Raw genomic sequence first — 118,285 nt, forward strand, 5'->3', positions numbered from 1 at the left:
TTTTTTTTTTTTCCTTTTCTGCATGCTGCATTGTGTATTAGTTGTGTGCATATATGATTAGAAAGTCATGCCCTGAATGTGTAAGGCAGCCTTATCACAGACTTCTGGCAAACATTTAAATTTGCCAGTGATTTGCTGGTTATACAAGTTTAATGTTTCCTTACCAAGACAGTAAGCTGAGCTGCATTGCTAACGGTGCAAGTCAGGACAATACAGGAGGGGTGAAGGTGCTCTGATGCAGGGCTTCACTGACATGTGACGTGCTCCTGGGGTATGTGCTGCTCCATAGGGGGCAGGTTTCTCAGAGGTCCCGGCCCATAGCTGCCAGCCCCATATGGATACTCAGTATGCCTTAGGATGTCCAGGATAGCATTGTTTAGGTGATAACCATGTATTTGCATGCGTGAGAGGAAAGTGAAGGTACTTCTAAGAATCAGAGCCAGTGTGGTCCAGAGTGTTGCCAATACGTTCATGTGAAACTGCAGCTCTGAGTAGGTGGAATAATCCTGAAGGAAACATTGTGGTGTCGGAGCGTGCTTGTCACAGTAAAGTGCCTATAATTAAATGCCATCCCAGTTTCTCCCAGTAACTTCAGTAATCTTTTTTCAGTGTGTTTTGTAAGTGGAGAGGGAATGGAATAGAATATGATAGAATAGAGTATTTCAGCTGGAAGGGACGCACAACGGTCACCTAGTCCAGCCGCCTGACACCACTTCAGGGCTGACCAAGGGTTAAAGCTCGTTACTAAGGGCATTGGCCAAATGCCTCTGAAGCACTGACAGGCCTGGGGCATCGCCCACCGCCCCAGGAAGCCTGTTGCAGTGTCTGACCACCCTCTCGGTGAAGAAGTGCTTCCTGACGTCCAGTCTGAGCCTCCCCTGGCGCAGCTTTGAACCCTTCCCGCGTGTCCGTCAGCGGATCCCAGGCAGAAGGGATCAGCACCTCCCTCCCCACGCCCCCTCCCCAGGAAGCTGCAGAGAGCAGCGAGGTCGCCCCTCAGCCCCCTTTGCTCCAAACCAGACGAGCCCAGAGCCTCAGCCGCCCCGCGCAGGCCATGCCTTCCCGCCCTCCCACCAGCGCTGTTGCCCTCCTCTGGGCGCCTTCGAGGACCTTCACACCCTTCTGAAATGGCGGGGCCCAGCACCGCGCACAGCACCCGGGGTGAGGCCGCACCGGCGCTGGATGCGGTGGGACGTCGCCCCTTCTGAGCGGCGGGGTGGGCTGCCTTTGGTGCCCCCGGGATGCGGTTTGTCCCTCGGCTGCCCGGGCACTGCTGGCTCACTGAGCCGGCTGCCCCCAGCACCCCGACCCCTTCCTGCAGGGCTGCTCTCCAGCCGCGCCTCTCACGGTTTGTGCCCCGTGTCACTCCATCCAGGAGCAGAATCCAGCATTTGGACTTGTTAAACTTCGTCCCCTTAATCACTGCCCGATGCTCCGATCTATCTAGATTCTCTGCAAAGCCTCCTGTCTCTCAAAAGAGTCACCCACGTGTCCTAGTTTGGATCATCAGCAAACTTGCTAATGGTGCATTTAACTCCTGCATCCAGGTCATTGATAAATATATTGATCAAAACAATGTGTACATGACTTTCCCCTTATTTCTCATATGCAGCAACCAGCTTTCTATGGCCTTAAGCATCAAGAACATCACCCAACACATTTTCATTCCTAAATGTATTGTTTCCAGTAATGCATCCTGTTTCATAGCACCACAGCATGGTCAGGGTTGGAGGGCACAGATCATCTAGTCCAGCCCCCTGCTAAAGCAGGGTCTCCTAGCGCAGGTTGCACAGAGTCGCATCCAGGCAGGTTTTGAATGTCTCCAGAGCAGGAGATGCCACAACCTCTCTGGGCAGCGTGTTCCAGGGCTCTGTCACCCTCAAGGTGAAGAAGTTCTTCCCCAGATTCAGATGGAGCTTCCTGTGCTGCAGTTTGTGCCCAGTGCCCCTTGTCCTGTCGTGGGGCACCACTGAGAAGAGCCTGGCCCCGTCCTCTGGACATTTGTCCTTAAGATACTTGTAGACATTGATAAGATCCCCTCTCAGCCTTCCCAGGCTAAAGAGGCGCAGCTCCCTCAGCCTTTCCTCACCAGGCAGATGCTCCAGTCCCCTGATGGTCTTTGCAGCCCCCACCGGACCCTCCCCAGCAGTTCCCAGTCCCCCCTGAACTGGGGAGCCCAGCACTGGGCACAGCACTGCAGGTGGGACCTCACCAGGGCAGAGCAGAGGGGGAGGATCCCCCCTCGACCTGCTGGCCCCGCTCCTCCTCATGCCCCCCAGGGTCCCACTGGCCTGCTTGGCCACCGGGGCACACAGCTGGCCCACGGGCAACTGGCTGCCCACGGGGGCACACAGCTGGCCCACGGGCAACTGGCTGCCCAGCAGCACTCCCAGGTCCTTCTCCGCAGAGCTGCCCCCCAGCAGGTCACCCCAGCCTGTGCTGGTGCCTGGGGCTGTCCTCCCCAGGGGCAGGACCCTACACGTGCCGCTGTGGAACTTCATGAGGTTCCTCTGCCCGACTCTCCAGCCCGTCCAGGTCTCGCTGAACGGCAGCGCAGCCTCCTGGTGTGTCAGCCGCGCCTCTTCACTTCAAGTTCATTATAATTTTGGTGGTCTTTTACAGAACCAAGGGAGCATACATTTTAGCAGAAAAACATCTGTTCTTCCCTGCCTTTTTCCCTATCATGGTCAATCACTCAATAGTTGCATTTTTCCAGTAAGTATTCGTCTTTGAGAAGAGAGAAGAAAGGGGGGAAAACCCAAGAAAAATTATATCAAAAAGAACAGAACTGATTAAATGGGTCCAACTAAAGAAATAAAATCAGCAAGTCCATTAGAGAGCTACAAAGCTAAACTAAAAATGGAAGGAAAGTTAAATCAATTAGTAAAACACTCAACTACAAACTGCAAAAATTGTGGGGGAAAATGAAGGAAATGCTCTATGTTGTGCAGAGAGAAGACATGGTCTAGTACATGATTTGCCACCCATGAAGCAACTGCAGTGCTCCATGAAAATATAGAAGAAAAAAAGAAGTGCCAGGTGACTGAGGAGATTGAGACTGAAATGGTTTAGGCCAGCTGAGCTGAGGTGTTAATAAATGCTGCATGAACTGTCACTACAAACGAGCTGGGAGGAAAGGTGAAAGGAAAGACTGAGACAAGGGACTGACCTTTCCTGCATCTATCCCACTACACAGACAAAACTGTACATCTGGTGGCCGTGCCTTGCTCCTCCTGTACATGTGAGTGAAGAGGCGAGTGTTGAAGAGTGTGTGAGCACACTTCTCCAGACGCTTGTAAATCAGAATGAATGCTGCACAGCCAAAAAAAGAGTGCGATTTCAGCAGGCTCAGCTAGGCTGGTATTTGAAGCGTCTCTGGTGGGTTGGCAGCAGCAGAGAGCACTGTGTTGCCACCAGCAGCTTCCATTTGGAAAGGCAGAATTCATTTTCACCTTGCTGTGACAAGCACTAAGCTAAAACTGATGTTTCAGCTGCTCCAGCATTCCTCTCTATTGCCAAAGAATGCATTTTGAAAGAGTTTTAGAATAATAATAAAAAAGAGATGCAGCAAAGTTGCCATGGCAGCAAAAATCCAGCACAACATCTGTGCTAGTGCACAAGAAGAGAGCAGCAGTTAGAAACGCTATTAGGACTGTCTCATGAATAAATTAAAAGCAAATACTTTTGGGGGTAAAGAAATAAAACATTTCAGGGTGGGCACAGGAGAAGGGAGAAGAGAGATTCAGTTAGTCCAGAGGGACAAGGGGGCTGCAAAGAATTCATGAGCTATAGAAGTTCTCCAAGGTAAGGATTCCTGCTGAGGAAGGTGACCTGAGAAAGAGGTTATAGAGGAAGACTTGGTAAAATGTGTGTCAGAAGAGTATAACTGGCAAAATATTGAGAACAGAAGGAGAGGGACATTTCAGCTGCAATTCTTGTGTGAGGAGATAATGTGCATTTTTGCTTTCTTTCAGCCATTTCTTAAGGTTCTTGCAGCTGCTGCCGGGGTGTTTTCAGGGCAATAGATTCAGGATAAACGTTCCTCATACAGCAGTGGTAAATCATAAACCAGGATTCTAGACGCTTTAGCTGACATCCCCAGCATGTTCTCCAGCATATCTAAAGGCATAACGTGCCAATTAACAAGCTGTGTGACCAGTTCAGAGCTCCTGTTACAGGAGTAGCCAGGGCTGAAGTGTTTCCCAAGGAGCAGTGAAGCACAGTGAGAGAAAACAGACCTGAAAGCCAAGAGCTTTGAACAAAGTCCCCACCGGAAAGTTCCACTGACCCTCTGCTGGTTTGTACACTCTCCCTGAGGAACAGTCCCTCTACAAGTGTCACCCACACATCAGACAAGAACAGAAAGTTTAAAATAGCTTACTTCCCTGGGAACACCTTCTGGAGTTCTCGATGTGGAGGTGAGTGCTGCAGTCCCCGGGACAAACGTTTCCAAATACCATCCAACAGTCAGGTGAGCCAGATTCCTATGCAGACATCAGGGTGAACACATTTTAATACTAGAAAGTTTGGTCAAGGAACTTTTCAAAGGCCTGGAGCTGAAAACCACAGAAATTCTGGAGAAAAATCTTCTACAGAATCAAAGACAGTTTCTAACAGGGAAGAATAAATGGGTTTATGAGATTTCTTTCACAAGATTTGCTGCCTCTGCAAAGTTTGTTTCTTCAAGGATGCATTTGTCTTAGCCAAATATAGGTTTACCTTGCCTAGACAAAGGCCTTTTCGGAGTCAGGGACAAAACTGGGAAGCTAGAGCCAGCCTCTAGATTCATATTTGTGTTTTACCATTAGTTTCTGAAAAAAAAAGCAGTGGGTTTGTTCCTGTTTCTTAAATTTTCTGGGCTGAATTTTTTAGCTGCAGCAGCTGTATGGTTGCTGAGGACAACAGCATGAACATTGAGCTGGATGGCTTCTCTCAGTACCCGACGTCCTTGATTAATGACTCACACATGTATTTTTCATTAGGAAATCAAAGCCAAGAGTATGTCAAGGGCCTGGTAGGCAAAGTAAAACAAGCACATTTTTTACTGCGGTCGTGCACTAGGTACAATTTTTACTGCTAACGGAAAGAACGGAACAGACAGGACAACGCCAGCAGAAGCTTCAAGTCTCTGTGTACTTCACAAAGAGAAGAGGCTACTGTCTAGGCTTAATACCAAGTGTTTCTCCCTGTGGATACACTGGAACCTGCCTGTCTTGTATTCTGTGACTCAGATGCTGGATGGTTCTCACTAGCTGCTTTCCTCCCAGAGCAGGAGTCATCATGCCCAGTAGGAAAAGCCCTGCAAGGGACAGCTATTCAGCTAGATGGACCAGATTCCCAGCTCTTGATGGACAGCTGAGGTCTTTGCCAAGGACTTTTCATCCATGTTGTGTTTGGAGAAGTTACCTGGGCAGAATGAATTGGGGCCACTCAGTAACTCCATCAAGGACCCCTTGGTACCTTTTTCTGCCACCCACCTCAGGGACTGACATCCAAACTGGAGCTGAATGTTGCTCTTTTCTGGAGTTCATTCCAAGACAGAAGAGTCAGATCAAGCTCTTTGATATCAGGAGGACTGCATAACTCTACCATTCTTGTTTTCTAAGAGCTCATGATCCTTAGCACCTCCCTTTGCACTGTAGGTTGAGAAAAACTGAAGGTTCAAGGTGAGCCCTGATTTAACTTTGCCTCACATCCAGCTGTGGCACTGGCTTTCTCCTGATATGGATGGACTTTGGCTCACCCTTTGGGCACTGTTAAGGAGGAGAAGCCTTCAGTAATTTGGATTTACAGCCTTTTGGAGAATAAAAGGAAGTAATTTGGATTTACAGCCTTTTGGAGAATAAAAGGCAGAGGCTCACCACACAACAAAGAAGTCTCCGTGTGCCCATGAACAAGTAATTGCGTTTGCTTTCAAGAGAGCTAAAAAAAGGTGGGGAACTTCTCTAGCTCCTATGTTCTTGTTTCTGATACCCATGCTTCCTTGGGTAAATACTTACTCACTTCCTCTTCTCCCACTTGTAGCTAAGAAAAGGAGGTGGCTTTGCTATTAGATGCGAGGCGCTTTGTTCCTTCAATTTTCACAGCTCTTATAGCAATATTTTGTTTTCCATACTCAAAGTTTAAAACATCTAATCCCAGCTGCGTCTCTATGACTAAAGTAAACACTCTGGTCCAGGGTGTGTTCTCAGTGGTTAATGCCCCTGTCCTACCCTTCATTATGTGCTTGTTAATTTAGTCTTGCACTCTTTTGCATTTGTGTTTTGGCACTATATGCCCCAAGTGGCAGGTGAACCTTCCCGGAAAGTGGTGGGATGCCCCCATGGCCCCTCACTACAGCCGTTTACTATCTAAATTACCACTTGACCAGGGGCTTACATTTCACTTTGCTCCTTAGCTCTGGAAGGTCCTTGTAGAACAGAAACATTCAGTAATTAGGAGATGGACACAAAATTGCAATGGTCTGTATTGCTAGCGCTGAAGGAACTGCTGTTTGCCATCTGAGTCACGAATTAACCACATGGGACCTCCCAGACAGCTTTACTTAAGAAATAAAATGCTCCTCTTCAACCACCTCCAGGGGGGAACTGGGCACATCATGTCCCAGCGCTGAGGCATGGGACAGTGCAGGAGCCAGAGCCGGGGGTTCCAGCTCAGAAAAGCTAGTGTACAGCTGCTTTTGCTTTGCTGGGGGGATTCACACAGATCCTCCCCAAAGAAATCAGGTTCTCACAACTACGAACAGAAAACTCTGCTTAAAAATTCGAAGCACACGATACAGTCGGTAAAGAAAGAACACTCCAACAAAGATAAAAGATAAAGAATTCATGTAGGACAGCATCATACAGTCTCTGACCATAGACTTAACAAATAAGAACCAAAATAAATGGTTATATTCCACAGCTCTAAATTGCGGCGAATGAAGAGACGGGACACAGCTTGATGCAAGCAAATGTCAATTTATTGTACAGAAGCACGAGTTTATATACACTTTCAAAAGCTGCGCGTTTTAAACTAATTGGTTCTTGAAGCTAAGCCTTGCATACTAGGCAATCCCTGATTGGTGGTTAACTACCATCAATTAACAGCAAGGTGTTACCTTTCCTTGGATGGGCCATCCGTCTCCCACTCCCCTGTGCTCTGTAAAGATGTCTCATCATGTTAATTGTTGTCTAGACAAGCTCGAGCACATTCCCCTCAGCTAACTGATCGCCACGCATGGTCCAGCCCGCTCCTGCACTAAATGTTACCTTGGAGTTCACTATGAAGGTGCCAGACCTTGTAAAGGATGAAATCTGATCCAAGTTTGGAAGCTAACTCCCAAAGGACACCTGAAAGTACTGCACGTGAAAATGTCCCTGTGAACCCAGTGCTAAAAGCATCGCCTTAGAGCAGAACCCTTCTTTTAACTCCTCCTTTTCTTTCCAGAGTTGTGTTCATTTGCATAAAGCTAACATACATGACTTTTAGCAGGAAATTATCTTAACCAGTGTAAAGCAGAGGTAGCGCCTGGCTGTTTATAGGTAAACTGATTTGCTGATCTTTCCTCAAAGGACAGCACAGTACCTTTCTCACTTCCAGTTTTTGCTTTGTTAGTTTCCAGTAATCTGACTTCCAGCTTCATCTTAAGTCTTCTACATGTCTTGCATACTGGTTTCAGCTATTTCAATGTGATCTCATACTGTTTAATATACTAAGCTATAAACTAGGTTATTTAATTGAACAGTAGAAATAGGGGGTATCAGACCCAGCATGCATGGCTGATTGTTGTATACTCAGGGTAAATCCAATACTTTCAGGATACCTCCTATCTTCTGAGCATGCATGGCCATCTGTCATGCTCCGGGAAGTGTCAGAGTACATATACTGTAGAAAAACCCTGATTTCTACACCTCAGGGTAATTATTCTGGTAATGCCCAGAGAAGTATGAAATCCCCAAAATCTTCACATTCTACTCAGGGTAGCTTTTATGGATAGAAGTGGATTGAGAAACCTTGACTAATGGTAACTTTGTGGATACTCTTTCCTACTGCTACTTCAAAATCTTTACCTGTGTCACCACTGGAAGTGCATTTACTTTTAAATATTTTCCTGCTTTTAAGCAGTCTCCAGACCTGGATCCAGCCATGATGAGAGGTCAAAGGAGGAGCACAGCCACAGAGTCCTTCCAGTGATTTACCACCCTGGAATGTAACCTCTGCACACATCTGTGCTTTTGCAGGTCCACATCAGGGCAAAACCAAAAAATTTCCTTCAGAAAGAGGAAGCAGGGGGTAGGAATTCAGGTGTAGTCATGCAGATTTGCTCAACACTCAGCAATGGCTTTTAACACTTAATTCCACCTGCCCAGCCTATGCCAAAGCACCCACCATAGAGACCTGCAATCCCTGCCCATCAAAGCACTCTTGGGACTCCCCAGGGCACTGAGGTTTACAAAGCACCAGACTCAGAAAAGCTGAAATGTGGTATAAAGCTCTGTTCAGTGATTTTTGCCAGCTGCGCTCCAGATACTGCCTGGGATAATGCCTTATCCCAGCTACTCACTTCCCAGAGCCACAGCAACCCTGATAAGGAGGACTGCCACAAAGGAAAATATAGGTAGAACTTGTTGCATTTAAGAGGATCCCTGAAAGAAAAAACTGAAAAGAAAGCTGCGAACAGCTCTTTTGTGGCTCCCCTCCACCGGCTGTTCCACTGAGCCTGGGCACAGCTGAGAATTCAGCCCAAAGAATTACTCAAATTAATGGCATGTAAGTTTTTTAAACAAAGCAATCTCTGTTCATGGGAAAAGCAGAGCTGGTCTATGAGTTTCCCTTCTGCAGACAGCTTTAAAGGTAAATACTGTGATTATATTTTTAGAAAGAATGCAAAATACCAGAATAAAATGGGGCCAGTGAAATGCCGTATGTTCTTCACCCAACACAGACAGACCAGAACTTGACTTTTCAAAAGTTTTGCTCTTCTATATTGGCATGACTGCCATTGACATACATCTAAAATGAAACAAAAGTAAATAAAAATTAATTTATAAGCTCACCTTTTCTTTTTTTAAATGAAAGGAAACTCATCAGCAGCATGAACAAGAGTTCCCATTTAGAAGTAATGTGGGAAGACAGATTCGCTTAATACACCATCCCAGAAACTTAAATTTGTTGCAGAAATGATTTTTCAAAAAGTCTTCATAGGGAGGGTGCAATCTGGAAAAAAAACTGCAGAGTGAAAATGCTGGAGGGAGGGAGCACATGAAAATAACAGGAAAGTTAATATATAAATACTTAAATGAAAGGCTGTAGATGACTGTGGGGGGAGTGTAAAGATGAGGTAGGGAAGCAGGATGCTCAGGAAGGCCAACTTCAGCTGATTTCCTGGGGTGCCCTGAGCACCAGGCAATCTCTGGAGGCTGTTTCTGAACAAGGGGGGGGGGGGGGGGGGTTGGGTACCCCCACGGCCTTCAGGAGGAGCCTATTTTCCTCCACGGTCTGCAGAGGTTGGGTGGCTGGGCTGAAGTTGGCTTGTGTGAGCATTCCTCACAGGCACTCAGGATTTTAAAAGAGGAAGGAAGACTGCCCAGAGATCTTCCAGGGGGAAGGGAAGATCACCAAAGCCCTCGGTGCTCTGTGATCTGTTGGGGCACAGTGTCTGGGTTGCAGCTGGCCTTTTCAGATGCAAATGTACTTTTCTGAGGCAAGTTAACTTGCATGTGTGAAGGCTTCATTTCATGCATTCCAGAAAAGATGAACACACTGACTAAGTGGGGATCCAAATCCAGCACTCAAATCCCATGAAAAAGGCTTCAAATCCCTTCCATAATGGTTTCAGCCCAGCACATTTGGCAGCCTGGGGAGCAAACCCCAGGAACTAGCACTCCCCGTTCATTACCGGGGGCAGGACATGGGACTTATGTGGATATTTTGCCAATGCAGAACAGCAGTTACATGTCTTTTTTTTTTTTTTTTTTTCTCCTTTTTTTTTTTTTTCATGTAGGGCTTTTTTTGATGAGATGTTGAAGAATGAATTCCCATGTGCTATGTGGGAGTTAAGGTCCTTTTGCACTTCCCATCGGAGCTGAGACTCTGGCGTGGTGTCAAAACATCCCTTCCTCTTTGATACATGCTATGCCAGTAAGTAGCTGATTTTTGCTTCAGTCTGCTGTAGACTTCAGGACATGCTCAGAGGTAATCCTGTTACTGCCACTGTAAATTCAGATGCTTAAAAAGAATTATTTTTATAGTGCTATTCTCTTTCTTTGTGTATTTTAACACACTAGGGAGCATGAAGCTGCTGTCCCACGTGTATCCCAGTTTTCCCCTCACCCTAAATTTGCACCAATGTAATTTCATGGCCTGTACTTTTGACCTATGCAGCTGTGGTCACATGCAATGTAAGGGAATGATGTGGAGGCAGCTGTGGTGTGAAACGTGAGTGCTCCTCTGCATGGGATCCCACACCAGAACAGCCTTTGTTGTAAAACTACTGAACGAAACCTAATCTGAGTTTTCTTTTTTTCAGGCAGAAGGTGATTAAATCCAACAGGCTTCTCGTTCCTTGAGTTTGAGATTGGAAATGGGGAAATAAGATTTATTTCTAAATTAAAACAGCCACCCCATTTACTTTTATAAATGCTGTCTTACGTCTCCAAGCATCTTTTACTTTCTCCTTTAGTTTTCCTAGGTCTGGGTTTGGTGCCAGGTAAATAAAGTATTGCAAGAAAAAGAGGGGGAGTGATATGAAAAATGCTTATAAAAAGTTAATATTTGAAGGAGCTATTGATTTTCACGTCCTGTGGTCTACTGGAGTTTGTAGAGGATGTTTACTTTTGTAAAATTATTTCCATAAAGTCTACTCCGTATGCAAATTTTTGTCCCCCGGGTTCCCATCAATCATTCGAACGGCTCGGCAGCCCTGCTGCATCGCCCAGGGCGGTTACAATATTTGCATTGTTCTGTGTCCGCATAAAAAATGAAGCTTTAAAAAGTAACCCAGATAGCCGGTAAACCTGGTGTTCGTTTCACAGCTCCGATTACACAGTGTCCAAAGACAACATTCCAGGGAGGCGGCGGCTGTGACACTTTAATGGACACTGGGCAGAGGCCGCCCTGGGGTGCGTCGGCAGGCGGGTTTTCGGGGGTTGCATGCTGAGAGCCCGCTGTACGTCGCTCTCCCTGCACCGCCCCCGCCAGAGGCAAACCCCAGCCCCCCAAGGCTTTGTTTGCATCCTGCCCAACTCGGCGCATCCTCACGGGCGTGCGGGGGTGCACCGCGGGCACTCCGGGCACCCCGCAGCGGGTGAGCGGCAGCGCAAGGGACGGTTCGGGCTCCGCCGAGGAGCAGCGAGAGCGGGCGGTGCCGCGGGCACGGCGCCGCGGCTCTGAATTGACAAATGCCCGGCGGGAGCCGCGCATCGCAGCTGAAGGCACGGCCGGGCAGGGGGCCCAGGGGCACGGCTGGGCTGCGCCCCCGCCGCCGCTCACGCGTTCCCGCCATCTTGCGCGGGTCCCGGGACGTGGGTGCTCATCACCCGCACCGGGGCTTCCACGGCACCCGGGGCTGAAGGGCGCTGCCCCCCGCCCTGCGGCGGCGGCCCCGGCGAGCCCCCCCGCGGGGGCACGGGGAACTGCGCCCCCCGGCGGCCGGGGGCGCCTCACCCCCCCGGCGGCCACCGCCCCGCCTTCTTCAGGCACGACTCCCCGTGGCCAATAAGAGGAGGGCGTGCTTATGACTGACAGCAGCTGTGCCCAGTGAGGACGGGCGGGGCGGGGAGGCGGTGCCCTAGAAATGGCCGGCGGCGGGGTAGGGGCGGGATCAATCACGTGTGCCGGATACTGCCGCGCGCGCCGCCGCTGCCGCGGGCTCCCCCCCCGCCCCGGCCGCTGCGAGGAAGAGCCCTGGGAAGTGGTGCCGGTGCGGCCGCGGGCGCCAGGGGCGGCCGGGAGGCGGCCGGAGCCATGCTGGGCAGCGGGGCCAAGGCGGCCAAGCCCTCCTTCGTGTCGTACATCAGCCCGGAGGTGCGGGGCGGGCGCGACCGACGTGTGAGAGGGGGTGGCGGCGGCCCCTGAGGGGGCTGCGCGGGGGGCGCCAGAGGGAGCGGGCAGCGGGAGGGGCGGGCGGCCGGCGGGGGCCCTCCGCGCCCCGGGGTCTCGGCAGGGCCCCGGGGTCTCGGCAGGGCCGCGGGAGCCGCCGTGCGCGGCTGGGCCGGGCGGGGGGGCGGGCGGCGCGGAGCTGCGCCGGCTCCTGCCGTGCTGCCGCTCCCGGCGCTCCGCTCCCGCGTCTCGCAGTTCGCCGCGGGGAGTTGCGGAAGGGTCCGCGGTGCGGGACGGGAGCGCGGTTGGCCCGAGTGTCAGCGGGCGTCTGGTGCGGGGTTGCATGTCTGGTGCCTCCAAGGTGCTTCCCCGAGGGCGAGGGAAACATCTCGCTTGTTGCCTCTCGAGAAAGCTTAAAACCACCGTGCATGGCTGGTCAGCTCTAAGCTGATGGTTTTTCTGGTGCTTCACTTGAATTGTTTTTGTAAGCGGTGACCAGATGTCAGGCTGTCATCGTGACTGTTCACCTTGTAAGGTGGGACTTCACGAACCTGTTTTTCTCAATGGCCTTTAACATCCCATTCACTCCCAGGGTGTGCTTTGTCTTTGTAAACGCCTTGGTTTCAGTTCTGTCGCTGGAAAGCCCTAGCTGTCTTTCCTTAACAGCTCGATGTTGAACTCTTGGCTGTGTGTTATCTTTCATATTGTTCTTCCTGTTGTCCTTTCACTTACTTATTGAAACTTAGGTTGGCAGTTCGATTGAAGTCGCTTTAGACTCAGTTTACGGAGGTCATGTTGTTAGCAGATGGTGTTAGACCAGTATTGTGCAGTAATCCTTCATACTTATTCCTAGTAAACAGCTGTTTTCAAGGAAGACCCGTGTTCATGAAAACTAGCCATTTGTGAGGCTGGGCTTTTTCCACCTCCTAATTCTTTGTATCAAGCTGGTGGTTCTTAATTGCTCAGTTCTCTTGAGAACTTCTTAAGGAAGAGATTTTTGTCTGTCTTGTGAATCAGTACAGTTTGTCAGTGATAGGACTTTGGAGGATCTGCTGCTTTTATTTTTCACTGAACGTGGTATAAGAATGCAGGGTTATTACGGCTTCAGTCAGCTGTGCTGTTTAAAACTTGGGTCCTTATTTTGTGGAGGCAGCTCTTGGTTTTATATGTTGTTCATCCCTGGTGACTTGTAGTTTGATCAGTTTACTTTAAAAGTTTTCTATCTTGCTTGTGTTTTCCTGTGAAAATGGATATAAATAATAGGTACAAACATCTCCGGAGTCAGCATATACATCTCTGCGTGAAGTCAGTCTTTCACCTTAGGGAAGTATCATGTACAAAGGTACAAAAAAGTGTGCTCAGGGAACTGAATTTCGTGAAGGTAAGAACTTTACTTGTTGGACTTAGTGAAGGACACTTCACTGTTTAAAGGAGCATGCTGGATGGTTGAAGTGTGCTAGGAAAAAAGGTATTTAATATCAGAAGCTGAAGCTCTTAATGAAATATCCTAATGCAGTAGATAGAGCTTGCAGTCATTCCCTCTTTGTATTCATGCTGCTTTTATGCACTTAAATTTCAGAATTTCATGGGCTCTTGCAACAGCAGCTTTGAAATACAGACCTGACTTCTGCCATAGGTGTGTCTTTTGCACCTTCAAAGGCTCAATGAAACTGAGGTCTGATGCCAGTAGCAAGTAAAGCAAGTTTAACGCTTTGCTCTGTTGGCTATTGCTCTCTTTTTGGCAGCCAGTGACTGCCTTAATGGGATGGTTACACAGGAAGCTGAAGACTTTAGTGGATTTTATGAGGATTAAAAATAAAACTTCATATAGGTGATGAAACCTGTGAGGGTATCTGGGAATCTGAAAAAAAGCACGTTGATTAGATATCCTAAAGTAAGTGGAAGTGAGCATCTCTCAAGGAACTGTATTCTGTATGCACCTGAGAAAAATAACTTTCTGAACACAAATTTCCTGTACATGTTAACTTCCATGTAGTTGAGTTTAAAAACTGGAGCTAGACTTGTAAAACAGTGGACATACTTAATCCCTTTTATGGGAACATAGTTTGGTCAACTTGGAACTTTGCTTTCGTCAAGACAGCATAACTGCCAGGTGCCTGGGGGAGAATATAGGCGCCAGGTGTTTTCAGTGTAATGCTTCCTCTATTAGACCCTGTCGAAAGGTGGGGAACAGCAGTTCAGGGACCTCATGAGCTTCAGGTTACATCTATAACGGTGGACTTGATGGCGAACTTAAGGAGCCTTGCCTTGAATCTGTTCGTACTTCTGACTTGCAGCAAGACTTTCTGTCAACCAGTATGCAGTACAGAGCAGTATAGTAGTGTATGCTGTAGTCCCCCTTGCTTTCAATGTCCAGATTCTTCAGGCTTGTCCTTGTTTGCCTGGAAAGTTGTTTTGAGACCTTAAGATACTGCTTCTAGGTTAGGGGAGCCCTACAATAAGAAAATGTAACAGGCAGAGCTGAGTGTTTTTCTAGCCTCATCTTTAGTCTATGCTCAGATACCTGAGCAACACAGTAGATAGTGTTCAGAAAAATAAAATGAAGTTAACTTTAAGCTGCTTTTGGGGTTTGTTTTGTTTAAATATGAAAAGAAACAGGAACTCTATTCATGTTAATATATGGTAAGATGGGGAGTAAGGAGTGAGCAGCAGAAAATACTGTTTATTAATGGAAAAGAAGTAATTTCTGCTGTGAAACCTCAGAATGTCTGGAAAAGCAGTGTTTTTGACATCTGACTAAATATAACCTAGTTATGCTCAGCTATATGGAACCACAGATCAATCAGTGGTCTGTTGAGAGCAAGACCATAGGATGTTGATATTAGTGACACACTTCCCCTCAGGACAGACTTGGCTACCCTGCAGGAAGTGGGGTGAATACTAAGGTATAAAGTCAATGTTTTGACATGTCTGATCATAGACTAGGAATATTTGTCTATGGAGACACAGAAACAAGAACCAGTGAATTTCTTCATTATTTCTAACTCAAATGTTTCAGGATTGAAAGCATTTATGAGGTTAACAAGCTGGATCATATTTTTCTTAAAAATCTTAATATGAATAAAACTATAGATATTAAACTGGATTTGTCCCATAATATTACCTTTTGTGCGTGCATTCTTAAATGTTTAATTCCTCATGTTAATTTTTATAGGTTATTAGTTCTTGTATTAGCCCTTAAACTGTTAAGAGTTTCTTCTGCTTCGTGCTGCTCGTCCCTGAAATTTGGTGTACACCTCAGGCTGCTGAGTTGTGAGGGTAACTTTCATGCCTTTTGTGCTTTCTCTCAAATTGTGCACTGCTGTTAGCACATAACCACTATGAATACTTGTTGCTTGTAAATCTTGGTACAATATTTTGTGTTCTGTAGTGATCGCTTTTAAAATAGTATGGCATTCCTTCTAAATTGGAGCGATGGAATTGGAGGATGGTGTAAGGAACAGAAGTTACAAAAAGTAGACAGCTGGGCTCTGGACTCATGTGGGGGAAACTGGGCGTTGATGTCAGAGGGGATGGGCAGGACAATATAAGGAAAGAGGAAAGGATAAAAGATGAGGCAAATGTGGAAAACATGCGCAATGATCTAACGGGCTATTGGATAATGGAGCCACGAAAGGAAGGAAAGCAAGCAGAGATTATTTTCAGCACTGTTGTTAAAGTAAGTATCTCCTCTGGGCTTTTATGACATACAACATGGGATTAGGCTTGTTTGACCAAGAAATAGTCTTTTAGAAAATACCAAGTGTGTATTGTAGTTTGTTTCTGAATACAAAGTATATGCTAAGCATGAGCACAGGTATTTGCTTTTTTTCCTTGAGATTCCAGTGGAACTGTTAGACAAAAGTTTGGTTTGTTTTACTTAGGAATACTGTATTCACTTGTTGGAGCACCACAACTAACTTGCAAATATTTTAGTATACAGTTTCACTTTTACAACTGATAAAGATAAATATATAGTTAAGAAAGCTATCTCAACCCTTTGTTAGTCTTTAGTGAAGTATAAGTAAATAAGGAAAAAAAGTGGTTGTTCGCACCAAGCCTCACCATGTTGTAGAGCTTTCCTGTGCAGAGATTGCTTGTGGATAACTGTATAACAACATTAAAATATCCTGTGTTCTCACAGCACTGCTATTTGCTGTCAGCCTTGAAAGAATGCATGTTTCAGCCAGTGCTACTCATACCCTAGGAAGTGATAATGAGTTTCTTTATTACTTTAATCTAATAAACAATGCTTTTCTCAGTATGTTTACTAAAAATGTTGTTTTCCATTGTTGGAATTACCTGTAGCACAAGTGTCCCAGCTATGGGTAAATGGAAACATTACCATGGGGTAAGTAAGGTAGGTTCAGTGCTTACAGCATATAATTTCAGCAGCAGACTGTACACACAGTCTCTCTGAGAATGATAAGCAGCATCCAGTAGCAATAGGCCTATATACATACTTCGCAATACTGATTAAAAGAATACCTGAATTCTCTGACAAGATCTGGATTCTGGCATACAGGGAACGTTCTTCACTTTGTACTCATTTTCTGTCCACAGTTGTTTACTTCCCTGTGGAGTGGTAGGTAAGGAATTGTTTTCAGTTGTGAGGCTCTAGGAGGAAGAGTGGGAATTATTTGGGATCCCTCTCCTGCCCTAACTGTCAGGACCCTGTCAATATAGCATAGCCACTACTTGACCTTACTGCCCTAAAGTCAGTGTTGCCTCACACATGGTGGCTTTTTTATGCTTCAGCACTTGGGAAAGACATATCTCCCCAGACAGACTTGGGGAATATATTTAGCTCCTTTAAATGTGTCTTTAGGGGAGAGCTGAATATTGTCCCGGAGCACTGCAAGCTGCGCAGTGTTTCCCTATACTAAGGTAAAAACCAAGATAAAGAGGTTTGTCTGTTGTGTTGTGTCCCCCCTGTTGAAGCAGGGAATCTGTAAGGGCATGGTGACTCCTCTCCCTGGCACTTCATGGTTTCAGAGCGCTATCAGCTGTGGCTGGGTTGAACTAACAAGGATGATGCATTATGAATTAGTATGGTGTGACATTGTCAGCCTTCACTTTTGGTATGATTTGGTACTCTGTACTGTTATACTTGATAATTACGGGGTGTTGCTGTATTGTCTACCACTGTTCGATAGCCTAGGAAAAAGGAATGTAGTGCAAGGTAAGTGCACAGGTGAGAAGCTGCTCTGAGAAAGAAATTTCTAAAACCTTGCAATAGTTTAACCCCAGCTGGTAAGCAAGCACCCTGCAGCTCCTCACTCACTCACTCCACACCCAGAGGGATGGGGAGAAGAATTGGAAAGGTATGTAAGACACAAGGGTTGAGATAGGAACAATTTAATAGGTAAAGCAAAAGCTGCACACACAAGCAAAGCAAGGAATTAATTTGCCACTTTCCATCGTTAGGCAGGTGTTCAGCTGCCTCCAGAAAAGCAGGGCTCCATCATGCATAATAGTTACTTGGGAAATCAAATGCCATAATGCCAGATGTGTCGTCCCTCCCCTTCTTCTTCCCCCAGTTCACATACTCAGCACAGTGTCCCATGGTATGGAACACCTCTTTGGCTAGTTTGGGCCAGCTGTCCTGGCTGTGTCCCCTCCCGATTTCCCGTGCCCATCCAGCCTTTTTGCTGGTAGAGCCCAGGAAACCAAAAAGTCCTTGATTTAGTATAAGCATTACCCAGCAACAGCTAGGAACATCAGTGTGTTACCAACATTGTCACACCAAATCCAAACCAGCACTGCACCAGCTACTAAGAAGAAAACCAACGCTGTCCCAGCTGAAACCAGGACAAACCTTCAGCAAGGTTGAGGTCTTTGTTTCTGTAATTTCTGAGACAGCCCGAATTTTTCTCACTTGTATGATGTCCTGTGGGTATCTGCTTTTAATTATTGCTGGTAGTAGGGTTCCCTGTGTTGTATCTTGAGTAAGAAGTGCCAAGATACTGCTTGGGGCATTCAGAATGGGGAAGCTACATATGAAGTATCTAGATTTCTAGAGGTGTGTGTAGCTTTCAGTGGTCACGTGTGGAAAGTGCTTGCAAGCTTAACTTTAACAAATGATCAGAAGGTGAAGCTTCCTCAGGTTTGAGTGGATTTGGTAGCTTGTGGAAAGGGACAGACTTCTGCTTCCCTTTCTTTTGTTTCTGTGCTCGGCTGACCTGTTGGTGAGCCAGTTCTGCTAACAATAGGCAGTAACAGCAAAACCAAATGTAGCACAAGTGCAGAATTTCCGGCTGATCTTATGAGCAAAATTACCTCACTATGCAGTCAGACAAACCCAGACATGAAAGAGGTGGGGGGGTGAGTATGAACTGTGTGACTGATTAAAGGGGTGTTGAGGAGCATGCATTTTAGTGTCAGCAGGCTCTTAAATTAGTCCTGAGATCTGTGTTACTGCAAAACTGAAATCCATTAGGAAAATGAAGTTAAAACAGAGTGGAGGTATTAGCTAAACTTAGAGGTTCCTTCAGAACTTGCACCACCTCAGGGTGACTTAACAACTTTTCTTCATAAAGATCTTTGCCCTCTTCTCTTAAAAGAGCAAATACAAAATGTGACATTAATAGAATTTAATATATTTTCATATCCTCCCTTGGAAAATGAGCACAGTGGCATGGATTCTTCAGCAGTGTTCATGGCTTGCATTCTGTCTTTCCCCAGTGCATATGTATGAAAACTGTCTTTAAAATATTTATGATTTTATTACAGGAATATAAATGTTGGCTTTCAAATAGAACTCTTTGGAGGCTCAGTCTTGGAAGTTGTTGTATATTACAGGTATTCTGCCTATAGTAAGCACTTCAGCGTCTAGGTTTTTTCAACGAAGATTGAAGCTGGATTTTATAAACTGGTCTCTGTTTGACTGAGGTCTCTATTCTGCTGTGATGCTATTTAATTGAAATTCTAATTCCTTTCAGAACTTAAGCAATTTAACTTCTAATCAAAATCTAAACCACTTCTTCAAAATTATTTGCCTCTGTGATACCTGTTATAAAAACTTCATTGCATTTTAACAAATGGGTGTAAGCTTGAGGAACTAACTTGATGTCAAATTTTGTTTTGCCCAGGTCTTACCTGCCAACACTAGCATCAACTGGTACTCTTGGCAATAAGTACAAACATGCAAGCATTGTGTATACATAAACAGTAGTTGTTACATGCCTTATGATACCTTCCAAAGTTAAGGTTACTGGAAGAGCACCTGGTTTTACTATTCTGTAGCAGTGATTGTTGGGATATCGTTTATGAGCACACAGTATTGCATTTAGTTGCACTCAGAGTGGTAGTAGAAGGCATATCAATAAAGGCAGTAGTAAACCAAAGTTTAGCTTGGAGTTACCAGCAGTGAAGAGACAACACTGGGAAAACATGTGTATATTTCTTCTCTGAATGCAGCAGTGTTCAGCATGAGCCATGTTTGCATACCAGCTTATTTAACTGACAAGCGTGAACTTTGATGAAAATTTACTTGTGCAACATACACACTTAGAAGTTAGAGGCAGCAAATTGTTTTCCCTGCATTTAGTTGCCATCTAGTTGGATTCCTTTCTTCACATCATCACCACTTCATTTTATAACCTTTGCCTCTTTTCAACCTGTCTTGAATGTCTGCTGTTCTCATGACATGGTTTCCTGGTGGTTCTAGTTTTGCTATGCAACCCTCAAGCTTTGTTTTGGGTCTTCTGAAACAAGTTGAGAGCAAGTGTTTATATGAATGGCAGAGGGGGATTATGTTATGCTCCCATGGGCTTTTCTTTCTCTGTATTTAATCCAGCAAAACTGTTGCTGTTTGTCTCTTTTTGATTGCTTGTTTTGATTTGCAGTATCTGACTGGATGCTGGTGACAAACTAAAATTAGCTTGCTTACTGCTGTGGCCCCGGGTGTGTGTGTGTGTGTGGGGGGGGGGGTGGCGTTCCAGTTAACTAATAGTTTTCCAGAAAGGCTGGACTCGGAGGAGGAAGTTCTGAACTGGCTGAGCAGGAAAGGGTGTAGCATGTCCTCTAGTTTAACAGTCTTTTGGCTGGAGATTTTAGCCAAACTATCAGTGCTTCAAGGCTAGAATAAGTGATACTGAGAGTTTAATAGGTTTGTTTTCTGCAGTTTGGGTCCAGACTGAAGGATATCCTGTGACTGGTTTTACCTCTTGGCTCTGACATTCTAAAATTCCTTTCGCTGTAATCTTGGTAGTACTGTTTAAGTAACTTTGGTTGCAATAATGCCTGTAAGAAAATCAGAAACAATGAAGGGTGAAACTTGAAAAACTGTGAAGGGTACATTAGAAACAAATATTAAGTTATATGTGGAAAAGCTTATGAATGAACTTTGGGAGATGGTTTTTATATGTGCTGAGAGAACTGAAGGTATTGGTAATGCTTTATTTTTGTCTTGTTCCTTATACAAAAAATGCATTCATTTCCTTTTTTATGTTCACAGCCACATTTAACTGACAATGTGGGTGTCAAACCACTGATTTAATTACTTAGCTAGTAGACTGTTACTGTTTAGGAAGGATCACACTGCAAACCTGTTCTCCCTAATTCTTCATAAATTCTTCATAATTTTTTTTTTCCTTAATTTTAATTCGCCTATTTGCTGGAACATGAGGAATTTAAGAGGGAGGTGCTGTTATTTACAGCATGTGTTGAAGTTATGATCTTTGCAAAGTAATGATTACTCTTTCTCTCTTTAGGAAATATACATAAAGGAACCTATAGAAAAGGAAGTAAACCCTCACTTATTACCAGGTAACTAGTGTATATTATATTATTAGTATTAAATATTACAAAAAAAGAATGTAAGCAATATTTAAATATTTCCATGTCTGCAGCAAACACTGATGTGACATCAGTGTCCCAGGTAGTAAAATGGAGGGTTTGGTGTAACAAACCCCATAGGTTGAAATATTTATAATATCTATATCAGCATGGGTTGTTGAAAATTTCAATTTTTGTAGAGTACAGTGTCTTCAGGTAAGCTGCATGTGGAGAACTATCTATGCTTCAGTTTTCCCTTTTTCTTAAAAGATAGTTGGGTGGGTTTTCTGTTTGTTTGGAAACTAAAGACCAAGAGCTAGTGCAAACTTACTTTGTAGTGTTCTTTGATTCTACTATGAGTTACTTAGGCCTTTTGATGCCTTAATCACTGTTAAGATTTTTTTTTTTTAATTTACAATTCTTCTTAAATTTATTTTCCAAGATCAGGAGAGATGATGTTACTAAGATAAAGCAGAAGTAAAATCTTAGAATAAATTAGTATTGTTCTGTGGATTTTTTTGCACTTTGTTGAAGGACCATGAGTCTGGCTGATCAAAGCTGGTTTGACTTTCTTAAACTTGAAGCTCAGTTCCTGAAAATTTCAAAATTAGAACTTCATTGAGCATAATTTGTGCAAAGTTATGGTTGAGAACTTTAAAGTAGCCCAGGGACCTGTAAAATAAGCAACATCCCCAGTCAAAGCTATGAAAAATTAAATATGATGGACTTGTAATAATTAACACAAATGTTTCAGCATTCTTAGACTTTAGCAGTAAGGAAAACTGGAACAGTTCAGCTTGTTTATTGACTGTATAAACTACTTTTTGGTGGGTTCTGTATTTTTCAAGTACACACTCATATGGTTGCTCTTTACAACTTCAGGTGTTATTCTTCTGCCACTGAGAACAGGCCATGATACAGGTACCTGTGGTTACAGAACCCTTAAACATGTGCACTTGAACAGGGTTCAGTCCATCTTTAGTAATGTTAATAATCTGGAAGGCTCTCAATGTACTGATTCCAGGAGCTGCCTCAGTCTTCTTGTGTAACAGTGATAAAATACCTTCAGGCATATGGTTAGGAGAAGCTGTCAGAAAGTTAATGCTGAGTTTAAGGTAACAGTTGAAATAATCCAATTATAAATGTCAGTTATATTGCAAGTCAGTGTTTCTTTTATGCAGGTGAACTGCTGCTTTGTGAGGCAAACACAGTATACAAGTATATGCAAGAAGATGGATCAAATCGTGGCACTTGCGGGAAACTTGTATGCACAAACTTCAAGATTGCTTTCCTTGACGACGATACTTCTGCAGACGATAACGTAGGAAGACAAGTGTTCTAATTAAGACCAAAAAGGCTCTGAAAACGTGCAGTGTCTCTTAATAAATAATCCTATCTTTCCCTTATATAAGGATACATCATTAGTATAGATTTATAAAAAAGTTTTAATGGATGCAGATTGATTTTAAACAGTTTGCATCTGCTTGGTCTATGCAGATCCTTCCTCAGGCTCTAATGATGAGTAAAAATAGTGGAAGCCTGTACGTAGACACTTACATTAGATGTAGTGTATAACTCTTTGTCTTGTGAGTTGGTAATTTTGTAAAGCTTAAGTTAAAAGAACAAATTGTTTTGAAAATTAAATCAATAGTTTGCTTAAACGTGATTTCTCAGTGCTTGTCTAGTAGCAACTGCAAAAGTGACTGTCAGATGTACTTCTAATGTAGAATTTCTGTCTGACTTGACTTTGGGCTACAGCTGCAGAGCCATTTCAGGGCTGCACAAGTGGAAATGCTGTGGATAATTGTGTGGCTCAGTAAAGCTCTGAATTATTCCATTCAAAGTCAGGTGTTGACTGCAAAGATTTGAAAACCTGGTACTAATGAGCTGGCAAACATTAAAAAAGATTAAAAGTCCCTAAATACTAGAAATTAGTTGAATATTGTTTCCTTTGGTTTAGGTACTCAAATTGAGCTGTCAAAGGGCAATGGTAATACCACACCTTTATTTGATGTGCTTTAAACATTTGAGACAGTCTGGTCCATTTAGGTGATAAAAGTAAAGGAGAGCCTAGTAGATGGCTCCCAAGTGCAAGGTGATCTTGACAGTGAAGAATAATGAGAATAATATGATTTGACACGACTGTAGTTGAAATTTTCTTGGGGTAAAATTTGAGGGAGTTTAAATTTTAAACTAAGGCTTCTACAGCCAAATTCGAGTTTTTGGACTTTATGAAATGAATTTGAACAAAGAGCCCTTTCCACAGCTTACATGAGATTTATCTGAAAGTTGGTAATGGCCATGCTAATTTCTGTTCCATCACTAACTTTAAATCTTGGGTTTATAGCATGCCAAGTCACAACAACATTTCTCTTAATAAAACTTCACTATTAGCCACCTGATTCAGAGTACTGCAGGCCTGAAAATAACTTGAATTAGGTTACCTTGTGTTCACAGCTGTCTTCATGTAAAATGATGCAGTGTACATCAGCCTTCCGGTAATAATATTTAGCATAACAATGTTTAACTGTGACATCAGTCAAATGTCATTTTTAACACTGAACTCATAGAATGATAAAAGTGAAGGAACCCAAAATCGCTTCAAGTTTGGAAAACAGTAGAGAATTGGGTTGTGCATGTGTCTTCATTTTACCTAGTGATAAAACTGGCTGTTATGTTGGAATATTCTTGGGATACTTTTTCTTTTAAGATATTTTCTATTTCCTGCCAGGTTCCCATAGCAAGGAAAGCTGTCATAAAAGGGCTTGGATTACACCAAGTTACTGTATTTCCTGTTTACTGCGATGATTCTAGTTTGAAAAGTAACTCTTAATGGAAAAGCATGCTTTGAAGCTATTTGAAAAGTAAAAACTCTATCTACATTTCAAGCATGGCTGATATTTAAACTGCAGGTCCAGTTTTATTTATAAACTATGCCTGTGTAACCTGCATCTGCCTATATTTTAATAACTGTTCTTCAGTGCTCTGCCTTGCACAGTTTCTAAGAGGTAATGCTGATACTAACACGTGCCAAATACATCCTTTACTTGTGAGAAGCTGCTACTGCTTAGTAGTGTGACATTTCTAAGGGTGGTTTTTTTTTCATGTTCTAGGAGCCACAATTTAAGAATAAGATTGTAGGAGAAAATGACATAACCTTGCAATGTGTAGACCAAATCTATGGAGGTAAGTCAGCTTTCTCCTCTTGGTTTAACATGCCTCACACTTTTAAGTGTCTTATAGTGCTGCTGCTTGTTGTACATGTACATCCTTTATAGAAAACAGTGTTGCCACTTTGGAAACTAGGATTGGATAGTCCAGAAAAAAGATATAATAAATTAATAATAAAATGACAGATAAGAGATCTGTCAGAACATAGTGTTATCCCTCAGCTTGTCAGAGCTACATTTTCATTAATTATCTTTCTGGGACAGACAAAACAATTGCTGCAAAATGCCATGATTCAAAGCAAAGAAGACTGTACTATGAAAAGTCTCTGATTAAGATGGTGCAAAAGGATCTTGAAGTGTATCAGCTATTTCTATAAGCATGGAGGTATTCTCTTCATTTGAGCAATGGTACTGCAGAGCAGTAAGGTGCCAAACAGTACCTTTTGTTTGTTTAAGAGAACTTTTGGTTTGAGATTTGCAATGTCTTCAAAATTATCAAAGAAGATAGAAAATGAGGTTTTAATTTACAAGTAAATCAAAGAGTTTATTTGATTTTTTTTGTTGTTGTTTTTTTATGTAAATTTGCAGTAGGGCTTACAGTTATGCCTGTATTGCTCAAAAAGGTAAAGGAGAATGGAGCTGGTAATTAGTAAATAGTGGGGAAGGCTTTGTTGAGAAGCCTGACCTTAGACTAGTGTTTGAGTATTCAGAGTATGAATGGTGGTGTGGGTTCATGAAGGAGTGGATTGGGGGGAGACTAGTGGAAGCTGGTTATGAGACACTTCAATTTCATATACAATGGCCTAGGTGGCAGCACTTCAAGTTGTGAAACAATACATCCTCAAACAGAAGTGAACAAAAGGCTCTCTTGGGGACTTTGTAACCACTTGGGGTGGTTAAAAAAAATAATAATTTTAGGAATGAATGATCTCAGTTGTTTGGGGACTTTCCCTCGGGTGGAACTTCTAAATTATGCTTTTTATGCGTCTCAGAACTTTCAGCTTACTGTTGAGTCAGAATGTGAATAGAAATAATCATGGAGCAGCTGGCTTGCTGCAAGCTTCCTTTCATTGCAGGAAGTAGTTTGAGTGGGTTTATCAAGTATATTAGCACAAGAGCTTGCTGGTCTGTGTTGCAGGATGCTTGTTCTGACTTGCTAAAACTTGAGCTTAAATTAGTTTCTTGAGAATTTTGAAAAGTCAAGCAGAGGTAGTTTTATCAACAGATGGCAAAGTTATTTTTGATGTTTACCTAGACTTTTTAATTTTGCAGTTTATGATGAGAAAAAGAAGCTTCTAACTGGACAACTGAGAAAATACCCAGAAAAGCTAATTATCTACTGTAAAGACCTTAGGGTATTTCATTTCTGCCTGAGATATACAAAGGAAGAGGAAGTGAAAAGAGTAAGTATAGATTTTTCTTTTTTAAGCTTAGTGTTGGGTGTCTAATTCTGGGGATGAGGTAAGGAGGAAATTCACCCTGAGAGATCCCTTAAACTTGAAGTGTTTTCTGATCATTCCCAATTAAGAGAGAAAGTAAAGACCTAACTTTACTAGCTAACCTTACTCATTAAACATCATTATGTATAGCAGTTAAAAAGATCAGATGCACTGGCTCTTTGAAGAAAACCAGAGCTTCAGAGTACTACAAGAAATCGGCTTCAGCTCAGGAAAACTTTTAAAGCTGTTCTGTTTGTGATACATAACTATTAGATTTTAGACTTCAGGCTTTTTCGCATGGGAATAGTTATTTTCCTGATAACTTGAGTTCTTTTGACAGGTTAATCTGAACTCCAAACCTAGGGCTCTACTACCTTTATTTAAATATGAGAGCCATTCTGGAAGTTGAATATGTATAATGCTTCTCATTAAGTCAAATAGTTAGCGCCTTCAGGCAACAGAGGAAGCTTTCTAAAAGTCAGCTGTTAGAGACAGAACCCATTGAACAGTTTTGTTTAAAGACTGGGAGGAGGGGGTAAAAAAAATCATGTTTTTCACACTGACAGTGTTTAGTCTGTGTTTGGGTGTTAATTTTTGGTCCTTTCCTAGATCGTCAGTGGTATAGTTCATCATAGCCAGACTCCTAAGCTGCTTAAACGCTTGTTTCTGTTCTCTTATGCATCAGCTGCCCCAAACAACACAGGTAAATATTTTTGTATTTTTTATTTTTATTTGCTGTGTACTGTTAGCTCTTTAAGCAGTCTGGGACGCTTAGTAGCTGAGTTTATTCTCAGGTTATGACTCTGCCCTGCTGGCAGATAGCTTCAGAAGATTCATTTTTCTCATTCCACATTGTTAGACTTGTTGCTAAAAATCTCTAGATTTTCTACTGTTGGTTTCTGTGTCCTTCAGTGTAGTTGCACAGGAATTTTCCAAGCAAGAGTAGCATCACTGGATTGCAGACTTACTGTGATCAATATGCTAGTGCTTTTCCTGTGCTTCTGACTAGAGTGCTCTCATCTAGAGGATATTTTCCTTAATTTTATCGATACGTCATTTCTGTACTATTGCAGTGAACAAAACTTCCTGCTCATAATTCTTAAATTACTACATTTTCAGTGGCATCTGACAAAGTATTTCCCTTTCTGTTGTTATTTGCAAGCAATCTGTTTCTCCCAGGCAACTGCAAAAAAAGCATAGGTTTGCATAGCAAGATTCTAGTAAATATCTGACTTCCCCTTACAGCTCACTTATTACATAGTCTTCCCACTTGATCAGACTTGGCTGAATAATATAGTAAGCTGCAAAATTCAAGATAAAACTGTCAGTGCATTTTTTAGCATTTCATAGTTCAGGCTTCAGCTGAAATAATGGTGCTGTTTGAATTAGAAACCTGACTCGTAGTGCATCAGCAACACCTATTCCTTTCAGAGGGAAATTTTGATATACCCAAGGTATTAATCAATTATTTGGTATTACCAAATACAATTTGGTATTACCAAAATATGTCAAGGAATTACAGAATCATTGAGGTTAGAAGAAACCTGGAGCTCATCTAGTCATGTTCCTGTCCATCTGCTGCTGTTTAGAGTAGGGTTAGCTACAGCAAGCTTACCAGGGTTGTGTCCAGCTGGGTTTTGAGTATGTCCAAGGACTGAGACTCCACAACCTTTCTGAACAGCCTGTTTCCTTATATGACTGTGCTCATAGTGCAAAACTTTGTTTAAATGGCATTTGCTGTAGTTCAGCTTGTGTGCGTTGCCTTCTGTCATGTCACAGGATACCACTAAGTCCAGATCTATCTTCTTCACTCCCCTCCTCTGCTTCCACTCCAGCTGGGTGTAACACACGCTGGAAAGACTTCTTGCCCCTCTGCACCCCTGCTGAGCCTTCTCTTCTCCACGCTGAATGGTCCCAGCTCTCAGTCTCTCCTCACACCAGGTGTTTCAAGCTCTTTAGTGATCTCAGTAGGCCTTCACTGGGGAGTCCAGCACTGGACACAGCGCTCCAGGCATGGCCTCACCAGTGCTGATCTGAGGAAAGCAATTACCCCATTCAGCCTTTAAGCAGTGGTTTACCTAATGCAGCCCAGGACTACATGGGCTGCCTTTGCTGCAAGGGCACGCTGCTGACTCAGGTAGTTCCTGCAGGCTTTGTCTGTAACTGGTGTTCAATTTGAGCTACAAACATCAGAAAGACACTAAGCTTTTCCAGGTAGAGACTAAACAAGTCTGGGTGAAGCCTAATCTTCATAGCAGCATTGAAAGTATTGTGCCAGAATTCTTTCATATTTTAATAACTATCTTCAATAATAAATGCCTAGGTCTCATTCTTTATGAAGTTGTTACTTTATGCCGCTTACAGTCTCATACCCTTAAAATCTTAATTCATCCCTTAAAGCTCATTAATAATCTGTTTCCAACTGTAAATTTTTCATCTACTTTGTGTTGTGGTGGAAAGTTTCAACTTGCCATTGTATCTTCCATGGAATTCTAGCTCTGTTTGGTATTTCAGTGTTAGCTGATGTTGCAGGATACTTAATTATCATGGGTGCTTGAAACAATTGGCCTTATTTGGTAAATTTTATGGTGGTTCTACAAGATCTGGAGCTAAACCATCCTGCTGTCATAACTGTTGCTAAGGTGGCTGAATAGAAATAACAGGAAAAGTTCTCAGCTGAAATGATTGAGACTGAATTGCTGCAATTAATTTTCTGCTCTTGTCAAGTGTCTGAAATGTTCTGTTCAGCGCTAAACTCCTACCCATGATAGAAGAATGAACTTTACATGAAGCGCAATATCTAAATTGCAGGAAGGCTTTTGGTATGATTGTTAATTCCACATTTGAGCCTGGATTATTGGATGCCAGTCAGCTGCACTAGTTTGCAGTGGTATTGGCTGCACAGCATCCTGGGTTTTAGTCTGGATGTAAGTCAGCCTCAACTGTATGAAAGTTCCATAAGAACTGATTATTTTCTGTAGGAGAAACTGTTCCTGAAGTTATTAAAGCAGTATTTGATGGAAGATGTGTCACTGAAGATCAGAGAAGCAGTGTGATATACAAAGACATTTTATCTTTCACTCAAGGCTTTCTGGACACAAGAGGTTTTGCTTGCTTACCTTAATAAAAACTAACTACTTGATTTAGGAGTGCTTTCATGTTAGAGCTCCTGATAGTCTACAAAGTTAACATTATTGATGTCTGACAGATAGAAGAAACCAAACTGTAATGTTTGACACTCTTGAGGATTGGCGTGGAGAGTTGGAGCGGACCAAAGGAAATGTGAAATACAAAGCAGTGACTACCAATGAAGGCTACAGAGTCTCTGAAAAGTAAGCTTGACCTGGTTAACAGTGACCTTTGTATATATGTCTCATTAAGATTTGCAAAAATCAGTGTTATCTTTCATGCTGAACCCTAGACAGTTGTTTAGGGTATCTGGTTTCCACTTTGATTTATGGGATACGTTGATTTGGGACCTCAGGAGGTCATCTTATACAACCCCTGCTCAAGCAGGGTTAACTTCAGCATTAGGTCAGGCTACTCAAGACCTTGGTCAGTCAGGCTTAGAGTATCTGTAGGGGTGGAGTTACCACCTTAAAATGGAATAGAAAATATAAAGGTCTGGTAGCTACACTTTTGTCATACTTACTGGTTAGGATAACATTTTCTCCTTCCTCTACCTTTACTCTGGTAAAATTTCAAGTTACATGTTCTTGAGATTTTTCTGTATTTTTAGCTGGGGGTCTGGGTGGGGAAAGAGTACTTGGTTTAAAGTGTATCTGCAAAATGTGCTGATGGGAGTTGTGTTGCCTTTAGTCGAAGGTTAGAGATGTATACTTCTACGAGTATAGCTAAGTAGCATCTATTGGGGAACCTTCAGAATGTGTACAAGGCTTTGTGTACTACTGTTGTCCAATAAAATCATAGGATGGTTTGGGTTGGAAGGAACCTTAAACATCTAGTTCCAACCCCACTGCCATGGGCAGGGACACCTTCCACCAGACCAGGTTGCTCAAAGCCCCATCCAGCCTGGCCTTGAACACTGCCAGGGATGGGAAATGGTCAGATCCTGAAAGGCTTCATGGATCTTGGAAACAAACAGCAATTTTCAAAGAAGTCTTTACTCCAGGACTCCGTCTTGAGAGGCCCAAGCTGAGGTTAAGTGCTTATCTTTGTTGATTCTGTGGGCCTTAAACATAGCGTTGGCTGGTACTGGAAATTCATGATATATTAAATTACATTCTTGAATTGTGACATGAACGGCTTACAAAGTATGGAAGCAGAACTAGTTGTCTAATACTACAAGGGTATCCTTTGAAACAACGAAGAGTGAGAGAACCAAGGTGGTCTTAACAGTCAGCCTTAGATGTTACAATTAAATGTAGGACTTAATTACAATCTTGGAAAGGCAGAGGAATGTTGCAGTGAAGATAATGAAGAGCTCAAGATTGAAAGAAAATACCTTATCCAGTTGAAAATAAAGGGAGGGTGTTGAGGACAATATAATTATATAGTAAGAAAGGTTATTGTAGCAGTAAGAGTGAATATATAATTAACATGTGGGCTAGAACACTTACCGTCATTAAAATGAGCTTGGAGATTGTTCTTTGTTCAGTTTTTAAGTGCAAGAAACTTTTTTTTTTTTTGTTACCTTAGGCTGCCTTTGTATTTTGTTGTTCCCATATGTGTTTCTGAAGAGAGTATCTTGAAGTATGAAGGCAGAGGCATTCCTGTAAGTATATATGCATGGCTGAGGGTAAGAAATCTTACGGAGAAGACACAATTTCAATTAGGATTTCAGATAGTACTGCATATTATTTTCAGAACTTGTTTTCAACAGCTCACATGTATACCTAGTCATCTATAGAAGTGGAAACAGACGTTGGAAGAAGTGCTCAAAGTATTATGTAGTGCTGTATGTGTGTATGTAGTGCAGAATATGTATGCATGGTTCACAGCCCCCATTTGCTTACATCAGGTGTCTAATGTCCTGTAGTCTACATATACTACTAGAGTGTTTTTACATCAGCCTGTTTGTCATGAGACTGACTGCTAGCTGAGGCAGGATGCAGGGCTTGAAATGCTATTTGGATATTGAGGTGAAGACCGTGCATGTACAGGTATAGCTGAATACCTCCAGTTACCAAGCTTGGGTGCTGGAAAGCAGCTTTTTTACAAAGCCAAGTAGCCTAACTGAAAAACTACTTCTGCCAGTCTCAACAGAAAATGAAATTAAATACACTGTTCTGTGCCATGTAGCAAGCTGGCTTTGGCTTCCTACCTCATAGCAGAGTTTAAGAACCAGTATATAAAGAAACAAGGAGCAAAGTAACCTCACTTATGAAGTGTTAACTTCGTTGCTGCATGTCCATCAAATTTGCCAAGGAAACCCATGTTCACTTTATACTCTGAAATTAATCCACGGAGAAGATAGTGCTGTACTGCCTAATTTGTCCTTTCAGGTAATGACTTCAAAATAGTTTGGGTCACTTTTTTCTGAGATGGTCAACCAGACAAATTACAGTGGCTGTTACACAGAAACAGAAGTGATTTTTCTTTTTTATTGCGTCTTGCATTGATAGGATAGTTCAGGTTGGAAGGGACCTTTAAAGTTCTTCTGGTCCAACTTCCCCTGCCATCAGCAGGGACTCTTCAACTAGACAGGTAGCTCAGAGCCCTGTCCAACCTGACCTTGAATGTTTCCAGGGATAGGGCATTTACCACCTCTCTGGGAAACCTGTTCCAGTGTTTCACCACCCTCATCGTAAAAAATACATTCCTCATATCTAATCTGAATCTGCCGCCTTTTAGTTTAAAACCATTACCCCTTGCCCTATCACTACAGGCCCTGCTAAAAAGTGCCTGTCTCTCTTATAAGCACCCTTTAATTACTGAAAGGCTGCATTGAGGTCTCTCTGGAGCCTTCTCTTCTCCAGGCTGAACAACCCCAAGTCTCTCAGCCTTCCCTTACAGAAGAAGTGTTCCATCCCTGTGATCATTTTTTTGTCCCTCCTTTGGATGCTGTCCAACAGGTCCATCTTTCTGTGCTGAGGGCCCCAGAGCTGGATGAAGTACTCCAGGCAGGGTCTCACCAGAGTGGAGTTGTGGGGAGAGTCGCCTCCCTGGACGTGCTGGCCACGCTTCCTTTGATGCAGCCCAGGATACAGTTGGCTTTCTCGGCTGTGAACTTGCATTGCCAGCTGATGTCCAGCTTTTCATCCATGAGCACCCCCAGGTCCTTCTCTGCTCTCAACCTCTTCATCCCCCAGCCTGTATTGATACTGGGGGGGTTGCCCTGACCCAGGTGCAGGACCTTGCAGTTGGCCTTGTTGAACTTCATGAGGTTCTTACGGGCCCACCTCTCAAGCCTGTCAAGGTCCCTCTGGATGGCATCTCTTCCCTCCAGCATTTCAACTCCACCATTCAGCTTGGCATCATCAGAGAACTTGCTGAGGGTGCACTTGATCCCGCTGTCTGTCATTGATGAAGATATTAAAGAATATTCGTCCCAGTATGGATCCCTGATGGACGCCACTTTTCACTCATCTCCATCTGGACATTGAGCCATTGACCCCTGCTATCTCGATGTTACCATCCAACCAATTCCTCATCCACCAAACAGTTCATCCGTCAAGTCCGTCTCTCCAGTTTAGGGAGAAGGATGCTGTGGGGGACATTGTCAAAAGCCTTACAGAAGTCCAGGTAGATGACATCCATAGCTCTTCCCTTGACCATTGTTCAGAGGCCTTGTAGAACTCTTCTAATTATTTCCAAATTTTGGGAAAGCTAGTGTCAAAATAGCTTGACCATTTTAAATCCATTTGAGCTGGCAGTAAAAGGACAATATAGTAATTTTTTCCACTTTTGATGATTTTGAAGTTTCAGCATCCTTTTTGAGGTGTATCTCTTGGCTAGTATAAATTGATAGCAGAATGATAACTTTCTGATTTGTGTAATATTCCTGACAAAAATCATTCTGACTGCATTTCAAAGTGATTTAAAGAATCGGGCACCAATATTCAAGTGAGCGGAGGCGATCTTTATTTGGCAGCGCTGGGCGCATGGGGGATTGCCCCACCAAACTCATGCACACCAAGGGAACCTTTCAGCCCCCTCTTTATTCAAGCAACTCATACCTATTCATTAACTTTCTGGGAAATCGTTTACATATTCATTACAATTCTGGGAAGTTATTTACATATATCGCTAAACTAGTGACCATGATTTAAGTCCTTGTCTTTGCCACGTTGTATAAACAACAGGAACTTAGGACCAGATAGCCTTTTTAAAGATGACAAATCCAAGGACTTGGCAATTAGTACATCCGTCATGTTAGCAATAAGGGTCCTTGCACGTTTCCCAACTTTTAGATAAACATAAGTACATCATCCTATAGATAAGTGGTACATCATTCATCATTCAAAAGCGAATTTAATTATCAGCTTGAGAGGTTCAAGCAGTAGGTGTGAGTCAAGAAATTGTGTAAAGGGAAGGAAGAAGCTTTGAGGACTGGTTTGCTACAAGGAATACCAGTAACACTGCAATCTGATTTAATTGTGGAGTGGTTAATATCTTCTTTCATATGCCTAGATGACCATTTATGCACAGCTCGTGGAAAGGCATGACAGTGTACCTACTGTGAGTTATGTCAGGGCTGACCTATAAGAAAAACACTACTATATATTATGTGTGGAGAAACTGGTGGCTAATATATATGAGTCACAAGAACTATGTTGCTGTGGCGTGTCTTCCAACATAATTTGGCCATAGACATTTTGATCAATTTTTTTACCTATGAGGGCAGTTGAAAAAGTAATGTTCTGATATAATCTGGCATTTTATGTTCCCTGTGCCTGTATAAAGCTTAACTTAAAACTTGCAAGTGGTAACAGTGTACTGAGGCGTGTAGTCTTGGTGCAGATACAGAAGTTTGCTTCTACTGATGGGTTTGTTGAATACACCAGAAGTTCAGTCAAGCACAGTGTAGAGGAATTTCTTGTAATCACTCAGTCACTTAAGCAAATACTTTGCACAGGATGGTTTACCAATCTTTGTGCCTGCTAAATGTGTTTCTGCAGATTTGGTGTTGGTCTTGCCATAACGGTGCTGCTCTTCTCAAAATGTCTGCATTTCCCAAAGAACAGGATGACAGCACTTCACAAATGCAAAAAATCTTCTTGGATGGGTCAGTAATAGCTATTCTGTCCACAACACTTTGCTTGGTATGGACCTTGCTTCTCTTTTTCTGTATATGCTATATCTTTAAGCTTGCACGCATCTGGAAACAAGTTCTAAAAGTAGTTTTCTGTAGTGGAAAGGGTTTAAGTCCTTTGCCTAACAGTGTTGGTCAATTGTGCAGGACTGTAACATTGCTGAAGGCTTATTTGTGAAATACAGATATATAGATATATACCTCAGATGAATCTTTCTGTACAAATTGTGGCCTGTTATTAGAAGGCAGCAAGGCTGGTAGGTCAGTTAAAGTATCATTAGCTGATGGGCTCAACTGTATTTGCAGGTAAGAGAAATCTAGACTCCATCTGTAAACATGGATTTGCAAGCCGAGTCTTAAATCTCTCTGAACTCTGCCATCTTCTGAAAACTAGATTTTTTGTTCTTAAATAACTTTACAGTGACCTAAAATGACTGAGAGAAATACTACTTTCAGATGTGATGGCAGACAGCACTTTATTTCAGTTGAAGGTAGTGAGCTGAATTAGTGCAGCGGTCTGCAGAATGCCAGGGTTTACATAGGGGGAAGAGCACAGCTGCCTGGCTGAGTTAGGACAGTGAGTTACTGCTTTTTTTTCTTTTTTTTTTCTCCCCCTGGCTTTTTATAACCTGTTGAGTGTCCTGGAGAGAACTTCTCTTTTAGTAGCAAGCTATTGGATCAGACTAGTTTGCACAGCTTCACTGCTAGCTCCTTTCTTTTCATAGATGGAGAACGTGTTAATCACACAGAACTAACAGAAAATTGCTTGATTAGGCTCTTAAAAACTCTTTTATTTATAAAATTAATTATACTTGCAAGGGAAAGGCTTTTGACCCTTCCCGCTGATACTCTTAACATTTGTCTCCCGAAATGGGGAAGTTTACATGACTCAACTCTTTTAATGCTATTTCATAATGTGAAAGTAAGTAAAACTGACAGTAAGCTGTACTGGTATCAGCTGATATTTTGATCCTTTGTCTGGGGCCATTTGAACTTGGAGCAGTATTGGTGGTTTTCTTTGCTATGGAGTACTGATAATTAACCATTAATATTTAAAAAAATATCTACACGTTGTCCATAAGAGTGTGTTAACATGCCATTGTAATAGTAATCTGAACTCAAGCACACAGCAGATTTCTACAGTTAACAGCTTCCTTTATTGAAAAAGCTGTTCAGAGCCAGATAGATCTTCTAGCACAAATTGTTTACTTCAATTTGGAATAAGTATGGTAGTCAACAAACTATTGCTTTCCCCCGGTTCTCTTATCTGATGCATCTTCCAGTAGATGTAGTAACCTGCACTTGTGATGTGGACGTCTATAATTCTCACTTTAAAGCAGGCTTCTGTGCTCCAGTATGCAGGAAACAATGTACTCTGTCCTGTCTGGGCAAGGCTTCACTTCTGAAGTATGAGCTAGAGCAACTTTTCCCCAATCTTGACAATAAAAAGTCAGCATGACAACAGAGGTATTTACTAAGGTGATACTCACCTGAGCTCTGAAGCCTCAATGATGGACAGAACGTCCCTCAAAATGGGATGTTCTGGGTCTGAACAGAACCTTCACCTGGCCTGTATTTTTAACTCTTCTCCTAGGGAAAATATTAGCAGATATGTAGGAAAGTACAAGGCAGGTATACTGTCTTGTTTGAGTCCAAATTATTTCTTCCATTTACTCGTGTATTCCATGAGCAGACCTGGCAGCTAGGTAACAGAACGTAATTTGACTGTTGAAAGTCAAGAAAAACTGTGTCTACTGGGAGGTTTGGGTGTTTCTATCCATCTCTTCTTTCTGGATTCACCTCTTAAGTTGTCAGCTAGTAAAATAATTTTGGTGTATCTAATGAATACAATACTAAAGAAGCAGTAGTAACAATCAAGTAATGCTTGTAATATTCATAACTGCACAAATATGCATGAATACCATTTTATTGGGAACAGTTAAGAACAGCAAAACTTTTCATAAGCTTGTAGGCAAGCTTCCAGCCAGTACTTAAAAATGTATGGAGGGCATTAGTTTTCCACGGTGTATATCTCCTAGTATTACAGCTGTTTCCCAAACCATGCCTATTAACTTTGCCTTTAGTGATAATAGTTTGTGCATTATTGGACTTGTGAAGCCGGCGGCTTTAATCTCTTGATGATTTGATTTAGAATCTATAAGACCATTAGCAAACCTCCCTATGAACTCCTGAAGATGGATGACTTGTCTAGCAGCCTTCCATCTCTGCAAGATATCCAGACTGCGTACACAAGATTTAAACAGCTGTTTTTGATAGGTAAGTCAAACTTTAGTTTTTGTCTCTAAAGTGACTGACATGCAAAGCATAACAATGCTGGTTTATGTTTCATGAATGCAGTACTTGTCTTGATTGTTGTCTTGCTTTTGATGGTGGTTAAAAGCAGATTTTTAAATGTGACTGAAGACTGTGCTTATGACTGGCATGGTAATGGAGGTTTGTAGTTCTTAGACTTAACTACCTTGCTAAGCAGTCACAGTGCCTGAAAATTACTTTTAAAGAGAGTGACTATGGAGTTTGAATTTTAGTTGGAATATACTACCTGGACTGAAATTTATGGGAGAGATTTTTCAGTCTTCTGTGGTCCATTGAAATTGAATGTTAAGTGTTAACCTTTTAAGCCTTTGCTATGTCAAGAGTTGAGTCTAAATGTTAATTAATTTTTGCCCTAGCTTTTGTTACAAACTAGTTAAATCTCAAAACCTATGAACTGTGAGCTTGCTTACAATTCTGTCACACTGGCTGTAGGGCTAAACATGACTACTGTAAACAGTAAGTCCTCTCAAAAGGAGTAAAAATGGGAGCTATGTGAAAGTATAATCCAGGCTTTCAGACTTTTTTCTGGGACTGTTTTGCTGTCATGAAACAGTACTTTGACCTCACCTCTTGGCATGAAAAAAGCTCCACGCCACCCTGCAGCTGTACAATGTGCTATTGAGCCATTTTGGACAGTGTTTTTTCCACAAGGTAATGAGGGTAAATGTTGCAATAACCTCTCGTGCATGCTGAACACTGTGGCAGCTCACCTGTGGCTGTTGATGTTGGATGTAACTGAACTGAGCATCATTGAGGAATTGTATATTTGCAGTGTAGCTTACAGGCAGTGTCCAAGTCCTTTTTATTGGTTTTATACATGGAATTTAGGTGCTAAGTTGGTATTGATTACAAATTAGAATGACTGGTTTCTGGTAAATTTGTAGTAAAGACTTCAGTGACACTCTGAAGAAGGTATGAGGTATTTGCCAGAGTTCTACATTGAGGATTTTGTTCAGGATAGACTGTCAAATCCAAAGTCAATCTTGAGAGCTAAAAATAATTACCTATATTTTAATGTAGATTCTAGTAACCTACACTCCTATGGGAAAAAGGCTAGGGCTTGAATTCAAGTCATTTAACATCTCTCAGGAAATACTGTGTATTTCAACGGTGTAATTGTATCATTGTCTTATATTACTTGAAGCAAAAGGGAATATGTTAAAACTGCTTTCCGGTAAGTGTCCTTGACGTACAGCTCTTTTTAATAAGCTTTGTTAGTAGTTTATAGCTCACTGAACATAGCACTATGCACTAGAAGTCTTGAGAAAAACATTCAGGTAACTTTTTGCTGAAATCTTAAGAGCTTACAGAAACTTACTACCTTACTACTGTTTTTCAGAGTCTGAGCACATTAACCATTATTTTTGTATGTGCCTAGTTAATTTGTTTTAGGTAACATGGGCATGTTGGCTGATCAGTAGTTCGGCATGACCTGGCAATGTGCATTTGCAGCCCAGAAAACCAATCATATCCTGGGCTGCATCAAAAGGAGCATGGCCTTTTTGTGATTCTCTCCTAGCTCCATTCTTTTGAGACCCCTACCTGGAGTGCTGTGTTCAGCTCTGGGGTCCTCAGCACAGGAAAGACATGGACCTGTTGGAGAGGGCCCAGAGGAGGGACACAAAGATGATCAGAGGCATGGAGTATCTCTCCTATGAAGACGGGCTGGAAGAGCTGGGGTTGTTCATCTTGGAGAAAAGGAGGCTCTGGAGAGATCTTACAGCAGCCTTCCAGTACCTAAAGGGAGCTTTATGAGAAAGACGGAGACAGACTTCCTAGTAGGGCCTGTAGTAATGGCTTTAAACTACAAGAGGGTAGAATTTAGATTAGATATTAGGAAGAAATTCTTTACTGCGAGGGTGGTGAGGCACTGGCACAGGCTGCCCAGAGCAGCTGTGGGTGCCCCATCCCTGGCAGTGTTCAAGGCCAGGCTGGATGGGGCTGGGAGCAGCCTGGTCTGGTGGAAGGTGTCCCTGCCCGTGGCAGGGGGGTTGGAACTAGATGGTCTTTAAGGTTCCTTCTAACCCAAACCATTCCATGAACTTCCAGTGTAACATAATGTTCTGAACACATGCCCAAACTGAAATGTCAGTTATAGAAATCCTCATTAAGCAAAACGGAAACCACAGTAGTATGTAGCTGCTTGAAAGAGGATTTAGATGGGGACAGCTTGGATCCTCTTAAATTGTTCCTCTTACTTGAAGTGTTGCAAAGGTAGCTGCTAGTTTTGCTGGACTGTTCACATGCTAATTGCCCACATACCTTAAATAAGATGTCCAGTTCTCAATCCTAGTGTAGTATTTCTTCATTGTCCTGGAGGATAGGAGGAAGGGAAAAAGTTTGCTTTTTATTGTGATGTTTTTAAGCAAAATACCTAGATTAAGGGGTAAAACAAGCTGCAGGTGTTTTGTTGTGCTTTTAAAAACTTTCTGTTTTGACCTGGAGGTGACTTTGGCCGGAGAAGAGCTGCCAGACCAAGCGGTTGTACATGGCCCTGTGCAAACAAAGTGGTTGAGTCTAATTGTGGTTGAGCATGGTTGAACAAAACAAACAGCCAGCCACAATTAATATGGCTACTCAACTTTTGGAGTAAAACTCTTCTGTACTGTCCATAGTGTAAGACAAGTAAAGAAAACTTCAGTATGCAATATGAATGTTATCACTCTAGAGGAAAGCCTGTTATTTCTACAGGGGGAAAAAAAGACAAGAACTTTTCCTTGGTATCATGGCTTTGGGATGGTTTTGAAGGACTCAGAATCGGTACTGGAATTTTGTCTTGATTCAGAATTTTCTCAAATAGTGATGGCAGGCTAAATGGAACATGAAATTTGGGTGCAAGGGAATATTCTAAAAATCGGATAGAAAGAGGGCGGACTGGGGACTGAAGGGTATCTTGAAGTACTGTGATGTATACACTTTAAAGGGTGTCATACATAGAGGCTGGTAGTGAATTTGAAGATGTTAATGGGAAAAAAATTGGAGAAAACTGTTTAATGTGAACAGAACTGACTAGGAAGCTTTGAAGATAGATACAGTCTAATGCTTTTCTGGGGAACTGGTTTCTAAGGTCAGGGTGAAATAAATTGGGGAAAGAAAGATATTTGGGTTTTTTTAGATGTGTAATGAACAGAATGAGGGGCATGAGCAGTCATGGAGGCAGAACAGCTACAGGAACAAAACTAATATATGCCTGTACACTTGAGGGTCATAGATGCAAGCTGCAGAAAACAAGACAGAAGTGAGTATTGGAATTAAATATTAGAAGCGTCTGGAGAGACTTTGGGAGGTGAAGAGAAGCTATGCAGAAACATGCAGAACTGAACCTGCTGGGGGGGCGAGTAGTGAAGGAGGGAAATGTGGCGTATCTTGGTTGTTTCTGAGTAGTAGAACTGTTGTAAACCTTGAGCTTTGAGGTGCAGGAAAGGTAATCTATTCCAGTTTTAATTGACTATATCAGCTTGAGAGCTTTCCAGTTTCTGAAGACTGGCTTTGATAAAAATAAAAGCAATAGAGATTTAATTGCATTTAAAAAGCTGCAAAAACGTTCGTGAAATGCGTAAGAGTTTAATGACATTGTAGTATTAAACAGGGAGGCCAAGTACATCTTAGCTGTTCCCTTTTTGTTGTATTGTAATGACTCTTCAGTTGCAGTGAAAGCTGTTTAAAACCTTTTTCAGGTAGTCTTACATTCCGTAAATTTGTGTAACCTCCTTCTAAAACCCATTTGTGTTTCTGGCTCTAATGGCAGTGGCTCTCAAAATCCAGCCTCTTTATATTAAGCTTTGATTAGATCATGCTTTAGAGTCAAGGCAACTGGAACTTGGAAGAACGATTGCCTCTAATAAAACTTCTTTTCCTTTCCCATTTTGTCAACAGATTTACTTGGTTTGGTTGTTACAAACTCTACAGCATACTTCTGAAAGCCTGTGGTGCTGTACACTGGAGTTTGTAGGACTACTTCACTTCCTCCTTTAGTTACAGGGTGTTGACTTTAACAGTGATTAGGATTTAATGACTCCTTAGTATTGGTCGTTTTGTAACAGTTTATAACTGAAGAGTAATACAATGGATAGCTGTTAATGAGCGCAACATTTATGTGAACAAACCAATTTTTGGTTGTGGGTTTTTTTTGCAGACAACAGTACAGAATTCTGGGCAACTGATGTGAAATGGTTTTCATTACTGGAGAGCACAAACTGGCTAGAGATAACCAGGTTTGCTATATCTCTAACTTTCTGGTTTTCAAATTGTTGTTAAATGTTTTTGTAGTGGGTTTTCTAGCTAGTTTCTTGAAATATGACAACATTCTTCACCTCTGGTAGGAAAGAAAATTAAGACAGACATATGTTCCCGTTTATGTATCTTTATTTCTACAACTTGAGACAATGCAGGCCTGTGTTAAGCCTCCTACATAAAGAATGTGAGAAGCAGCAGATGATTCCAATTACAACTCTTCCAGCAAACCTATTAAAAATATAGATCCAGTAATTTCCCTCCTGCACTTAGTCACCTTCTTTCCAAACTGAAGAATCCTATTTGTTTCTTGCATGAAACCTGTTCCGTGTCTCTGACTAGCCTTGCCATTCTTCTCTGTACTCTCTACTTCTATAATATCCTTTAGGACGAGATGAACTGCAGTATTCAAGATGTTAGTCAACCAAAGATTTATAAAATGACAGTTGTTCTCAGTTTTGTCCCCTTCCTCTCCTGATTGTTCCTCAAGTTCTTTTTTCTTCTCTCAGCAGTCCACAGTGAGTAAGTGTTGGAATGGCGTTGGCTAACTTAAGGCTTGTAATAGTGGAATGTTGAAGGGTTTTATTTGTTTTCAGTGTTACTTTGTGCTAGCTCTATTGTCTGCCGGTTTATTCTGTGATCAGCTTGTTACTGTGAAGTGCTTCTGCAGTCAGCTTCAGTTTCTCAGTCTTAATAACAATCAATAAATATTTATTCATTTCCTTATCCAGAATTTAAATGTATGTTGAATGAGAGTTTTTAGTGGAGATTGTGTGTTCAGAAATGCATTGAAATAACCAAGATCACAAGTAATTTGAAGTAAATACCAGCCCAAATTCTGTCCGTATGTTGGTTTGACACTGGTCATTTCCATACTTGGATCCAGTTGCTTCCTGGAGCAGCCTGTTCTTGGCTCTTGCAGTTAGCAGGAATGCCTTCTCAGCTATTCTAGATGCTATAACAAAGAATGTGACAACTCCACACGTAAAAAATAAACTGTCATCTTCTATTAGTGACCTAAACAGTTGCAAGAATCCTAATCTGTATGCAAACTCTTTCTGAAAATAATCAACTGTATGAAAAGTTAAGTCTAGAAAACAGCAGTGTTACATCTGGTTTTATGTGTTCTGTCATTCCACTCAGTCTTCCTTGTGTAATGGTAATTTCTGAATAAGTTTTGTCCGCATGTTAACAAGATCTGATTGCTGAGCCTTCCCTCTGCCGCTTAAAACCAGATTATGGGAGAAATGTATCTAGTAGATTAGAACATAGGTGTGGTGATGTTGACTCTTTTCAGGATACAGATCTGGCTGTTAGCGATTGTAATACTTCAGTGTGTGTGTGGGTGGGTGGCTGCTACTGATCCAGAATAAAGTATTGTATTGCAGATGTATAAAGGTAACAACTAGAAATGCATGACCAATGGCCAAATAAAGATACCTCTTGAAAGTTTGCTCTTGAGGGTAAACAGTTCCTCTTTTACACAAGCTGAGCATGGTTTTTTGTTGTTTTAAAGAAGTATTAAAGTTTCAGTAGTATGACATTCTAATCCCTTTTAGGGTAAACATAAGAAAATTGTAAAAATGCTATGAAAATGTTCACTTATCTTTTCCTGTATCACAACAGGCGAGTCCTGAAGAAAGCAATAGAAGTTGCTGAGTGTCTGGAAAGACAGCATACAAATGTTCTCCTTATAGGTAAGAATTTAATGAGATTATTCTATATAATTGTTTAAAATTTCTTTTGAATTTCTTTAGATGTAGCTTAAGCTGTAAGTTTATGATTACAGTAGAGGTCAGTAAAATTTACTAGAGTACTCAAAGTACCAGAAGTACTGGAAGTGTTTCCTGTAGTTAAGAAGAGATGGTAAGCATAGTTCCAGGCTAAGAAAAATATGTTGTGAATGAGAAGGCTGCTCATAAATTGGCAGGAGGGTTATGCTGCCTCTTACTTGTTGGAAGAAGGGTTCACCGGAGTCAAGTCGCTCAATAGGAGTTATGCATCTTGCTCAACTTTATTAGTTTCTAACACTACTTATATAGAATCGATACACGTGCATATTTGTAAAGCAGAAATAAAATTGGTTAGTAGTCTCTATAAACGCGCACAGTTCTCACACCCCTAATTATCATGAATAAAATAAGCCTTCTATCCATGTAGCTAATTGAGTTGCTGTGCTTCAGCCTTGTAGTTTGTTACTCCCTATTTTCCCATACCGGTCCCCATCTTTCTTGGCCCTGCACCTGCTTTCCCAGCAGCTGCAGCTTGTTACAGCCACGGCCTGTTGGCACAACATAATTACTGGGTCTCAGGATTCAAGAATAGCTCAAGCTTTCTTGTTAACTTCAGCACAATTCTGATTACAGGCCTATTCTAATACCAGGCCTGGATTGTGCAGGTCTTCAGAGATTCTAAGGCCATGCTTCTGCAGCCATTCTTCTTCAATTCCCCCTTTTTTCTTTTGCACAAGCCAGGCCTGATTGATTATGTTAAAAACTACTCTCTTTAAACAAGAAAAAACACAGCTAAAAACTAAAAGCATTACAATAATAATTATAACAAAGCGTATTCCTTCCGTCAATAACGTCTTTAACCAACCTGTTATCCCCAATCCTCTCAACCATTCATCAAAGGGATTATCATCAGCAAGAATATGCTTCATGTTTCCCTGCAGTTGTGACAACTTCTTGTGGATAGATATGGAACGATCAGAAAGGTTCACACAACACATCCCTTCAAAATCCTCACAACCGTGTCCATGTGCTAATAACAAAAAATCTACTGCAGCTCTATTTTGTAATGTAGCATGCCTAACACTATCTATGTCAAGCGATAATGAACTTAAAATCTGCGATGTAAGATTAAATTGCTTCTCTCCCCAGCACGCTAACCTTCGTATATTCTTCGTGTTTAATGCAGTCATTGCTCCTGGCATAAATATGGAGGCTAAGACATTTGTTGTTACAGACTGCAGATCCACTCAGTCATTACATGCTCTGTCTCCACATATCAAAAAGACTCCCGGTGGCAACTGATAGCCCCCGATACATTTACATACAGGCCTCCAGTTTTCAATTCACCCCAAATAGGTGAACCGGTTAGATTTTGAAACCTTGTATCAAACTCCCATTCACGTTGACATGCTAGCCACAATTGCCACGGTTCACCAAACCAAATTACTCCAGTGCCATTTAGAGGTTGAAGTGGTGGTACCGTGTCATCGCATTCTGGCATTCCCGTTGCAGTTATGTTAACGTATTTAACGGGCACAATGCTACCCAATAGGTCTAACTCCTGCAATGGCAAATGATATAGTTGATTTAAATTCTCAATAACAGTTTTCTGCCATGCTGCATTATGCATAGAAGGCCAAACAAATTGCCCATTTGGACTCATACATGTACCATTCTGATTGGAAGTCAGATCCACTGTTTTAACATTTCAAAAAACCATCAAAATTTGTTTCATTCTCTTGCAGGGGAGTACCAATTAAACAAGTTCTAAAGGGGTTGTCTGCTTGTTGCAGACTTAAACAAAAGTCTGTTACCCCTGTGATATTTGCCCCTGTCACCCATATGTTTGTTCTAGGCAAGATGTCAAAAGTACTTTGGCCAATGGCTAAAAAATTCATCAAGACCGTAAACCAAGTCCACCACTTAAACATGTTAACTCCTACAATTTCCACCTTTTTTTTTTTTTTTTAATTCCACCCCACAAATCTGTGCTTTCAGATTCTGATGATGTATACTGTCTCCAATCAGCATGGTATTACACTAGTTGTCTGCTTTCTCTTGTTTCATGCCCAGTTACTAATCAAACACATACAGTCTTTACACCATTTACATTTAAGCTTTGGCTTACGGAACCATTTTACCCCACACAGCATGCATCGGCACAATACCCACGGGTTACATCCCTTACAACATAGACAGTTCATTCCATCTGCTCGCTCTGAGTCTTCTCTTCCGTCTTCTGAACTTGACATATAGGTCGCACAAGCTTGCTAGGGATGCATATAGGTCCTTTATCTGTGGAGATACAAAAATAACCTCTACCGATAAATAACACTGGATTAGGTCCTTCCCATACACCTGAAGCCACATTTTTATACAGAACATTCAAACCAGGAACTGTAGTTGTTTGCTTCCCTCGTGCTGTTTGGTGATGTATAACGACAGGTGGTCCCTCTCTGTCCTCCGTAAGGGAGAGATAGTTTAAGGTAAAGAACACCTTAGTCAACCGCTTAGTTACGTCTATGTCCTGCGATACTTTCTGTCTCTGAAGATAATCCTTCAGGATACGGTTTGCCCTTTCAACAACTGCTTTCAGTTCTAAGGTTTGAAGGTTGTCCCCTGGTTCACCGGTGATCACTTGTTTCTGCCACTGATTATTGGATTGCCAAACACACGCAGCCTTCTTCATCTTTCATCCTGCATCTGTAAACACCGTTGCCCTGTCAGCTGGTCTTTTTGAGCATAATGGTCTCACAATCCACTGATAATGTTCTAACATCTTCCAGAGAGGTCCTTTTGGCCAGTTGTTGTGTACAACACCTGTATAACCCATCAAGGCTTCCTGTATGGCTGTTGAATGTCTCAGAAGCCGTTCATAATCATCACCAAGGACTGGAATACTGGTATCTGCCGGTTCAGTCCCATCAATTTCAACAATCCTGTCTCTTCCTTTTCTCACCAAGGCCGCTACTGCTTCAGGGTGACTTAAAATACGATGTCTGGGTTGCAGTGGCAAAAACAACCACTCTAAAATGATTGCCGTATTTTCCCATTGCAAAATAAGGGCAAAAGGTGAAGTGGCAACATTACAAACCAAAAAAGATAATGGATGATTTGCCATTCAGTGACCACACCAGCTAGTCTGAATCTTGCGGGACACAATTTCAGGGCAGCCCGCTGTTCTGGTGAACAAGTTTGAGGACTGTTGGCTTCGGTGCCATGCAACCAGAATCAGAATGGTTGCAAATCATCGTTAGTGAGTCTTCGTGTGTCATCAGGGTGTAAGGGAATCGTTAAAAAGACAGAACAGTCTTTCAAGTGTATCACAACAATTTACCAAATCTGAGGGATCATCATAAAAGGTGGAAGAGCAGGTTGCAACACTCCCATCGCTAAAATCTGATCATTAACCTTCCATAAATCATGTCCCAGTTATATGCATCACTATTATTAATCAGTACTGGACAAGCTAACGAGCTGGCCACCTGCCAATCACCCTCCAAAACAGCATCATGAAGAACACCAGACCAACACCGTAGAATTGGATCTTTTCTCGAGTTCAGCATCGGTGGGGTAGTTGGGCTAACTGGAGGAATTACAGGTATTGAAGTAGTAGGCAGGTTCATTTTAACTCGCTTTACCAGGTTTCTTAATTTATCTATTACCTCCTGTAAGGATTTCTCTGTATTGTAATCACAAAGTTTCTCCCCGCCTTCCTCCTCAGACCCGTCCGATGACGTTTCAGGACAAGGAGGGTACGTCATCGCACGGCACTTCTGCCCACCCTGACGTGGTTGGTGCAGCAGGACTCGCTGCCCGGCCCTCCTGGGGGGGCTCGGCAGCCTCTTCTGGTTCGGCTCAGTCACAGCAGGCTCCCGAGGAGGAACTTTCCGTTTGTCCGCTGTCTTATCTAAAAGCTCCGGCACTGTTGAACACGCAGGGGCGGACATACCCTTCATAGGACGAGTATGCCCAACTCCGAAAAGTGTAGCCAAGAGAGAAGGCTTGGGTGAATCACCCTTCTGCTCCACTGGCTTTTCTACACATCTTTCCCCAACGTTTCTATGGCTGCCGCCACTACTTTTTTTTTTTTTTCGCCTTCGTAGTTTCCAGAGTGTTAACTATCGACCACCACGTCACTCCTCACGCTTTAGCTTCTTTTCCTTCTTTGCCTCCCTCGATCGTAGTATCCCAGAGGCAATTTCCCACTTCTCTTGATTCCACAATACTAAACAATAACGCGGGCTCGGGGATCTTATTCTTTTTTCGTGCCCAGCGAACTAAGGTCTCCATTTCTGTCTCTTTAACGCCCTCCCCTCTCTTAAGGAGGATGCCAGTTAACAGTTTAATTTCCGTGTCTAATTCCATCGAGGGAATCTTCTCAGAGCTCTCCCCTTTCACAGAAAGGATATCAGCGCAGAGAAGCCCTGCCGCGATTTACTCGTCGTGGCCTTCCGTAGTGCACCCCCCCGCCTCACAGAGAGGAATTTAGTGTAGAGTCATGCCGCGATTTACTCTACGCGGTCTTACCACCGGCGGGGGTGCGATCTGCAGCTCTACACTGAACTCTGGACTCCACTTTTCACCAGCAGCTGGGGGGATCCATGGCGGTGGGTGGGCGGGTGAGTGGGGGGAGCTGTGGGGCAGGTGTGGGGAGCTGTACTGGTGTAAGAAGCAATCTGGCTAGCGAAGTACAGTCACTGGGTGTCATGATTTCAGAGTCAAACAAATAATTCAGCAGGTGCTTGGCTGGTTCTGATTGTAAACCATATTGTGTAATGGCTTGTCGTAGCTGCTGCATAAATTTCCAATCAAAAGGTTTCCACGCAGCCGCTGCTGAACCATCTGGTAAAGTGATGGTCCACACCGGACATGCAACAGCAGAAGCAACCTGCCACTCTCCCTCCAATATAGCGTCTCGTATAAACCCAGACCAACAACTTTGGGGAGCGGCAGGGTGGAGGATAACGCCTTCCTGGGTCAGGATCCGAAGATCACGACCGGCAGTAGGCAGATGACATTCGTTCAATTGCTGCTGCAAGCGGTTTAGAGTCCAGTTGGAGGGTTTTGTTCGGGCATGGGGTATCGGGGCAGGTGCAGCTGGGGTGGGCTCATTTTCTTCATCGGACTCTGCACTCTCAGAGGCGTGCTCAGACCCGCTCTAGTACCCTCGTCCTCATCTAGCAGGGGGGGCGGCTCTCGGTAGCTTTCAGGTCGGCGTGGAGCACCCGTTGCGGTGGCACCCTCCGGAGACGGTGTCAGCTGTAATAGCTCTGTCGCAGATTTTTTAATAGGCACAATTATGCCTTTTACAGATGGAGTGCCTTGACCAAATAATCGGGTAGACTCCGACTCGGTTTCCCGACCGAGGAAGTCTGAGGCAGCCATAGCCATTTTTTTCTCTGCAACCACTGATCGTAAATGGTTCATGACCTCCCTCCAGGTAGTCCCCAAGTCCTTGGCCGACTTGCTGCCGCTACGGATCGCATCGCAAAGGGAATCCCTGATCTCTCGCCACTCAGTCACACTAAACATCAGTTGTGGGTCTTCTAAGTGTCCTTTTTCATTTGCCCATCTACAGAGCTCATGGAGCTTCTTAGTGCTCATGCTAGCCTCTCGCTTGGCAAGAGTATCAGTTAATAGCGTGAGTGCCGCCTCCCTTTCCATTATCGAGGGAAAAACGGTCTTACTGGTGCAGATCCGTGCAGGAGCTCACTGCCGGATTCAGATGTCTTTACTCCTTATGGACGCCTTCCTGCTCGAACTCCTCTCAGCGACTCTCAATTTGCAAAGCCCACTGTTGCGATGCAAAGGCAGAGTTTTTCCAGCTATTTCCAGCTTTCCCGTGGTTCGGGCGCCAAATGTTGGAAGAAGGGTTCGCCGGAGTCAAGAAGTCGCTCAATATGAGTTATGCATCTTGCTCAACTTTATTAAATAGTTTCTAACACTACTTATATAGAACCGATACACATGCATATTCGTAAAGCAGAAATAAAATTGGTTAGTAGTCTCTAAGCGCGCGCGGTTCTCACACCCCTAATTATCATGGCTAAAATAAGCCTTCTATCCATGTAGCTAATTGAGTTGCTGTGCTTCAGCCTTGTAGTTTGTTACTCCCTATTTTCCCATACGGGTCCCCATCTTTCTTGGCCCTGCACCTGCTTTCCCAGCAGCTGCAGCTTGTTACAGCCACGGCCTGTTGGCACAACATAATTACTTGGTCTCAGGATTCAAGAATAGCTCAAGGCTACCTTCTTGTTAACTTCTGCACAGCAACTTCAGCACAATTCTGATTACAGGCCTATTCTAATACCAGGCCTGGATTGTGCAGATCTTCAGAGATTCTAAGGCCACGCTTCTGCAGCCATTCTTCTACACTTACTGATGCATTCCTATCTTATTTAATTGAAGGTCTCCTAGACTTTTTGCTGTACTTCGAGGGGGCGTGGGGAAATACCTACACAAGGAACACAGAGCAGGGAACCTTTCTATAAAGGACGTTTTTATGTTCTAGGTACAGACAATACTGTGTTGTCACTTTGTTAAAAGTACATGAAGGAATGCACGTACTGCACACATCTTGAGCAGTTTTTTCCTAGATTGTGTAAAGTAATTGCATGGAAAACCAAACTCAGTTTTAACCATTACGCTATTTTTTGGAGTAATAATTTTAGGGGTTTTTTTCCACACACTGCCATTTGAGAAACCTAGCATGGGGAAGAGATGTTTCTAGAAGGCACCTGAAGGGTGAAGAATGCACGTTGCATGCAGAAGCAATTTCACACCTTGTGAAAAGATGCATGCAGGAGAGGAAGGGTAAGGGCAAGTGGCTGGACTTGTGGCATAGGGCAGGAGGGGCAGTATATGCGTTGTAGTAGACTGAAGGGTGTAGGCATCAAGGCTATAGTAGTAAAAGCCTGGGCTTTGCAGGTTTTATTGTCAAAGTATTATCCTAGTATAAGTGTAAAAGAAACCTTCAGTTTTTACAGAGGGAAGTACTGGAAACATGGATTAACTTCTCTCTGATGGCATAAAACTTGCAAGAAATTCTGTGCTCCTCTGATCTTGAAATACAGTTTTGTTTATGTGAAGCTAGCAATACTTTGCTTTCTTTACCCAGAGTTTTAGGAATGGCTTAGTGCATAATGTGGTTTCTCTTCTCTTCTGTAGAAGAGAGTGCTACTGATCTGTGCTGTGTAATCTCTAGTCTGGTTCAAGTGATGATGGATTCGTACAGCAGAACAAAGTCAGGGTTTCAGAGCCTTATTCAGAAGGAGTGGGTAATTGGAGGACATGGCTTTTTGGATCGTTGTAACCATTTACATAAAAGCGACAAAGAAGAGGTATGGTTTTATTATTATTTCCGTATTTGCTTTTTAAAAGTTTACTTGGCATGAGGAGGGATTTATACGTCAGTCCAGAAGTTCCAATTACTCTGAAGATCTTTAATTTTATGTTTTGTTTCATGGGTTGATGTTTTGTACAGTGTCACTATTTTTGCTGTTCAGAGTTGAAGAACAAATGTAAAAATTCCCAATCAGTCTTGGAGTCTTTCGAAAGACATGTATCTCATGTCCTTTTAAACTGTGTTAAATGGTAGTAATGTCCATAAAAATAACTCAAGTGTATTGCCTATTTTTGTCACATCTACTGTTTAACTTTATGCTGTTGTGCTAAACATTGCAGTCTCACCTCTCCATTTTTTGTTTGTTTTGGGAATAGATCAGATTGATTTCCATTCTGTATAGAATAAGTGTAAACTGACTAGTTCTGGACAAGAATTGCCATAAACTGGTTTTCCTTTGCCAGCTTTAAAAGGCTGCATAGCAGCAACTTTCATAGCAAGTTAATGTATGCAAATTCAGGTTAGAAAGTGTTCATCTCTTCTGTCAACAATTGGCCAAGGGTCACACAGATGGTACTTCAGAGTTCTGCTGAAGTTATGTGCAACAGTTCTGTAGTTAACCAGGTTGCTTTCCCTAAGATTTGTATTCGGAGACACTAAACACTGTAAAATAAATAGTCTGCATGGTGGAGCATATTTTTTTCTGAAACTGAAGCAATGTTTCCTTTTCTTAGGCTCCTGTTTTTCTGCTCCTGCTAAATTGTGTTTGGCAGTTGGTACAACAGTATCCTCCAGCATTTGAGTTCACCGAAACTTACTTAACCGTCTTGTCAGACAGCCTCTATGTGCCTATTTTTAGCACTTTCTTCTTCAACTCACAACATCAAAGAGACACTAATACGGTAAGGGTTTGTTTTGTGGATGCAATGGGTTGGACAGGTTTGACCGACAAGCAATGAACACTCAAAAGTAGTTTCCTAGCAGCACTTTTTTTCCATGCTTATTTGAAGAGTGATGCTTTGAAGGGTGAATGAGTACAACTTTGGGTGTAAGAAGTCAAGTTCGGGACTTAGGAATTTATGATGACAAAAGGAGGATAACTCGGGAATATATGTGTGGCTATAGGTTCATGTTTATTGCTCTTCAGTGAAAATGGAGCTCCTTAACCTAAGAGGAATATCCTGCTTACCCATAGTAAGTTATTTATGAAATTGTTGTATAATATATAGTTGTGTTCCAAAGTCAGCATTTCCTGGATGTTGATTTGTTTGGTTCATGCTTTCTCTAGCCTAACAAGAGGGAAGCAATGGGAGTATCCTCTGCAAGGCTGCACAGACTGAAAAAGTAAAGATCAGTCTTGCATATACATGAAGTGTTGATCACAAAACTTAAACTGGTAGCACCACATAGCTGCAGTTAACTTTTGGAGTTTGGAGAAGTTTATTCCACAACCCTAACATGCCCCCTGTGTCTGAAGAATTCAAACCTGCCCAATTTTCAAAACTTTCTTTTTTTCCTTATTATTTAATCTTGCTTTCAGCTGTGGAAGGCATTCCTTATGCTGTCTAATTGCACTGTTGAAGCAGAATACTGTCTGAAGTTAGAGAACAATTATATAGATAGCCTTTGTGTCTGTACTCCCTTGTATCTGCTAACATTGCTGAGCTATTGAATACATAGAAGTCATGAGTGTTGTTGCAACTCTGTGGCCTCTTCTGTGAAAAGCCAGCTTCTTAATTTCACCTTGACTTGGTCAAAGTTACTTTCTAGTAGTAGTAATTGTCATGTGTTTGTTCTGGCAGAGTGGTGAAAGCCTCAAGACACAAAGTGGTCCTTTCAGATTTCTTACTGTGTGGGACTGGTCTGTGCAGTTCGACCCTAAGGCCCAGGCTTTCCTGAACAACCCTCTTTATGCGGAGAAGCCAAAACCAGATAAAAGTCAGCGGAAAACTTCACGTTTCAAAGTAAGATATGTGCTGCCTAACTATTTTTTTTTTAAATGATAAAAATATTTTGCACAACTTGTACTTCAAATGTACTCACAGTGGCATTATTGGCACAAGGTTTTTTAATTAAGATTTTAATAAAATACACGTATGCCACAAACTCACCTTGGATCTTCAGAATACAATTTGCACCCACCTTGGTTATAAATCACTTTTTTACATTTACTGTGCATAGCTGTGAACTTAGGGGTTTTTCCTTCATACTTTTGTGCAAGTGTAGTGATAACTCGTGAGACTGAACATCCAGGTAAGTTGCACCGACATGTTTGAAGTGAGTTTATTTTGTTGCTCTGTGGAGTGCCTAACTGAAGTACATAGCAGGTTTATAATTGCCTCCCTAATTTTGTCTTGAGTGTAGTTGGAATGTGTGTGTGTTCTTGGAGGGGGAGGGGGACTAATAACAGCAAAAACTGTCTGGGGTGTGAAGATTATGAGTGGACCACCTCATTACTGGAAAGTAGCAGAAATTCAGTAAGAAAAGCTTGTTTGAAGTAGCCACCTTTGGTTATAACATCCCTGTGGGTTAAATTCTGTTCTGTACAAAGCCTTCTTAGGTGAGACATTCTCAGTATGATCTACAGCTTCAATCAGAACTCTTACGCAGTGGGATGCAATGAGGAACCACTGGCTATAAATCAAGTGGTCTTGATTTGTGTGGGCAGCTTAAACTAAACCTGGAAATCTGCAGTACTTGAATGTATGCAAAGAATTCTCCTTTTTCAAAGAAAAGCACTTTATTCCATGTTACTTCATTGCTATAGTTAGTGCAGAGAATGTGTCTGAGAGTACTTCACACAGCATACTTAGTATTGGTGTATTATCCATTGAGAAGTAATACTTCTTAGACTATGTAGCAAAGTGGTGGCAGTGTTTAAGTGACTTTGTTGCTTGTAAGTATTTTCTGATTACAAATTATGTTTTTCTTCCTCTAAAGTCCCATCAATGTTTCTCTCAGTATATTTTTCTCTTCTTTCCTCTTAAAGCATCAACGGCAACTTTCTTTGCCATTGACACAAACAAAATCTTCCTCGAAGAGAGGATTTTTCAGGGAGGAAACTGATCATTTAATTAAAAACATTCTGGGTAAAAGAATTGGCAAGTTCATAAATTCTTCAGATGAACCTCCTAATAGCTTCAGGGAATTTTATGATAGCTGGCATAGTAAACCTGTTGACTATCATGGTCTTCTGTTACCTCGCATCGATGGCCCTGAAATAAAAGTCTGGGCGCAACGGTATTTACGATGGATTCCTGAAGCCCAGCTTCATGGTGGTGGTACAATAGCTACAGCTGCCAAGATTTTGGACTTGATGGAGGAAGTGCAAAGCTTGCAGGTGAAGATGGATGAAGAGCATAGTCAAGCTATTTCCAGAGATGTACATTGTGTTCCAATGCTGAGAAGTTCTGCCCGTTTGTCATCCTTGTTTCCGTTTGCTTTACTTCAGAGACAGTCTATCAAACCAGCTTTACCCACTAGCACCTGGAAAGACTTGGAAGATGAAGATGATTTGGTCAAGAGGGATGATGAATTTGTTGATCTAAGTGCTGATATGCCATAAAGTGTATATAAATCAGAGTATGAATTGTATGTGGCTGAGCTCCCAAGTTTTAAATGTTGTGCTGTGTCTTCATATAAGAAACTCACTCAACCATTTGTAGCCTGTTTAATGGGTTTGTAGGGTTAAAAACCCCTTGGTTGGAAAGAACTAGTTGCCGTGATTAACTGAGCATATTTTTAACTTAAGTTTCACTTTTACAGTATTTATTGCAGCAACACATTTTAGCATAGCTGTAATAAAAACGCATCTAGGCTGGTGTAGACATATGGCCACCTTGTTTAAAAAATAAAAACAAACAACAAAAACCCTGTTTTCTGATGTGAAGGTGAAATACTAAACATATATAGCAATGATTACTATCTTAACATAACCCCTTATGCTAAGAGTACTAGGATTAGAAATACTGTGACTAGGAACTTAATACGTCTGCATTTTCCCCTCATGTAAACAGGGAAAGGTGCAACTAAATGTGCATTCACAAATAAGCATGGTACAGCTGAAGAATAAACTCATGGTCACCAGGGGTTTTCAGTCTGTTGTGGCATCAACTGAAGTCATGTGCTTGTCAACATCATCTTTTCTGACAGCATTCATCTTTTGACTTGCAGCACTTCATCTTGTGTGGTATTGTAATAGCAGCTTGGCTGCTCTAAGCCTGTGCATGAGCTTAGCTTAAGGATCAGATGCAAGAGCTTAACTACACATTTCAAGTCTTATTGCGTGGCTGCTGTGCTATACGTCCTTGCTGCCTTGGAATATAGTCCCAAATGTTTGCTGTTAATTGTAAGAACTGGCCTGACTGTGAGATTCTAATTTGCTATGAGTATTTTTTCTCCTTTTAATAGAGCGAGACATTCATTTTGACTTCCCCATTTATGCCAGTTGCCTTTGAGGCTTTCTGTAGCTTGCACTGAGACCCCTTACATAGAAGGGAAAACTTTTTTTTTTTCTATAATCCTGCAATGAAGCTGGATTTGCAGTCAGTTGCTACTTGTCATGAGTTGGTCCTACAGCTTATGAATGTGGCGTTCATACCATATGAACATTTGCATCCTGTTGCTGGATGTTTTAACAGTACCTCAGTGAAAAAAGCCATAAAGAAATGCCTGTTGATTTTGATCTACTGTGTGTATGTTTATATATATAAAGTATTTTTACTGCAGATAATTTTCCTTTGTAAAGCTGAATATTATTTGACTGTCAAATCTATTTTAAACCCTAAAATTCTAGAATACACCAAGAATGGATGCAAGTCATAAAATCAGTTACCCTGAGAGCATAGACATTGAATATTTTCTGTGTTCTCATACCAATTTAGAAGTCGGTGTTGGAAAACTTGGCTGGTGGAGAAACTGTTGCTTAAATTGTATCAGCTCTGTGTAAATGGGGATATTAAACTGGGTTACTGATTGATCATTTCACACAGAGAGTCATTTTAATAATGTGTAGCAAAAATTTTATCAGCAGCCCTCTAAAAATAAACTTTAATATGTTAAAGTAAATGTATTGATGGGGAAAGAGGGAGAATTTAATGCAACTATGCCAAACTTAAGCTTCCCAACTCTTAATTAATTGCCTTAAGTCTTAGTTGTGTGAGGACAATACTTGAGTTTGTAACATTTTATCTAAAAAATATACTAGTACTTATGCTTTCTTCTGTAATACATATGAACATACAGCTAGCACTTGCTACAATGGACTGTCCAGCACACGTCCTTCAGACTTTATTATTGTAGTTCAATTGACTCATGTATGCAATAGTACTTTGCATGTTGAATGAGCAATGCATCTTTATGGCAAAGAAATGCCTATCATTCTAAGGTCATTTGGGTTCAAGCATTTTTTTAAATGCTGCATTAGAAAAAATATTAAATGGATTTTTCTATACTTTTGATCAAGCTGTTAGAATGTTTCAGTCATGAAGATTACATATTTATATTAAAGAATATAAGATGTTGGACATCTTATTTGTACATAAGTTATCAGAAGTTTTTATAGAAGAGAAACATATATGTGGAATTGAACATGGGGATATTTCTTACGTAGATTAAATATCATTGTTATTGGTTTTCTGCACTGTGGGATTGGAAATGTACTTAATATCTTTACTCCAGGCTTCTGTTTATACCTCTGAGTTTTTACACTGAATGCAAGCTAGAAGCTTTACAGTTTTGGTTTTTGAATACTGTCATTTGTCTGTAGTGGAAAATATCAATAAAATATACTTTGATGTATTTGTCCTGAAATGAGATTGTATGTTTAAGGCCATATTTTGCAAATTATGCTTTAAATCATAGTGAACTTGGCAATCTGAAGTGACAAGGCTTTTCTAGTTATATGCTGGGTTTTAGAGAGTGTTACTGTTAGGAAGCTGTGCAGTTTTGACTTATTTGACTTATTGCAGGTTATACTTACTAGAGAAGTGCTGTCAGCTCAGGAAAGAGGAAAGCTCAGTGCAGTATGGTAGGGTGACTAAGTTACCAAGGTAGTCTACAAAGTGTCGACTGAATGTCAGTATTTGAGGGTTTATTAAACACTTTTTATTTCAGTCTTAGCAATGTACTTGTCTTCCACCATATCAAGGGGGAATGTTGTTCTCAGTATTAAACTAAGTAAACTCTTGAAATGACTACAGCATGGTATGTCTCAAACCAAACGTGTATTGAGCATGCAATGGGGGGTGGTCACAGTAAGCCATAGAGTACAAATCAAAAACATTGGATTTTTTCCAGAGATTACAAACTGCTAGCTTCTGTACAAAATCAGCAGTAGTGCAAATCACACATTCAGTAATCCTGCCACTTCGGATATTTCGTAAAGAGAATATTACAAGACTGCAACAGACTTGTTCTTGAAGTTTCGTACAGCAATGGCTTATGCACAGGCTGTGGAGTGCCAGGTCATGTTGTAACACAAGGTGTGCCTCTGCCTCACCCACATTCTCTAAAGATCACTGAGGGTACTGGACCACTTGGCTTTGATTTAAGACTATGTGCACAAGTGAAAATGTTCAGCTATCAATGCACACCGTATTGGAATGCAAATACGTGTTTTATAAAGGTACTTGAAGCCAACTTGGCCTCCTGATCTCTTCTCCAGTTAAAGCTTTTTCCATTCACGTTCGAAGTATGGAAGCATAACTTCTTCAGGAGGTAGCAGAATACTTCCTGCTGTGGATGCCTGTCACAGTCCACTCAGTGGACTCGTGATGGTTCGTTCACTATGATCTTGAAGTGCAAAAATCAAGGCGACCATGCCAAGGGGTTATGCTTCAATCAAACAGCACAATTTTATTGTTTGCCTGTAAAGCGGTGTGTGATAAGTAGAAAGACAGAACGTGAAGAAAAGATAAAGTAAAAAGAAAAGGAAAGAGGATTATAGTCCAAGGCGTCCCTATGGTCCCAGGTCCAGGCAGCATCCCACCGGTCCTTCCGATCGTCGGGATCCTTGGTGGGGAAGATCTCCGAAATTCGGTTGCTCAGGAGTCATCTTTTATGCCAAGCAGCACACCTTGCTCCTCCTCTGGCCCGTGGATTGTTGTCAGTCTCTGCCTTCTCGAGCCAGGTTATCACGCATGTTCTGGTTCATTGTTACGACAACGGTTGTGATCCATCTTCTGGACAGCTGCTATGTGGCCTTATCGTAGCTGTTCCTTCCAGTGCCGGGTATCAGGGAGCGGCATAGTACTCCTCGTATCGTGCAGTTCTCCTTCAGGGTCACTGGGTCCCGGTGTCCATGAGGAGCACATTCCATCTCCAGGTCTTTGTTGGCAATGTTGAGACAATATTGTTCTCTTTAGACTGGCTCTTACAGTGTCTTACAGTGGGTTAGTTGCGTCACACCAGAGGTTACCTTCATTCTAATCTTTAGCTGGAAACTTTATATGCAGTATTTACTGCCTGGTGCTGTCTTAGGAGAGGAGCTAGGTTTTCATAAAACTCTGTTTAGAAGTTATGTGGGATGGACTTCATTTTCTGCAACAGGGAGGGCATGAATTAGTGAACTTTATTTTGAGTTTAAAAAGAGCATTCTATATACAGAACTATATGTGGTCTTCCAGGATAAATTTAGTAGTTGGGGGGTGGGGTGGGGGTGGGGAGTGGTGGGAGAGGCAAAACCCTTCCCATAGCCTCCAGTCCTTTATCTTGTTTTATAGTAAAGTTAACTTGTGACAAATGCTTTTTGTCAGCATTTGCAGCATGGCAGAACTCTTACCTGGTGGGGAAAGTGTTAGCTTGGAAAGGAGTGGGCAGAGGAGGTAAGGATAGCTGATGTTTGAGCTGGAGGAACAATTCTGTGGGGAGGGCACCAAGCCAAATTCAGTGTCTTGGTTCCTGGGGGATGGCCAGGTAAATGGACGTGACTTGGTGTGGTACTTGTGTGGCCAGGCGTACCATCTCCGGACTGCCTGTTGGATTCTAGTAACTTGATACCTGTTTCTGTCAAGTAAGATCAAGATTAGCTGCCCTATGTGGTTACTGAGAGCATCAGGGTGGGAGAATGAAACTAAAAACTTTGTACCTGCAGCTCAGGTGTTACTCAAATCTGCAGTTTCCAGGCTAAAAGCAATCCTACTCCCAAACAGGAAAATCTGCTTGTTTACAGTCGGATCAGGTATCCAAGTTTTTTCTTATTGCAACAATTTTTTCTTTATCTTGGGTGATGTCTCTTGTTGTGTTCTGAAATAAACTCTTCATTACGTTGTAGGACTCAAAATTCAGGCTAGGGACCTGTTGATTTTCCTGGAAATCAGCTGTTTGTATGACTTCCGAAGGTCACTTATAATCCTTACTGTTATTTTCATTCCCATCTGTGGTGGTGCATCTTGCCCTTTCCCCTGGGCCACTCTACCGTCTTAGGAATTCCCACTAGGCCTTAGCCTCTGTGTAACAACTTGCCTGGTTAAGCATCCCTTGACTGCACCAGCAACTTTTGCATGGCTGAGGTGGGGAACAGCGCTGACTGTGCCAGAAACGCTCCTTATCTGAAACATGGCACCCCCTAACCAGCCTTGGAGCATTCCTTACCTGAATCAGAGTGGTGCAGTACCACGTTTTGAAAAATTCCAGTAATCGTAGACTCACATTGCGGCTAGGGTGGAAAATTGCTGTTAACTAAACCCCATTGTCTCCGACGCTATAAACAGTGTTGCTTTTCAAAGTAAGGCCCTTTGAACTCTCCTGCACTGCAGTGGGCTGTGACCAGCATCCCCCTCCGAGTGGGACGCTTCTCGGAGCTCGCAAACTCCCAAGTCTGTGAAATTTGGAGCACCGTTGTCGAAAGCTGGTGGCAGGGCCTGAGCTGAAAGCCCCGCTCCTCGAGGCTCAGCCCTTTGCCCACTGAGAAACGCCAAGTTTCAACGTGTATCGCTGAACTCCGGGGGAACTCTTAACAGGTATACCTTTGTACATTTATATGTGTATCTCTCTGTATACATCTGATCCTTGGTGCATGCGTGTGTGAATTGATTTAGGTACCTCGTAATAAATGTAAGTTTTACCATCTTGGGCCTGTAGTTAAGTTAGTTATGACTGTAGTAAATCTTACTTGATTAACTTTGTGAATGATAAACTAGTTAATGACTAAGTGCTGCTAAAATCCTATGATCAACCTTAAACTGTGAACAAGCCTTAGACATCTTTTACATGTAAACCGTTGACCAGGTCTGAGATGAAGACTGGATCTAGCTGCACCTAAACTCTATTAAGAGTTTAGAGAACAAGGGGGTCCACTCTGAACTTCATGACTCAACAGAGGGTTTCCCTTACCCTTTTACGTCCTTAATTTCCATATAATCATTTCAGCTTAATTTTAGATTTGATTCTTCTTTGTGTGATTTATCTATGTAGTAAGTAACAGGGTGAACCTTGCCACTGAACTTTGTAAAGCCTCACTCCCACAAATTCCTATTAAGCTGTTTCTCTAACACCTTTGATGATGATTCTTTACATGACCTAAACCACTCATTCATGACAACATCTGAAGAAAATGTCCAATTAGGAACAGCTAATGCAGCTAGAATTAATGTACAATTTGCTAATTGAGCATGTAAATCTTAAAGTATTTTATTTTAATTGTCAGAGCTGTGTGGGCTCGCTAGCTAGCTCACTTTGCACTCTGGGATTCCCTTCCTTTTATGTTTCTACAGGCATTGAAGTATGTTTATGCGTGACTGTGATGACAGAAGCAAATTTTATGCAGAAGGCATAAGTGCTCATTGCTTCATGTTTTGGTGGTGATGCAAGATGATACTTCAACTTTCACTGTAACCCCAATTCAGAAATCAAAACAGGATCTCCTTACCAAGCTCCTTAAGTTCCCTACAGGGATGAACCCAGTTTGTTTCCTACAAGCCACTTCCTGTATTTTCCACTTTCCTGCCCTGAACTTTTTACTGTGGGTTCTCTCTTTAAAAAATCTTTCTTGACATGCTTTTCTGATAGCTGTTCGTTTAAGTTTGGAAAATGCTTCTTTTCAACCTGCCTTCTGTACTTGTTTTTTCCTGTTGCATTCTCCTGAGGTAATGGGAATATCTCAAGGTGAGAGAAGAACTACTATGGATAACTTAACCAGACTTTTCAAAGAACAAGGTCCCTACTTTCATGCCAATATAGAGCATGGCAGCTCTGGAAGTTGTCCTGTAATAATAATAATAAAATTACTTAGAATTAAGTAAAATCCTCTTGCACAGCATTTTTCACAAACAAAACCTGTATCGAAGAAAAAGTGGGATGATAATGTCAAGCTGTATTTTCCAATGCAGTGCATCTGTTGTAGCTTTTGGCACTTTGCTGTCCTGCTGCCTGCAGTGGAGAGTTGTGAGCAACCTGAGAATGATGGTCTGTTCTGGTCTGTTCTCCCAGCCGGGTTTGCGTTTGGGTTACACCTGACTTGACGCAACTGCAGACAGCGTCCAAAGGGGGTCCTGCTGTGCGCTGCCCAGTGGTGTGCTCCCACCACCTTTGCTGTTAGTCTCATGTAGCTGCCAGCTGATTTTACGGAAACATGTATTTTGCTTTTGTGGGTTAGTTTTCTAGCAGATCAGCTTGCTGATCCAAGTCACCCCGTGGGGGTGCAAGGGGAAACAATAAGAGCAGATTGTCTGAGGATGTCCTTTTCAATATGCAATCCCCAGTTAGAGCAGATGAGGTGGAAGGTGGAACCACAAATGCAGTAAATCTAGCTTTTGAGCTGCTGTGTTGCTGAAAAAGAGATAAATCCTGGCAACCGCATCTAATGTGTCTGGCTGAAATGTTGTAAATAACATGCACAGCTAATTCCAGCTATTGAATGTTTCTGAGGGGGGTGGGGGTGGGGGGTGGGGGGAACCAAGAAGCAAACACAATCCAAACCGGTTTTGGTTTGAGGTTGCTTATAGGAGCATTACAGGGTGATTTAAAGTATAGTTGCATTGGATCTGAGCTGTTTGCTACAGTAGGAAGGTAAGGCAAACAAAAGCAGTCAATTCAATCTATGACCATCAAACACACTTAGATGCTCTTCAGGCCTGCAGTTCTTTAGGCTGTGCTTTGGTTTGGACTGGCAGAGTTTTTAAATGCCATCATGCTGCCCAGGCTGTAATTAAGCAGTGATTGAGTATGGCCGCTGAAAAACAAAAATCATGTTCTGACTTGTAACCTGGAAACAACCATTGCTCAAAGTGATTTTGGATTCCTTATGCATTCCTGCTTTTGTCTGTCAAGCTTCAGCTATGCATAGCTAGGCTGTTTGGTTACTTACCTTAGCCTGCCCGCCCGCCCCCCCCCCCCCAACATATTTTACTTACTTCTTGGTTTTATTTAGATCTAATGCAGATGTTGTGATTTGTCCATATGCAGTTAATTATCCATCTCAGGTGTAGGACGGAATGCTCTCCATTCTGATTGAGATGCCCTAATTTTCCAGGGAAATTTATCCACCTAGTGTTGTTTCTAAGGCAGTGGCCCTTTTTATGATTCAAATTGCAGGTGAATAGCTAGCTATCTGGCAGAGATGATGATAAAAAGGGCCAGTTACTGAAATTAAATACAGCAATAGTGAAACCATCACTTAGTGTCCTGGTATTAAGTAGAGGCTGCATGAATATGCAAGCCTCTGGAGTTCTGCGGGTAATAATGGGTGCTGGAAACAGCTGAAACACAATTACCAGGACAGGTAATAATGGATGTGGAAAGAAGCAGAAACACAATTACAAGGGACCCAGACTCACTTAAGCAGCAGGAAATGACTGTACATAAACATTTCTTCAGAATATTTGGATCTTATTAAAGTAATAATAGCCTTACTGGTGCTAGATGCTGCCGTTAATGTTCTGTCTAGGCTCGTAGATATCCTTCCCCTTCTTGAGTGTTTTCCCTGTCAGCTATTATTACACAACCCGCTGCCCACCAGCTCCCCAGCTGCACGGCACACTCAACTGAAAAGGCGACTTGCATTGTCACATTTGTCAGAGAAGCGCTGTGTATGGCTGTTCCCCTGCCAAAAAAAATATTTTCACAAGTTGCATTCAGTTAGTTTAGTTAAACTGGAGTTTAAAAGTTAAATGTCATCACAGAACTGAAAATAAATTCTTTGATGCACCCGAACTCTTAAGCGAGGAAATGAGGATTGGCTCTTGTTCCCGTGGTCACGTAGGGGAAAAGCAACACTGTGCCGGGGCAGGGGGTGCCCGCAGGGGGCTGTGACCCGCGGGCAGCGGCGCCGGGGCAGCTCCGGGCAGGGCCCGTGGCCCCGCGGGGAGAGGAGCCCGGGCCGGGCCGGGCTGGGGCAGGGCCGGTGCCCCCGCGGCGGCCGGGCCGGGCCGGGCAGGGGGCGAGGGGGCAGGAGCGGCGGACACGAGGTGTGAACTGACCGCAGCCCCCACTCCCCATCCCCCGGCACCACGAGGGGTGAGGAGGGAGATAAGTCAGGAGTGAAGTTGAGCCTGGGAAGAAGGCAGGGTGGCGGGAAGGTGTGTCAAGGCTCAGTTTTCATTTCTTATGATCCTGCTCTGCTCTGATTGGTGATAAATTCATTTTCCCCGATTCGAGCCTGTTTTGCCCGGGCGAGCGCCCTGCCCCTGCCCCTGTCCCTGCCCTCACCTCCGCCCAGACCCTTTCCGTGGATTTTCTGTCCCTGCCCAGCTGAGGAGGGGAGGGATGGAGCCGCTTGGGTGGGCACCTGGCAGCCAGCCCACCACAAACACAGTCGCACCCTTTAACTGCATCTGTTTGGCTGCGTGCACTTTTGGAAAGCTTTTATGGCAGGATTTCCAGTCCCTTTAGGTATGGCTGAGATTTGAAGGTATAGAAAATGTATTCTACGCACCTACGTTAGCTTCTGTTCGATCTGTTTAACTATTGGTTTGTCATCAGGTACCATCCAGGCAGCTACACTTGAAGGAAGACCTTGCTTGGTTAAAATCACCCACTGATTCCTATTTCCCAGGTCTCCCGAACATCTCCCTGGGCCTGCTATGAGAAGGTACACGTTGCATTAATGAGTAATCTCAATGTGGCTGTCACCAAATCCTCACTGCTGAGCTGTGGCAGTCTAAGCAGTCTGTCCCACATTTGGGTAGCCGGTAGCTGTGTAACCACTCATCAGTAACGTCGGTGTGTCAATTATATTTTTGATATATATGCAGTGGTGGTAAGGAGCATGAAATATATTGCTCTATGGAGATCTGGTAGGAGAAGACTTGCAAAATGGCTCTTGGATCAGGCGCTGGCTGAAAGACCTGTGTTTAGAGAAACGTTTTCCAGCTGTTTGATTTATACTATGCTCAAAGAAGCAGGGCTGTGTAATTCTGTAAATAAAACAAACTGCATCAAAGGTGCTTTATTCCTAACTAGAATTACCTACCAGACTCTCAGCTGGACAACCGTCAAGGTCAAGAAAGATCTCTTCCTGTGGAAGGGAAACAGGCAGATGGAACAGAATTAAGAATCTTGATGGTTTTTTAGTGTTGTCAGCTGTGCCGAAGAGACATAGTAAAAGTCTATTCTGAAATAGTTGTATCTGTTTATGTATTTTAAAATTTCAGAATTATTTCTGTACAACAGTATCTTTCCAATATGGCCTTGACAATGGAAATTGGTAAAAATGTCATCTTCTTCCTTAAACAGTTTTGCATCTCCTATATGTGCTTCATGCCCTATTTCCTGATGTTAATGGCAAAATAAAGTCCCTGCTACTATCAGCTTGGAGTATGCCTTCACAAAAATTATTTGCTGAAGTTAGTTCCGTCGCAGTAGCACAGCTAAGTGCAATGTGGCCTTGTGAAGCATCAGAAATAGCTCCTGCATTAAAGCAAAATGTTAGAAACTCTTAGCACCTTGCCTTAACCTTGCATCAAAAATGACTAGTGAACACATACTCAAAAATTACATATCTGAGGCTATTTTACAATCCTGGGGTTGTGCAGATAAAGTAACGCTTTGGTCTGGGCTGCAGGATGTTTTGACTGATGGCGAAGTGCCAAGCTGCTCCGGGCTGTGTTTGCAGCTAGGAGAGAGAGCCCACTTGATTTAAAGAAGAGGGAAAGTCCTAAATTTGTTTTTCACAGAGCTGTGTTTCAGAGTGGGACTGCGCTTCCAGGATAGGGAACACTTTCTTTGCTTTGGCATAGTGCCTGGTCCTCTGGTCCTGCTCTCCTACTGTAAGCAGTGAGAGGTCACCTTGCTGGATTTCAACCACAGGTGTGTTTTGATGCTTAAGGCCAGTAAAAGCTTAAGTGTGTTCTGCTCGTGTGTTTGTTCTGCAGAAATACAAGAGTTGCATTTGCTGCCTTGTAACTTAATATGTGAACAATGAGACTAGTTCTAGTTTGGAGGGATTTTTTAAAGGATTTTTATTTTTAAACTTTCTCTCTGAACGACATAACTGTGTAGTAAATAGCTGTTAAGTAAAATCATTGTTTTACCCTTTGGCCAAGAGAATTAAGCTGGCACCTAAGTAAGCGTTAGGGAAAATATTTAGTTAGAAAAGACCATACACGCCAAAGTAGGACACCTTGATACAGATGGCTGGCTCATCAGAGTGACATAATCTGTGTTAAATAAAGAAAGCTTACATGTCATTTGTTGTATCTCAGCAAGAGCAGAAAGAGATTTATTTTTTCTTTCAAAGATGACTTATAAACCAGACCAAGATCTCGACACTGTCTATGCAGGTGAAAATACTGATATGCCGTGCAGCTTCTCTCATTCCCTGCTGCAGCCAAATGCCTCCCTCGCAGATGCATTTGTGTTGTTCGACATGCCAGGGCCACCTTACACTGTTGGATGTATTTCTAGCACCAGTCTTCAGCTGGGTTTCTCCACTAAGTTTTTGTTTCTAGCTTTCATGTTAATTTGCGACTGGCAATAATTCAGCTGCTAATCCTTTTTTCTCTCTTCTCCCTGGGGAAGTCATTGGAGTCCTGAAGGTCTTATCCTGGCTTCAGTGACACAGCTTATTGCTGTGAGCACCAGACTGCCTCTAGTAGTGGTGGAAGGCAGATGTTTTGGGAGGCCCAAAAGGTAGGCTATGGTTTGTAGCTAGCCCCTCAACTGTCTGCATCAATCTGATGGTCACTTGCCACACACTGCTGTTACACCAAGCATGAGGCTTTGAGGCGGACAGGTATCAGAGTCCCAGCTTGAAGTTATAATTTAATGGTAAATGGATTCAAGAGAAAAGGAAACCTTCCTCTGCCCTATTCAAAGCTAACTTTTACAACAACTTTGCACCTTTGAAAAAAATGAAGGTGGTAATGCAAAAGTGGCCATCAGCAACACAGCAGTTCATATAACTGAACAAGTGATGCAAGCACTTCTTTTACACTTTCTTGCTTTTTCCTCCCAGTTACAGGAAAGTATTTTGGGTACCTTTTCTCATGCCAAGCTTTTTTACACTGTGATTGTCAGACTTGCTGGCGCTTTTCTAGTGCCACTGCATGTCTCGGCATGCAGAGAAATGTACTCAGCTGCTGTTTCACTGAGTCAGTGAGACATCAGTCCCCCTTCCCTATTCCAGCATCCCTAGAAAAAGTCATATAACCTTTCCAGCTACACAGTGTATTTCTGGTGCTGTTTAGTTCTTTTTGGCTTCACCAGTGAAGCCCCAAATCCCCAGTTTTCTTCCTCAAACTAGTTTTCAGGGAGAAAAAAAATCGCAAAAAGGCAGAAATGTGAGCATGCTATAGATGTACAAGGCTGATTGTAAAATTACTGCTTTATTATGAGTTTTCTGATAGTTCTGACTACTACTGAGGTTTCTGCTCGGTTTGAATCCATTATGATCACTACAAATATTAGTATTAAAAAACCGGAGACATTCTAGAATCACACCCCGTTGTGTCTCATGGTTAGAGACTGTACATCATCTTTACGTGCAGGTAGCCTTGTGTTTGGCGCTGTGTGAATACATAGCAGTGTTACCCCAATCTGGGTTCTTCACCTGGTTGGTGTGCAAGAGCCCATCCACACACAGAACTGAGATGTTTGTTTATCGCATGTCTGGGCAAAGATGGGGGCTAGGCTGTAAATCCACAAAGCTAGCACACCTCTTAACACATAGTAAAACACTTCACACACTTTGAACAATTCTTTACGATTAGGTTTAATCACATGTAATTTTCACTGGTTCTCACAAGCCTTGTCTCAATTTAAAGGTACAGTGTTCTTTTTTTGGCCTCATTCTGTGGGGAAGGGATTTTGTCAGCTGGGGGCTCTCTTTGCTCCTGGGTGGATCTTATAGTATGCTAATTAGGATACTTCACACATAGTTAAAGTAATTTTCTGTTTAGTCTCGTTAACCATTTGGTTCTTTTTGAGCTTATCTTGTGCAGCAGCTTGATGTATTTGTGACCTCCGTTCCTTTTCCTAAGGCCCTGTTTTGTTAACTGTTTCTGAGTATTAACTAACATCTTCTGTTTTTCAAATTCTTTCTTGTTTTTCACTATAGACATTTACTTTTCCCCCTCTCTTTCTTTTTTTAAAGTAAATAATTCTTGTATCAAATGGATTTTATACATTTATAAATTTTTAATTATTATTTATTATACATAGATATTATAACATATAACTATAATAAATTATTCGTATATATTATAAAAATAATATTATTATATAATATAATATTATAAATTACACTTATACAGATCAGTAATGAACTCTCAAATGCCATCAGTACTTGTGAAAATGTACTTTTTCAACTGGACAGCAACAAGCTTTTAAATAACCTCAGAGGGAATGCTGTGTTTAATGTTCAAATGCTTGTCAATCTATACTATGCAGGTAATGGCCTTTGTCCCAACCATTCAAATTATTACTTTAATTTGAACTAAGAATGTGGTCTGCAGTGCAGATTTAAATTTTAAAAAAATCCTTGCATATCCCCTATGAATTGATTTCTGTTTGAATAACAGCTCTTTTGTATCAAATATATTAATAAATGTTTACATGGATGGTAAAGTATTAACCAGTGAAATCTCTTTAAAAGCCATCACATAGAAATGATCTAGCGATACCATTTTACAATACTGAAGACAGATGTTGTTGCACAGATATAATCCAGTGCAGAATTAACCTCGAAAAATCAGTCCATGTTTGGCTTGTTTTAACCGCGTGGGAAAATGTTCAGAGGATAATATTCTCAAGCTCTCTGCCTTGTGGTCAATGGAAGCACGTGGAATACAGGTCAAAACTGAAAAATGGTAGTGCTGCCCAGTGAGCAGTCTCACTTCTGAATTCCCCCAGTTAAGAGCAAGTGTGTCCCCTCCAAAAAAAGTTGTCTGGAATTTTCTCCCTCTATCATAATCAAATCCATGTTTGGTGTCTAGCAGGTCAAAGAAACGCACAGCAGGATAGTGAGATATAATGCTAAGACTTGATTTGCACAAGATGATGTTCTTCTGTGTTTTCAAAGCCACCTTCAAATGTAAGAAACTAATTAGACATACCTCCATCCTGGTTTGACTCTTGAGTGAATCGGGGAGAAGCATAACCCAGAGATGTCTGCATGTTTAATCTACAAGCGTTTATCAATGCTTTTTTCTCCCTGGATAGAAGGTATTGTGGAAAGTACTGTCATCTGTGCCAAATGTAAAAAACCTTCTGGTGTTCACTGTGATCACAGCCTCCTGGCTGCTATCGGAAGTACAAACCATCCAGCACAAGCAGGGCAGGCAGCCTCTGCCAGGAGCAGAACACACATTGCAATGCGCTTGGCTGATTTCTCAGGAACAAGGTAATTTGAGAATCTCCTTTACACAGTCTTTACAGAAGTCATAGATGGCTGCTGCCGAGTATTTCTAGCTTTTTTCTTCCATTTCCCATCCCAGTGTTACCATGTAGTTTAGTCTGATTTATCTTTGTAACTGTTTCTTACACACTCTGTTTTAGCTTTGCAGCTGTATTGTTTGTTTCAGTGTAATCACTATGGAGAGCTTGCTAACCAACCCTGGTTATCTAAGACTCATTTAAAATTTACGATCACTGAGGAGACCGTTGTACAGGTAACTAATGAAACAAACTTGGACTCTTCTTGGGCTCTCCATATAGGAGAACTAAATTAAGGCTCAGTGATCAGTCATCTGTAACTATAGGGTCGACCATTGTTTGAGATCCCTTAGAAGACTTGGAGATACCTGTAAGGAGCATGTGTGATGCTTAATTAATGTAGTACCAACCATTGAATGAATATTTTTATGAAAAATGAATGATTTTTTCCAAAAAATGTTAACACATAATCGTAAGTGTGTACTACATAATTTTGTTTGAATGAAACATAATGGCATGCACACTAGCTGGAGCAACCCCCTGTGCATCCAGTGCTGCAATAAAGGAATGCCTTCTTCTTAATCCTACAGTGGTGTTAAGGAGTTTTCTTATTCCCAATTTCAGTGACACCAGCTGCTCACATACCTTTTCTGACTTGATATAGCAACTAGTTCCTGGAATCCTTATTTTTCTCCCTGACTGACCCCATGGCGCTGTTTGCCCTGCATTTACTATTCTAAAATTAGCATTCATTATTTGATTCTCTTTGCATGGGTCTTTGGTCATAATGAAAGGGTGTAAATCTACCAAAAGTAACCAACATTTATTCTATGCACGCTTCTGAATGAACACAAGTACTCTCTAATTAGACAAGAATAATACTGTTCTAATAACTATTTATCGTGTAAATTACAACTTCATGGAAACATTTTAATTGTGCCATCTGGGTTTATGTATTTTTTAATGAGTTGATGAGTATTTATATACTTTACAAGGAACAGATAGTAAAGCATATGTTACATTAGGAAGTGAAATAAAGATTTCTTCAAGACTGAATTTGTATAAAATTAACTTCAATAAACATTTTAAATTTTGCCAAAATACCAATGACAGTTTTGGTGGAACTTTGTGGGACCCATGTCTTTTAAGTCTTAAGAGATATTCATTAAGCTGCACATTCTTCCTAGTGATGCTGGTTGAACTGGACCCCTGTGTAGAAATGAAAGCACATCTTCATTATAAACAGCACCTTGACTGGACTGATACTTTTGTCCTTATGATTTCAGTAATCATAATATTAAAATAAATATTAACATTAAAATATTAAAATAACCAGTACATTCTTGCAACTGAATTAATCCACTCAGATACAAGTAGGAAGATGATAGTACAATACATGGATTTCAGAAACTAGCAACCATTTCTGCCTGATGCCATCTAGCTGGATTTGTGCAAAGCTTTTGACATTGTCCCACACAACGTCCTTGCCTCTAAACTGGAGAGACATGGATTTGATGGGTGGACCACTCAGTGGATAAGGAATTGGCTGGATGGTTGCACTCAAAGAGTAGCAGTCAACAGCTCAGTGTCCAAGGCAAAACCAGTGATGAGTGGTGTTTATCAGAGGTCCATACTGGGACCAGTATTCTTTAATATCTTCACCAAGAGATAGAAGGCGGGATCAAGTGCACCCTCAGCAAGTTCTCTGATGATGCCGAGCTGAGTGGTGGAGTTGATGTGCTGGAGGGAAGAGATGCCATCCAGAGGGACCTTGACAGGCTTGAGAGGTGGGCCCGTAAGAACCTCATGAAATTCAACAAGGCCAAGTGCAAGGTCCTGCACCTGGGTCAGGGCAACCCCCCCAGTATCAATACAGGCCGGGTGGAGAATGGATTGAGAGAAGCCCTGAGGAGAAGGACTGGGGGATGCTGGTGGATGAAAAGCATGGCTTGGCCTGAAAATGTATGCTTACATCCCAGATCGCCAACCGTATCCTGGGCTGCTTCAAAAGTGTGGTCAGCAGGTCCAGGGAGCTGTTTCTCCCGCTCTGCTCCATTCTAGTGAGAGCCCACCTGGAGTGCTGCATTCAGCTCTGAGGCCCCCAACTTAAGAAGGACATGGATCTGTTGGAGTGAGTCCAGAGAGGGAGCTGAAGCACCTTTCCCCTGAAGGACAGGTTGAGAGAGTTGGGGTTGTTCAGCCTGGAGAAAAGGAGGCTAGTTAAAAGGGGCTTGTAAGAAAGATGGGGACAGACTTTTTATCAGGACCTGTAGTGACAGGACAGGGGGGAATAGCTTTAAACTAAATGAGGGTAGAATTTAGATTAGATGTTAGGAGGAAATTCTTTACTGTGAAGGTGGTGAGGCACTGGCACAGGCTGCCCAGAGCAGCTGTGGGTGCCCCATCCCTGGCAGTGTTCAAGGCCAGGCTGGATGGGGCTGGGAGCAGCCTGGGCTGGTGGAAGGTGTCCCTGCCCGTGGCAGGGGGGTTGGAATGAGATGATCTTTAAGGTCCCTTGCAACCCAAACCATCCTATGACTCTGTGATTTGAACTTTGTAGGAGATGAGAAAATGGGAGGATCTGGAAACCCTTGAAATAAAGAAAACCTTTTTGAAATGAGCAAATATGAGTAACAGCTTGTCCCAATTTCAGCTGAGAGAGTTAATTTTCTTCCCAGTAGCTGCTGCCATGCTGTGATATGTATGCTGAGCCATATAAACCTCGCTTTATATGAGCTAGGTTTTAACAGCTAGTGCTATGCCACTGAAAGTAGTAATTCTTTGTATTTTTCAGAAGCCTAAACCAACATCCTTAAATCATCCCAAGGGAGAAGTTTAAAAAAGAGGCATGCTGGAAAAGATATACTAGCATATTTAATCATCATATTTAAATGATGCCAAACTATAGATCATTAAAAGCTGTCAAAGCAGGGGTTTGCTGTATGGACAGAAAGAGACATAGCAGTAAGTGCTTTTTACTTAGAAAAATTTGGCACTGGTACTGAGAAGTTCATTCCTAAAACCAACAAGAAAGTCCCAGCTGGTCTGCACTGGCTAGTGATGGATTTATTTAGCAATGAGAACAACAGTACAAGTAAAACAGGTGCAGCTGAAACCGAAAGAGACAATATTACGTGACTACTGTGCACTAGGCATGATTTCTACGGTCAGTTGATCATTGACTCTAGTTTCTTCCCACTAACATCATTAGTCTGCTCAATTCTCTTGTCCTGTACAACTGAGCTTTTCCTTCTCTCATCACTCTGCCTTTCAACATCTGGATTCTTACTGGAAGTGAAAATCCTGTTCTTGGAGATGATGCTAGTAATACTGGCTAGAACAAATCTCAGGATAGTTAGCTCTTTCCAGTTGCTTTCTGGCATTAATGTCTACTCTAGCACTCAAGCAGCACGTTTGTAATCGTCATGGTTTTAAAGATGGCTTGGCCTTAAGAAATTCCTGTCTCCCTTTGCTCAGATCCTTACAGGGATTCAGGCCATAGCTCCACCTAACACTTTGTTTTAGTGGCACAATTAGGAGTGGCAAACTTTCACTGGGAGGGAATGGAAGACACAGGCAGGAATGTAAACAAGCTTAACTGGTGAAACTACTGAATAGGGAAGCCATAACCAGAACCAGCTGCTGCTTTCTAGGAGACAACTCCTGGGTTCTTGCTGTCAACTTCAAAACATGGACATGCTATTAACCTAATCATCCTTCAAGAGGAAAAGCTTCCCAGCACTATCTTGTTATGATGCTGTCACAGTAGCACTAGGATTCCTTCACTACATCTTAAGTTTTAGAGCCTGGCAGGTCTGTTAGGTTGAGACTTCTACAACTTCTTGCTTTAACCATGTATGTCATGCTCGTGACATTCAAGTTGCAATACATTTGCTGACAGTTAATACCATGTGACCTCCAGCTTCAAGTGTTAAATATTAAGTTACTCTTTGCTTGACCTGCTGTCCCAACAGGTCAACCAATTTGCACTCGGTTTGTCTATCCCTTTTTCTGCTGACATCACTGAGGTAAGCCCTGCTCCCATGGCGAAGTCTATCACGGCAACTGCAACAAGCACAACACAAAGTAAGAGTCTAAGATTCGTGGCTTTGCTATTTTCCCTTTTATTTCATCTCCCCAGTGGGCTAGCAGCAGTTCAAATAACCTAGCTGCTTTTGAAGTCTAATGCATTTCGTACAGACAACTTAGACTCATCAGCAACTATTAATAGAAATTCTGCCAGGTATGGGCTTAAGAATAAACAAAGATGCATTACAAGGTCAATTTACTGCAAGCCAAACAAAATTATTTCTAGACTACAGCTAGTGCTTTTGCACTCTTACTTCTTAACACAATGTTAGGGCCTCAGCTCTCAGGCTGGATGACACTGGCATTGGGATGGGGGGAGGAAAGGGAGTTTATCCGTGAGATGCCCAGTGATAACCCTAATGTCATGAGCCACGCATTGCACCAGCCAGTGCCACAGTGTGAGGGGTTACAGCCTTCTGAACTCCTGATAAAGCTACATATGACTCAAATATCTTTCAAATACAGCTTGGTACTGTAAAATGAATTGCAGGTTGTGACATGGTACATTAGGATCTCATAGGTGGAGATCCAACAAACTGAGCGGTCCTTGCTAACACACCAGCTCTCAGCCATGCAGAAGGGATCACACGAAGGAAATCAGATGCTGAAATGTGTCTTGTTTGCTATCCTTTTTATTCAAATTTTGTTTTTGTCTAGCAGTGTTGCACTAGGGTAAAAAAAAATAATTGGCTTGAAATTCAATCATATGCATTCTTAATTTGATTCACACTGAGTTTATTAGTTTAGATTCATTACATAAAGGATCAGAACTGAAATTAGTAATGAAAAAACGTATTTGTTTGAAATTACACCATTCAATTTGTGCAAACACCCGAGTTTCTAAGTCAGAAAAGTGACCGGCAAATGTAAGGAGCTTCACAGTACACCTCATCCTCATAAAAATGAAATCAATCAACAAAATTTAAAATTCTTATTAATCTACAAGTGATCTTTATTTGATCACTTTTGTAATAAAACCCAGAAACATGTGCAAATCAATAATACAGATAGCTACTATTAAAAACTGATTTTCACAAACATGACAATAATAATGAGTCCTTTGAGGGCCTTGAGGAAAGGACCTGAACCCCAAAAATACAAATTAGGAGTTGCTAATGAACATTCAACCAGTTAACTCTTAAAATGCAATCAGGACAAAACCCAAACATAGTTAAAATGCCATACTAATGTAGTGGGAAGGTTAAAATAATTGTTAATAGCCTGAACAGTGCATTCTATTGATAAGAAAGGAAAAGGTAATATTGCTTTGCTAATTAAATCTAGGAATTAAAAGAAAATGTAAGTGATGTTAACAAATTTTTGCCAACAGAAACATGGAATTGAATGTAGGTGCAAGGTGAATTCTAACAATGATACCGCTAAAGTGAAATGTAAGAATTGTTAACAGTGCTTTAAAAAATGTGTTTAATAAATAGTTTTATATTCGGGAAAACAGGTATATATTATCCAGGAGAAAGATGAAAAACTTTCCACTAAGAGTGTACTTTAGGAAAAATTTAAACAACAGTGGTAAAGCCAGGTAATTTGTGTCAGTAAACCAGGATAACTTGCATACAGGTTTTCAAAAGTGCTTTTTGGAACCTCTCTTTGATCTGTAATAAGTCTCAATAAATCTTGGGTGTTCCAAAGAACAGGAAGAAAGCTAATGTACTAATGTAGTGACTACATTACGTTACATTACAAAAAGGATGACCCAGGTTAATTACATGCCTGTCATCATGATTGTAATCCTCAGCAAAATATCCAAGTGGTTCACAAAGGACTAAATTAAAAAGTATTTGAGTACAATTACTACTCAGAAAAGACATTTTCAGAAAACAGATCTTGTAATGCTATTGTGGTATCTCTTTATGTAAATGCACATTTGATAAAAGTATCAGTGATGTTATATCCTTAAGCTTTGGTTTGGTGTTTGACCTGGTACAGGAAAACATTTTAATTAAAAAAACCTATAAAGATAAAAAAATAATAATCAGTATGTCACACAGTAAGCGGACTGTGCATAATTAGCAGGCCTCAAAACACAGAAGAGGAGCGATCAGCAAACCAGTTGGGTGAGTGATTCAGATCCTCTGAGGATCAGTTTTGTCCATCTGCTATTCTTTCTCATCCGTGATCTTGAAGAAACTATACTAAATTATCACGAAGTCACAACAGCCGATGATGCAAGAACTGGGGGTGTGGGACAGAACAGAGGCTAAAGTCACAGGGTGACTCTGAGATTTTGGTAAAGAGGGTGCACCCTAGAAATAATTATCTAAGTTTTATTTATATCTTAGACGTGTTTTTTATGTATGTTTATACCTACACATCTCAATACAGCCAAATGCAATATACTAATTGTGGACTAAAAAGTATAGGCCATCGTTGTATCATAAGCACCTTTATTTTGCAATAAAATCCACTACCTAGAAACATGAAGGATTTAGCCTTGACCAGCCGGTTTTTGAGTGTTTGGGTGCAAGGGACGGTCATCGACAGCAGAGACAGGGGCCCCTCTCCTCGGTTTGCTGCCAACACTGCTGAGAGCTGCTGCGGGCATTTCGGGCGAGCGGGAGTCAGATTCAAATACTCACAGAGTTCAAGATCTGATCCGTCTATTGTACAAACCAGGTAAACTTTTATAAGGCATTCTATAAACGTGCGATAATGTGATTGGCTATTTTACAAGCGTATAATAATATGATTGGTTAACAATTGTTTACTGGGAAGATTTCTGTTTCTGCTTGTTCTGGCATGTAGGCTCCTTTCTGCGGTTTCCCAGCTCCTCTTATCACGTCCCGTTGGCCTTGGTTTTGAGCAAACATCTGCAATTTGCTCCTTTTTCTTCATCCCACTGTTCTGGCCGTAACCTCGTCTTATTTCTTCAGTATTTTTCCACTTGCTTCAGAGTTCAGCATAATCATTCAATACAGCAAGAGCCCCAACAGAGAGCTCACCTGAGCTTAGCAGACACGTATAGATCTACACATATGAAGAGAGAGAGAAATATAGCCGGGTGGGGGGGCTGCACAAGCAGCCACACACGGTCTGGCGGCTACAAATGAAACCGAGCGGCCTTACGGTGCTAAACGAGGCGCTCTTCTAAGAGAAAGCCCGCTACCTGAGGAGGCCGCAGCACAGCCCCCCCGGCGCGCTGGGCCAGCCGCTCTCCACAGCGCCGGGAACGACCGCCCCCGCCCCGCCCCCGCCCCGCCCCCGCCCCGCCCCCGCCCCCGCCCCCGCCCCCCGCGGCGCCCCGCCCCCCGCGGCCCTTTCCGGTGCCCCCCCGCGCCCGGCGCTGCCACATCCTCCGCTGACATCAGCCTGCGCCGCCATATTGGAGGAGAAGCCGCCTCCGCCAGCTCGGCCGCCGCAGAGGGGGACGCCGGCCCCCGCTGTCTCCGCCTCCCCCGCCGCGGCCGAGCGCCGCTCCCCATGACTCCCCCCAGCCAGCCGTTGCCCCGGTGCGCGTAGGGTGGAGGCAGGAGCGGCTGCCGTTCCTTCTTCCCGACCCCGAGCTGTCGCTGAGCCCTTGTCCCTGCGGCGGGCCTCTGCCCTCCCGCCGCCTCCGGCCATGACTTCCCTGACCCAGCGCAGCTCCGGCCTAGTGCAGCGCCGGACCGAGGCCTCCCGCAGCGCCGCCGCCGACAAGGAGCGGGGGGCGGGAGGCGGCCCGGAGGATGAAGGCCGCAGGGACGAGTCCGGCGACGACGAGAAGGGCGACTCCAAGGAAACGCGGCTCACCCTCATGGAGGAGGTGCTGCTTCTGGGCCTCAAGGACCGTGAGGTGCGGCCGGGGCCTTGGCGGCGGGGCTGGGGCGGGCCGAGGTGAGGGGCGCTGGGCAGGGGGCGGCTGAGGAGGCCCGGTGGTGCTGGGGGCGGGAGCGCAGTGCCTGAGGGGACATCGGTCATTTGGGGGTTATGGTGGGAGGGGGAGCCGGAGCGGCCGTGGGTGTGGGGGGGCGAGGGCGCTGGGGCGTGGGTGTTGCGGCGCGTTCGGGGTAGAGGCGTCGCGGGGGAGCGGGGGCTGTTGGTGCTGGGGGTTAGGGGCATGTGCTGGAGCAAGCTCGGTGTTTTGGAGGAGGTGGGGAAAGGGCTTCGATTTTGGGGAGGGGGACCCCGGCAGAGAGTTTGGATCACCTTTTGCATGTGGGGTTCAGAGGGGCACTCATATTTGTAGCGTCTTGGGGAAGGCAACATAAGAATTGGGGCAAGGCAGGGACAGAGATGAGGGCCAAAGGCCTGTAGTCAGCATTGGTGGTTGACTTGGAGACCTGGGTAGATCTGTGATATTTACGCTGCTTCTACAACTTACCTATGTCTTTTAATGTCAGTGGTTTGTGTACTGCTATGTGTTTTGTTAGACACACCTCTGTGGCACTTAGGCGGTTCTCAGGTGCTTTAAGGATGCTTAACAGCCCTTTCTACTAAGACTTTCCAGACTAATGCGTGTGAAAAATGTCTTAAAATTAGGGGGGACAGATATGACGAAAATGGGCCTCGAGTAATGAGAAATTTGTCAAAATGAGGAAATGACATTATCATATAATTCCATCATTTTACCAAATGTGTAGCTTGTTTGTCATGATACTCTAAGTCATTGAAGAAGGCATCCTTCTACCAGTGTGTTGGCTTTTTTGTTTCATTGAAGGAGCAGGAACTCAGTCCTACTGGGGGAACAGTTTAATTTGATGCGTTGTATGGTGAAGTATAATACACCTTTATTTTACGCATGAGTTACAGTATTAATTTGATTAAGCAACCTGTTGGTTGTTTTTTCTTTTTGTAGTGGTAAGTAAGTTAATGAAGCCAGTTCATTCATTTGGGTGGAAGTCTCAAATGTGTGTGTTCATAAGTACAGAGTAATGGGGGAGGAAGATAAGTGTTATGCTCTTTGACAGTGTGTTCCATCCAAAATTTTCTGGTTGAAAATAAATAAAGAGTAGTTTTACTGGTTAACATTCACTTCTTTAATGTGTGGGGGTATATTTGTATATATACTTGCTACAATAACGTATTTTATTTCTCTCTCAGATTGTGTATTTTAGGCCGTATTTTGTAATCCCATTTTTTCAGCTGGACCTTGCCATGGCATCTTGACAAACTCAGTAGGTACTCACAGTGATGTGTGCTTCCACCTGTTGAATTGAAGACTTATGCATATGCACATTTCTCTTTCTACACACCTGAATAGTTGCAGGAGAGTAAGTTAGGTGTGGCAAGACAGCTATCTGGCAGGATTATGGACGAGGTCTTGCCTTGCAGAAGGTGGGATAAACTGGGTGATCTTTCAGCTCTTTTTCAAGGATTGTGTGCTATGTCTGCTGAATTCGTGGGCCTTAGGCTGTAAAGATTTCAAGGTAAGGAGCATTCTGTCTGCCTAGAAAGAATATATGGTGCAAGTCTTCATGGTATATAAAAAGCTAATAGTTAATATTGGACCTAAAAATCAGCTTTGCACTGGTGTGTATCAAAATTATAAATCATGTAACTTTAAGTGCAGCAGTGGCACACACTGCAGATAATCTGATTTTCCTTTGTATGGAAAAAGGAACTGAGTGATTATGGTGGCATGGATATCCCTAACTCCCTTGGGATTTTTTCTGGTGAGACATCAGACAAAAAGAATGATAATGCCATCTCTAGGGTAGTGGACTTATGTGCAGAAACTGTAGCATACACTGTTCGTGAGCTTTGTTAGACATGAATCACTAGGCTTTGTGTTTTGGTTTTGGGTCTGCTGCTATCCCTGTGTACAAGCTACACCATGTAAACAGCTTTGTGAGATCTTTTTCCTTTTGAAACTGGAAATAAAACTATAGACTCTTTTTCAAAGATATTTTTTGTTCTCTGTTCTAATAAGTAAGGAAAACAACTTAATACATCTGGAAGTGGTTTTTTTTAGGAAGTTTTTACTTTCAGCGGAATTGATTTCACATGACATTTGTGCAAGACTTTCTCATGACAGCAAGCAGAGAAAAGCAATGTAGGGTCTCTAGAGTGTAATTGTGAAACTACACAAAGTCTAAGGGAAAGGCAGAGGCAGGTGCGTGAGCCGTAAGCTCCATTGAAAGCTGGTAAATTTAAAGCTGATAACATTCTTCCTGTTTATTTCAACAAGATAAAATAATTAAATGTTGATTTTAAAATATATAAAAATATTTTAAAAAGCAGTCTGAATTGGGCAAAGAACGCATTTTCTCAGAAAAGTCACTGATATGTTCATTGATAACATAGGTCAGTTTTTTGGGTAATTTTTTTTCTAAAGTTAGACACTGGTGAATATGCTTCACATCATGTAAATTGTATACCAAATGCCTCACATATATGGAGCTACCATTTATAATTTGCAAGTGTAGGTGGCAGAGACTTTACTCTTAGGAGTGAATTTTTCAGGAAGATGTAGGCAGTGATGGATTGATGAGTTCAGTGTTTCTAGGAGATTGTTAGATATTTATGTGAATCCAGCTTTCAGCGTAGTGTGATAATTAACAGCCACAGCAAAACTTCTGAGTTGTTGTCTGGTTGTCACTGCATATTTCATATGGACCTTCCCATAGCATCTTGATAAACTCAGTAGGTACTCAGTGATGTGTTCTTCCACCTGCTGAATTGAAGACTTGTGCATATGTACATTTATTTTTCTACACAGTTATGGGAATATCTCGCTGCCCTAAAACAAACATAACACGTCTCAATCCCATTCTTAATGCTTGAACAGAAGTAGCTGCATTCGCATATGCTTCCTGGACATGCCCTTTTTGTGTTTTTTCCCCTGTTTGGCCTAATTGAATTGTACTTATGTGTGTGTACTGGTTGCTCTTTTCCAGTAGTGGTTCCTCTTCCATTTGTATCTTCTGTGTGTACATAATAACTATTTCTGTATTCTAAGGTCAACATAGGCTATCAGGGATGTGTGCTGAAATATGTGCATGCTTGCATAACGTGATAGATGTCGTGTCCTTGAAGGAACAGGTAATATACTGGAACAAAATAAATTACTAGAATTCTTCACAGACCATCACAAGAACACCTACGCTTATTTGAAAAGCCTGCATAAACTTGGCTGGGAAAGGGAGTTGTGCTCATCCATTTAAAACAGAGCAATAGCATGTTGCTATAGGAATAAAAAGTACTTACTGAAATAAAATACTTTGCTGTATTAGGTTAAAAGTAATATTGCAGTAGGATGGGTCAAAGCTATAGCAAAAGGGTAGTAGTTCTTTAGAACTACTGAAGCATCTGAGGTCATCACTTCCAAAAGAAGGGAGTGATAAATATTAAAAGTTAGCTTATTTAAAAGCAACAGCTAAGAGCTAAGTACATGCCAGTTAGTTCATTACAGTTCTTCCAGACGTTTCATGAGTCAGTCCCGTAGAAAACTGACAGGTTGCTAGGTGGCTATGCTCCATTAAAGTTCATTTAAGTTTTTGTACATGTAGCTTTTTGTTGGTGGTTGGGTTTTTTTCTCCTTTTTGGAGTTCTTCGTTGCTACGCCTTGGGAAGCTATTTAAATACAGCAGAGCACATGGGTGCTCCTGTTGCCTATATGATATGCCACAACCAAATAAATTGAAGCAGCTATAGACACATGGCACCTTCTAAAGAAAAAGTGTTTATTTGACCTGTAACTAATTCCTTACTTGCTGAAAGAAAACTCATGTAAAGTGTAGTAACTGCCATGTACTGCGGTCTACTGCAACAGTAAATATTTCTGGTTTTATTTAACATTTTTTGGTGAAGACTAAAACATAATTTGTGGGAGTGAAGTAACATTAAATCACTTTGTTAGCTAAGAAATTACCTTGAGTCTTTGATATTCATGTTTGGCCTTCAGAAACTTCATTTATTGCTGAAGATTTAGTGTGGTAGTGTAGCTTTTTGTCCCAGTAGTCCATGTGAAGGTTTCCAGTTCATGATGTTGTATTGAAATAAGTTATTAGGGAGCTAGTTTGCCTGCTTCAGTTGCGCTGTTTTGTGTTTATCAGATTAGTGCCAAAATGTAGTTTCTTTATCCTTACGAATACAAGCATCTGGATTTGTAACTGAATTTTATATTTTAATCCTAAAGAGGTTTTTCTGAAAAGTGATAGAGGGATTTTCCCAGACACTGAAAATGTGGGTTGTGTTTTCCTAGACACTAAGATTTGGCTTTGAAATTCATATTACAAAGCAGAAATCTGGAGGTTTTTGCCTGTAAAACCACATGACCAAGTTGTCTTCATGCCTTTTTAGTTGTCCTGTGTCATGTGGTCCCTTTCCCACCCTGGCCCCCTACCACCCCATAAAAAGGAGTTTCAGCAGCAGCCTGAATGTCAAGGGGAAAGCTTCCAACTTTTGCTGGAAAATTTCTTGGACAAATGAGTGAAACATGAAGAGGTGTCTACTGGGAATTGGTGTTTCAGTTAAAGAAGGATGTATGCATGTGTTGAAACCTTGACAAAGACATGCTTTTCCTCAAATGTTCAGGGCCTAATAACCACAAAGTGTGTAATGTCTGTGGTGAAAAATTCTTTCATAGTTGCCTACCTTTTTGGTCCTTTTTTAATTTCATGTCTATACATAAATTACAGGGTAGGGGAAGATAGGAGGTGTGGGAGGAGGAGTACCCCAATTCTGTGTGCTACAAAGTGCAGTGAAGTGCCTCTTTACTGTGCTGCTGAGTAAATCCTGCTTTTGGGTTCTATGGATGGCATGTGAATTTGGAAGCAGCATTTTGGTACAAGTTGACTTTGTGTTGAAATGGTGTTTGTATTTTGTGGTTGTGCATGCAGCTAGTGTGATTATCCCTGCATTGCTAACCTGTAATCTATATTATTTATTAATGGATAATTTAGTGCAGTGTAGTCTCTTCTTCAAGTCAAGCTATCTAGTGTAGGGTAAAGACAAAAACACTTGCAAAGCCTTTCTAGTGATGCTTCTAAATTTTTTTTAAGTGCTCGTAAAATACCAAAGCTGTAGCACTTCTTCCTCTCCCTTAGGAATAGCAAACTGTTTTTATTAAAAAATTTGCATGAAGTGTATATAAAAAAGTATTGCTGTTAATTTCTGGAAGTGGAGTAATTATGGAACTGAAAGCTAACATATTATGTTAAACAAGAAGTGGTGTTATTTCAGGTGTTCTTTGATCCTAATGTAGTTCAAGTACTGCAGCATTTATCTCAATTACTTAAGCTACATGTAAGGGGCTTGCTTTGCAAGGCTAAATTGACAAATTGACCAGGCTGTGTGCAGGCACTATACTCGAGAATGACTGTTACGCACAGAGCAATTAATTACTGCAGGACGTACACACTTCTGTGTTTCACTACTGGGGGAAGGTAGTCTACATTAAGTGTGGCTCAGTTTCTTCTGCATAGACAACACTGTCAACCTATTTTCTCATGACTACTAATTTTTTTCTTTACTAAAAGTTAACTTATCATGTGCTGCTCTTAACAGGGTTCTTCCCAGTTTGTAAACAGGTCTTGGGTCAGTTTCATTATCTTCTTTCAGACATATTCATAGAGTGATACTGCAGAATGATTTCACATATTTTTCAGACATGAAAGTTACAAGGTTACACATAAAACAGTGCACAGCTGTTCTTTCTCTGTGTGCACTGTATGTCAGCCTGCATGAGTAGGAGCACAAAGGTGTGTGGGTACTATGACTACGCTGTCAGTCTGAGCGCAAAACAGTGTTATGAATGCCAAGCCTTTCACACCTCCCCCGGTTTAACTACATTTCAACCTTTTATCTCTTTCCCCGCGCGCCCCCCCCCCCCCCCCCCCCCCCCCGTTTGTGATGAGCCATTAAGATAATAAAATAGTATGCCTTGTAAGCTAGATCTTTATAATTGGAGAGCTGTTACACTCATAGCTGTTTTATTACTTGTGTATGTTACAGGATTTATTGATCGCGCTGGGAAATTAATCTGTCAGGCTTTTTACATATCTCTCTGTTGCATATACTTTTTTAAGTACTTAAAAGGTGCTTATTGCTATACTCTTTCTAGTCCTCTGCCTTTATGGTGTTAACTAGATAGCATCATGTAGTTGCACTATTTACAGAGTCCTTAACTGCCAGGCTAGGTGTCTTTTGTACATGGGCTGTGGTGTGAGGTTTGTGTTTAGCCAGTCATTCTGGTATAGCGCAGCACATTGCACTTCCACTTTTTACTTAAGTAGACACTTGATTTTACTTTGGCAGTTTCACATTCAACAGTCTCTCCCATGAGAGAAGTGTTGCATACATATTGTGTTGCCATTTCAGTATGTCTTTTGCATTGTACAGAGGAGAAGGCAGGTATAACATTTATTGCCTAAGATGAAGTTAAATGCCAGATGGATGTTCGATCTGTACTAATCACTTAGGAAGCACTAATTACAACTCTCTGTGCTGGACATTTATATGAGACTCCACTTTAGCGGCATCTGCAGTCTGTGGCTGAGACTTTCAGTTTACAGTTGGTCCGTGTCAAGTACTGAATGGAAGAACCCGTTCCTTTTAGTGTAAGAACAGTGAAATGAGTGGAATTATTTTAATCTCATAATGAAAATGTTGACATGGCATTATTACGAGATAATCTGTTTCTGGAAAATTGTTTATGTGTGGATAAGTGAAACAAGGGAGACACCTGATTCGAAGAGAAGAAACTGAAAGAAAACTAGGGCAAGTTTAGATTAAGAGGAGAGGAGTCCCTGTCCCTTATGTACACTTTTTTTGTGAACACTGAGAACAGGACTTTGAAAATCCATCCACATCAATGACCAGGTACAAATCCCTCAAAATGAAACATTGTATAGCTCCCCAAGTTGAAAAAACACAGTGCTTTACATAGTGGTTTAAATTGTGATTAGTGTTGAAGAGAGGGCTAGCTGTTGTATTTGGGGGTAGACGTAGTGTATTTGTAAGTCTAAAGGAGAGAATTGTAGATTTAACGTGGTCTAGTTAGTCAAAATTAGTGAAACTTCCACCAGTTATTTAGTCAGTCAGTATTATACCTGCTTTCTTTGTATTAGAAGGACATAACCAGATTTAGGTTTTTCTTGCTGTTTTTAAGAGAAGTGTACTGGTCCTGGCTGGAATAGAGTTAATTTTCTTCATATCAGCCAGTATGGTGCTATGGTTTCAATTTTTGACCAAAACAGTGTTGATAACACACCCATATTTTATCTGTTGCTGTGTCACAGCATCTGTTTCTTGCTCTGCCCAGCGCCCCCCACCCATGGGTAGGTTGGAGTGTGCAAGGGGCTGGGAGGGGGGACAGCCCGGACAGATGACCCCAGCTGATGAGAGGGGTATCCCATGCTTATAGGGTCATGGTCAGCAATATAAAGGGAGAGGATGGAGGTGCTGGGAAGGTGGCCTTTGCTTGGGGACTGGCTGGACATCAGCCCGCTTGTGGGAGGTGGTGAGTGAGTGTTTTGCATCACTTAGTTTTGTTTTTTCACTTCTCTTCCTATTCTCTCCCCCTGTCTTGTTATGGGGGATTGAGAGAGCAGTTAGGTGGGACTTAGCAGCCAGCCAGGGTCAGCCCACCACCAGGAGACACTTTAAGTACATGCAAGGTTTGCGTTGTAAGCTTCTGGTTGTTAGATCTAGGCAGGATGCGAGCTATTTCACTGATTCTGCTATATTTGCTTATTGCTGTGGGAGGACTTCTTTTTTTGAGAGAAGAGTCTGATGTGGAGGACTTAAGCACCAGTTCTAATTAAACATCTATTTCAAATAAAGTCAGATTTTATGCTCAGTAACAGTAGCTGGTAGTGTAGAAAGCGGTTTACAGGTTATGGAACAAATAATTAAGTCTTTTTTTTTTTTTTTTTTGCACGAAGTATGGAGAATAGAGATTGGATTCTTGATGGAAGGTGGCTTTGCAAGGGCTATGCAAATATTTGAAGTCATTATCTGCATGTGTATGCACTTAGAGGCCGAACTTTCAGCAAGATTTTTTGTCTTTTCATTCCAAAATGATCAGTCAGACTAAAATGTTGATTTGTTCAGGGGTCTTGTAAGGGTTCAGCAGTGTGCATGTGTTAGTTGCCTCCTCTTCAGCAGTGTTACGGTTTTTATTGTCTTCATTTTAGTGGGGAGACATGTCTGCATAATGTATGCCTGTGTACATGCTTGAAAAGCTGGGGAATAGCATTTGGCTTCAGTGCTTTCAGTAGTCAATAGCAGTTGCTCTATTATTTATTCTTAAATGCAATGGCAGGTTAATCAAATACCTGACAAGTTTCTTGTCAATAGTGCTGTGCTTTGTAGAATATGTATGCTTGCTTTCCTGAAAGCGTATTTCTGGTGTTTGGCTGTCAGAACACTTTAAGAGATTTTCTTCACTAACTTGTCTTCTGTTTGTAACTAGACTACAATTTATGTTCCAGTGAAATGGCCGATGATTTCAGTTGCATGAAAAGAGGAAATCAAGACAGACTACAGTCAGACATCAAAGTCCTCACACTGTAGTATTCCAATAGTAAACACTTCTGCACCCTGGCTTGCTTTTCTTTTTTAATCGGATACTAATTTCCAAAAGTTCCATAGGTCAGATGTGTTATTAGATGTTCCTGCAACCTTCTGGGATGATCAGGTGATGGCTTACTTGAAAGGTAAGATTTGCAGTGAAGAGCTACCTAGGTATAGGTTGGCATAGATCCTTAATCTAATGTGAAGAGGATGAAGAGGAATCCAGGTTATTTTAATTGCAGATGTCTGGAAGTTTGAGTATTTTCCCTTTGACAAATGAGAAAATCCAGAGTATTCCTCTAGTAGGTGTTTTTCTTGAGTATTTTAAATATTTGCAAGTTCTGGGCATGTTGGTTTTATCTTTTTAATATTATTCTTGATGGATGACTGGTCTTCAGAAATGCATTGGGTTTTTTTTTTTCCAATTCTGTAGATAGATAGAACTGTATTTCTTTTACTGGGTCTGAAATTCCTTTGTACCAATTTAAGAGCTACCTGAAAAATAAATCTGTTTGGTTAGTATGTATATTATATGTCTATATAATATGTACAAAGCAGCTTTCTCTGAATGTGTTCCTGTCAGGTGAAACTGGGTCATGTCTTTAACCAAATATATCTTAAAGCAGATTGGTCTATACAAGCAGTGAAAATCAAAATCTGGCAGACAGTAGAATTGTGAAACAATTCTGTAAGAAAAATGGAGGGCTTGTCTTTTTATAATTTTCTGGATAATCATAGATTCAATACAATTTTATTGCTGTCAAAACCAAAAATCAATTTTGCATTTCAGGGTTGCTTGTTGTCTTAGAACTCAAACATGAGAAATAAATTTTGAGCATGCTCTCACATCATTCTTATATTCCAGAATTGTGGCAGCCTTCCTTCTGTCTTGTCTTACAGGCCCACAGAGGAGGGAAGAGATTGAAAGTAGTATTGAAGAGTTAATTAAGCAGGACCCTAACCTTGAATGTTATATTTTCAGCTGAGTGTGAATAGTAAGACCAAGTAGTTCTTTGGGGTAAGACCCAAGAGTTCTTTGCCAAAGGATATTGATTTTAGTCTTGTGAGAGAATGTTGCAGAAGCTGAAATTGGTTTTGTCAGGCACCTCTCTGAGGCAATAGCAGATTCTTTCAGAATCAGAAAGGGATGCTGTTACTGTCCTATCAGATTTAAATAATATAATTTCAAATTTATGATGATCAGGGTAATCATTGCTGAGGTCCAAACTGGGAGCTGAAAGTATTGTTGAATATAGTGCATGATGCTTGAAGCTTTAAGCATTTAATATTTTCTGAGCTGATTGTGCTCATGAATGGCTTCAGTACAGGCAGCCCAATAATGTATGTTTGGTTTTTTTCCAGCTCTTTATTCCAAAGACTAAGTGAATAGTTCTAGCCATAACTCTTCAATTTGTGAAAACTATTCAGACTTCGAAAACAGTTTGTCATTGAAGTGTGGGTTGTCACTGAGGGGGATGCTCTTGCCTTTTGCTTTCTGTCCCAACCATGTTCCTTCCCTTTCCTGTGCTGTCTCTGAAATTTGTTCACCAGCTTAGCGAATCAGATGAGGAGAGTGATCCTTAGCTTTCAGACATACCACTTTCTCACCCAGCTGACTGCACAAATGCTACTACGGGCTCAAGAGAGAACAGTGATATGCTTCAATGGTGTAAAAAAATACTTTCTCTTCAGTAGCAGTTCAGGCTTTGTTTGGTTGCATTCTTGTGTTTGGTCCTCAAATGGCTAAAAATGAAGACATGACAGGGGATGCACCTTCTCCAGTTATATGGTTTTATGTGAGGTTAAAAGAGATACTGTGACATTGATTTGAAAGGTCAGTAGAACTGAAATGAATCTAAGGATAATTAATTGAAGTGGTGTGCAGAAAGTAGTGGTTTGAATGAGGTGCTTGTGCTGGGAAGGTAATTAAACACTGGGATGTCATTTTGTCCTCAGTTTCTTTTCCTGCTTTCCCCCCCTGCCCCCGGTATTTCTCTCTACCACTGCTAGTACCTCTGAGAAAAGATACCTGAATTTATGTATATACAAAGCATAAGTCTCTTCCGCAGTATTGAAATAACTATTCAAAGTGAGCATTCAGGTATAGTCTCCCTTTGGGACATATGCAGTGTAAATGAGAAAAGTAGGCTTGTCATGGTTTAACCCCAGCTGGTAACTAAGTGCCGCGCAGCTGCTTGCTCACTCCCTCCTTACCCAGAGGGATAGAGAGGAGAATTAGGAGAATTGGAAAGGAATGTAAGCACAAAGGTTGAGGTAATACAATTTAATACTTGAAATAAAATAAAAAATCCCCAGTAATAATGATAACAATTATAATGAAAGGGAGAGAGAAGGGGAGGGGAATGAAATCCAAATGAAAGGAAGAAAGCAAGTGATGCACAACACAGTTGCTCACCGCCTGCTGACCAGTGCCCAGCCTGTCCCTGAGCAATGATTGGCAGACCGTGGCCACTCCCCCACCCCCCAGCTTATATACTAAGCATGACTTTCCATGGTAGGAATACCTCTTTGGCTAGTTCAGGTCAGCTGTGTGCCCTCCCAGTTTCTTGTGCCCCTCCAGCCTTCTTGCTGACAGAGCCTGAGAAGCTGGAAAGTCCTTTAATTATTATAAACATTACCCAGCAACAACTAAAAACATCAGTGTGCTGTCAATTTGTTCTTACACCAAATCCAAAACACAATACCAGCTACTAAGAAGAAAATGAATGTCCCAGCTAAAACCAGGACAAGGCTTTTCACTAATTGTGCTACGCAACATGAAAGTCAGTCCCACACATATAATTTATACCAGCAGACCTACTCAATTTGCTTTGCACAATTCTACAAATGACCTAAACTAACTTTCAAAGTGTTTTTTTTTATCCCAAGTTCCACATTTGCTTTAGTTAGCCCACTATTGTTGACAACTATTTGTTCTATTCTCATCTTAACAGGAGGAATGAACCTCGTATGTTGTAAGGTGTCCAAACCATATTTTTATTATGTTGGCATGTAAATTTGGTGAGGGTGATTAATTACCCTTCAATAACTTCCCGAAATGCCAGCAGTCACAGAATATTTTCCAGTATGTTTGTCATCTGTGATTTCTGAGAATATACCATAAAAAGTCAGCTATGTATTGGAAAGAATAGATGCCAAGGGAGAAACTCTTGTTTGGGAAAGCTAAACGCTTATTTGTGTGTAAAACAAACCAGTAATTTTATGTCTTGGAGCTTTTATATTGCTACGGCGGACACAGTATTTGAATGTTATTCATGCAGAAGTAAGAAAAGTAGTAGCAGATTCCAGCAGAGTTTAGGAAGTCTTAATTTTTCTTTCAGCATCCAAGTGGAGCTGGTTGAATTCTTTTAATGGAAAACTTCTAGCAGAGTTTGGGAAGTCTTGATTTTTCTTTCAGCATCCAAGTGGAGCTGGTTGAATTCTTCTACCTGTAAACTCCGAATTTACCGTTTGCTAAATTGAAAGCTTCCTTTAATTAAAATTGTGCCTCCTAGCTTAGAACCCTGAAATTAGGGGTTCTTGGTAGACTGCCCGATGTGTTGCCTCAGAGCTAAGACTTCCATGTTCCTCAGGAGCTATAACTTTTTTATCTTGCCTTTCTGTTACTTTCCAAGTTGGCCTGTTCCCCTTCTGATGGTGCTACCATGGCTGGAAAAGGTTAAACCAACATTTTATTTCTGCTGCCTCTATATGAAATTTCAGAAATTGCATGCTTTGCTAGATTTTGAGATCTTTTTATTTGTCTTTTGTAGAAGAAGAGTTTGGAATTTTCTGAGGACAGGAATTCTTCAGGGGTTTGGGTGGCTGTAGTGATATTTCTCCATCAGAAGGTTCCTCTTCGATTGATTGGTTTATTTCAGTTTGGTTACCGTAGATCATTTGTTTTGTTTTTAAGTAGAGGGTGCTAGGTCAGAGTTTAAGGGGTATTCTTAAGTCTGAATGTTAAATGAAAAGGCTTTTAGTAACGCAAGTGTAGTCAGGGCAGTGTTACATGTGTTACCTCAGGGAAGCTCTGCTATTGTGGTTCTTCACAAATGTAAGTGGAGTCTCAGTCAGAGCCAAGACTTCGACCTAACACTAATCGCTAATACTGAATATGAGTTTGTGTGGATCTGAGAATGGGCCTGAGGAAACTGTTGTTGCTAAAATAAAGAAATTTATTTTGGTGAGCAGGCTGTTCGAACCACCAGTTACCTTGACAGACTATTGAATGGCTTTATGATGCTTTTTTAAAAAGACTTATAAAGCTGATTTCCATTTGCTGTGGTTCTGTGCTCTGCAGAGTAATCTGCAATAGCTTGAGATTCACTGGGTTAGATCGGGAAGTGCGTTGGCTACTACAGTCTGTATTGTGCTGTGTTGTTCTGTGAACAGGTGGCCTTAACCAAGTAAGTGAAACACATAATTTGTTTTATTGTCCTGTATGTATCTTGAAGCCTCAGGGTTGGAACTCTGCAAGCTCCTTTTATTTTCTTTTTTTCTTTTCCTTTCTTTTGAATCTGAGATTTTTTTGGATTTTTCAGTGCTCCCCTATCTTCTGGTCTGTGCCAGGCGTAGCGGAACTGTTGCTCACCTATTCTGAGTTAAATGAAGAATTGGGGAGAGAATGTGTAATTTGTAGTGGGATAAGATTTTTAGGAACTCTGATGTGAAAACCAAAGTATTCTAAGTAAAAGGTTACCTGGTCTCCTGTAAGTCTTGTACTCAGTTTTCTGAAAGAGGTAGTTCTCTTTTTTTTTAAACTTCACTCTAATCCATTAAGGTTTACTTCTCTGTCAATATTTTGAGAGGAAGTCTATAAACATAAAATGGCATCTGCAATTTAATTGCATTTTTTGCACTTGTACTGCTGCATGGCTTTAATTTGCACTTGGGAAACAGAAAATTTTGAAGTTTCTTTGGGTTGTTTTTTGAGGGGTTTGGTTTTTTTGTTGGTTTTAAATAGAGCTAGTCTGACAATTGCCTGGAAGCTGAGTACAGCAATGTTGAGGCAACTGGATACTCCATGAAGGCTGGTTGTTTTGTGCTTAAGTTGGTGTTTTTGAAGTTCTGTACAATTTCTTAAAGCAGCACCAGTTATGTAGAAATTGTTACACCTGTTTGGCACTGATATTTGCCAAATACCTTCAGACATGTCTAGTTATGGTAGTTTTCTTGTTCTGATTTTTTATATGCCTAGTAAATTGTGGTCATTGCTGCAGTGCCCTTTAGGATCAGAGATGGAGAAAGCGTTGTCTTAATCTGTCTTTTTTAAAAAACATTTTTACAAATAATCTTTGAATTACAAAATCTCTCCAGTAATCTATGTGTTTAAAATATCCAGAAATTTAGATTTTTAGTATCTTGAAAAAATAGGAATCTGTGTTCTGTGGAAGTGTACTTCAGTATTTCTGCAATAGCTCTAACTCTGTAATACTTAATACTGGGTGCTTCCAACAGAATATTTACCTGGTATTGTCAGAACTAGTGTGTACATGTTTTCTCTCTATATAAGCCTATCTAGCCATGGCTTTATTATAGCATAAACAAATGATCCCAGTAGGTTTTTTACTGCTGGGGTGGTAATTTTTGAGCTGCTGAAAGACATTTTGTTTCTTTGTGCAGGAGTTCACATACTTTTTATTGATCCTTACAATTTTTTGCAACTCCTAGGACCCTACTCCATTTAAAGTATAGCTTTGTGAAGTTTGAGAGTCAGGGATCTTGGAGGCAAACTGGGAATATTGTTACAGAATAATGTAATTTAAAGTTAAGGGACATTGGTAGGATGGTTTGCACTCAGGATCTCTTCCCTGTCGCTTCCTTCCCTACAGGGTATGTGTATGAACACCGCTTTCTGATGCGCTCTGCATGCCAGCATCTATAGGAGACTGGGTCTTAGCATACATTCACAATATTTTTTTATGGTTTGCAGATGTGAACTGGGGTATTCGCTACAGTAAGTAGGAAGAAGCTGCCTGCACTTGAGCTTTGCCCAGCAGAGCTAGACTCAGCCTATTAGTATGGATTATTTGCTTGTATGTCTGCTAATGTATCACGCGGCGTTGTCCCTCTTGGATTAGAGACAAGAATAAAATGGCTGCTCACTGTATGTAGTGTAAATACTTTGCTGTATTGTCTGTACCATCTGTGTGAACAGGTCAAAGGAAATCAATGAGGGACACAGAAATTCAGATCTTCATAAACCTGGAAGTCATAAGTTAATGTGTTACGTTGACGTGCGGAATTAGACTCTATAACCCAAAAGTTATAAAGTAGGTATGTTTATTGCGCGCAGATGCACGGGGGGATTGCTCCACCACAAGCGTGCATGCCCGAAGTGACATTTATACAATAAGACAGATGAATATTCAATTAACGCCTATACATATTCGTTACCTAAACCCGCTTACTCTCGCTTCGTATGTTAATTAGCTTATCAGTCCTTTGCCTGGAATGTGGTGGTCTTGCAGGTTTGTAGGTGATTCATGTCCTTGTGAGCATTCTATCTTCTCCAGCAAGAAGACTTAGCACTCCCTTCCTCTAGATAACATTGGAATGTCTCTCATCCTTTTCTCATCCTTTTTATAAATAGCCCCTCTGTTAGAGGAAGAAGGGTAGTGTCTCCTCAAAGCTGTGTGGCTATGTGACCAGACACCACACCCATACCAGTCACCATACCCACATTCCTTGAGCAGACATATACCATCACAACCCATGTCCATTGTCCCCATTTCACGCTATTTCTTCATATCAATGTTTTGCACAAAAAGGAGGTGGGGACGGGGAGTGCTGTGGAAAGGAGTGTCAGAGGTTTGGTGATGGGCAAGTGCAGCTGAGGAGGCAATGAAAAAGCAGGGAGTGCAAGATAAGGTAGGCTGGGTAACACTGAGGCACAGGGCCATCATTGGGAAATGGACTATTTAATAAGTCTTGAGTGAGAGTGTCAAGTGATTAGTGTCTAACTGAACAGGAAGACCTGTGTGAGCTGGAAATTGGGTAAAGGGCATAGGAAGAGGATAAAGTAAATACATGCAGCAGGAGGTGGTGGGAGAGAAATGGCCTCGTCACCATGGATTTTGAATAACTTACTCTTAAAGCAGAAAGAGTATCTTAGTGCTCCGTGCTTTGCCGTGCCTGGGAGGAAAGTCTGAGATTTCAGAGTTAATATAGTGACAAGTTTCTATTATAAACTTTATTCTCATTTTCCTTATGCTTGTCTAGCAAAATTATTTCTTACCTGAAAATTTCTAGGTCAGGTCTGATGAAAAATGCTTTTGTACTATTGTTTGTGTAAATAAACATGACAGTTGTAAACATTCTTTTGATCTTTGAATCAACGTAGATTTAAAATTGTCCTGCAAGCTATTAATAGCTTTTAGTGCTATAGCAGTGTGATCGCTGTCAGATAAAAATAATTCCCTGCCTTGTAAGGCTTTTTTTTTTTTTGTCCCCTGCTGCTTAGCATCTTTTAATAAGTATTTCATTGAGTTAGGATGTTTATAACATTACAAAAGACTTGTAGGAAGACTAATAAAGTAAAAATATTTGATGTTGTATTTGAGAAAACTAGTGCTGTTTAAGAGCACTAAATAGTGGAATGATTTGCATCTGTAACTAGTGCACTTTGATCTTCAGTCTAAGTGTTTTGAGACTGTTAGACATTTGGAATAACAGTGAGAACAGTGTTAAAAGGTCAAACCAAATCCCTGTCTTGTTCCGTAACCTGTAATGGGCAATGACCAGGCCACATTCAGGGGATGGGTGTGTATGGAATGATGACTCCTCCTGCAGTGTGCACTGACGTCAGCTGGGTGGGAGCTTCCCAGACTATGTGTGGTTTACAGATCCATTGCTGTCTGTCAAATTTCATTGTCAATCTCCTATGAATAAAACTTTTGCCTTCCTGTAAAAACAGTTGAATAGAAACACAGACTTTTCTAACCTGTGAGCTAGCTTCATTTTTTCTCCACAGACAAGGACTAAAAGGTTGTAAAAGTTTTGTGTGCAAATAGTATATTATTCTATATTGCTGTTTTTCCTCTCTATTTTATTATTCCTTTCACTCCTCTTTTTTTCTTCAGTGTCCATCTATAGCCTCTTTAATAGGCAGTAGTTCAGTAATGCTGAGCACTGTTCTCTTTTATGCACCATTTTTTAGTTATGCTATATGCCATATAAAGTAGGTGTCAAGAAGCTGTTTGCAATATTGAAAATAAACGTCTGCTTCTACTCATCTTCACTTACACTGGGAAGTTTGAGTTAATTTAAAAGATGATTTTCTTACTCTTGTGTGCTAAACTGACCTTTTGTGAAGGCTCTTTCAGTTGTCTGAGGTCTTTGCAGTAAGTGCCAAAACCAGTCAGTCCATCTGCCTGAACTATCTGGAAAGATAAGTATAATGGATTGAGAAATGTTCAGAACGACACTTAAGTGTTACAAAATACCTCCTTCCTCACTGTGTGGATAGCAGTATAATCTCTGTGTATTGAAATATGATGTTCCTTTTGCTAGTAGATCACCTGCAAACTCAGAGCCTGGAGAAAAATAAAAAGGTGGTGACACCGTATATATTCTTATGACTTTAACATCATCTAACCCACTAGAACAAGCAGTCCCATTTATGAAGAATATAATCTTTTTGAGCTGCCTTTCAGGATCACTTCATTAAAAACTGTTGGGTGATTGTGCAGTCTCCATCCTTGGAGGTTTTCAAGACTTGCTTGAATAGAACCCAGAGCCAGCTTGACCTGGCTTCATAGCTGAACCTGCCTTCAGCAGGAGGTTTGATTAGAGATCCCGTGTTCCCTTCCAACCAGAATTATCCTATGATCCTGTGTTTCTCTGCAACCCACATCCTCTGGCTGTGTATGTTGAATAACTGCTGGAGCAGAGGAGTTTACAACTGGTAATTGCTGCTGGGAGTGGTGTAGTCAAGCATTTAGTTGAAAAGTACTCACTTTAAAAATATATATTCAGTTTTCATTACTAAACAAAGAGGGGGGAAATCTAGCACTTTAATTGTTTGCATAATAATAGAACGAGTTTTTGTGAATAGGAAGAAGTGCTCAGCTGTATGTTTGTGCAGTAGATTTTCAGTTTGCATATGTGTTGTCTGATTAAAAATAAATAAATCTGAAATATTAGAATGTAGAAGTAATCTCTTCGGATTTTTTCTTTTTCCTTTTTCATCAAGCAAATACTGTACCTTATCTTGCATGTTTTTTGGCAAAGAAATGTCTGATGCCAACCAAAATCTTAATTTACAGAATGACTGACTTAAGAGAATAGCTGATGCTCACAAAATACCAGCTCCAAGTAGAATGCTGATTAGATAACTTCCCAAATACCTTTCCAACCTTACATTCATGACCTTTTAAATAAATATTTGTGACGTATTTCAGTAATTACTTTCTAGAGATTCAGAGCTTTTGTAGACTTCTTGGAAGCATTGGTCATCTATATAATACAGCTCTTGAAAAAAGTTAAGTGCTAAATGGAAACAAGTATTATAATGTTCCTGGAAATCTGTATTTTTGGCATGCCTTAGTTAGGGACTGGTTTCTAAGTTCAACGGATTTCAGATGTGTGCATTTTTATACATGGACAGCTTTTACCTGCGAACAGAATAAAATTGAAGTGCTCTTGATTCAACCTAGTCTTTGTTATTGGTTAAGAGAAATTTTATGAAGGGGAGCACTCCCTCCTTTTTCTGTTCCCCCCTTCCTTTTCAGCACTTATCACTAGAGAAGTTTTGGAAGGTCCTTCTGGATGATATCAAGTGTTTCTGCAATCATTTCTCAAAAGACAGAGTGTTAAATGACAAAATGGTAGCTGTTCTGAATATTTGCTTGAAAACTTTTGTCTTTTATTTTACTGTATTTGAGGTAAAAAGATCTGTTCTGTCATTTGTGCTGATTGCCGCATTTGTGTTCCAGTATACTCCATATTTTATTTAATACCAATTTTTAGGTTGTTACTACTTTATCGGTGCCATATTATTTACGGATACTAAATGACATTAATATTTGTCAAGAAACTCAGATAAGCCTGTGTGATGTTGGTAATGCCAAACACTTGATGTCTTAAAAATGTAGTAAGTTTATTTTGAGTATGTGTAAACCATGCTTTATGTCTCTCAGTTCTTAATACCTCAGTTACGTTTTGTATAATTTCCTGAGGTTTCCCTGTTCTTCAGAGAGGTGAGACCAAGTGTCAAAACTAATAGGGGATGAGTTCTGTTCCGTGTTTCAGTGCAGGAATGGTTGTTGGCTAGTGATGCTACTTCAAAAGTGTTTGAAGGCAGGAGAACTGACTGGAGAATGCAGTAAGCCTCTTTTTCTGTTCCGCTTTCAGGTGGAGATAGAGATAACTTACTGTCTTTCATTCTTCACAGGGTTACACATCATTCTGGAATGATTGCATCTCCTCAGGATTGCGTGGCTGTATGTTAATTGAATTGGCATTGCGAGGACGTCTTCAGCTAGAAGCTTGTGGAATGAGGCGTAAAAGTCTATTAACAAGAAAGGTAAGTGGGGGAAGATGATCCATTTACTTTTGTGCCATGCTTCAGGCAATACAGCAACTATAAATTACAACTGATTACAAGGAAAAGACTTTTTTTAAATTTACATGGGGATTGAGATTCTGGGTAGTGACCAAAGTTAAATGCACAGAGTTGAGTGTTTCAATGGCAAGCTGAAATGCCTTGGAAAATCTTCTGTACATGTTCTCTGCTCCCATTTGTTCTCTTGACGCGTTACTGGTACTGTTGGGAACCTTGCACAAACAGTTGGCAGTGGCTTTGTTCAGCATACGGTGGCAGCAGTTATTGCTCAGAGCCAGTAGCACCAGTGGTAATCTGCTGAAGGAACTGATGTGTGCAGTGTTGGTGAGATGTGGGCTGATGCTGGGGGGGAATGGCAAGCTGACAGCCTACCAAACGTATCCTGCAAGACCCCTGTTCAGTTCTGGTGTACACCATGTTGTAGTACATGCTTGCAGTGCATGGGAAGGAAATGATCCTTGTGTCTTGGGCCCCTGAGAACACAAAACTGTATCTACTTTAAGCATGTGACTGTTGTGTTAGATTTGTTGTACTCACTGACCTTCAAGATGGCCAAACATTTAAGGTCCTTTATTGCGTTAGGTTGAAGGTTTGAGGCCTTAATTTACTACTTTTGCTGCTGGATTTTTCCTTTGAACAACATGTGCAAAGTCACACTGTTTGAAAAATTTTTACATCATCAGCTGTTAGAGGACACGTGTAAAATAAGCTCATTGAAAACTTTGTCAAATGTTGTTTATCCACCACAGATAAATTCTCTTTTGTGTCACATTTCCCTGGCAATATTATCTTTTGCTAATCTATTTAAAGGAAAGCTTACAAATTCCCCAACCTTCTTCCCACTTCCTCCTCTTCTGAAGAATCAAACCTCTGTTCAGATAAACAGCTGCTACTTCTTTTAGCTTCATTTAAGCATATTCAGTATTGATTAGTTTGCAGAATTTTTTTTTTCCTTCAAAGCTTTTGGCTCCTTAGGTATTCAGGAATGTTCTTTAGCAGTTATTTTCATTCTGTGCAAACCTTGTCAGCTCTAGCTACCTGAAATGTTAACTATGGGGCTTTTCTTAGGAAAATGGAAAAATAACCTTAGGAAAATGGAAAAATCTTCAGTAAAGAATACAAGCAAAATTATTGTCATCTTTGGTTAGTTTTGTGGGATTTTTCTTATGGGTTTGGGGGGGGGGGTAGGAACCTTGTTAAAACTTTGATCATGTGGTTTTGGGAGTTGGTAGGTGTGTTTGTTTCTTCTCTGTCTGCACCCTGGCCCTTGCTGAAGGAAATCTAGAAGCTACCCAATATTAAAGGCTGTGTTCTTTCTGCTGTTACAAGGCAATTGAGAGATTTCTTTTTGCAGGCAGGAGTGTTCTATGAAAAAGGCTTTAATTTAAAATTCAAATGACTATTAGTTTCTGCCTAAGTAATTTCTTGCAAATAAAATCACTAACTGCTGATCTATATGAGGTTTCTTCTCCCTCTGTTATCACCTTTCTCTCGGTTCAGAAATAATTCTCATGACTGACTTGTGTCATTTTGTATCTTCTTTGAAGTATTGTGTCAACAAAGATTTCAGTGTTGTTTCTGTGTTGCCTAGATTTAAGTGTCTTAACTGTATGAAGTGTCTTTCTGGTCCCCCTTTTGCAGGCTTTGCTCCCCTTGTCCTCAGCTTTGGCTGTGAATTAAATACTGTGGTTTAGTGAGTGGAATGGACTGTGTAGTTGCATACAAGGTTGTGAATCAGTGGCAATAACATTTTCTATAGTTTCTGCCTCCCAGGCTAGCTTTTCTTCCTCCTCACCCCAGGTCCATCCTCAGATTCGTGGGAAGGTAAAACCTCCTTAAAACTCAAAGCTTTGATTTGTGAATCTTCAAGCCATGGTCTGAAGGGAGGAGTTTAGGCTTCAGTTATTTTAGCATGTTTTGCAGCTGTGAAGGGTAGTCCTCTCTTTGTGAAGAGGCTTATTGGAGTCTCTTGGGTTGTTCCTAGCATTTGTGCAGGCTTGTCAGGTAACCCCCTCTGGCTGAAAACTAATTCACTACTTTGATCAGTTTAGTTTTTACTTTTATTTCTCGATATTATCATCAGGTGAGGCACAAAGTGAGACTGCTGGCACAAGTGGTAAGGTGAGAACAAGAAGAGTGTTGAACTAGTTACTTGGGCAGTAGTATGGATTTATAACCAACTAACTGTCATCTTGCTCATACAGCTAACTTGAAAGTTTGCTAGCTACAATGGTTTTTACTTAGAGCCTTAAATCAGGTGGATCTTTACTGATAATTTTTTGCAGTTTCTAAGAATGGAAATTTTCTAATTTCAGAATGGATCAAAATGTATTAAATCCACGCTTGAATGCCATAGACAAATGAGACTGAGAAACTGACAGACAAGGATTGGATAGATGTTAGTGAAGCTTTGAAAGTCAGTATGACGTATTTTATGTTGCAACATCCTCTTGAGTTTGGCTTAAGAGTATGTAATCATTGCATCGTTTTGGAGTTCTAGCTACTGGTATCTATTTTAGAAACAAATAAATGAATGTTGAGGTTTATATGTAAATAATTTCTAAGATTAGTGGTTATTGAAGATGGGAAATGGTACTCTGTGCTACCTAACAGCCTCAGAAAGCAAACCAAATCATTAGAGTTCTTAAAAACAAAAGAAATCCCAATAAATCCTTGGTGTATTAACTTCAGTATTTTCTAGCTGACAATTCTGAGTGATTCATGCATGAGTGAATTTTTGTATTAGAACTAAATAATGAAGTTTACTTAAAAATCAGTGCAAGAAGTGCTAAATCTTTAGCATTGCTTATTTGCAAAGCTTCGTTGTGGAAAATGCAAATTAAATATTCTGTACAACTTAAATTTCCTCAACAATTGGATACAAAGCAGATCTAGTACCTGATAAATCACTGAAAAATGGGAATAAAGAAAGCGTTCTTGCAATAGGCGAAGGACCATCATCTCTGAAGAACCAGGAGCTTAGCTTCTTTCTTTACCTTAGCTCTTCTGTTAAAGAGAGAAAATAATCTCCCTCTTGCAGATGTGTAATCTTCTGTGGTGATCCAGTTCACAAGATCGGCAACCTACTTGATTTGCCACTCTTCCTGTGCTGTTACACCTCTCTTGTGCTGTTATGCCTCTGAAGAGAGTTAGCCAGGAAGCATTCATCAATGCATCCTTCAAGAAACAGCAGATCCATGAAGCTGGAGAGAGGTGGTTGAGCTTCTGCTGTTGCCTTGTGCCACATCCATGTGGTGGGAGGGGGAGGAGTAGAGAAATACCATGGAGGTGTGAACCAAAATACTTTTGTTTGAGGGGAAGGGTAATCAGAAGAATCTGTGCGGTGAGTATTCAGTGTAGTAGAGAAATGAGAAGAAGCAGTGCTATATGCCTGGCTGCAGAGAACAGTAAACTTAGAAACAAAATCCCTGTGTATTGTAGCTTCACGAGAGCTTATGGGGTCCTAACAGAGTTGCATGGTGGAGTCTGTTCCTTACAGCTCTTACCTCTAAATGCCTGTATGTTTAGGGTCGTACTGTTGTGGTACACTATATTCAGGCTGGCTTCTTAAACTTCTTTGCAGTGGTAGAAAAAAAAAATCTTAATCCCAAAAAAGCAAGGAAAGCTGTTTTCTGAATTTTAAAAAAAAGTTACATATATCTTAGACTGAAGAGCTTTTTTTCTCTTCAGTGAGGTAGGTTTTGTTTTTCCTTTTTCTAATAATAAAGAACCTATTGGTCAAAAAGATGACTTCATCTTAGCTGTTAAGTGAGATGGTGAGTAGCAGGCTCTCAGATGCAGCAGACTGGAGCTGTCCAGTGTAATCATGTGGGACACTTCAAAGAAACGAAAGTACTGCTGGAATGTCAGTTTTAAAAAGAAGTAAAGATAAGTTGGGTGTCTTTAGGCTAATTAAAGAAATATCTGATAGGTGGCTATTAATAGCCGCAATCCAGGAGCTTTAAAACCCAACTTAAAGTATGCTGTTATATAATTAAAGAACAGAAACTTCCAAAATACAGAATTTTTATATGAAATTGGAAGATAGGTAATATCATCATATGTAGTTAATGGAGGGTTTGAGTGATGCTGTGGTGCAAGCTTGTAAATCAGGAAGATAAAAATGCATTGTTCTGTGATTAGTCTTAAACAGGGATTGCCTGTTAAAATGTAGTTGTATTCTTAAAACAAGTATCTGAGATTTATGGTTGGAGTGATCTCCAGCTCCCCAAAACATATCTCAAGAGACTGTTTAATCTTGATGCATTAACAGATAATGAGGTTTCTCTGGTCCCTCCCTGGCAGATGTTTAGTCTTAAAAGTCTCCACTGAATGCAGTTTGGCAGCTCCCTGGATGTTTAATTTGCTGGTATCTTTTATTTTTCCCAAAGCAGGCACCCTAAACTGTTGTTTGATACTCTCTATGTAAAAATATCTGATACGTTTTCTTTTTAGATCTAAACAAACTTTGTTCTTTTTAGCCTGACATTTGTGGATAGGTTCATTCTTGCTGATTTTTATTAAAAATATTAGTTTCTATGCTTCATATATGCCATCTAAATCAGAAATAGTATTCCACCTATGACCTGTTAGACTCACAAAGATCTCTCCAGCAGTTTTCCTTTTCATTTAATCTTAAACACATCTCCTGTATTTTGCCAGTATTGAAGCTGTTCTACCATTGCAACTAATTTCAATGTTATCTAGAGACCCTATGAAAATGTCTTGTATTCCTCTATTGTTTGTAGTAAGGATTATTAGAACTACAGAACAGAACTAAACTTGGGATGTATTTCAATAGGACACGTAAAGCTTTTCCAGGACACCTTTCTGACTACTGTGAAGTGTTACAGAAAAATGAGAGCTTTCACTTGCTTCTATTCTTGTATATGTGGAATTGTGTTGATGTTTTAGTTTTTCTGTCAATTGCATATTATCTTTTTACCTGATGCTTGTGAAGTGCTAAGTTGTAAAACTATTCAAATTGCCAGATTTAGTCATTATTTTCATCAATAGTTTTGACACTGTAGTAAATCATCTTTTCCTAAAGAAAAACAGATTTTATTATTATTTGTTTTTATTCAAACACTCACTTGGACTAATTTGATCTTCATGTTTTCATTTGGTGCTTTTGTTTTTCTAAACCAGAAGAGGTTGTATTTGTACGTGGTTTAACTATTTATGTTGGTAAACAAGCAGTTACTCAAATTCTTAGATTTTATTACATTACTGTGAATTTCTTTGTTGTTCAGTGCTCTCTTGCCATAAGAGCTCAAATAATTTTAGAAGTTACTTAATAAAAAATGATAATCTCATTTAGTATTCCATATTATGGAGTTCATTAGTACATACCTATTTTGCCTAATATGTGTGTTTTAAGTGCTGTGAATGGAATGTAGTGTTGCTGGTCAATGTTTTCTTCAGAGCTGTAAAACTTACGTGTTCTCTTGAACCTATTTTTACCCATGACTATATAGAAGAAAACCAGTTCTCCTGCTTTTTCAGTTTGTAATTGATTTCTCAATTTGTTGTGGCCTAATTGTTTAACTGCAGTATTTTTAATAAATAGACTTGAGGCAGTAAAATATACTGCAGTATTAAACTGCTCTCTGATGGCAGTCTACTTCGTTTTGGGGAGGAAGTGAAGGGCCTGGCTGGGTTAGTGGATTATCTTTCTTAAAAAAATCAGGTATTAAGTATGTTCTTAATGCTGTAGTTTTAGTCCAGTAGGGTTAATTTAAGTTGTAGATAACCTAACTATATAACTTCACATAGCTTTGTAATACTAGATTTTTTTGAAAACTAGGTTATTTTTTTCAAGTTGCATATTCTTAGAGATGGTTCCTTATTTTTAAAACTTCCTTGGTTTTGATAACAGATAAATTTTTCCAGGTTTTACTGGTGGATGTTTATGGTATATAAATTCAGTCAAAATATTGACAGCATTTTATTCTGTCCTAGGTGATTTGCAAGTCAGATGCTCCTACAGGGGATGTTCTTCTTGATGAAGCTCTGAAACACATAAAAGAGACCCAGCCTCCTGAAACAGTTCAAAATTGGATTGAACTGCTTAGTGGTAAGCCTTGGACTTAATATATTTGCTTTTTCCCCCCCCCAATAAATCTAATTATCTGACATGACTGGAGATTATACTGTAAGGTTTTTGGGGAGAAAGTATGCAAAAAAGTTAATTAGTCTGTCCTCTGGGTTAGTCTCTTGTTGATTGTAGCCTTTAATCAAATACAAGTAACTGTTGCTTTTGATTTAACTTGGTAGTGAAGGGATCTATATGGAGGTGTCAGGACATCTCAACTCTGTGGAAGAGGCACCTTCCACTGATTCTGAAGTAAATCAGGACTGCACCCTGGAGATACAACTGCCTTTCTCTGTAATTGGAAATGAGGTGCATGGTTTCAGTATTCAGGTCATTTGTTAAAGAAAGGAGATACAGAGTCTGCCACTCAGTTGTAAAAAAAAGTCAGTAGTTCTGTTTTTCCATTAACTAGAGAAGTGTAATTCAATATTTTCAAATTTTCTCATTGTTTAAAACAAAGTCTTCAAGTTGAGTACTTTGCCCACAGCTGCTCTTGTAAAGCTAGTAATTTGTGGCAAAAAAAATGTCAATTCGATTTCGTCTTTACAATTACAGTTAATGTTTTTCATGTCTTGCCAACAGTTGTATCCTCAGGATGAATAAATTAAACTGAAATAAACAATGAACATCTTTTAACATGTGCTTTTATAGTTTTGTTGTTTTATTAGTTTTTTTCATTGTAGCCAGAATTCGTCACCAAGATTTGTCTGTTTTTACAAAATGCATAAAATATAGCTTCCTTGGAGTAGGTCAGAGATGACTTCAGTTTTGCAAACAGTGCAGGAAGAAACCCCACTGTTTTGTCAACAACATGACTCTGGGAGGTATGGTGTAGTAAGACTTGAAGTTTTCTAAAAATATTAGTTGTAACAACGAATACATGTCCAGAAACTCAGCAAAAACCCTTCACCTTTCTCTCCGCCTTGCTTTCATGATGTTCTTCGTGTTTGTCCTGTACCACCTTAAACAGCCTCCCTTGCACATCAGTTCATACTCTTGTCCTTGCCATTCCTCCTGTGTTGCCCCTTGACTATCAGACAGAGGGGGGAGACAGGAGAACAAAGCAGCCCTTGTCAGCAGGGGGCATGTCTGCTGCGAGGCCTTGCAGTTGTTCTTCCTCAGCTTTCCTTCACTTTTACAGCCTGCAAAACCAATTCATTTTTCTTGTCCCAAATATATAATTTGTGCTGACATTTCACCTTCTCTCCCAGTGTGGAGCACATCAAGTTAGTACTGACTCAAGAAGGGTCAAGTAATGAATGAACAGTATTGTAGGTTTTCTTTGAGCTGAGCTAAGCTAAAGTTTTTCCTGCCCCTGCTGAGCTCTCCCTCTGGGAAGATAGTTATTGTCAGTGCTGTGGCTAGGACTTGGATCAATCATTTTTACTTAGATATGATTATTAATTACTAGTTTCTTGGATGGCATTACAGTTCTTCACATTTCCCATTGTTTAGAGGACTGCCCTTTGAAGAAAAATATTTTGGTGTTCTGTTTATTGTGTTCTTTTTGGAAACTTTTAGAATTTTGCTTTGGGACCTGATCCAGGAAGATTGTTGGTAATTACAGCTTAAAGTAACTATGTGAGGAATGCTGCTTGAAGTTACAATACATACGAGTTCAAAGCCATCATGGAAATAACTTATGTGGATGTGTAAAGTGGCGTTTTCCAGGCTGATGTTTTTTATAAGATAGCCTCTAACAGAAGCAGGTGTAGGAAATACAGAGGTTTGGATCAAAGTGTCAGGCATTCCTGCAGATGTAACAAACTTCCGTCTGTTTTGACAAGCAAATGTCTGTGTAATGGAGGAGATTGGTCACAAGGTGTCATCACAGTACTGATTTTTATTACTGTATAGCCGCATCCCCTTAACCAATGTAGAAAAATCTAGGAAATATCCTTTGCCCTGTGAAACACTGTAAGGAAGCTGCACTTTTGTGTGTGTGATGGTTTCATTCATGGTCTAGCTGGGGAATCACATTCAGTGAGGTGTGGGACCTATAGGGGCATGTGTAGTTCAGGCTTGGGTGTGTTTTCAGCCTTTCGCTATGCAGCTGGTGTCATTTCATTTGTTTACTTAACTTGGATACAGCATATGTCATCCTCCATCACAGTGAGAGAAACCTGGACGTCATCTGTGGTTGTTACTATTATTCATTTATAGAAAACCCCCACCAATATAACAAATACTTAAAGCTGTTTCTTCTCTGGCCTCTTAAAATGCATACACTTTTGTTATATCAGGAGGACATTTTACAATAAATACTTAGGTAGGCTGGACCTAAAGTTTTATTGTGGTTTAACCCCAGCTGGCAAACAAGCACCATACAGCCACTTGTTTGCTCCCCCTCACCCAGAGGGATAGGGAGAGAATCAGAAAGAAATGTAAAACTCGAGGGTTGAGATAAGAACAGTTTAATAATTTAAGCAGAATAAAAAGGAAAGAACAATAACAACAACAATGGTAAGGTGGGAAAAAGGATAAAATCCAGAGGAAAAGGGAGAAAGGAGAACAAGTGATGCACAGTACAGCTGCTCAGCACCCGCTGACCCATGCCCGGCCAGTGCCCGAGCAACGATCCCCAGGCCCCAGCCAACCCCCCAGGTTTATATACCCAGCATGACGCCCCATGGTACGGAACACCCCTTTGGCTGGTTCAGCTCAGCTGTCCTCGCTGTGTCCCCTCCCAGTTCCCTGTGCCCCTCCAGCCCTCTGGCTGGCAGGGCCTGAGAAACGGAAAAGTCCTTGACTTATGAACATTACCCAGCAACAACTAAAAACATCAGTGTGCCATCAACATTGTTCTCACATCAGCCAAAACACACGCTGTAGGAGCTACAAAGAAAAAAATTAACTCCACCCTAGCCGAAACCAGGACAAGTTTTTAGCTTAAGTAAACTTTTAAGCAAAGGTGGATTTCTCGGTGCTTAACAATTTTAGCTTTGTCAGTAGCTGTTGATGCTGATTTTGTGCTTTTTAAATTCCCTTCTCTATGCGCATAGTCATGCATTCTGAAGGGCACAATTCTCCTGCCTTAACAAAAAGCATTAAAAATAATTTTCATAGGAACATTAAAACCCCTGCCCCAAATGTGCTCATGTGTACAGATAAACCCCTGCATTCACCCAATGGGTGGTCGCTGTTTCATCTGGTGGGGGCAGGAAGGGAGAGAAAAAAAACCAGGAAGCAACAGAAATACACAGGGTAGGTGTGCATTATTAGCTTGTCTGTGACAGAAAGAAAGCAATGACACTTCTTCCAGTCTCCAAAATGGTAAAAGGCTGGAATCAGGGAAGTGCGTAAGAGAGGAGGAGATGCTTAGTTTTATTTTTAATATTAAAAGTAAATTCTTTCTTCATGACTGGTTGGGGTTTTGTTTTTTGTGTTGTTTTTTTTCTTCAGTACAAGACTGCTTATTTTTTGTATCCTTGATCAAGATGTGGCTTGGCTAGCATTTTGTCCAAAGTTTATAAACATACACTGCATTCCTCCAAGGAGACTCTTATGGTCTCTATGCCTATATCTGGTTAGGTCAGAGATCAGAAATCAGAGAAATGCTGATGTTAGCACAGTATCTTGTTGTATAGTCAGCTATATGGATGTGACAGCTCATTCTGCACCACAGGGAAGGGGGAAATCACTGTAATAGTACAGCTTAAACTTTACCTGACTGTTGGGGTTTTTGCTTGCTCTTTTAGGTGAAACATGGAACCCATTGAAGTTGCACTACCAACTACGAAACGTCCGTGAACGGTTAGCTAAAAATCTAGTGGAGAAAGGTGTACTGACAACAGAGAAACAGAACTTCCTTCTTTTTGACATGACTACGCACCCTCTCACCAACAACAATATCAAACAGCGCCTCATCAAGAAGGTTCAAGAAGCAGTTCTTGACAAATGGGTAAATGACCCTCACCGCATGGACAAGCGCTTGCTGGCACTTGTTTATTTAGCCCATGCTTCAGATGTTCTGGAGAACGCTTTCGCCCCCCTTTTGGATGAGCAGTATGATTTAGCCACAAAGAGAGTGCGGCAGCTTCTGGATTTAGACCCTGAGGTTGAATGTATGAAAGCCAACACAAATGAGGTTCTGTGGGCTGTTGTAGCAGCTTTCACAAAATAACTGCATTCAGACTGAAGCATTCTCTCTTGTTTCATGTAAACCAGTTGTTTTCCTTCTATTGACTATTCATGTTTTCTGTAATTTGTACCTTCTCACATGATGAATCTGCTCTTGTTTAATGGGGATTATAAGTGGTGTATTCCTTCCTTCTCTGTGTATCTGTATACAGGATTCTGCTGGTACAAGAGACTTTCCTGTTTAAAAACAACAGAAAAAGGTTTTACTGCCATATTGGCATTCCATTTCCTATTGTTTCAGTTATCCGAAATACTTTGTTTAATCTATTTTGCATCTTATTGTTGTTGAAGTGGTTTAGATCGCTGAAGGTCCATGTTGAAGTATCTGTCAGGACATTTTATACACAGATGTTTCAGTTGTACTTAACGAACTGACTTTAAAAGCAGAAATGCCATTAATCAGCTTTGTCAAAAGTTCCTGTAAAATGCCCCATAAATTTTACTTTTCATGTAAGTCTCTTGTGTACTTATATTTTCATTAGAATGATCACTGAGTCATAAGGCTAGATAGAAAGGTCCTATTGTTTCATAAACCAGTTTTGGAATGGGATACATTCCATTATATTGTATATATAGTTCAAATTGTATATTAACTGCCCCATCCTAGTATTTTGCAAGACCTACTTAGTTGTACACCTGGTGCCCCTTATTTACTGTCAGCCATTGCTGACATTGATGGAAAGAAAGGCCTCCTGTAAAGAGCATGTATGTGAAAGCTGTTTCCAGTGTCTACAGAGTTTGCCATCCAGGTATTCTCAGTCTATGCATTGCCTTTGGTAATTAATGTACAGAAAGAGATCACTTCCTATCATTGTTTGTACTTTTTTTTTTTTCTTCCCCCTCCTGTATGGAAGAGGCTCATGACCAAGTACAATTCTTGAGTGCAGTTTTCAACTTTGTACACAAATTAATGTTTGTCTCAATCTTATTTTACACTTTCAAAAACAAAGTCAGTCCTAGCAGGTGTTGCATGTAAGTGGTTAGCAAGTAATGACTGCAGTTCAGATGACTTAAGATTTCTGTAATGGGATGCTTTGCTATATCTTAAATTTTTATATACAGTTATGCTGATTAGCACACTATTATAAAAATATATATAAAACTTCGGCTTTTTAAAATTTATAGCCTCTTTGCCACTGCTTGTTATCTCCCATCAGTTTCACTGTAAATATTATGCATTGAAAAAATTAAGCATTGATTTATATATTTCTTCTTTCCTCATAACAGTGCAGATTTATAGTGGGGCTTACAGGTGTTTAGAAACTTTTTTGGTTAATGTTCAGAGCAAGAATACTAGATGGTATATAACTGTAGAGTTGAAATTTAAGGGATCCCTTAATCTGTATACTAGCTTTTTACCTACAGTAAATAAACTATGATCTTGAAAGTGCCTGAAACAGAGCAAGCATGTAATTCTTATTTTTTGTGCTAATTAGGAAGGTTTTATTGCTTAACTGAAAGCTTTAGTTAATATCCTTCTTATTAGAAAGGGAGAGTTTATATTAAGTAGATCAAACTGACCTAATCAGCGGTGTCACTCAGATCTGAAGGATTCATGGCTGAGTTAACATGAGTGTGCAGCTGTGCCTGCCGTGGGTGGACCTCTTCTATCTTGAGCACAACTCTACAGCCTCATCTGTGACTGGACTTCTAATTTTGCATTTCATTTTCAATCATTTAGATGCTTAAGTATTTGACTTTAACAATTTGTCATACCTACATAACCTTTTTTAATAAAGGTTTTTAAAAATATGGTCCTTAACATTTAATGGCACATTGTTCTTTCATTTCTTAAATACTGTTTCTTTAGAAAAATGGAATTATATTGTAAAATTTCAAACCCTGGTTTACAAATAAAAAGACAAACAGTGTTCTCAGTTGTAAGATGCTGTGGTTAAAACTTTGAGGAGCTTGGGCATGAACTTTGGACGTTTTCTTTTAAGCATTTCAAAATGTGATTGGTTTAAGTGGAGGAAACATGGAAGTTGCTGTGTTGCTTTTACATCTCACAGCTTGTAGAATACTTTCTGTACTTGATAGTATATGCTAACACACTGCTTTCATTCTCTTTCCTCTGATCAGTTTTCTTTTTTTCTGTTTCTCTTTGAGAGGAGAGAAAAGTAAGTAGGTGGAAGGGTCAGAAAAATAGTGGAGTATCAGGAGCAAGTTAGGTGCACGAAACTTTCGAAGTAGCTTTGAAAATCTAAGCCACTTGCAGCATGCTTCAGACTGAAAATATCTTTTGTAGTCCCTTTTCTGTTCTCTCATCTTCGTTCTGTGAGTATTTTGTATGTTCCTGCTGGATTCATGCTAGGTTGTGGAGTGTATTGGGGTTTTGTCGCTCTTATAGCCAACATGATTTAAAAGAAGTCACCCTTTAGTCCTTCCCAGAAAGAGGATATGGTTTTTTCCTGCCTACAGTATTTATCGGCTTTATTTCCCCTCAAGATAGAATATTTCTCTGTGATGGGGAGACCTTCTACTGGGTGTATCAAAGAACTTTCATGTAAGTAATGAAGGTTTTGTGAAGAGCAACAGTGGGTTTTGCTAGACGACCTGGTATAAGGCTGGATGTGCAGGGGAAATAGATCTTGAGTCTTGAGCCCTGTGTTGTGCCTCAGAAAACCTGAAGTCTCACAGGTGCTACCTAACCTTACGTCTAGCAAGAAGGGTAAGACCGGTAGGTTAACAGGAACTGATTTAGCTAACATCCTCGCCTTTGTTGCTGTTTCAGGTTGCTATGTGATAAAATGGTTAAACATGGGAGACTGCTTTGTTCTGCTGAGATTCAAGTACCCTTTCTTCCTATAAGCTGCTACTGCAGTTCATAGAGACCTGGGTTTAAAATGTTTTTGTCTGCTCTGGGTCCTCAGCTCTCAATGGCTGAAGTGAAGACCACTATCTAGCCTGAACTTGAATGTATGCCTCAAGGGAGAGCATACGTTATTCAGGGGTGCATTCTTTTAAAACAAACTTTAAAGTTAATGTCAATAACAGGCTTCTGACAGTTAAGTCCCCAAGCAGTACATATATATATATATATCTGTAGTTTTGCAGTCCTTGAGATTTACATCCTCCTCTTCTGTGTTTCTCAAGGTGATGCTACAGTGCCCCTGTATGGGATGCTAGTGAAACCTGTGTGCCATACATTATGCCACTGTGCTTTCGAGGCAAAAGTTGCAGAAACTGGCCATAAAAGGCTGGTGACTGAGTGCTGATGTGTTCATGCCCATTTCTCCTACAAAGTGAAGACCTGTATTATCTAATGTGTTCTCTGTGAACTGGACTGAATCTGTACTGAAACAAAATAAAGCACCCTTTCAAGCTACGAGCTGCAGGTGGTTACTGTGTATCACATGCATGCAACACCTAAAGGATTTTTTTTCTATTTTTTTTTTTTTCATTTGCTAAGTAATTTCCAGTTTTTCATGAGGTTCTGGTCTTCATCAGTTTGGAAAACAGAACTTTAAAGACTTCAATCAAGGCATCAGTTGTGCCTCAACTGGGCTTCAGGTAGTCAAAGCCTGTTAGGTCCTTGTTTCCTTTATTGTCCATCTGTCTTTCTATATAGAAGGGGGTTTCCAGCTCCTGAGAAGTAAAAATTTCTTGAAAAAGTAACTCATTCTGTGGAGATGCTTAATGTATACAAGAGTTTAATTACTTGGGAAGTGAGATGTTGTCAAATGCTTTGTAAGCGTCAAATGTGAAGTGTGCTGCTAGGAGGTGACCGGGGGTAGCGGGGAGGATCTTCGGGTAAGAAGCGTGGTCAGGGCTGCTGCCTGTGTTAATCTCTGAATAAGATCTGGAGTTCCCTCCCATTGGGTTGTTTTCTCCTGTCCTCAAAGCAGCAGCACAAAGCCTGTGAAAAAGCTGATGGTAAGTAATGCCTTCTGGCTTAGGAGGAGAAAGACTTTCTGTAGAAACAGTGGGGAAAATAGGCGGTTTCTAAGCAGAAGAGAGGAGGGAAAGAAATGACGAGTAGTAGCCTTTGGCTCCCTTACCCCCTCCCCTTTGCACAAAGAAGCCAAACAAGTTGCTGTTACGGCTTTTTTCTCTCCTGGCTTTGGCCCCTGATCTTTTCCATTTCTTCTCTTTTCCTTTACAAGTTGCTTGGTAACTTCTGTGCTTGTGAATGAGTTGTACTGATTTCCAACCTTAGGTGTTTCCCCTCTTGCCTTTTCACTACTAGCCGCCTTTTGCTCTTACGTCTACTGTCTACTTGAGCTTGGCTCTCCATTGCTCTGTACCCGGTGTTGCTTCCCCTCGGCTTTGATTCCCTGCTGGTGCCTGAAGGAACCTCCCTTTCTCCAACAAGTGCGTTTGTCAGCGCTGGCTGAACAGAAGCAGCTGGCTGGCCACCTGCTACAGCTTTTGACCTGTGGTTTGTTAAGGTGAACAAAACCTGATGCTAATTTACCTTGAAACTGCTCTTTTCCTGCTTCAAAAGCAAGCTGTTGTCCCGGCAGCAGGGAGGACCTGCAGCTGAGCATTGTGTTTTTGCCAGTTCTCTAAATTCGGTAGATCTTGTGCCCGGGCCGGTGCTCTTAAGCACTTGCTGTCTCTCACTCAAGCTTTTCCTGTGGTGAGAACATTATATACAAGAGTAATTTTCCGGTTTGGGCTCTTTGCTTGTTAAAAAGGTTTGTACTGCAGCTTAAAAATGTTTTCTCTATTTGGCTGTTTATCTTTATGGAAGTTGTAGGCAAATTATTTGGATGTTTTTTTTACTTCTATTTAATTTGGTTGAAGGGGACAAGTGGGAGAAGAAAGAGGCGTGGGTATACTTACACTGTGATCACATAAGCTGCTTTCCTGTCAAAACAAACTAAAATATTTCAGTTTTTCATTTTTGCTTTCTTGACTCCCAATACATCATTCAGTTCCATCTAGTGCATCTGATGCCTGCTCAGGAAGGATTTGTCATCATCTAATGTGCTAGTCTTTCAGGATTTATAATCTGTTGCGTTGTACATTTATTCAAATCTTGGATTTTTTTCTCTGTTTGCCCTAGAATTTATCTTGAATAAGGTGTTAGAAGACTTTGGTGGTTGGTAAAGCAAAATGACAGGCAGTTTGTAAGCTTTCTTTGCCGCTGCCAGGGCATCTTTGTAGCTCCTTTTTAATTTCCTGTCCACTCAAATAAAACCAAATCATGTCTCTAATCAGCTTTTAAAATCCTGGTCTGACTCCTTGTGTTCCTGAGGACCTCAGCCACTTTGGAAAAGTAAGTTTTAGCTAAATCATGTGGAAGTTTTGCAGTGCTGAATGGAATAATACCTACACACCATTAAGAATCTCAGAGACTTGCAGAAGAAATTTAGCAAACCAGATCATTTTTCCAGGCAGCAGTCTTGCAGTAACCCATCTCAGCTCTGACAGCAGAGCCTTGATGGAGAAGTCACACTGGTGCCTGAACAAAAATTGGTCCAAGGGGCCTTCCTCTTCAGAAATGCCTGAGGCCATCAATCTTGCGCAATATTTGTAATGACATTTTTGAGAAGATCTTGTATGGTTACATCCTTCATTACTCTTTTTTTTTTTTCCCTCCCTGGTGAAATGAGTTGGCCATGGGCCAGAAGCCAGGAAGACTTGCTGTGTCTTGGGTGATGTGGGAGATGCTCTCCATCCAGGCAGCCCATAAACCGTCATAGCCATGATAGACCTGAGCATCTTCTGCCTGGAGGTTGCCCTCCCAGTAATCCCACTCCATGTGTGCCAAGAAGACCATTGGGGTCTAAGAATTTATCTGAGCACGGCACATGAGACCAGAGAGCTGCAACTGGAAGGGTCTGGCTCAAGCCCACCAGTCAATACGTGGCAGATGTGCCTGGGGCTGCGCTTGTGCCTGCGTGGGAGAGGAACAGCCTGCTGTTCACAAAGGTTTCAGCCATCCAGGAAAAAGCCACGTTGTGTGGGTGAGTGGCTGTACTTGAAACAAGGGAGTGCATGTGACCTTCCTTAAACTGGAATATGTACAAATAAAACAGGGCTGAAATAAAATGCAATTATAAACACATTTGGAATAACAACTAAGGTCTGTTTGTTGGACACGTTGCAAACAGGAAATGGAGCTAAAATTCACTGCATTAATAAATGCCTTGCTGCAAATATGTTGCCTGATGTTAGGCCCTAGCTGCTATTGAGAGCTTCCTTCTGAGGTACAGCTGAAAACTTACACACATTTTAATACAACCAAATCAGAGACGCTTAGCCAAAGACATACAGAATCCCTTCTGTACTGACATGCAGAGAAATTTGTTCACACCATTTATAGGCATTCAAACTAACTTCTTAGGTTTTCCTTTAAGAGCAAGAAAAGTTGGGTTTTGATCGTACTAAAGTACCCTTCTTTTGCTTGCTTTCTTCTGTAGGAAATGGGCAGGACCTGCTGCCAAGATCACATATGGCTGACAGTCAGCACAAGGGTTAAGGATTTGTAAGCCATGAACAGCAGAAATGTCTGGCACATTTTCATTTACTCTGCATAGTGATAAAGAGTAGGCAACCGTTACTGAAGCCTTAATTGGAATGTATCTTCAGAAGGTAATTGCTTAGAAGATAGCTAGAGGTATGAGCAGGTTGCTGACTGTCCTGCTCTTGGTGTGCCTTGCAGGTTATGTTCATCAGTTGCACAGAAGGGAGATCAGAAATCTGAGAGTTTACCCTGTGGGGTGACAGTAACAAATGGGTTCCAGTCTGGTTGGTCCCCAGCTCTTTGGCTGTACAGTCAGATGACTCCTAGGTCTCCCACACTGGTGTTTCTGAGCTGCTCAGGGCTTTGCAGGTTTGCCGCTTGCTCCTTTCAGATGTGTAGCCAACCATCAAGGCTGCCCTGGAAGCTCTTCTGCCAGGCTTGTCTCCTCTCCAAAGGCCAGGAGCACTGTGCCTGTAGGCTTCCCACACTCAGCACCCGAGACCTAAAGGGGTCACAAGGGAGCTGCACTTACGCTGTTCCCAGATGAGGCAGCCGATAGTGAACCCCACGGGCCCATCAACCAGTGAGGGAGACAAACAAGTGACATGAAAAATGGGAAAACATCGGTGTACTCTTCTTTGCCTGTGCCAGAGCTCAGTGTGTGCCCCAGCAGCTTGGGACAGAGTGGGGGCCAGCAGCAGGGACTGCTGAGAAAGGCTGGATGCACACAGATCCATAGGTCTGGATGGGATACGGCCCAAGAAATCAACTGACCTTGGCAGCAGCAGGTAATATACCAGAGGGTGATAGTATCAAACTCCACCTTTGGAGTTTCAAACTGGACTTTATGAAAATTTCTTCACTAGAAGGGCAGTGCAGCCCTCGGACAGACTAACCACAGGCACTGTGGTATCTCCATCCTTGGAGGTCTTATACACTCGTCTAGACAAAGCCACAGCTGACCACATCCAGTGTTGGCAAAAACCCCACTCCAAGTGGGAGGTTGAGCTGGCTGACCTCCAAAGGTCTTTCTCAGCTAATATTTCTGTAATCCTGTGATCATCTTCATTGCTACAACTGTGACTGCAAAGCTGGATACTCCAACAAGCTTCCGGCTCAACAGGCTGGTCAAATAGCAGAGAGAGACACGGGGAAATAGACGGTGGTCTGCTCTTGTTTTATTTGAGCAGAAGAAAAGCAATCCTCACAGTATTATTCAGCTTCATCCTGAATGTCCCAAAAATGTGCTAGAAGCATTTTTCAGTTCTTTCATGGGACTGGATTTAGATGCAAATTTTTAATGTCTAATTTGACTGATAGACTGGAGATATTGCCAGCCAAACTGCCAGAATCCACATTTCCTTTGCACGACAAACTCAACATCAGGCAGATAATGCACCAAGGTGGTCTCATCCAGACAGCAGACCCCAAGCAAGGCACCAGACCTGCCTGTAGCATGGTATGGGTGATGTGGGGAGGGGGAGAAGCTCTGCACCTCGCCCACTACTGTCAGAATAGTGTGGGCTGAGAAGTTTTTTGAGCTTTTCCAAAGTCATACAAGTCTATGGGTGTTATTTATAAAGTCATTTGACTACCTCGAGCATTAAGGAAAAGATCCTTATTGTGGATGCTTCTGTTTAACAAAAGGAGGTGAGAAACTATTTTGCAAAACATGAATTTCTGGGATATTTTCAGCAAATACATACACCTATCACTTTCTTCAAAGACAGGATTACGTATCTGCACTGGTGAAATACTTGCCTTTCCTAATTATACCCATCCATATTTATGAACGAATATCAAGGAACTTAGTGGTGCAGCATGAACTTGTATTCCCTGTAGGGATCTCTCCTACTGTACCAGTCTGCACTGTAAGAGACTCTCATTTACACCATGATGTTTGGCATAGATTCTTGCCATTTTCATCTACTATTTTTCAATTCAACTTCATTTAAGTCCAATAGATAAATTGCCACCTCCATCCAGCCTCCCTCAGGAAGAGAAAAAGGCTAACACCACTCTGGAAATGAACAGCCTGAGCACCTACTCTAAACTGCCTATTTTTTATTCCACTATAAAAAGAAACATCAGCCAGGATCATTGACAGACAGTCAACAAATAAATGGAGTCAAAATGCAAACTCAGCTGCAATCCTAGTTTCTAAAGAGTTGGATTCATGTCATAAATTGTGGTAATTGTTTTTTAATTTAATTAAGTGTGCACATATCTATGTAATTAAAAAGCACGTAGGCGTTCCAGATTTGTTTAGAAACTACCCACCACTTTCAGTCTTGCTGCCTGCTTTGAGTCACAGGGGTTGTGAAGCAACCTTTCTAAAGAGCATTAAAATCTTTGGAAAAAGAAAAGGGAAGTTTTAAAATGGAGTGTCCCATGTTAGCATGACAAATTATTTACAGCTGCTGTTAGAAACTGGGTCTCTGGGCACATAGTGGGGTGCACCAGAGGCAGGATGGAGCAGAAGGGAAGGGATAGAGCTGCAAGCTGAAGCTACAGAAAGCTCAGACCAGCTCCAGTGCCCAGGGAAACCAGTGGCTCTGCAAGTACTTGTTGCCTTTGGAAATCAGTTTGTTCTTTTACTGCCCTTATGTGGATGTGAGGTCTTTTATAACCAACTGGCTTCTATCACAGGACAGACCATGAGTGTGTTTCAGTAAGCACCTAACATTTAAGTTGCTGAGTTCTCTGATACGTGAGCTGGGCTTCCTACGTTTTTACATAAAATACATCTTTCTTTGATGCCTCTTCTAGGACTGAAGGGACAATTCTTGGTCTCCTGTCCATGTTTTCTCTAAGTGACTTTGCTTTCGTGTTAGCTTTCCTTTATGACCTGTTACATTGCACAGTTCTTGGGGAAAAAAAACCCAAAACAAAAACAAACGCTAAATTGCATAGTATAGCATGCAAGCCAAATATTCCAAGTTGTGGAGAGTCATTGGGATGTTTCTACATATCTGTGTCTTTACTTGCCTTGCTATGGAATGGCTAAGTTTCCCCTGGAAGCTGCAGAAGCTTGTGAAGTGGCTGTTAATGAAGGTGACTTTGAAGGCGAGGGGAGACTGCTGGTAAACATAGTCCAGCCTCCTGACCAAAAGCTGTGTCTGCTTCCCACTGTGCGTCACAGGTTTTGGCTAAGTCATATTTTCTGGTAAGACATCCTGCCTTGATGTGAGGGTCACAGGAGACTGGGAGCCTTACACTTATTTTCCATGCTCTGCTAGCTTTGTTTGGGCAAGGTTAACTGGGTGCTGATACTGTGCAAGTGTCCTAAATTTCTAAGGCTGATATCCTGACTAACTCCCAGCCATTACGTTATGATATTTTCCCTCTGAAGATGCATTTACATTCCAATTAAGTCACCTCACAACGTCTTCAAAGACAGACTGAACTGCTTAAACTCCTTAAGGGCATATCAGTACAAGAGAGCACACACAATTACGCCAGTAAAATAAAGGGTCAGGCACCAACAAAGCTCCCCACAAGGGGATTGTTGTTTTGGGGTAGAAGGAGGTTTTCTTTTCCTTTCCTTTTAAAGTCCTTCCAAAGGGATCTTGGAAAGTGTCCCGGTCCTCTCTCCTGCCTGCCTGCCTGGGGGAGGATTTGGAGGTGGGCGAGGAACACCTGAGCTTTTGCAGCACCTTCACCCCAGCTGCCATGTGTAGCTCAGGAGATGCCCTGAGTCCGTGATGCTCTTGGCTGTGGGACATGAGCTTTCACAAGGGCTAACAAAAGCTCACAACTGTCCCCAGCACTTCTTATCCTTCTAGGCAAGCCCAGAACCTCAAGCCCTGCCAAGACCCCACCCGGCTCTGATAGTCCATGAGTCTCATGAATTGAACTGGTATAACATTTTTACAATCACTTATACATAATATCTGTTTGTGATTTAGAACTCAAGAATAGAGTTGCCTCAGAGGTTTTTTGGTTGGTGTTTTTGTGGGGTTTTTTTGTTTGTTTTTTTGGTTTTGGTTTTTTGGGTTTTTTTTGTAAGAGCAGCCTGAATATAAAGGCATGAAAGTTCACTGGAGCGTGTTTCAGCCTGTAAGTGGGTCACAAGACTCTGAACTGCTGAGTGAAATAACACCCACACAAATCAAATAAAAGAGTAGCTAACCTGTATTTAAAAAGAATAATCTTTCTGGATACCTTAGTCATAGAAGTCTTAGCTATGAAAAATTCAAGACACCAAGCACTTAGCAGAGAAAGAGCCTCAGAGGATGCCTCCAAACCTACGCACAAAATTATCAGACTGACATTAGTAGTTAAATCACCTCCCTTCGATGCTGAAGGGACCTGGGATGCATGCAATTTCCATTGGAAATAATGAAATTAATGAGCATGACCCTTGGAAGCAGTGTCTTGCGAGGGCTTTAGGGGAGAAAACCTCACCAAAATGCCTTATACAGAAGTTGGCCTTGAAAAAAAACCAAAACCACAAACCAAACCGAAAAGGTCCAAACAACCCCCAAACAAACAGAACGTCTGGAGAGCTTGGAAGCAGGTAAAGCTGCAGGAAACCCTGTATGGTGACCAGCTGATGTGGCGGAATGGCAGGCACTGCTGTGGAGAGCGCTGCTAAGCTGAGCGGAGCTGTAAGCTAAACAGCTTCAGAGCCTGCTCAGAGGTTTTATCTTTGCTGCTGGTAATTACAGCACAGCCCTAACGAGCACTGCAGTTTGTCTGTAATTACAGTGGCCTACAAGGTTCCTATAGGAAGTTTTACATGTTCTGGGGACTGGGTCTGACTGGTAAGAGGCTGCAGGCAGCCAGCCAGCCATGCGTGTGTGAGGGTGAGCACTGTGGAAGGAAGGGGGTTCATCTCTGGGGTGTGTAAACTTGCAGGAGTAAGGCATAAATGAGAAGGCTGGCTGGGAAGGAAGAGGTGGGAGGTGATAAACCCCATCCCAAATGCCCAGAGGGGCCAGCTAATATGCTAACAGACCTTTCAGCCTTCCCCTTGCTGGGGGTGGCAGCTGGTAAGTTCTTGCCATGCCTGGCCCATTTTTGGGGCACCCTTTGCTCATGCTGTCCATCGTGTGATGTCCCCTGCAGATGCCTGTGGTGTCCCCATTGACATTTTCCCTGGTCGTGCTGCCCAGGGTGAGGGGGACTGGCTGCCTCCAGCTGTTACATTGCAGTACAGCTGTTGGGTTGGGACTTCTCTAGTCTGCTTTTCTTCTAAACTGCTCTTAGTTTTGATTAGCAGAGATGGGATTGCGCCCCGGCAGTTGATCTGGGCTCTGCCTGCCGAATCAGCCTCTGGAGTGAGCTCCCTTGCTTGAGCGGAATTCGGGTTTCTCTCAGCAGACCTGCTGAGCACCAGTTTACCCATGCAGCAGTAGGATGAGGGATAACAGCAGTGGGATGTGAATCGGAGTGGTGAGTTGGTCAGGTTTAACTCAGCTCTGCTTCTCTGCTGGGAAATGGAGATAACTGGAGGTAATGCAGTTACTCTTCTGCTCTGGCCTTGCCCTGTCGTTGTCCTGTGGTTTTCTGGTGAAAGAGGGAAGGGTATCTCTCCTCCTGTACAAGTGCGTTGTGCCTTGGCATGTCTATGGGCTTCTGGGTGTTTGACAGAAAGGAATACTGTCCTCCCATGAGCATGACCTCTGATTATTTTTTCTTTTAATTGACAGGAAAAAAAAGAATGAAATAATTTCACAGCAAAAGTGTTAGCAACTCAAGAAGAGGAAGATCCTTTGCATCCAAAATTTGGGACACCAAAAGGAAAACCAACAACACACTATAGAAACATTTTCTGTATTTGTCAAAATAGCCTCATGTTTGGCATCAGTTTATGGTCATTATGCTTTCATGCTCCCACAATACATGAAGGATGGGTGGCTATGGAAGTGTAATTAGTGGGGCTTTTCTCATTGAGTTGCAGTTCAGCTCTTTGGATGCTGATGAGAGCACAAAATACCTTTATTGCCTATAAATACAGACCCTGAAATCTGTAGAAAGCTCACTTTACTAGCTGAAAACCCACTTTAGGAAGAAAACTAAAACTCTTGACCTTGAAATAGCTTCCAAATTCTAAAAGAGCACATCGAGCTAGCTAGCTGCCTTAGTTACAGGCATTAATCATTGCTGTATTTTACACAGCATGTAAAATTTAAGTGATCATATCACTGTCCCCATCACCATATTTGCAACTAAAAGCTGATAAATAGAAGCACTGACCTCAGCTGGTCGATTTAACCCGATGAGTCATGGTCTTGGGGTCACATATGCTTCCTCTGCTAGTATTCTTGTTCCTATTTATTTTTTAAAGTGCGCTGGCATGCTGTGTACCACAGAATAGCTTCTCTAATGGGCAATTCCAGAAATAGAAACATCCCATCGGTTCCCTCTCCTTTGTCAGGGTTTCACAGCCACCACTTATTCAGAGCCACAGCATCTCAAAGAGGTGAGAGCAGGAGTGCTGCTGGGAGAGGTGGAGGATGAACAGAATTAGGCTGTCGAGCAGTGAATTCCTCTTGAAGTTCTCCATCTAAGAAGCACCCTGGTATCTTCTTGCTTTTTGCATTACAGGGAGCTAAGCTGTAGAGAAAGATGCAGCCGGTGCGGGCTCCTCCACTTCAGCTGCTCTGGGTAGCAACGCATGTGCCACAACAGAGGGATCTGCCCAGACCAAGTAGCTTTGGTATTGCTCTTGATGAGATTTTCTCTGCAAAAGACTGGCTTTTTCATCACAGCTGAACCAGAGCAAGAACTGACTCACAGTCAGCATGGTGTTTCAGTCAGGGTGGTGGTCTGCAGCAGACCACTTCCTTAGACTGGGGTCCCCCAGGGCTGAGCGCTGTGCAGAAATACAGAGCAGGAAACTCTCTTACTCTCCCAGCCAGATGTTGTTTGCAACCCCACTTACTAACTTTGCAAGTTAATATTCACGTGCGTAATATTTAAATGAATGCTAGCTGACCTCATCACCATATCTGTGTTGATCTAATCTGGTGAATCATCGTCTTGGGGCCATGTGTGCCTTCTCCACCACTGTTCAGATGGTTGGAGTGACTGTACAGGGAAAGGATGAGACGAGGCTGGGCAGAGGTGGGTACTCATTACCTCTGGTGACACAGATGTCCCACAGCAGATGGGATGCCAGGGTGAGAAGGGATGTGAAGGAGGACCATGGCACTTTGCAATTTCCTCTACATTAAGGAGCATCCAGGGAAGAAATACCAAAATGACTGATGGAATGTGTCAGAAATGGGTCTACTAGTACATAATCTGGCACCATCAGCAATGGCATTTGCTCAATGACCTTCCACCAGCCCTGGAATTACAACCTCAAAAGTACTGCAGTCAGTGTAATTACCAAATGTTGCATCTGTACCCAGACACGGACCATGGTCCAGTGGCCTCTATGCAAGCAGGAACCTGTCTGGTTTGCAAGACAGAGGCTTCACAGAGCCCAGGCTGTTGGCCTG

At 41.5% G+C, this 118,285-nt stretch overlaps 2 protein-coding genes and 1 long non-coding RNA gene across 4 annotated transcripts; 2 read left to right on the forward strand and 1 right to left on the reverse strand.

The window, feature by feature from the left end:
- The first annotated feature begins 11,821 nt into the window (after window positions 1-11,821).
- Window positions 11,822-55,067, forward strand: MTMR12 (myotubularin related protein 12). The gene is made up of 16 exons (XM_056324795.1): window positions 11,822-12,006; window positions 20,736-20,790; window positions 21,981-22,120; window positions 23,913-23,985; window positions 25,242-25,372; window positions 26,018-26,111; window positions 28,617-28,740; window positions 30,068-30,143; window positions 33,490-33,596; window positions 35,776-35,900; window positions 40,093-40,171; window positions 41,817-41,887; window positions 49,094-49,266; window positions 50,003-50,170; window positions 51,071-51,232; window positions 52,258-55,067. The coding sequence occupies exons 1-16, from the start codon at window positions 11,947-11,949 to the stop codon at window positions 52,831-52,833; spliced, it is 2,214 nt and encodes a 737-aa protein (XP_056180770.1). The 5' UTR covers window positions 11,822-11,946; the 3' UTR covers window positions 52,834-55,067.
- LOC130142585 (uncharacterized) lies at window positions 44,003-46,501 on the reverse strand. The gene is made up of 2 exons (XR_008819455.1): window positions 46,064-46,501; window positions 44,003-45,948 (listed from the first exon to the last, which is right to left on the reverse strand). It is a non-coding gene; the product is annotated as an uncharacterized LOC130142585 (long non-coding RNA).
- A 19,407-nt stretch (window positions 55,068-74,474) lies between the features above and the next one.
- On the forward strand, window positions 74,475-107,747 carry GOLPH3 (golgi phosphoprotein 3). 2 transcript variants are annotated; one of them, XM_056324315.1, is made up of 4 exons: window positions 74,475-74,955; window positions 94,015-94,146; window positions 100,147-100,261; window positions 103,978-107,747. In XM_056324315.1, the coding sequence occupies exons 1-4, from the start codon at window positions 74,743-74,745 to the stop codon at window positions 104,400-104,402; spliced, it is 885 nt and encodes a 294-aa protein (XP_056180290.1). In that variant the 5' UTR covers window positions 74,475-74,742; the 3' UTR covers window positions 104,403-107,747. The 2 variants fall into 2 exon arrangements, with proteins under 2 accessions (XP_056180290.1, XP_056180291.1); XM_056324316.1 differs by lacking the exons at window positions 74,475-74,955; window positions 94,015-94,146 and adding an exon at window positions 97,183-97,528.
- The last annotated feature ends 10,538 nt before the right edge of the window (window positions 107,748-118,285 follow it).

This window comes from Falco biarmicus, chromosome Z (genome assembly GCF_023638135.1).
Source record: "Falco biarmicus isolate bFalBia1 chromosome Z, bFalBia1.pri, whole genome shotgun sequence".
Lineage (NCBI taxonomy): Eukaryota > Metazoa > Chordata > Aves > Falconiformes > Falconidae > Falco > Falco biarmicus.

Bases quoted from the DNA above. Each gene is read 5' to 3' on its own strand.
- MTMR12 (XM_056324795.1), top strand. From the start codon at position 11,947: ATGCTGGGCAGCGGGGCCAAGGCGGCCAAGCCCTCCTTCGTGTCGTAC. The intron at 33,597-35,775 runs GTCAGTAATAGC...GATTTGATTTAG, and splicing joins CAAAAAATCTTCTTGGATGG to AATCTATAAGACCATTAGCA. The intron at 40,172-41,816 runs GTTTGCTATATC...GTATCACAACAG, and splicing joins AACTGGCTAGAGATAACCAG to GCGAGTCCTGAAGAAAGCAA.
- GOLPH3 (XM_056324315.1), top strand. From the start codon at position 74,743: ATGACTTCCCTGACCCAGCGCAGCTCCGGCCTAGTGCAGCGCCGGACC. The intron at 74,956-94,014 runs GTGCGGCCGGGG...CATTCTTCACAG, and splicing joins TGGGCCTCAAGGACCGTGAG to GGTTACACATCATTCTGGAA. The intron at 94,147-100,146 runs GTAAGTGGGGGA...ATTCTGTCCTAG, and splicing joins AAAGTCTATTAACAAGAAAG to GTGATTTGCAAGTCAGATGC.